Source organism: Talpa occidentalis, unplaced genomic scaffold, assembly GCF_014898055.3.
Source record: "Talpa occidentalis isolate TD23 unplaced genomic scaffold, MPIMG_talOcc4v2.1 talOcc4.8, whole genome shotgun sequence".
NCBI classification, from domain to species: domain Eukaryota; kingdom Metazoa; phylum Chordata; class Mammalia; order Eulipotyphla; family Talpidae; genus Talpa; species Talpa occidentalis.
In genome coordinates, this window is record NW_023605194.1 from 94,326,984 (window position 1) to 94,470,370 (window position 143,387).

The window sequence follows — 143,387 nt, forward strand, 5'->3', positions numbered from 1 at the left end:
TACACTGTGTCTATGGTTTCTAAACAATTGTGGATTAAAGTGTCATCATCAGGTCCATCTGCATTGCTTGGAAGCAGTGTGGCGGGATTCAGGGAGTTAGAAACCTGCAGCTTCACATTAGGATTGTCTAACAGAGCTGCTTGATATTTTCCCATTCGCCCGGCAGTCAACCAAAGTCCACCCTTCTGCTCCAGCAATGTCAAGACCTGATGTGGCACACACACAGTGATGGGCTGACCCAATGTAAACTTCTCTGCCTCATGTAGGAGGTCACAAGTGGCAGCCACAGCACGCAAACATGGAGGCCATCCCTTAGTGGTGTGGTCCAATTGTTTGGACAGATATGCAACGGGCTGCATTTCTGGTCCCAACAATTGGATTAGTACTCCAAGGCCAACACCCTGTCTCTCATGTACATAAAGTTTGAATGGCTTCCTAAGATCTGGAAGCCCTAATGCTGGTGCTGAAATCAACTTTACTTTTATTTCTTCAAAGGCCTTTTGACATTCTGAGGTCCAAGACAAAGGTTCAGAGTCCAGGCCTTTGAGAGCATCGTACAAGGGTTTTGCTATTAATCCAAAGTTAGGAATCCAAATCCTGCAAAACCCAGCCATACCCAAAAATCCACGCAACTGTCGCCGGTTGCTGGGGACTTTAAGGGCTGAAATTACTTGTTTCCTTTCTGTCATCAAGCTCCGTCTGCCTTTCCTAATTTCAAACCCCAAATACGTCACCGTTTGTTTACAGATCTGTGCCTTTTGGGGTGACACCTTATAGCCACATTCTGCCAGGTGGTTCAGTACCACTATGGTATTTTCCAGACAAGATTTGTAGTCTGGACTTGCAATCAATAAATCATCTACGTATTGCAACAAGACGCCCTGGTTTAATTGAACCTTCCTGAGATCCCTGGCCAGTATTTCCCCAAAAATAGTTGGGGAGTTCTTAAACCCCTGTGGAAGCACAGTCCAGCAATACTGGAGAGTGCTCTTGGACTTAGGGTCTTGCCACTCGAAGGCAAAAAGCGGTTGATCCTGGACATCTATTGGGATACAGAAAAAGGCATCCTTCAGGTCTAATACCGAAAACCACCCAAAGTCACCAGGTATGGCAGTTAATAAGGTGTAGGGATTAGGCACAGTGGGATGTAAATCCCGAACAATGTCATTAATGGCCCTTAAATCTTGGACAAAACGGTACTCGCCTGTATGGGGTTTCTTCACTGGCAGAATCGGAGTGTTATACGGTGAGCGACAGGGCCGAATGAGTCCAGATTGAAGGAACCTTTTCAATACTGGCTCAATTCCCCTCAAGGCCTCCTCTTTTAAGGGGTATTGCTTCCTCCTCGGGGTTCTGCTCCCCTCTATCACTTCTATTTTTACAGGCTCCGCATTTTTCGCACGTCCTGGGGTTCCATCAGCCCATACCCATTTACTTACTCTTTCAACAATTTCTGGAGGTAAAATTTCACCTTTCGGTGGAACATCTTGAGTAAGTAACATCTGGAACCGCAGAGCATGCTCTGGAGGCACCTGTAGGTGAAGCCTCTGATGTTTTGGTGAGAATATAATTCGTGCGTTGAGCTTACTTAAAAGGTCACGACCAAGGAGAGGGATTGGACACTCTTCCATGTATAGGAAGCTGTGCTGGAGCTGTGTGGTGCCTAGCCGGCACTCCAAAGGTTGCAGGAAGGGTGTCTGTTGTGACTTCCCTGTAACCCCAATGACTGCTGCAGTCTTTTTGCTCATTTTAGTTAATTTCGAATTCAAAACTGAGTATGTTGCTCCAGTGTCCACCAAGAAATCAATCAGACGATCCCCCACAGCGAGGGTTACCCGGGGCTCTGAGGGGGTTATTCTAATGGGCTTCTCTAGATCTAGTGGAGCCCCCGGGCACCCCTATTCTGCATCTGAACTTTCTCCATGAACTATCATCTGTCTCCTCTCCTCTGCACTTGGTTCTAGATTCCTTCTACTCTGTCTGTATTCCCTCCTATCTTCACCTGAGGCTCTACCCTGTGCTGTCATTTGTCTCCTGTCCTCTGTACTGGGCTCTCGATTCCTTCTCTGTCTGTATTCCCTGTCATCATCTGAGCCTCCACTCTGTGCTAACATTTGTCTTCTTTCCTCTCTCCTTGGTTCCTGGTTCTGTGTGCTCCTTCTATATTCCCTCCTGTAACCCCTACGTGAATCATCATGTCTTGGGGTTCTCTGTCTTCTATCCTGCCTTCTATAATTATTGCGTCTGCCGCTTCCCTGTAACCTGGGACAACTGTACTTCCAATGTCCCTCTTCCCTACAGAAAGCACACTGATTTCTTCCTAGGGGTTCACGTCTCTGTCCATTATTGTTTCCTTGAAACCCTGTTCTGTGTTCTCTTTGTAAAAAAACAGTCGCAGGTTTCGGTCTCCTGTGCTCTCTATTATTATAAACCCTGAATGCCAGGTCCACTACCTGGGACGGACTCATCTCAGTGACGCCGTCCACCTTAGCTAACTTTTTCTTTATGTCTGGGGCACTATGGGTAATGAAAGCCGTAGTGATCAGACGAGCATTTTCTGGGGCATCTGGGTTTATGTCCGTGTGGTTAGTGTAAGTTTGAATAATCCTCTCAAGGAACTCTGACGGATCCTCATTAGCTCCTTGCTCGAGTTCCAATATTTTGTTAAAGTTTTTTTGTTTGGGGATCCCCTGCTTCAGTCCTACCAATAAGCATTTTTTATAGAGATCCAACATCGCCGTTCCTCCATTGTTAGGGTCCCATCCAGGATCTCTCTCTGGGACAACAACCTCCGGCTCTGGGGACTGCCTATCCTGTTGGTGGAGACGGTCAGCCTCCTCCCTGGCTTTCCTGAATACCATCCTCTGCTCATCCAGCGTTAATAAAGTATGCAGCATGGACTGTATATCTGCCCAGTTAGGGCGGTGGGAGACAAAGATAGAGGCAAACAAGTTCGCCATCCTCTGAGGAGCCTGCCGGTACGAGGGAACAGAGCTCCTCCAATTTAGGAGGTCCGCAGTACTGAACGGATGGTGCGACCAAAAGTACCCAGCAGGTCTCCCATGTTCATTTAAGCCACCCATTGGCATCTGGCGAAGGGGAAACTGCCCTGCCTCAGGTTGATCCTTCCTGCCAAAATGGGTGCCGAGTCTAGTGTGGGGAGGGGACGCCATTTTAGTGTCCTCCCCAGAGGGCAGTGGAGGCTGTGCAGCCTCAGGGGTCTGCACGGGAGGGGCTTTGTCACGTGGAAGAGGATTTTGTCCTCGTGTATTTAAAGTATTTAAAATATGATGCTCCTCCTCTTCTAACTCTGCTCGCTGGCTGTCCTCATGGAAAGGGGAAGGTCTATCCTTTCTCTGCACCATTAGCCTAGCCTTCGCCTCCGCCATATCTAATTTATGGAGGGCGGCCTGCATCTGGTCCTGCATACCTTTAAAAGCTGACTCAAAAGTCCGATTTTGTTGTTGCACTTGATACAGCATGCTTTGATAAGCTGACTCAAAAACATTACGATTTTCATCCCTTATACTCTTAATAGTTAAATCAAAAACCTGATTTAGTTGTTGTATGGCCACGTTAAAAGCCTGAATTTGTTGTTGCACATTCTCAGTATGTGAAGTAGAACTTCTACCTCTCACAGAAACAAGAATGTAGCAAACTGCGCTTACACATATTACCAAAAAACCACCCAGAAGCACAGTCTGTAAAGGGATGGCTTGTAAACCACCCATGTATGTATACAATAGTAAAATCACATGCCATACACCAGGCTTCATCAAATTATTTATATTAATGAAACTGGTGGTGATATTTAATGGAAGAAGGCTGCTCAAATTCAAGGCCGGAAGGAAACTGAAAGAACTCAGGCTAGGGATGAAACTGTATAGGCTCATGGTTGAGGCCATATTTGAGTCAAAACACACCCACAAGGGCTGTACGCACAGGGAAAAAAACAGACTTTTCAGGACTAGAGACAAATATTATACTGCTAGTCCTGCGGAACTAGTGCGCTTATGGTGACCAACGCAAGGGATGTTACTTTGGGCTGGTCAACCGCGGGTGTAACTTGGAAACCACGCTGGGCGCCAAACTGTTGTAGAGCAACCCCGATACAAAACGGGGTGCCTGACTGTGGGTCCTCACCCGCGCGCTTAAAAGGACTTATCAATGCTCTACTGCAGGCACACGTAAAAGGTTAATAAAAGGTTTATTTACAACGGAAAGGGAAATGAGGAAATGTACAGCTCTGGGAGAAAAGTGGGAGACAAAGTTTTAAATGCGTCCTACCCGATCCGCCGATCAGGAATCCCAAAATGGCGCTCTCAGTTGGCCGCCAGCCAGGAGCGGTGAAGCCAGGAGGCGAGCGATCGCGAGCCAGAGAGCGAGCAAGGCCCACGTGTTTGGTTTTTATATCCAACCTGGCTGCCCAACTCCACCCTCAGGTCCCAGCCACCCTCCCCTTGGTGGTGATGGGATTTGTCTTTCCCAATGTCCTGATGGCTTTAGTCTGGAGTGGGGGTGGAGTCCACAAAGCCTGTATGAGATTATCTCAGGACATCCTTTCCCCCTAACAGTACCAATTTCCACAGGGGGAGGCCAACACAGGGGGAGATGGCCGTAGCTGACAGCCCTCAATCCTGAGATAGGAAGGCAGGCAGACATCACCCACCTACAGAGTGGGCTTCCCCCACCCCCGCTGCCATGCCCCTGATGGTCCCCATGGTAACCTGAGACCACAAGCAGCAGGTGGCTGCAGAGGCTATAGGGCCCGACCATGGGGCTGGTTTCTATGGTCCAGTCTCCTTTTCAGTTCACTTATGTTTGATCTGTTAGTCACTCACTTGCCCACAAAGCAACTCAGGGTTTGTTCAGAGAATTACAAAAGAGTAAATAATTTCACCCACCCACCCTTTATGTTCTGCTTCTATCGCGAGTGTGTGTGTACGTGTGTGCATGTGTATACACACCCATTGGTGTGCACAGACCCCATGGTACCTGTACTGCATTCCTGGACCAATTCCAATGTGAGTGTGTGGAGGCTTCCCTACTCCAGCAAGCAATTCTCAAACACCAGCAGGATGTCCGAGAATTCACCAGTGAGAGCACCAGTTTCCACTGATTAAGGACTTGATCTTCCCATCAGAGGCAGCCACAAGCCCAGCTGTTACCTGTGCTTCTGACCAAACCCAGAGGTTCCCTTAAACCCTCCTCAGATTCAGCGAACTTACTTCAAGCTCACAGACCTCAGGCAGCACGTTTACTCACTAGTCCACTTGCTTATTACACAGGATGTAGCCCAAGAACAGCGGGTGGAAGAAATGCACCACGGGGCAAACTGTGGGAGAAAAGCAAGGCGTTTCCATGCCCTTCCAGGGCTGCCTCTCCCCAGATATTCCCAGGAGCTCTCCAAGCTGCTCCTTTTTGGATTTTTTATGGGTCATTGGCAATTGGATTCAACCTTCAGCCCCTCTCAGAGACCTGGGGTGGATTGGAAGTCCTGCCTCTTATCAAAAGATTGGTTCCCTTGGCAACAAGCCCCCACCCTTATGTGCTCCCCCCCAGTCCTCACATTAGCATAACAACATTCTCAGCACTTAGGCAATTCCAAGCATTGTGGGAGTAGTGAGCCAGGAACTGTGGGTGAAGATCACTTATGTTTGAGAAATGCACTTGGGTTCTCTGAATGAAATCGAGCTGGTTTGTTGAGTTTCTGGGAGCAGCCCCAAAGCTCTGGCCTTTGAAACATGCCATCCCATGGAGAGCGCACAGGGTCAGGCATGCACTAAGCAATTTTTTAAATAAAAGACTGTCAGTAAACCTAAGAAAACATAAGACCCAGAGCAGGCAGTTCCTGGTCTCCCCACCTCTTCCCCTTTGTCTTTAAAAAGTCAGTAACTTTGCAATTCCTGCCCAGAGGCGAGGAACGGAGACTTCCCTCAGCTCCTGTCAGTCCCCATCAGTGCTCCCGACTCGCCATCACCGATGACTGGGAGATAAGTACCATGAGGAGGCCGCTGCCCAAACAGTCTTCTCGTGAAGTTATGTTTGTTCACAGTGCACATTGGAATCTTTCAATTTTATCAGCCTCCTGAGATTGTATCTATTTCCTCCCTATTTCGAGAGGCAGCTGTTGATCTCAGTTATAATGGCCTGGTGATTTCTAACAAGCTCCTTGTCCCTCTGTTGATGGCCTTTCTCAATCACAGACTCGAACAAGCAAGACTTGACTTCCCCTTTATTATCACAAACACCCGCTTAGCCAATAAACACCCTCCCCCCTTCTTCTGACTCTCTATTTGAGGTCCTTCTTTAACCCTTCTTAGTTCAGATTTGTGGGCTGGTGACATTTCTCAGTAGGAACTTCCCAGGTTATTTACCAGCACATCTGACCGCAGTGCAGAGCAAGCACTCTCTCTCAGTGCAAATTCAGATAGAAACTCACGGAGGCCTGGCTTTTTTGCGCTAGGGTGTCACTTTTTTAACAAGGAGGGTGAGGCTGGGTAAACTAGGTCATGTACTTCTTCACAGGGACAGATGGGCAGAATCCAGATGACTGTCAGCTTGAGTCCCTGCAGAGGGACTCACAGACGTCCCCTCTCTACCTGAAACCTAGACGGTCTCCACACAGGCATCTTCAAACATCCTCATCATTTCCACCAGAGCTAAACCATGGAGACTCCATGGCTTGGGCACAATTTCCCTCTGTTCTACTCACCAGAAAGCAAATTCATTCTTTTAAATGTGATTATAGGGGGTGTATGGAACCACCTAAGAGAAGAAAATTTTTCTAGGGTGGAAGGAGATGAGACTAGGAAAGAGGCGGGAGTTCTAGTCTCAGCCCTGCTACTAAGGGCATGCTCTGTGGTATGGGATCAGGGTGGGCTCTGGACTTGCTTTGTTACAGGGCAACCCCCAATATAAAACGGGTTGCCTGACTGGGTCCTCACCAGCGCACCAATGCTGCTGACTAATTGTTGCTTCTCTTACACTCATTGTAACCCTGAAAAAGGACTGTCTCCTAAGACTACATCCTGAGATCTGTGCCACCATAGATATGGTGGAATAAAAATTAAAAGAGAGAGATAATTTCGTAAATGTGTCCTACCTGTTCCGCTGACCTGGAATCCCAATGACCCACCAAGCTGGCAAAAACCTAGCACACACCATGGCCAAGCCCGCGACCCCCAGGCCACATGGCCAGTTAATACTTAAACCCAGAGCCTAGTTGCTTAACTCCGCCCTCAGGTCCTCGTGACCTCCCCTTTGGTGATCATGGGATTTGTATTTCCAGAGTGTCATGGGGTGGAGTCCACAAAGCCTGTGTGGAGTTTGCTCAGGACATCCTTTCACCCTATCAGCTTCAACAATAAGGAAAAGTGTTCTTTGAAGCCCACACTCTCTGGGCTTCAATATGCTAATTCAAGATTCTCTCTGTTCCTCCTCCCACCGAGCTTTCCTTCAAAATTCCACCTGCCCTCTCTCCCGACACCCACTGAAATACCTACTACCTACCTTCTTTTGGTCAATCAACAAACATCTGTTGAAAGCCCTCTTTCCACCAGGCACTGTTCTAAGTGCTAAGGATACAGCAGTGAATAAACAACAGAATCTGCCCTCTGGAGCTTACATTCTGGTGGAAGGAGGCAGATCATAAGAAACCCCCAACACATGAAACACATATGGATAAATAGTCCAAGGTGATGAGTCCTTTGGAAAAGCAAAGTGTTAGGGAGTGACAGGTCTGGAGAAGGGGACAGAGAGAGTGCCCTGGACAGGGAAGGTGTCTCTTAATTAGCTGATATTTAAGCAGGGACCTGAAGGAAGGAAGGGAGGCACTGCAGGAACAGAAGAGCCAAGCCAGATGAACAGCCACTATAAAGACCCTGAGGCAGGAACCAGCTGAATGTGCTCAAAGAATGGCCAGGAGATCCCTGTGGTTGGAGCTGAGTGGGTAGGGGGAGCAACTGGGAAGGGGTGGGAAGGCAGCCCACCAGATCCCATGGGGCCTTCCAGGCCTTTACAAAGCTTTGGCCTACTTTAAAGAGATTAAACTACAGTTGCAAAGCGAAAGTCTATAATTCATTTAGATTTTTTATCATTTAGATAAGTCTCCCTTAACCTCGCAATTAATTAAAATGAGAAGAGTTTTGCCCCAGATGGATGAAGGGAGGCAAGAAAAAGCAGTGACATCTGAGGAGGTTAATGATGGCAGCAGGGGAGGGCAATACTTAGTAAACCAGGTGGATAGAAATGAGGTTGTCTAAGAGGCTGATAAAGAAACCTCAGAGGTGTCTGCTTTCAACTTCACTTCCCACGGAGGTAGAGGTCTCTCCAAAGGGCTTGGGTCAAAGAGTAGGGAGATGGCCAAAGGGATGGTCTTGACGGGCCCAAGAGCAACTAGTACAGGGACATGGATGGACGAGTCCCTGAGAATCTGCTTAGCTGGGTCTGGCCAGCTAAGAGAAAGTACAACCTGACCTAAAGCAGAGGACTTGGAGGAAGAAAGTCTTGACTTTTCCAGGGCCTGCAAATGCTGAGCAAAATACTCACATTCAAAGGTGACACCAGAGGAATCCAGCCAAGCAGAAGCAGGTATAAAAGGAAGATGATGAAAGGGAATTCCTGAAGGAGGCCAGCGGGACCCCCAGGCTGTGCCGATCTGAATGCCTAGCCAGGGACGTGGTAACTGGACACCAACCAGTGAGGCCGATGCTACATGGTTAAATTGATCTCAGACCCTAAAGTACAAAGGAGGAAATAACTTATCTTGACATTTCTCCTTGAGGCTTGTATTTACAGACAGCAGAGCCTGCCCCTTACCTGTCACAGCCTCAGCAAGCAGAAGCAAACAACCTTGAGTTGAGCTCCAAGGCCAGCTAGAGACGAAGAATGCAGAAGAGAGGGCTCCCCAGAGGTAGGACCACCAACAGAACTTAGAGACCCCGTTATCTGAAGAAAAGCCTCTGAACACTTCATGTGTGGAATACCCTGTGACTAGCCAAGCCCACAATTCTTTCTTGGTCCCAACCCACTTTTCAGCCAATAAAATGTAAACCCTTTATTCTCAACCCTGGTCCTCAAAACCCACATAACCTCATTTCCTTTTTTTTTTTTTAATAATTTTTTTAAAGATTTATTTATTTATTTATTTATTTATTTATTTATTTATTTATTATTTATACAAGCACTGGGTACAGTCAAAAGCACGGGAGGGCGAGAGAATTCACCAGAGCCAGAGTGGGGAACAGAACAGGCAGACTGACGATACACTGCTGAGGGGAGCAGCGAGCGGCAGGAGAGGTCTGCGCGCCATGTGGGATCCTCGCCTGGCGGCAGGGATCGAACCTGTGCTGCAGAGGCTTCGGGCAGCTTCGCAACCCAGCGCTCAACTGCTGCGCCACAGGGGAGGCCCCTCATTTCCTTTTTTAATTGGGGAGACAGATTTGTGTTTATCTCCTACCTCCTTATCAATTGATTCACAAATAGCTGATTTTTCAAATACCTGCTGTAATTACCTGATGTGTGCCCACCGATGGGCACCTCATTGCTCAGTAACATTAGCTCATCTGCCAGAGACCTGCCCTGAACCACCCTCCTGCAAAACCCCACGCTCATCTGCCAAAGCATCTGGAGGCCCTGGCCTGACAACGGTAAGTGAAGTGAGGATATGAAAAATGGGGTTCTCTGGAGAAGCAGCCTGCAGGGTTGGAAGTCAAGGTCCTGCAGAGGATGAACAGAACCCTGAACAGAGCCCCTGGGTTCTCTCCACCAGTTATCATCACCCCATCGGTCAAATTGTATAAGAAGAGGTAGCACCCCCCCCAAGTCCTCCCACTGTCTTGCCACCATCAATTTCACCCTGAAGTCATAGGTGGCCACATGCAGATGCCCAGGCCTGGCCAGGCTGAGCAGTCCACACTATGGAGACAGTTCCCCACAGCACAGGGAGGAAGGCCAAGGCCTGCTTTCTGAGCAGGGTTTCTGTCCAAGAACACTCAGGAGGAGGTTTAGGGTGGTGTGGAGGAAGTCCTGCCAGCCAGTGCCCAAGAGGAATCAGACCCACAGTTAGGCACCTGGACCCAGCAGTGTGGGCGCTAACACCAGTGCCTCAGACTGCCTGGGGTTCTCTGTAGACCTACCTTTCCATGGCTGCCCTGGGACGACACAAGGAGATGCACAAATTGGGGGAGTTTGAGGGGCTAGCAACTCCCATTGCCAGGGATGACAACACCCCCAAGTCTCCTCCATTTGGAAAAGCAGGGTATTTCAGCAGCCCCTGGTGACAGCCATGGACCCCAAGGAATGTAAACCATCTCCTGGAGGCAGCGGTGTAGTGTGGGTTCTCACGTCATGGCAGCCTCACACTCCTGCAGCTTCCTAACACAATCAGAATTAAGAGTGATTTCAGGTTGCTGGGGTCCCTGAAAAAAAGGCCTTTCATCTTCCACAGAGGATGAAAGTGAAGGATGGGCTGGGCCAGAAGTGTCATCCTACAAGGATTAGTTTGGAAGCAGGCTGGACTCTGGTTTTTAAATGGAGTGAAAACTGAGCTCTTATTTTAAATTGTCACCTCTTGCATGTTGGTTTGCCAGGAGAGGGAGAGCCGGGAGGTCAGCCCATGGTGCAGGCCCAGGAGAAATCAAGGAGGATGTTTTGCTGGAAGCCTGCAGGAATTTCCTGAACACCAGTCACCGCCAGCTGGGTGGTCCTCATGAGGAAGGCTCAATGACCTTTGACTGCCCAGCAGTACTGAGGGAGGGAGCCCAGGATGGAACGTCAGAACTCCACAGGTATTGACTTTCCAGGGAAGGTTGTCTTGCAAGGAGGGGGTGCAGGGCAGGGTGCAAAGGTCATGACCATCAACTATAGCCAGAACCAGCCCCACATCAGCACTCCGCAGCTCTACTCAAATTTCACCAATTTTTGGTGAAAAATTGGAGCAACCAAGCAGGGTGGCAGTGTTTATTGAAAGAGAGATGAATTCTGTCTCCTTCCAAGTCATTCTGTGCCAGGCTGGTGGGCTCAAAAATGACTGTAGTCATGGAATTTCCGGATCCCATTTGGAAAGGAACAGTGGACAGCAGTGCCCCTGACCCTCCCCTTGGCGGATATGGAAAAAGAAAGCAGGGTCCAGCCTAAGTAACTTGCTAACAGTCATGCAGGGGCTCCCTGTGACCCCACTACCATGTCCAGCCTTCTCCTCTCCCATCTGGAGCAGCGGCTTTGCTCGCTCTGGGCCACAGGTCCTGCCCGAGCTCATACAGGAGCTTTTGTGCAAACCAGGAAGTGCTGTTCCCTCCTTAGGGCTGAGGCCCAGGCTGGGCACAGGACGGATGAGCTGAGCACAGGCGAATTTCAACCCCGTTGCCTGATGCCCCGGGCTGAGCAAGACTTTGCAACCATACCTGCAGCCCCCACTTGCGTGTGCATGGCCCATGGGCTTTGTGGCTCCTCTCCTTGCACCCCTGGGCCTCTCTTCTGGTTTTTTCTTCCATCAATGAGTCCATCTACATTTGTTCTGGGGTTTTGTACTCAGTTATGCTATTAATTTTTTTTTAAATGTTCACCCCCTTTTTCTGCTCTAGAAAGTATAGCACCAAGAAGCCCCTTCCCTCTGGAAGTGGAATGTGGCAGTAATTGGCTTAATGGACTCTTAGTACCACTAAGTCACCAGCAACTTGGTGAGGTGTCAAAGCCCCTTCTGTGTACTCTCGTTTTATCATATGAGGTGCAGCTGAAGGAGTGTGGATGGCTGTTTTAAAACCACATCAAAACTTGGAAACTCAAGGTCACCCGGACAGAGTAGCCACCCGTTGTCAGAACACTGGAGGCGCTGGGCAGGGAACCACCTCAGGCAGCCTCTGTGCATCTCTGTCTCTCTCCTCTCCCTTCCCTTCTGTCCCCTCCAGAGACTGTTTAGAGATGAGAAGGACCTTAACCACCACCTAGCAGAACTTTGTGCTACTAACATAACAAAGGTAAACGCAGGGACAGGAACCAGCCTTTCACCACTCAAACCCACACGATTGTTACAACCTTAATTACCAGCTTAGGCACCAAATGACTAACTTTTCCTTAAAAATTCAATCAATTTTTAAAAGACAAATATCTGTCCCCACTGAGACTTTTAAAAGAATTGCCAATGGGCAATGACTAAATTCTCTTGTAATAGCACATAGATAACTGGTTACCCCCACATCCTAGCTGACTTGGGGGCCCTGATTTAAACTCACTCCACAACTTAGGAAAGGCTAGTGAAATATTTCTCCAGCCAACAGGCAACATGGGTGCTTTGCTCTAAAATGGCTGAAGTCTTTGTCTTATACAGGCACCTGGTGGTCGGTGGGACAGGCAGGGAACTAGGGACACACACACACACCTTGGCCCGGAAGTTATGCCACTGTAGGTGGACATCAGACCCTGGAAGGCCAGGGGCCACTGGTTAATCAGCACTGGTAAGGTCACATCAGGGCTGCTAGCTGGGCATCTCAGTAGACCACTGAACCACAGACAGGAGCCAAGAGGCAGAGGTGGCCACTCTGTAAGGCCTGATGGAGGCAGCAGGGCCCAGTGAGGGCTTGAGGGTCAAACAAGGCCTGTATCTTGGAAGGACTCGTGAGAGCAGGATCAGTCCCAGCCCTGAAATCTGTGTTGCCAACCAGGTTATGAATGCAGGGCTGGGAACTCAGATAACAGGCTTAGGCTTGGTATCAGAACAAGGCCTACACTCAGCTGTGAGGCCCACACTAGGTCAGTGCCAGAGCTGGGCATAGAAACTTGCTCCAGGCCAAGTGCCCTTTGCTCCCAAACCAGCCTCATTGGACCATCCACCGCCATGGATCTCCACAGGGCCTTAGCTTCATCCAAGTGAGAGGAGGTAGTGACACTATAGGCAGGAATCTGGTGTCTGGGTTCCTGGATGAGCAATACTGTCCCCAGCTAGAAGCTTTCCTACAGAGGAGCATTCCAATGTGGTTTCAGACTGGACCAGATACTAGAGCCTAGAAAACAGGGTAAGACAGCCTTGCAGACAGATTCTGGCTGATCAGGAACCCCCAGAAGGTTAGTGGCAAAGACAGCTTTGCCAACCCAGAAGAAAAGGCACAGAGGGAGGTCTATACTGCATGTGGCTGACTCTCACCTACAGAACTTGAAACAGAACTCAAAAATAATTTTAGATATATCTCTGACAGCCCCTACTAATCTCCCGAATCTTGTTTCTCTACCCTTATCTGCCTCCCAAACCCAATCCCAATGTCAAATCCAAATATCTTAACGTTACTAAGATTCATTCAAACCATTAAACTAATTAACATAAGGATAGTAACAGTTTATTCTTCCCAATTTTATTGACATATTTTGAGAGGATGACAGAGAACAGGAATCATCTCAACCAAAAGGAGGAGTATCTAATCATGGAATCTGAACCATGTGGTACCTGAATGGGGAGATGTTTAAAGCAGAGTGAAGCTGCCAGCATCCATTCCGCCTTCACAGTGCTACCTACATTTTCTTTGGCAAAAATTGATGTCTCCCGTTATGCAATCTAAGGGTTTAACTCCTATTAGGGATGCCAGAAGCAAACCATCCTCTTCTCCCCCAAAAGAATAGAAGACAGGCAGAAATTCCCAGTTGAGCCATTGGAACAATGGGTTATTCATCACAGAGATGGCAGCAGGCTGATCCCGGAGATCCTGCCTCTGTCCCTCCAGATGTCCTTGGTTCCTGCCTAGCACCCCACCCTCCAACACTAGGCTTCCCGAGTCATGTTCCCTAAAAGTCCCTTAAGTTAACCCATATTTGCTGTTTACAAAGAACATGGATCCCCAAGTGGATTCTACCACCACCTTTACCACAGTAAGGCCGATGGTGGCTGGGGAGGAGAGCTGGCTGGCTCACTGTCCCTCCACGCAGGGGCCAAAACATAGTACCCCCACCCTTTGGTCACCACCAAGGCCCCATGTTCCTAGTGTATGTGCAACTAGAAAATAGAGTCATTGGTAGGGAGGGCAGAGTAGAAGGGGGCCAAGACTGGGAGACTGGAGATGGCATCTCCTCTCCTGAAGGAGACAAGCTGTGATCAGGTACAGCCTAGGGGAACACATCATCGTCCTCTCTGGGGAAATCAGGGCAGGTGCAGGTGAAGTCTAAGTGGCAAATGGAGAAAAATAGAAGGAAGGAAGGAGACAAAAACATCTTTGCTCTTTTGGACCCTGACCCTAGAATACCCATAACTGCCTTCCTTCTCCACTGAGACCCATGAGCCAGGTCCCTGCCTTCACATGGCATAATGAAGTATTCCAGGAGTCCCCGACGGAAGAGCTACCCTACACTACAGTCACCTGACAGGTCCACCCAGGCAGCCTTCAAACAAGACACCGCTGAGACGTGCCATCCAGTCCTGCACCCCAGGGCTCACCCCCACCTGCTGTGAAACCACCACCCACACCGAGGACACATAGAAGAAACGTGTGCACACAGGTACACACACACCCCTCCCCAAGGTCCCCAGGAGCCACCAAGAGGCTGCCAGCAGGAGGCACCGAGCCAAGACCCAAACAGGAGCAGGCAGACCCGAGTGAGGCAGAGGCAAACTGCTTCCTAGTAGGTTTATTAGAGTCTTGCTAAGCGTGAGCACGGATCGGACTCCCTCCCCCAGCCCAGCCAGCCCGACCAGGGCAAGGACACGGGGCCGGTCTTCTATTCTCCCATCATAGACAACGTTATTAAAAAAAATAAACTTTACAATAATACATTTTCGCTCATCTGTTGGGGCATTATTTCCATAATCTTGATTCTTAAAAAAAGGAAAGAAAGGGGAATCACACGATATATGTATATGGATGTGTATATACATATATGTTGAGGAAGGAGCCTTGTTATGTACATACAGTTGGTGTATGTCTCGGAATGAGGACACAGCAGGTAGAAGAGGGGCAGGAGAGATTTCAGAGACCAGAGGGGATGCAGGTCCTTTCTGCCCCTCAGCAGCCCCTTCCCCCAAAGGAGACCCACCCAATGGACCCACGAGAAACCAAAAAAAAAAAAAAAAAAAAAGCCAACAAAGCATCATTTCTCTTTGATTTCAAAATTCTTGCTACCAAGGAGGAAGCGACGGCTTAGAGCTAGTGCCCAAGTCTTGCTCCCTCTCCCCAAGGGGGTCTCCCAGGTGGGCTGGGCTCCCAGACCCCCGTGCTGCAGTCAGGGGGTCAGCACCATACTCCCCCAGTCAGACACAGGCCAGCCCAGCCCAGAGGGAGGACCAGATGACCTTCATTCTTGAAGGCCCGAGGAGGTTCTGAGGCGCCCAGCTGGGCCCTCCCCACCCCGTCCCCACGGCCAGCCTTGCTGTCCTGTGGCCTGAGGTCATCTGCTGGCCCCTGCGGGTCGCTGGGTGGGGGCTGGAGAAGAACAGCGGCCGCAGCCTGCCCCCGCCCGCATCAGGCACAACAGGAAGGCCCGTGGGCTGCAGGGGTCTCAGCTCGGTCTCTTCCGCCAACAAGGTCCACAGAGGCAAACACCAGGAGCCAGGGAAGGGCCTTTCTAGATCCTCAGGCCGCCTCGGCGCTGGGCTGCCCTGGCCGGGGACCCCTGGGCTCTCGGGCGGCCCGCCTGCTTGTCTGTTTGGTTTAGAAAAACTTCTCCAGAGAAGAAACCTGGGAGGAGACAGGTTCAGAGACAAGGTGGGAAAAAAATTTTTTTGCAAGGTGTGTGTGTGTCTGTGTGTTTCCATTTTGTCAGGCGGGTCTCTCGTCTGCGAAGCTCTCCAAAATCTCCCGACGCGGCTCCAGCGCCTACAAGGCGAGCTTCAGCATCAGGAGGGAGGCCGTGGTCAAGGCGGCCAACGGTCTGGCTCTGCAGGTGCCTGAGTTAGGTTTGATCACCTTGTTACTCCCTGGGATGATATTTGTCGTGAGCTGCAATCACAGCAGAAGGGGAGAAAGAAGCCAGAAGGACAAGAGAGAAACGCAGGTGTCAGTGCGGCTGCCGTCCAGCTAAGTAAAAGGCAAGGGAAGAGGCCCCTCGAGCCCCTGTCCTCATGGCCCACCCAGGGGGACTCTCCTTAAGTTTACGAAAGGGGGAGGGCGAAGCCAGGCTTCTGGGGAGCTGGGGCTCAGGAAGCAGGGTGGCGGTGCCCGGGACGCAGGCTGCTCGCCTCAGGCTGACAATGTCAAGCAAAGAAGAGGGTCTGTGTCCCTCAAGAAGGCACCAGGCCAAGGACCAGACAAGGGAGCAGGCAGACCTGAGTGAGGCAGAGGCAAACTGCTTCCTAGTAGGTTTGTTAGATGCAAAGAGCTCAAGGAGATGCTTCTGGGTCCACAAGGACCTGCTTCCTGAGAAGACGGGACAGAAGCTCTACTGACTGCTCCTCAATGAGCTCGAGTCCCTCCTCTTCACCAAGCCCCCTCCCCTGCACACGTCTGCTGAGCTCGCTCTGCTTCTGCAGATCCTTATGCCACCTCTCCTCTCCCGGGTTATGCTATCCCATATCTGTGTCAGCACAGGTCTCCTCCTGTGCGGCAGCTCCTTCAACATCACAGAACCAGCAGAGCAGGGCTCCGGGGACATTTGTCTTAATCAGGGAGGCGTGGGGGCCCTCTGCTCACCAAGAGGACAACCAAGGGCCCTGGCCGCACCTCTGAGCCCACCCCCCTTCGCAGCACAGTAAGTGCCCACCCCAGTCCAGGCAGGGTCCTGCAATGAGCCTGGGGGCTCTGAGTCTGAGGTCGGTGGGAAACAGCCTCTCCTGGTCTGGTCTCCTGCATGCAGGCCCCACTCACCTCTGTGAAGCACATGCTGAACTCTTTGGAGTTATTGACTGTCAGGCCCTGCTCCTGTGGAAGAGAAGGTGCCAATAAGGATGTGTCACTGGGGCTGGGGCTGTGGGTGAGCTTTGTCCATTCCTCGGACTGGGCATCTCTTCCAGCGCCGTCATAATTCAGTGCTGGGTGCAGCGAAGAGCACTAGCTCAACCCCACACAGCCCGAGGATAGCCTGCCCCACGACACCCTCAGCCACTAGGTCCTGCCTCCTCTGAGCTCCAGCAGAGTTCTGACTCTGTTCTCTCACAGCATAACACGGCAGCAAACCACCTGCGTGTGTGTCTACCACACCCAGGGCTCCTGTTGACTAGACGAGACTATGTCTTCTTCTTCTACTGAGCAGTGGCCAGTGCATAACAGCAGCTCAGCAATGTCTGAATAGAGGCGTAAATGAACAAACCGGTGGCCAAATGGAGACCACATATCAGAAATAGTTCCAATAAGATCCCGAGCCCTCCTCTGGGCTCCTGGGAGGAGAGCTGTGACTGATTAGTGATGTCTGTCACAAGTGCGTGCGAGGGGGAAAGCTGCCAGTGGTACCAGGTGTTGACCATTCTGCCCTAATGTGATGTGTGGCACCTGGGGACTCGAGCCCAGGTGAGGAAGGAGAAAGGAAGGCTGGCTGGGGACAATTCAGGGTTCTCTGCTGCTGCCACAGGGCCCTGGATGCAGGGCCAGAGGGTGAGCGCTAAGAGCAGTCCTATGCCAACATTCACCATAACAAAGATCCATGGGAACCAGCTGGGTTCCTCTCTGGCTTCAACTGGCTTGGTTCCAAAAGCACTTGTGGGGAAGCTCTGGCCACCAGAAGCAACTGGAAAGCCCAAGAAATGATGCCTCAATCACCAGTCTTGGCCACAAGTATCCATAATCCCTTGGCCATCACAAGCCATCGCCCACCCAGGGCATCTGGTCAGCTAAACAAGATCCCAGCTGTCACTCAGAAGCCCCAGCCAAGAGCAGAGTCACGTCGATGGTGGAGAAGTGACCAGCCATGAGCGAAGTGGGAAGGGAACCAGGGACCCCAGGTCCTAGGAGAGGGAACCCAGGAGGATCCTGTGTAAGCCCATGGGCCTGAGACTGCAGGTACCCAGATCCAGCCCCATCAAGCCAGCAACATGCGTTCCCAAAGAAAGGACCTTCCAGACTGCATTCTTTACCCAGGACCTTGTGCAGCTCCAGTCAGGGCTGTGGGAGGCCACTACAGGATGGAGTCGAGGTCCTTCCCCCAGGCCAGCCTCACTGCCCCACCTCCTGAGCAGCTCCCACTGGGCCCCCTGCCTGTCAGGGTCCTGCCACAGTCTGTGTCAAACAGCCCAGCATCATTGTGCCTTCTGTCCTTTCCTACTCTAACTGCTCCAGGTAGAGCAGATGTGTCACCACACCCCAGGGGGTCTATGTCTTCCTCCTGCCCCCTCCCCTGAATATGGAGGCTCCATAGAATCACCTGCAGTCGGCATGAGCTCAAGATCCTCACCCCTTGATAACTTCAATCAAAGCAGCTCTATTTTACCTGTTGAAGTTATGCACAAAATTGCTTTTAAAAATAGTGTGTTCCTTATCAATAAATCTGAGAAAATTAAACCAGATGACCTCTAGGGCCTCCTGGAACAGGAAACCAGCTCTTGGGGTCCTCAACACAGACCTGGACACAGCCAGATCTCGAAGGTGACACCTCTCTCTGCCTCAACCCAGGCAGAGAGCAGCCAGCGAAGCAGCCAGCACAGCAAGCAGGCCGAGGTCTGCGGATGTGACACTGGAGCAGCTGGCCTGCGGCTGGATCCCGCTCCTCAGTGAGCAGGATGGACAGGCTCCTATGAGAGGGAGAGCGGAGCAAGAGGCAGGGTGTCAAGAAAGGAAAAATGAGGTGAGGAGGCAAGAGGGGAAAAAAAAGTAGAGGGAAAAGGAAAAGTAAGCTCCTACGGAAAAATACAGGGAAGCGCGGGAGAGCAGAGGGGGAGAGCAGGACAGAGGTGGGGAGAGCTCAGTGGGGAGAAAGCAGAGCAGGGGAGAGAGCTGAAAAGGAGGGGAGAGCAGCAGGGAGGTGGGAGGAGTGGGGAGAGCAGGGGCTAAGAGGAAGAGGGGAGAGACTAGAGGCCAAGGAAAGAAACAATGCAGGAAAATAAGCATCGGAGGAGGAGCCGCCACTCTCTCAACTGACTCAAGTTATAACGGGAAGCTCTCTGCCCAGGCCCCAGGGCATCCAGCCCAGTGTGTGGTCTGAGGGTCACCAGGACCTCTGGTAGGAGAAAAGGGCTGGCGTCTGTAACGATCAGGGACGGGACCTCCCGTGCCCCATGGTGACGCCCACTGGATCCACAGCATCCATTCTGCAGCAGCAACTGGTGCAGCTCGCAGGCTCCAGACCCAGGGCCCCCAGACTGTAACAGGGTGGGCCCCAGGAAAGGGGGAGGTTCCAGGTTCCCTGCCCCACCCAAAAAGGAGGGTGGAGCTGACAGGGAGAGAAGCTGCAGAGGAGACTGAGAAGGAAGGAAGCAGAATGGAGCCAGAAGGAGACCTGGAGGAGGCACATGGAGTGGAGAGACAAGTGAAGAAACTACACTTGCCTTTTGGTCGTGGACGGGGTGACACAGATGTGGGTGAGACCCGTGGGGAGGTGACAATGGCAGCTTTTATCTTGATGTTGATTTTGCTCTTTTCCTTCCAGGCTTGTCTGATTGTTTCTGACCCTTTTCTGTGGGTCCCCACTGGAAGATGCTTTAGACTTGTGGCAGGCTTTGGGGCCTCGTTCTGGGCCAATCCTGCTTGGGTGGACTTTTACCCACGAGGGGACGGGTAACTTTGGGTGCTTGATTTAGAAACTAGATTCTTTGCCTTCCCTGTATTGTTTCCTAATTGTACTAAAGTTCCTTCCCATTAAAGTCTCATATGTTTTGTGTTGATGCGGCGGATGGCAGAACCCATTTAGAATAGGCAGGTTTGCGGGGTTTGGGCTGCCCCTCTCCCTGCCCTGTAACAAGACCACACGTTGCATTTGGCCAAATGTTCAGGGGCCTGGATCCTCCAGGTCATCCTAAAGCAATGGCCTTCAAGTGCAGCAACGTCTAGTTTACAAGATTTTTATTCTCACAGAGTCAGCCCAGCCTCTCCTGTTTAGACCAGAGGGCCCTAGTTCTTGGTGTCCATGCCTACAAGGCAGTGCTGGGTCTAGGGAAGGAAGGGCCGGAAAGGCCAGAGACCTGGGCTGGAATCTCAGTTCAGCCAATGGCCTGGGTCAAGTCCCTTCAAACTGGGGCCTCAGTGTCATCTATAAAACAAGGACAGACAGATGCACTTGCTGACCCACTGTGATGATTATAAGCTCTGCACAAAGATCGGGGCTTCTGAACTCCAGAAGCAAGAAGCTGAGCAGAGCTTAGATATGAGGAAGGCAGGAAAAGCCAGGGTGGGGTGAAACCCAGGGTTAGGCCAAGGCCACCCAGCTCTTACCCTAAGAGCTCAGATAGCCAAGCCCTGAAAGCGCCTCCCCCTGACTTCCAGAAAACACAGTGAAGGCTGCAGCAACCTTCCCCATCTGCAAACCCAAGACCCCTCACCCACTCCTGGCACACAGAACAATGGGGGCATTGCCCATCCCCTGACCTTTTCCGCAAGTGGCCTGTTGGGGAGGTGCAGAGAGAAACAAGTTCCACTATCCCATGCCAAACCACCTGTGGCTCAAACTCATTGCTTCTTCCCTCCCCAATTAACTCCCCGAGGAATGGGCGGCCTGCTCACACCTTAATGAGAGAAATAAACAGCCCACAAGTCACACCACACCATTAAGTGAACAGGAAGGGGAAAGGCTGCACTTCCCAAACTCCCAGGGCACAGGCTGTCCTCTAAGACCATCAGGTCACCCTTAAGACCATCTCCCCAAATTTCTTGGATTCCAATGGAACAGAGGTCTGGGGGAACAGAGGTGGGCTGCTCCAGCCCTGCCCCCACCCTTCATCTGAGCCCCCCACACCTGGAAACAAGATCAGGGTGAGTGGGTCTACAGGGTCCCAGAAGATTCAGGCCCAAGGGTGACAGAAGGCCGGCTTCCAACAGCAAATCCTGGGGCTCTGTGAGAGGGGCTGCCCCACACGGTGAGGTGTCATCAGAAGCATGAGAGATCACGCTCTGCAGGTGGGACTAAGAACCTGAGTGGGGAAGGGGTACAGACACAGAGGGAGAGAAGAGGCTGCAGAGGAGACTGAGGAAGGAAGGAAGCAGGATGGAGCCAAAAGGAGACCTGGAGGAGGCACATGGAGCAGAGAGGCACGAGAAGAAACTACACTTGCCTTTTGGTCATGGACTGGGTGACACAGATGTGGGTGAGACCCGTGGGGAGGTGACAATGGTGGTTTTTGTCTTGATTTTGATTTTGCTTTTTTCCCTCCAGACTTTTCTGGTTGTTTCTGATCCTTTTCTGTGGATCCCCATTGGGAGATGCTTTAGACTTGTGGCAGGCTTTGGGGCCTTGTTCTGGGCCAATCCTGCTTGGGTGGACTTTTACCCACGAGGGGACGGGTAACTTTGGGTGCTTGATTTAGAAACTAGACTCTTTGCCTTCCCTGTATTGTTTACTAATTGTATGAAAGTTCCTTCCCATTAAAGTCTCAGATGTTTTGTGTTGATGCAGTAGATGGCAGAAACCTATTTAGAGCAGGCAGATTTGCAGGGCCTGGGGTGCCCCCTCCCTGCCCTGTAACAACTGGAGCCAGGCCAGAAGAGACCCCTGCCAGATGGCCTCTGCAGCCCCTGGGAATTATCATTCCTGACGTGTGTAGTTTTCCACAGAGCACCAGACACCTCCACACAGATACTTCCTACAGAAGGTGCACGAACTCCCCTGGATTCAAGCCAAGTCTAAGGTGGGTCCCCAGACTAGAGTCAGCAGAGAACCAGGCTGGGGCAGAAAGGCGGGCAATGGTTTTGCAAACTGCTGAGGGAAAACAGGGGCTGCAGTGTCCACACTACGGGACTTTCCACATCCACAGTGACTCCCCATGGGAGTCTTCAGAAAGGGCAGCAGCCACTGCTGAGTCAGCACATCCCCAGTGAGCAGCCCCAAGGGCTCCGAGGGACACGTGGACACACCAGAGCATGGTCACCTGACAGGTGACAAGCCCTGACTGGCTGAGCTGCCCATCACCTCGGCATGAAACTGAGCAATCTGTCTGTACACACTGCTTACGTAATGCATGCACGTGCGTGCTAGACAGACGGACAGATGGATGGAGGGACAGACAAGTGAATATCATGGGACCGGAGTCACATGAAAGTTTGGAACCTGACCCCACCACTGCCCAGTGGTGGCAGTGACAGGGGCATGTCGCAGAACCCCTCTGTGTCAGTTTCCTGTGTATGAAACCAGAGGCCAACACCTCACTGTGTGAGAATTACATGCGCTGGTGGACATGCGCCGACACACTCGCTGGCAGATGGCTAACCAGCGGTGACATTATGTTTCTCGGGGTCCCCGTGGTTCCTAGCACAATTCCGTGTAGAACAGGTGTTTCATACGTGCAGGGCAGCTGCCTGGTGAATGAATACAAAGGAAACATGCCCCCACCACTGGGGAGCCCCTCCCGAGGGAGGGACCTGAGGCTCCCTTCCTGGCCCCCTGCTCATTTTCCACACCTGCCCCTGGCATCACAGTGCTTCTCCAGGCCCCTGCCTACCCCTGACTCCTTGTCCCCAGTGGCAGAACCGTGACCCCTCACCTGGATGGATGTGCAGGTGGTGATGACACTAGTCCCCAGGCTGGTGCTGTCACTGAGGTCATCTGGCAAAGAAGGCGTTTTCTCTACCCGAGGGGCCTGTGTGGCCTGGAAGGAGGGGTTTTTAGGGGACAGGTTTACATCCGTGCCATTGCCAAAGGCCTGGATGGCGTTCCCTGTGGGGAGAGAGCAGGTAGACACAGAAATCAGGAGCCATCACTTCTGCCCCTCACCAAACCAACCACCACCTCCCTGAGGCAGCCCAAAAACTGCGGGCACAGCAAACTTAACTTTGCTGAAGCTCCCTTTCAGATACCTGTGAGGTGTGACATCTAGAGTATAGCAAGGGGGGAGCTGAAAAAAGGCAGAAAACCAGAATGGAAAGAATGAACATAGAAAAAGAAAGAAAAGAAGTTGGGGAACCTGAAAGAGAGGAGCAGGTCATGCACAGGTCAGGGACACCTTCATTCTGTGCCACAAAGCACTCCAGAAGCTTCCCCAGGCACAGGTTCTTCTGGCTCCACCGCCATTTGGGATGTTTCCAGATCTCTGCCGCTGGCCTCCAAGGGTGCCAGGCTCAGTACTCCTCCCTCTTCACACCACACAACACACCCCTTCCCTGGGGGGAGGGGGCATCTCCCACACCATCAGCTAGCAATGGTTCGCTGAGGGCTAACTAATGAGACTTTCAGACAAAACTCTGTTCCCAAGACATAACCTTATAACCAAGCACCTACGGCACCTCCCCGCCAATGTGCCAGACTCCATCCATCACATCTGCACACCTAGACCAGGTACCACTCCCTCTAACTACAACACTGACCTCCCCTGGTCTCCAGTCTCGAAGGTGCCATTTCTACCAAACCAGGTCCCACAAACCCCGCACACCTCCCTAACCACCACTTGCCCTCAACTTGGAGTATGTCCTTAAGCTCTCTCTCTCCATCTCTCCTCTCCACCCTCCCACCACTGGCCTGGGTCATGGCAGGCACAGTCCCATGAGCAGTTACTGTACCCTCCAAGTGGGCTCTGTGTTGGGCCACCTGTCAGAACCACATGCCTATCCACACCTGCTTCCCACCAGAGCCAAGAGCTGCCCACAGCTCCACCTGCTGACACTCCTTCAGTGACCCACACAGCCACCCCCATAGCCTGCAGGACCAGCAGATCCAAACAGCTTCCAGTTTGCAGGGCCTTCCTGAGAAGGACTCTCCACCTGTCCAGGTAACTCCAGCACTCTTGTGCTCTGCAGAAGGCTAAGCAATCCGGAGTTCCCCCAATCCAACTCTGCCCAGGTGGACAGTCCTATCCTCTCTGCCTCTACAGCTGAAGTGCTCAGGACCAGCATCCAAGAAGTCTCTAGGGCCTCCTCCTGTAGGCTGACAGGCACCCCCACCTTGGGCTTCTGGTGATCCCTGTGCAGACCTCCACCACTGCACTGTTCACCCCATACTGTGGTCTCAGGTGACCCTAGATGAGGCAGCCCCATCAGACTGCAAGCTCCTCAATGGCAGATACTGCAACTTGCATCTCTGAATCCCAGCACCACAAAAAAGGAGAGACCGGACAGATGGACAGAAGGAAGAAAGGAGAAAAGGAAAAAAGGAAAAGACCGTCACGTGGGCGTGGCCCAGGGTGTCAGACCAGGAAAATCAAGGTAAACAGAGCTTGTCCTAATCCCTCTCTTGCTAGCTTTTGGATTAAGAGTTTACGACTTGAATCAAAAGTCCCTGATTCAAGAAGAAATAGACCCCTCACCTCAGGACTGTCTCTGAAGGCTTGAGCTCAGACCAGAAACTCATCCTTGACTTGACATAGGCTCAAGAACTCCAGTGGTAAACTGAGGCTAGCCAGCTAAGAGCTCAGGTGTGAATCTTCAAGAGCACAATATCAAGGTCCCGTGGGTAGCGCCCATGCTGGAGAAGCCCGTATGGATCAGCAGCCACGGACAGAGAAGGGGGAGGCCAGAGTCAACTCCAGGGCCCCTCTGGAAAGCAGGGGGTTGGGGGTTCCAGGCCCGGGGGGAGGGGCACAACAGGACTCACGGAGGCACGGGTTCTCGGTAAAGTCCCTCAGGAACTTCTCACACTCCTCCTCCATATTCCCGCTCCCACGACAACTGCACCAGGGGGACACCACGATGCCGGTGGGGCTGGAGTCCACGTAGTTGGGCGTCATGTCAAACCCTGGCAGGGAGAAAGGGAAAGGAGCAGTAAGGCCTGCTCTTTGGGCCCCCACCCAGGCACGGCAGAGAAGAGGCTTTGTCCTTCCTCCTCCACATCCCCCAATCACGCATACATCCCAGCTCACACCCCAATGTCAGCATCGCTAGCACAACACAACAGCGGGGCATAGAGAGGACAGGCCAGGACAGCAGTGGAGATGCCCAGCGGCCCTCCCGGAGCCTGAGCCCTCGCTTTCTCCACTAACCAGCAGTATGTGTGTTCTAGAGTCAGGGAGACTAAGGCTGGCTTGGATGCAGTGCCCACACTCACGAGCGCAGTGAGCTTGTCGAGTCCCTCAACTTCTCCACATCTCAGTTTTCCCATCTGTAGAACGCAGACACCAACCCCTCTCTAGGGAGCACTGCTGTCTGAATTAAATAAGACAGTCCAGGGCTACTGCTGGGCTGGTTAGTGCAATCTTTGGAATTTCAGAACCAGGCACTAAGTGGTACCTTTTCAACTGATTCTGAAAGTCTTGAAAGGTCCCCAGGACCCTCCTCCCCTAGGATAGAGCTGGACTCTCCTCTGGTTCCCCAGGAAGTTCTATATAAAACTTGCTCTGAGGAGGCGAGCTCAGGCTGCTCCCACCAGCCCTGAGGGGGCCCGGCCCCGCCCGCTGAGACTGGGGCAGCCCAGAGAACCCAGGCACACGGGGGTCTGCTTACCGATCATGCCAGCATAGGAGCCCAGACATGCCTGGTAATTGTCAGCGGGGCAGCTGGTGAGCGTCTGGTAGGAGGCACGACAATTGGCGTGGAAATCCGCCAGCCGGGACCTGGTGTTGGAGAAGACCCACCGAGAGAAGTTTAGTCTGGCTGCCTTCCTTCCGCCTCTGCTACAGGGGCTGCTCCCCAGCTTCCCGGACTGGAGGAGGCCGGAAGCGGGAGAAGAGGCACGTGGGAATGTGGGGGAACCAAGCCCCAGGGAGCCTCAGGTCGGTCACTCCTTGAGAACAGAGGCTTTCTGGGGAGGCAGGCATGGCCTGCTCTGAATGGACCTGTGAGAGGAACAGACAGGCCCAAAAGTGGGTTTGCTGGGAATGCCTGAGACAGGGAGGGGCAGAGAAGCTGGCTTCACTCTCTGCTCAGCAAACTCCTGGGTGACCTCGCCTGAGTCCTTCACCACATCACTCTTCACACCCCAAATGCAGACCATCATCCCTGACCCCGCACAGGATCCATCTAAGGGTCAAAGGAGGCAGTGAGTCCCCAGGGTAAGACATCCCCCAGGATTCCTGGTCTCTTTTTGCAGAAAATCAGAGCAAAACCTCCCTGGCTGTCCCTCTACGAGCTCCCCCAACCCCACCTCCTGGTGACCAAACCCACGACCAGTCACTCCTATCTGCCAACACTGAAGGCAGCTTCCGGACTACTTGGGCTCAGTTGGAGGCAGACGCTGTCGGACTGGATCTGTCCCGGGCCCAGTCTGCAGACAGGGACAATCATGTGTTGCCCGGGGCAGCCAAGTCTAACCTTTGGGGGACTCACCTCCCTCCTTCCTCCTGTCCTGTTACCATCAGCCCAGGCTGGAGGCAGCTGCCTCCCCCAATTCCATCATCACCTTCTGTGAGTACCCTCACAAATCCTATCATTTATGCCCCACAACTGCAGGCAGAGAAATAAGGTCTTGTTTACCCACCCAATGATGGCACACAGTGGGACCGCAACAAACGTGCTCAGTGAAAACACTTCGGCAACCAAAGGAAGGGCCAGAACTCAGCCCACCAGACATCCGGCACATACTCGGTCCATACCACAAGTTACCTCACAAAACCATCCCAAAGGTCACTCCAGGCCCCACTGGCCTGGGTTTCCCCTGGAACTCTGAGGAAGCAGGAGATAGAAGCAGTTGAGAGGCCAGGAGGCCTGAGAGGAAGGCTCTCAGGGCAAGCAGCTTCATGTGGGCAATTCTGGTTCAAACCAAGAGATTTTCAGGGAGAGAAGCCCCCAGTGGATTCCACCCTAATGAGGCCTGCAGTGGGGGATGGAGGCCAATGAGCACCGAGCTGTTAGGGGACAGAGTCCTCACTTCAGCTCTGCCCCCAGCATGAGTTCAGTCCTTACTTCTTTGGTTTCCTTATTTAGTGAATGAATTAAAAAATGTTCCTGCTTTATAGATTTTCATGGGTATTCTGTGTTTGGAAAGATGAAAACGTTCCAGAGACGGATGGCGGTGACGGTTGCACAACAATGTGATCGTACTTAACGCCACTGAACTGTACATTTAAAATGGTTAAAATGGTAAATTTGATATTATGTATAATTTACCACAATAAAAAATGATTTTAAAATGATGCTTTCACATCCGTCTCTCCTCACTTGATCCTCATACGAACGCTGTGAGATGTGACAAGCAGCTGTTATTATCCCACTTTACAGAGGCGGAAGCTGGGCCTCAGACAAGTGAAATAATTCACCCAGCGTCACAAAGCTCCTGAGCAAGGGAGCCAGGGACCAGCCCAGAACTCCAAGCACAAGTGCATGCCTGACAGGTCCCCTCATTCCTGTGCAAAACAGGGGCCAAGAGCCCTCAGTGGTCCCCTCAGTGCCAACACAAAGGAAATCAGCAGTTTTCTCTGGCCCCCTCTTATCCCTCCTACCACTCCAGAGCCTCACCGCCAGCCCCACACAGGGGGAGCAGCGCCCAACCAACCGTCAGCCCTGCAGAATCAGACTTGGCCTGCCCCACTCCACAACTGAGCAAGTGGGAGGTGTGGGAGGTGTGTGAGTGGTCTCTGCCCACCACCCACCCCCACCGGAGCTCCAGGGACCTGAAAAGTTGCTGAGGGGGACAGAGGCTTTAAATAGGCTTTGGAGGCAAACAAAACAAAGTGTCTACACCTGTTGGGGGCTAAATGTGTTACCTGAAAAGGTAGGCTGAAGACCTGTGATTGTGACCTCATTTGGAAGCAAACTCTTTGCAGACGTAACTGAGTTAAAGAGGATGTCTCGGTTTTTAGGGAGGGGCCTCAACCATTGACAGATATCCCTGTGGGCATGCAGGGAGACGGCCATGTGAAGATGGAGGTAGAGGAACACAAGGATGGCAGACAACACTGGAAGTGAAAAGAAAGGCAGGGAAGAATCTCCCTTCAAACCTTCAGAGGAGCCTGCCTTGCCCACACCTCGATTTCAGACTCTGGGCTCAGAACTGTAAGAAACTGTAAGAAACTAAGTGTGAAGCCACCCAGCTTGTGGCCACAGGAAACCCGACAACCCCCTCAAAGACTTCCTTGTCTGCTTTAGCCAATTGTCACCCTCTAGAACAAGTCAGGGGGATGTGAGCTGACAGCTGCAGGTGCACAGCGTAAGGCCAGCACTGAGCCCCTGCAGGGTGGGGGCAGGGAAGAGATGCTAGATCACAAGGAAAGCCACTCGTTGCCATCTTCTCCCCGCCAGAGAGGCATTCAAATACCATCTCAGGGGTCTCCATGGTGGCCTAGGGGTTGAATCTCACTATTACTGCTATGCCCTGAGTTCGATCCCCAGCCAGGGAGCTGACCCATATGGCACGGCAGACCTCTCCTGACTCGCCCACTGCTCCCCTCAGCAGTGTGTTGCAGTAGAATTGCCTGTTCTGCTCCCCACTCTGCCTCTGGTGAATCCTCTCACCCCCTGCATCTCTGGCCCACACCCCAGTTCTTATATGCATAAATAAATAAATCTTTAATGACAAGGAGGGCCAACTCCCTCCTTCCACCTCCACAAGGCCCGTCTGCAATCCTTCTGCTTGAAGCCCCTTCTGGACCATCCCAGCCTCGTGGATTTCCCTATCTCTGTATTCCAGGCAATGGCTCGCTTAATTGCACAGAGAGGCACTAATATTGCCCTGGTTGGTCTCTCCAACTGGAACATATGGTCTTTGACTGGCAGACTCTACTGATTTCTTCATCCATGTCCTCCAAACCCGTTTTGGGCTGGGGTGAGGTGGTAGACATCCATTCACCCTTTCTTCAAATATGTACTAAGCTCCCTACCACATGACTAACAGCCTACGGGTGCGAGTGGCAGACACGTCAGTGTGCTAACCAAAGGGAAATCCCCACTCGCGGGGTCAGGCAGAATGCCTCCCAGGCCAGGGGCCAAGGCTCAATGAGAGGTGGCTGTGGCTCGCCTTCCTGGGCAGCAGGAAGACTTCCACAGACCTGAGGGCCGGGCTCCACCCAAAGGGTGGGCAGCCTTGAAGACAGCTCCACTCCTACCTCACCCCACCCCCTACAGGCCCTCACTCCCCTTCTGCAACCACTGGGAACCCTGAGGATCTTGACTCACCAGCCAAGAGTTGCTCAAAATGTCACTGAGCCCCACAGGCTGGAGGAGTGAAAGCATGAAGAACAGGATGGCCCACCAAGAGAGACCAGGCCATCCAGAGAAGCACGGATAGAAGCAAAGCAGGAAATGGAGAGGAACGATTCCAGCACCTGGCAGAGCAGGCCAGTGGGGCCCTCAGTGAGAGGGCAGATGGGCTGCAGGGAGAGGAGGGGGCCCGTCACGTGTGCCATCTGACTTTGAGAGATGTGTCGTGTCTGCGCTCAGTGTCACCCATTATAAAATGGGGTGAGCAGAGCCAGTCTCTCTCCCTAGGGGCCACAGGAGAGGATGAAGTACAGAACAGAGGCTCAGCCCTCACCTTCTCACACTGACATCTCGTCCCACCACTTTTGTGCCAGCCACTGGCAAGTGCAGACAGGGAATTGCATTTCCTGTATGTGACAGGAACAGGGAAATACACATTTACCCAGCGGGGGGGGGGGGTGTGCGGGAGGGGAGGGGGGGACCCACACAGGGCAAAGCAACCGCATCAGGGAGCGATGGCTGCCCCACCCCTTCCGCAGTCTCTCCCTCTCCCTCCATGTCACTCTCCATGCCACACTGAGGCAGAGGAGGAGGAGCACAGGCACCCGGAGCTGGGAAACACACACGAAGCCCGCGTCCGAACCTGGGGTGACAGGGAAGGGCCACTTCACTCCCGAGGCTGAGATCTCCTCTCCAGCATGGCGATGGCTCTATTCAGAGCACAGGGAGGGAGGAAGTAGGCCTGAGACCAGCAGACAGCAGAGGGGAAGGGTGGAGTGAAGGGAAGCCCCGACGCCTTCTGTTCTTCCATTTCTCCATTCCCAGCATCAAGGGGGGCTTGGCAAGCAAGAATGACAAACGGCCATGTAGGGGATGCCGTGTCCAAGTTTCCAGGACGCCGTAGATGGCTCAGGTTCACACTCAAGTCCAGGCAGCGCTCTCCCTCCATCAGCATCAGACACCAAGTGGTGTCCATTTCCTTCAAGCCGGAGACACGCTCACCTCCAACCATGAGGTGAAAAAGTAGGGGGACGGCGCCCAACCCAGGGAAGTGCCAGCTCCAAGGCAAATGTTATCCTTTTCATAACGCACATGGAGGCAGCTCCCAGCCAGATGCCACTTTTCCTGCAGACCCCGAGAGGTCACCTGTCCCTCGAACTCTGCTCTCCCTGGACTTTTCCTTGACCAGCCCCCTCACTTTGCAGATTTCTGCCTTTAAGAGTCCCCACAAGAGGTGGCATGAGAGAAAGAGAGACAAAGAGAAAAACAGAGAACCAGCAAGAGAACCAATATGAACACAAGCCAAGTGCATCTCAGCGAGATTCAGAAAAGACTGCAAATGAGCTCAGGGCAGCGAGTGCATCAACACAAACCCTCTCTGGGCTTGTTTCACCAGCAGCTGCAGCCATTTCAATCACAGGAGAGCAGCAAGGGAGAGGGAGAGACACTTGACCCCCAATTTGATTAGACAGTTGCCAGATTAAATACAGGACTCGTTAATTTGCATTTCAGATAAACAATGAATTGTTTCTAGAAAAAGGATGTCCCATGCAATATGTGGGACATACTTATAAAAACACTTTCAGTGTTTATCTGGAATTCAAATTAAGCTGTGTGCCCTGTGTTTTCATCTGTTAGATCTGGCAGCCCTATTTGGTGGGCAGATGGAAAGAAGAGCCTAGGCTAGATCAACCTGCACAAACAGATCATCCAGATTGGGGTGTGTGGAGGGGAGTGGATGTCCTAGAGGTTAGTGGTTTTCAAAGTGTGCTCCACAGCCCAAAGGCAATAGCATCCACTGGGAACTGCCCAGAAATGTAACTTCCCCAGGCTACTCCAGACATCCAAGATCTGAAATTCGAGGGGCAGGTAGGCCCCACAATCTGTGCTTAACAAGCCCTCCAGGGGATTCTGAGTAGACCAAGGTTAGGGGATATGGCCTTCTGCACAGGTCTCAGAGTTAGGCTTGTGGGGCCTCTTCAGACCCCACTCCCTGCACTCAGCTTTAAGTATCTCCACTTTGTGGCCAAGCCAGGAAAGCCAGAGAAGTTCAGGGTTACAAGGCAAAGGATGAGTGTTTGCGCGCACACACACACACACACACCCTCCACACCCACCCCCACACAGACACACGGCTATACTTGGAACCATGCTTTCAGTTCTACGCTTTGGTCTTAGCCAAGAGAAAGTACAGATACCTGTATTGATGAGAGCCTCCCCCTCCAGTCAGACTGTAAACCTCTTCCCAAAAAGACTTTCTCAAAGAGGCCTGGCCTGGAATAACACCACCGTGATGTCCTCACAGGGGAATGCATGCCAGTGCAGGCCAACACATGGCTTCTGGATCCAAGCTCTTGTTGGTGCCCCAAAGTGCCCATTTATCAGGCTATACCTCTCATGCTGCCATCACAGAGTCAACGGGCTTCCACTGCTTGTAGAAGGGGAGCAGGAGGAAAGGACCTACTATGTGCCAGGTGGTCATCTCATTTAGCTTTCTGGACAGTACCACAAAGTAGACACATGTGATGGTGATGACACGGCAGCCCTGAGAGGCCTCACACACACCCCACAGCCCACACAGCAGGGCCAGGCACCTGCCCAAGGAGGATGGTCTTTTCTCCAGCTCTGCTGCTATGAACAGCCACTGCTAACAACGTTCTAGGAGCAGCCCCCAGCACTGTCTCATGCAAATGAGTAGGGCACTTGAGTATTTCATGGAGGAGAAAGGGCCCCCAAGAAGTGCAAATTACTCATGATGGGCCTCATAGACAATTTATGGGAATGCAGAGAAAATGGCTTTAATAGACCCAGTGCTTCTGGAATGGCTTTCTGAGGTCCCCTCCAGCAGTGCAGGGCTTGGTTAAGTGGGCTCAATGTTACGTGACACCAAGAAAAGGGAAAATGGGTTTCAGCCACATGGGTGCTTTCTGACGCCTCCAGGTCACTCCAGGGGCCGCTGTGGACAGCTCATGTTTTATAAAATCCACTACCAAATTGGCTTTCTTCCAACCTGTTTATTTTTTTAGTGTATAGTGGATTCTTATTCTTTCTGCCCAGAACCCAGCCTCGGGGGCAGGTTGGGAGAAAGGGATTTCCATTGATGGTCGATGGTTATAAAAGATTCTTCCCCACCACTATTCCTGATAACCCCTTGTCCCATCCCTCCCTCGTAACCTCAGAGCCTTCACTGTGCTCATAAATGTCCCCTAGTTTTTATAAGTATTTTACTTAGCCAAGTTGTCATTATGTAAAGTCCAGTATTTGTTTTTGTTCTTCTGACTTGCCTTTTTACACACAATTCCCTCGAAGGCTGGTCGGGTAGTTCTAATAAAGCTGTCAAACGTGGCACCCACCCTCCTGGCCACAGATGGGCACGTGGCACCCACCCTCCTGGCCACAGATGGGCACATGGACCATGCTGCGCCAACCACAGAACCACAGAACTCTTTTCCTGGCTGACTGGTCTAGGGCTAAGGAAGAAACGCAAGCCAGGCCAAACAGTGTCTTTCCCTGAGGCTTTCCTAATGGACCAGGCATCTGAGCCCGGATAACTTGGAGCTACCTTTCTGGCCTCATGGTCACAGTAAGAATAAACATCAGGAGACACACAGAGAGAAGCAGAAACAAGAGACAAGGGAAGACAGAGAGACTCATCTGTATTTGAGTCCTGGGACACTCCTGCCCTTTCTATACTTGACTGTAAGCCAATAATTCCTTCTTCATTTTTCTTAAGCTAGTTTAGTTTCTGTCACTTAAAACAGGAAAATTCTTGACTACTATTCAGCTCTGCTCTCTAATTTGATAAGAATGTCTCTGTTCAAGTACAAAGCAAGCAGGTAAGGCACAGTAGTGAAAAGGCCACAGACCAAAACCCAAACTCACAGAGCGGTGTGTAATTATGCAAAAAAAGAGAGACTGCAGGGGCACTTTAGGGATAGCCCCAGCAGATGTGGAGTTCATGACAGAGACAGGCTGACCCCCACTCTTGGCCCAGCCCAACCAGAGGCACAACCCAGATGGATAAGCCACAGAACACTCCATCGCCATTAAGAATGATAAGGGCATGGATTGTGCCAATATATGAAGATTCTCAGATGAAATCTCATTAAGGGATAAAAAGCAGGAGACAATATACTTTATGTTCTCTGGTTATAAATGGGAGGAAAATGGCAAATGCATAAATTGACAAAATCCAGAAGCAAATTTGAACAGATGCTAATAGAATACACTGTTCCTTATGCTCTATTTTAATAAAGTTGTTTTAAGATCATAATTATTTATGTAGGTTTAATTGAATGAGGCCTCAGGAATCCTGAGTGATTATAAACAATGATTTTTCTAGCCTTTGGTTACAGAAAATGTTATTGGTTCCAGAAGCATCAGCAAATTAAACTAAACCTCTGTCCTAAAACAAAGAGGCCGGGAGAGAGCCCTGCCATGTGGGAGCGCTGGCTCCCCGCTGCTGCGCTGCTCAGCAACCAGGCACTTGGAGCCTGGAGACAGCCTGCGCTGCATTGGGAGATGCAATGGAACCCTTCTGGTCATGACCAAGACCTCAGGGCAGGCTGCTTCAAGCAGAGATGGCTGATCCTTCCACAGGAGGTCCCAACTTTTGTGAGAACCGTTCCTCTCCACAGCAGCCCTCCCCACACAGAAGCATGTCCAGCATGAGATCCAAATTCTGATGTCACCCTCCCTGGGTTTTTGAACCTGTGTGGTCACTACTGTGTGATCAGGCCTGTTTCCTCAACTGCAGGATGGAGGGGACAACAGGACTTCCCAACTATGGCCATGGCGAGGGTTAGACAAGGAGTCCCATAAGCAAGGCCCCTATAGCCAGGATGGCGCCCAGCACACAGTAGGACCCCATCAGTGCTACTGCCACCGGCACTGACAACAGGGGTCGCCAAGGCCCGCAGCTAAGCAGGAACACTGCATGGCAGGCTGGAGCTCTCTCCCTCCGGGCCAAAGGACATAATATCTCTCATCTATTAACAAGCACCCCCTGCTTTTGCACAGAGTCACACAAAGTGCCTCCATTAACTCACTGCTTTCTGCTCTGACAACAATTCTCTGAAGTTGGCACTATTACCCCTGTTTTACAGATAAGGAAACAAAGGCCTACAGAGGTTAATTAACTCACTTCATATCACAGCAGCAAGGCCAGAAGTCCTAGCTTCACATCTTAGCCCCAGAGCCAGTGGGTTCTGCAATGCACCATGCTGCCCCGCCCCTACCCAGCTTTAGGAAGCCATGGAACAGGGAGGTTTCTTTCTCTCTGGCATTATCCCAGGGAATCATGAGCTGCCACCTTGCTCCATGCCCCCTTTCCATCCAGTCTAGTGCTCACCCAGCATCCCCTCTCTCTTCCAAGGGAGCCATGAGGGCATCCCCAGGAAAGCACGTGGACAGGGCTAGGATGGCTTCCCAGCTGACCACAAGCAATCAAAGAGCCAGGCCACCATGAAGAGAGCACGTCAGGAGGGCATCAGGAAGGTCTGGCTGGGGCAGAAGCCAACCTGAGCACACTGGTCTCTCCCTGCCATGTCCGGAGATGGGAGGCACGGCCGGCTCCTTCCAGAGACCACCATGGCATAGACTCCTACATGTCCTCTGGGAACACAGGCAGATGGGAAGATACCCTGGTCTCCACTTTTCCCAATACTTTCACCTATGTTCCAAACCTATTATTAGCCAGTAAGAGGAGAAAAGAATTAAACGAATGCATCATTTGATTTTAATTGAAGGACTGTTCTATTTCATTGAACTGCTAAGTAAGCTGAACAAGAGATTGTGTTTACATAAGCAAACCCCGAGTCACTATAGACTTGCTGTCACATTAAGTCAATACTTATGAAGGCTCTCTATTTAATTATTCAGTGAGGATTGACTTATTATTGTGTTAAGAGTGTGGTTAGCCTTGAGCTAGGTAGCCAGCCAGCTGAAAGATTTCTTTCAACTTTGTCTGAATGCTGATATGGCTCTTGCTGGTGGTATGAGGTTAGGTTTCTCCCCTCTCTCCCTCCCGACCATTCCCACCCTCCTGCACCAGAGCAAAAAAGTACCAGGTCTACATCCCTTAAGTCTATGACCCTGTGAATGGCAGGGACAGGCAAGGCAATGGCGCAGCTGCCAATGTTCAGTCAATCAGAGAGTCTTCCTAAACCCTGCAACTAATCCTGAGACTCTGCACCCATGTCTCATTAGCTTAGTTCTCCTATTCCTAGTTCTGGCAGTTTCCACCTATATTCTTCCCAGTCCCCACACTGAGGACCTCCCACTCAAAGACCCTGATCCCTCCCATCTTTGTTATTCCCAGCATCTCCCCTCACTCAGCCGCCACAGAATATGCTTCTCAGCCTTCACAATCCATCCAAACCCTATTATTCTCTGGCATATTGTTACAGGGATTCAGAGAGGTTCTTACATCAAATCACATTTCCTGAAACATAACACACAGAGAAAAATCCAGAGATGGATGCTTAGCCTAAATTGCAGACCAAGGGGAGAGGCAGAATGCATGGTAGCTAAGAGCAAAATCCCAGGCAGCAAATCACCCAGCTCTGCCAATTACAAAGGGTATGACCCAGGGCGAGTTACTCACTCCATTGTGAGCACCTCATCCATTAAAAAAAAATGTAGTTGTTTCTGGGAAGAAATACTGAGATTCCTGTATAACACGTAAGACTGTGCCCAGTCTACCTGGGAGATCATGTCACCTGACCCCCACGCACAGTCAGTTAAGTCCCTGCTGATCTCTATTGTCTCATCTCTCCCCCACCCCTTCTCCTCCTGACTCCCACATAAAACTCCTGTAGCAACAACGAATGGCACATGTTCCCCACCCATGGTGTTTCATAGATCCTTACCCTGGGCTGCTCCTCCTGCCAGGAATGCCATGTGCTCCTTAAAGCCTCTTCATCTACCCTTCCAAACCCAATTCAGGTGCCACCTCTTCTAGAACATGAATGCCTTGTCCCAACTCTGAACATGCTTCAAAAACTCCAGTTATTGTGCTTACACCACCAGCCACATTATAATTTATATTCTTCCTATCTGCTTCTCCTTTTATACTGAGTTCTTTCAAAATAGAAACTGTCTCATTCGTGTTTGTATTTTCATTGCCCAGAGTAGTCCCTAACACCTAAGACAGACTCAATGGCCACGGGATGGAGGAATAGATGTATGGATGGGTGGATGGACAGGTGGGTGGGTGGTTGGGTGGGTGGGTGGATGGATGGATGGATGGATGGATGGATGGATGGATGGGAGGATGGGAGGGTGGATGGATGAGCGGATGGACAGGTGGGTAGGTGGGATGGAAGGATGGCTGGCTGGCTGGCTGGCTGGCTGGCTGGCTGGCTGGATGGATGGATGGATGGATGGCTGGATGGCTGGCTGGCTGGCTGGCTGGCTGGCTGGCTGGATGGATGGATGGATGGATGGATGGATGGATGGATGGATGGATGGATGGATGGATGGATGGATGGGTGGGTGAGTGAATGGGTGGATGGGTGGGTGGACAGATGGGTGAGTAGATGGATGAACAAGGACTATATCTGGAGGCACAAAGACTCCTCTAAGCAGGAGGAGAGCCAAGAAGTCTTCTAACAGCTCCCTTTACCATCAGGTCTCTAGCTTGCAGCTTAGCAAAATGCATCAGTGTTGGGTTAACCCAGGCAGCAAAAGAGCTCAGACCCCCAAAATGTCCTTTGGTGGGTCCGTCTTCCTTTCCTCTTCAGATCCTCCCTGGTGATCATTAGGAACTTGGAAAAGTACCTTCACTATCTCTGGTAATAGCCATTCGCTAAAGGAGGCCCCAGTGGCCTGCAAGAATTAACACACATCCTTAAGTACCACTCTTAACATGAACAAGTACCTTGGGGACCTACAGAGGAAAACCCAATGTGTCCCAGTGGAAAAAGGCTGGGCAAATTGTCCATTCTTAAACAAGCAGAAGGGCAAAGGGAATCAGTAATGGGGTGGAGTATTTGGGTCAAAACGCTTGCTGCTTATAAGCCATAAACTCTAGCGGCATTACTACACCTCTTCGTGCCTCAGAGGCTCTGCTACCTACACAAAGGAATGCTTGGAATGAAACCGCATATGCAAAAGTGCTTCTGGAAAATAGAATCCACTATATACGTGTTTATTCTTTTTCTTCTTAGGAATAATAAAAAAAGAGAATAAGGTCAAACAATTGCACCCAAATTCTCTTCTTCAGCTGACTCAACAGACAGCTCCCAGAGCAAGGAGCTGGAGCAATGACAGGAGGCTGCTGTGGTGGAAGGGGTGAGGGCCTGCTCACCGGGGAGGGGAGGTGGGCCTGCTGTGGCCGGGATACCCCTGGAGGGACACAGAGCCAGAGATGCTGCAGGAAGCCTTGGGCCCTAAGCTTCCCACCCCCACCACTTGCGATCCAGGTCCTCTAGAGAGTGACCTGCATAGACAAATATTTTCCTATCAGGCAAGTATCTGGGCAGCTATGCCACCACTAGGAGTCTTTCTCATTATATAGACTAATGAGAATGCCGTGCTTCTCGGGAGCAATTTATCAAGGCAACATCCATTATAAATGACATTTTTCCTGAACTAACAAAGGATGTGATGCTGGGGAAACTGGTTAAAAGGAAATGTTCAGCTAATTTAAGAAACCATTCCAAAATTAATGACACTTTGCTTTGCTGGTCAGAGCAATCCTCTGTGCCCTGCCCCCCACTGGGAGCCCCTGGCCCATCACCCACCTCCAGGGACCACACCCCTGAGCCAGCAGGCTGGGGAAGGGGAGAGGGGCTGGCTCCAGAACACACCACCTTAGGAGGAGCGCGAAGTCTTAAGCTGCAGCCTCACTGAAGCATATAAGACCAGATTATTTGTGGTCCCAACTTGCTGATGCAAGATGAAAACGACAGTCAGCGGCAGCTGCTGAACTCAGCTTTTCTTTTTCTTCCTTCTTTCTCCTTCGCTGAGGTTAGTGTTTTACAAAAAGGGTTTTTAAAAGAATAAAATCTATAAACTGGGGGGTTCCAACCTGCCAGCTTAAGATCACGCACACAGAATGCAGCATCCCGGGAGAGAGCACGGGCCATCTGGCTCAGCTGCAAGCAGACTAACTCGCAAGGGTCCCCACACATGTCCCCATGTGTATCCCACATGAAGCCCCGCCGCCCTGACAGATACACCAGCAGCCCCTCGGGCAACATGTCCTCATTCCCCCCAATCACAAGTCCTTCCCTGGAGTCCTGAATCTTGGCTAGATTCTCTCATCTTTGCTCCAATTCCAAAGCAAGTGATAACTTCATGTTCCCCCTCTCGACACGGAGGGTGGGAAGACAGGGCCCCGGATGGGCAGTCATATACCAGCACCAACTACACTCCAGTGGGTCGGTTTCCACCACTGCCTCCCTCGGGGAGAGGGGAGAGGGAAGTCGGAGGACATAACAGCCCCAAGGGAGAGAGATGGTCACTGGGCCCCACCGGCTTAGTCGCCTGTCCTCTGAAAACCACCACTAAATCAGGGAAACATCAGGACCCTGGTGCTTCTAAGAATTCAATCTGAAGCCTCTGGCTTCAACCGCAGAGATAATAAAGTACACAGGTAGACTTTTCCCAGGTGCCAGGAAAAACAGTGACTCCTATGTGGAGACTTGACACCAGGTAAGAAGCGAGGTTCTCAACTCATCAAGAACTTGAAAGCTGTTACCTTATAATACAGATTCCGGGGCCCAGCAAAATTCCCCACTGCTTCTACTGGGCTTCCCTCAGGACTCTGCCAAGGCTGAGATTAAAAAGATGGGTGGGGTGGGAGACACCACACAGGAGAACAAGATATAGGAGAAAGAAATGCCCTAATCAAAGTCTAGACATGGCAGGGGTAGACTCAGGAAGACAGTGGCAGTGGGGCTGAACCCGGGAATGGACCAGCAATGGGAAGGGATGAGGGCAGAATCCAGGGCAATGCTCCAGAGTCTGGGTACAAAGAACAGAAGCCTTTCCAGGCACTTGTGTTCCAGCCTGGGCGGGAGGGAGCCCCTGAGGGGTCATTGTAGAGTGAATGTGTTTCCCAAAAATTCGTATGTTGAGACCTAAACCCCAATGTGATGGTATTAGAAAATGAGGCCTTGGGGAGTGATTAGGTCATGAGTGGAGTCCCCCAGAAACAGGGTTTGTGCCCTTATCAGAGACCCCAGAGAGTGCTCTGGTCCCTTCCACTCTCAGAGGACACAGCTAGAAGATGGCTGTCGGCATACTAGGCAATGGGCTGTCACCAGGCGCTGAATCAGCCAAGACCTTGATCTTGGACTTTCCAGCCTGCAGGCTTTAGGAAATAATTACATATACATACAATGGAATACTATTCAGCAATCAAAAAAGATAAATTCATGTCATTCACAGCAACTTGGATGAAGCTGGAAAAGATTATGCTCAGTGAAATAAGTCAGAAGGAAAAAGAAAAATGTCAGATGGTTTCATTTATAGGAGGAATATAGGAGAACCAAATAAGAGATCAGGGGGAAAATAATAATAAATAAACAAAATTAATAGGCAACTATTAATCAGAGACATTCTGCAGGTGAGGGGGAGGGAGAAGGATCAAAACAGGGGCAGGAAGAGCACAAGGGACTATGGTGATGGTGCACCAGTGAATTGGTGGTGGGATTTTTACACGACTCTCTGAGAGGAGAAAGCAAATATTGTACAAAAATGAATGGCGTAATATATACATATATGTATGTATGTGTGTGTCTGTGTGTGTATACACACACACAAAAGAAATTTCTGTCATATATAAGTTACCATTCTAGAGTATTTCCGTCAAAGCAACCTAAATGGACTGAGAGGGTCTGCCCCCAAGCTTTCATTCTCTCTGGTGGGTATAAGGGTTAGGGCTCACCAGATCTGCTTGGAAGGAACTTCAGAGTGGAATGCAGAGTCCCAAGACTGTTTACCCACTCAGTCTTCTTCTCAACTGGCTAGAGAGTGGGTTGGTCATACACCACTGGACAACCAGTACCTCCTGTAAAATAAACTCCAGTTCCTTAATCTTGCTCCTGGGGTGGGAGTCTGGGGGGTGAGGAAGAAGAATCCTCTCAGTGTGTCAGCCAACATGGATCCCAAGGCAAGAGGGCTGACTCAAGAGACAAAGCCCCAGTGAAAGTGGTAAATGGGGCAGAAGAAATCAAGGATTGTGGGGCACAGAGCGGGGTGCTGTAAAGCATGGGCCAGACCCAGCAAGTAAGAAGAGTGGCCACAGGCAGTCAGGAAGAGTCAAACTAGCCTTTAGAGGCCTGCAGGGAGCAAAGTCAATCAGGCTGATAGCATCTGAGCCCAGGCTCCAGGAACAGTCCTCCTGCTTCCTGCACAGGAAAACAACATGTCCCCAAAGGAGTGCCTGGCAGGCCCCCCACAGATCTCTCTCTTGAGGCCCTGATGGTTTGTGAAGTTCCTTCTTGCTGCCCCTTGGCCTACTGGACATGTACTGGATGTCCTTAGAGGCAACCTGAATTTCACTGGATATTGTTGGTGGCAGAGCTGTTGGGGTTCAACAAAAAAGACAGTAGAATCTACCACTCTCCTGTACTGGGGTGCAATGAGTTTTGATTTGTGTGACTCTCTGGCAGTGAGAAAGGTAGACCAGTTATACAGCTTAGAGGAGAGCTAGTCTTTGACTATAGGCTGAGACACTCCTCTACAGCAGCAGGGATGCTAACAGCAGATAAATATGCTGTTGGATAGCCTTGAGCAGAGTTCTCCAAACCAGGAGGCAAACTGGGGATGGCAATGTGAGATCAGGCCACTGGGGATCCACAGGCAGAGGATCTGCAAGGGATGAAGGCCACCCTTGTTAGTGAAGGTTTCCAGGATCCCAAGACAGTGGTTAAGTCCATGTGCATGAAACTGAACATAAATGAAACAAAAATAATCATATCCCAGGAATTGCATTTGGGAGTTGGCAGAGGAAGCGACAGTGTCCATGACCCCTGACCCATGGCAACACACAGGGGCACCCCAGTAGACAATCCTTTGGGACACATCAGGGTCTTGACCAGCCTGTGGTGGCAGTTACAACAAAGTCATGGCCCAGGACAGTCTCTGAACCCCCTGCCTGCCAGGCTGGGACTAGTCAGTCTTACAGCTGACCTTCTCAAAACCTGTCCTCTGAAAGAGAGCAAAGGAGGCAGCAACATGCACAAGAGCTTCCCTCTTCAGAGCAGACACAGCAGCTTGGAGAAGCTGAGAAGTCCAGGATTCATACCAATTCACTCATCCCAAAGGAGATTTCTGAGTCTCTCTCACAACGAAATTCAGAGTCAGGTTATTCTAACCAGCTCCTGCCCAGGAAGCGACACTGAAGAGTCTGAGAGGCTCCCGGGGCTGGGGGTTGGGAAGGGACACTGGGCAGGGCCTCAGGGAAGCTTCACTGGAATCAGCATGCGGCCCTCCAGAGGGTGCTGAGCCATTCCTGACACTGAGGGTGGAAACTTGTACCATGGACTCCTGCATTTTTATGCTATTCATATTTTCTCTAAGTTTTCCTTTCTGTCCTGCCTCTGCATTTACCGAGACCTATCAAATGAAATAACAAGAGGTGCTAATGTTGAGAATTTACTAGGCACCTCTAAAGAATTAACTCATTTAATCCTCACAAACACCCCAAGACAGGTGCCACAAAAACTTCCCAGTTTACAGACAAGGAAACCAGGGTTTGGAGAAGCGGCTTGGGAAGTACCAGGGCTGGCCTTGAACCCAGGCCTGTCTGTGGTGTACGCCCATCACCCCCCAGCCCGCACTAGTGCTGAGGTGTGGATGGCTGTGAGCTGCTGTCCCAGTGTTGGGTGGACATGGCCCTCCAGGGTTGGGTATAACAGTGGCAGAGCATCTAAGAGAGGACCACAAAGAGACGAGAACCAGGCTCCACCCGAGGGCACTGGGCTGTGTTAGCAGGAGGAAGGTCAGCCCTGACAGCATACAGTCCACCTGGTCTCTGCCCACAAAAGCATGATCCTTCTCCTGCTCCTCTGCTGCCTAGGAAACCCCAGAACAGACCCCCGCCCATCCTCTCCCCAAGAACGCGGCAGCCACCATGCCACTGCCTCTCCCCCGTATTCTCCAGCCATTCCTAAGCAGTGCCTGCCCCTTTTAGGCCCTTCCCCACTTGCCCCTCGTGGGGTATTAACTGTCAGTAGCCTTTCAGGGCTCACCAGCTTTGGGGGTCACAGTGACAGCAGCAAAAGAGTGAGTGATTCTCTGGCTAGAGGAAGCCCCGGAGAAGAAAGGCAGCGCTGCCCCAGGATATCGGTGCCCAAGGGCGGCTGTAGCAAACCACTGCACACCAGAAAGGTTCCCCTCACAGTTCTGGAGGCTGGAAGCTGGAGAGCGGAGAGCGAGGGGTCAGCTGGGCTGTGTCCCCTCTCCAGGTATTAGTGGCTCCCAGCAATCCTTGGTGCTCCTTGGCTTCTGGCTGCATCCCCCGCCCTCTCCTTGTCTCCACTGACCTGCCCCCTATGTCTCTTTCTCTGTTCTCTTGTCTTAAGGACAGCAGCCACTGGATTTGGGGCCCACCTTAATCCAGGATGACCTCATCTGCAAAGATCCTCTTCAACTAAGGCCACATTCTAAGAGCCAGGTGAATGCGAATTTTGGAAGGGATACTGTTTGAGACACTTATACTCATCAATCCCCTTCCCCTTGCAGTGGGGTATCTTGCCATTCCCCCACCCCAAACTGGGTTCAGATGCACCCCTCTGGGTGTCCAGCTCAGCCTGGGTAACTGCTCTTCCAAGGACAGGCTTTTACTCTCCAGGGTCTCAGTCTGTGCTGCCCATCTGGGATTAGGTCCAGCTCCCCATGGGAGATAGACAGAGCTTCCCTTGCCCCTAAGGGGGGCTTTCTCTGGTGGTCTCCAGCCTGCCCTGTGGGAGAGGATCAGGACTGCATGCTGTTGCCATGCCCTGGGGACAGCTGTGGAGCTCTGGCCTCACCTGCTTATCCCCAAATTCCAACCCTGTTTTCCATGGGCCAGGTATGTCCTCCACCCACCTCCAGCCCCTGGGACAGGGGTTGGAGAGGACACTCAGGACATAGATTTGGCAGCCAACTCACCTCCCTGTAACGGGGTACACAAGCCGCCCCTGCCCGACCACAGTGCTGGTCTGCATCCGGGCCACTCAGGCCTTGAGTCTCACACCGTCCATCTGCTCCACTCACAGTCAATGGTCTCCCCACATTGACATCTCATTTCCAACAACTATCAGCATTCCTGGCAAATATCTTGATTGTTTTCCAAAGGATAAACAAGCAGGGGTGGTTTCAATAGTAAAAATGCCAGCTAGATAGTAAAAGAAAAGTATCTGGATTTCACACAGTAAATGGCAGGTTACTCTCCAGCCAGCCACGGTCCCTCTGCCGTGGGAAAACATCAGCTGAATTTGGGGTTCTGTTTCAGTAGGAGGGTTCAGGAGTCAGTCACACGGGTGGTTGAGATTGCGGGGGTGGGGGGTGTAACAGGGCAAACAGCCTGGCAGTAGCGCTGCTTCAGGCATCTGCTCCACGTTATAAGCTGTGTGACCTTGGGCAAGTCACTTAAGATCTCGGGTCCTCAGTGTCAAATCTGAACATAGAAAAATAACAACACTGCCTACTCCAAATGGTTGTAAGGAGTATGTGAGGTCCCCGAGGGCATGAGGGGTGCTGACACAGTGACAGTACCTACCATAGGAGAGCCACATGGACACTGCCTGACTTGCTTGGCCACATCCTCTTGGGCAATCCCCCAGGCCTCCATGCAAGGTGGGCTTCCAGGGCAAACTACAAAGGGAAGGACAAGTCCCCTCTATCGCCCTGGCCTCTGGGATCTGGATGCAAAGAATAACACTGATTCATTCAACATCTATCATTTCATTATAATGATGACATTCTATAATGAATGAGAAAAATATATATGATGAGAAAAAACAATCCCAGTCAATTCTGAAACAAACGATATTATTCAAGGACCTGCTTTCATTATGAATCATTTTTGCCTGAAGTCAGTTTCCAAGAACCGAGTGGCATTACATGAGGATTCACTGTACCTGCTTAGGCTGCACCAGCTCATAGACCCCAAGTGCAGCCCGCCCAATAGGGCAGATTCAGACCATAGCAGGATGGGATGGCCAGCCTCTGCAGCACAAGTTCGATCCCCAGCCAGCCAGGAAGCTACCCACATAGTGCAGCAGACCTCTCCTGTCTCACCCACTGCTCCCCTCAGCAGTGTATTTCAGTCACTGCGCCTGTTCTGCTCCCCACTCTGTGGTGAAACCTCTCACCCCCCACACCTCTGGCCTGTACCCCAGTTCTTGTATGCATAAATAAATAAATCTCTAAAAAAAAAAAAAAAAGAAGTCACCGTAGAGACCAGTGAGCCCAACCCCTCACTCTAGAAATGAAGACATCTGCCCAAGGGGGTGGCTGACCCACCACCCCTCCTTCGGTGCCTCTCTGCTCGTGCCAGGGGAGGGGTGCAATTCTAGGCCTCAAATGGCAATGCCTAGGGACAAACCTTCTCCTGATAGACAGCTCAACCCTTCCAGCCTGCTGTCATGCCCGAGTCTCCCCCGTCCTCCTCTGCCCAGGATCTCACACACCCATGTCCATGCACACGCGGCACTCAGAAACACACAGCCCCGCTGCACAGCTCTCTTGCAGACTTAGCATCAGAGCACAGGGTGCAAAGCCCACAGCTTCTTGACCTTGCCAAGTGGAAGGGGTTTTAACGTCCTGGACCTATGGCTCACCTCCAATCACTTCCTTGTTCTTGCTCTCCAGAAAAACTCCAGAAAGAAGGCAAATCCCAGTTCATGAAACACAGATGTGGGGACAGTGTTATTTCATTCAGGGCCATTGTTTCCAGATAAAGGAGCAAACCCCATGTTATACAGTATCCCCAACGTTTCCCAGGGAGATGAGACTAATTCAGGGCTAGAACCCAGGAACTCTGACCCAGGGCTCAGCCCTTCCACCAAGCTACTGACCATAACCCAGCTGCACTTCCCCGATATGAGGAAAACAGCCCTCAGGTGCACTCTTCCTGCCGGGACTGGGGAGGAGGGGAGGGGGGCCCTCCCTACGACCGACATGTGTCCCAGCAACCATCATGCACCCAGATGCTTAGCGTCACACAGTGAGGATATCATGGCGCCAGGATGACACCACATTCAATGCAGGGGCCACCACCGTACCCACCAAGCCAGCCTGCGCCCAGATCCCTGAAGCCACAGCCAGTAACAAAACACGGGGTAAAGCGTGATGACCCAAGGTCATCAGGGGAAACTGAGACCGAACGGGATTTGGTCTTTTAGCGTATCCTCTTCCATCTAAACAGCCAACTCTAATTCCAAAAGTCTTAATATGCTCCCTTGCCCCTTTTCCAAAGCCATCTTGAAATATATATTTTTCATCTAAAAGGGCTCCACCGTAACAGCACTTTTGTAGGTCACTCCTCTGGCAGCCAGCCAAGGACAAGCAAGACGCCTGCATAAAGAGCTCAGTTTGTGCACTAAAACAGGTATTTTGCTCCCAAGAAAAGCCTTTATCTCTTCACTTAAAGCCTAGTAGCTCCTAGTGCACTGGTGACTCTAACGCATGGGTGATCCAGTCTCTTCCACGGAGAGCCAGCCACAGAGGACAGTGACAGGGCCAGACAGAACCGCCAGCCACAAGTGAGAGCAAACAGGGAAATCTCAAGACACAGAAGGGGACAGAAATAGCAGAAAAAAAACAATGACTCAAAATTCACAGTATCGGGGGCTAATTAGTGTCGGGGAAAACTCTGTGAGCCGTGACTGCTGGCGGCATGGCTGAGCACCATCTGTGCCCCTAACAGGTAGTCAGGGGCAGCCCTGCACCCTACACACAGGCGCCCGTGTCCCCTGTGTAAGAACATGGCATTCGAGACCTCACGAGCTTGTGCGGCACACTGCCTCGCACCCGCCCTGTGCGGGACGTGCAGCCGCGGGAGAGGTGCACGCTGCTCCAGCCAGGGCAGCTCGTGGAGAAGACAGTTGGTCTCACCTTCCGACAGGCGCAGCAGAACAAGAGCGATCTAAAATGAGAGGCATTTTCTCTTCCTCCCGCCCCAAGTGTCCCTTCTAGAAGGCGAGCAGGATATTAAAGGCAGAGGTTTGGAGTGTCCCTGATGCTAAGGAGCCTCGGGAAGGCAGGCCAAGACCTGAAGACACCCGGAGCTCAGGGCATGGGGATCGCAGAGGAGTCCACAAGATGGAAGAGAAGGCCGCGTCCCCGAGCCAAAGGATATCTGAGCACCACCGCCCTAGGGCCCACATGAGGGACTGCTGGGGGTTGCTGGACAGGGGACCTTTTGGACTTGCGGAAGGAGATTAGGAAAGGTTCTCTAGGGAAGCCTCAGGTCAGTGGGGTTTACAGATGGGGGCACATGGGTGCCCGGCACCTGGGGCACCTGGGGCACCTGGGGCACCTGGGGCACCTGGGGCAGCCACCAAGAAGCTGTCAGGAGGGACAGCACCGCAGCTGAGAACTCCCCTTCCCTGGCCAGAGGGATTCCCCTGCCGGGAGCCACCACCACACCCTCTCGTTTATCAGTGCCCAAGGGCGGCTGTAGCAAACCACTGCACACCAAGCGGCTTACACCAGAAAGGTTCCTGGAGAGTAAAAGCCTGTCCTTGGAAGAGCAGTAACCCAGGCTGGGCTGGACACCCAAAGGGGTGCATCTGAACCCAGTTTGGAATGGGGGGATGGCAAGATAGATAACCCTAGGCCTCAAATGGCAATGCCTAGGGACAAACCCTCTCCTGATAGACAGCTCAACCCTTCCAGCCTGCCTGGCATGCCCAAGTCTCCATCATACTCCTCTGCCCAGGACTTCATACACCCATGCCCGTGCACATGCGGCACTGAGAAACATAGCCCTGCAAACTGGGACCGCATTTCCTGCTGTCCAGGGTGGGGAGGAGGAAATCTGGAACCATTTAGAAAAATCAGGAAATGTAATCTGACCCCAGAGTGTTTGGGAGCAAAATCCACACACTACATGTGCAATGCAGCAAGAACAGCTGGGACAGGGCGGCGACGGTAGCACTGGAGCGCCAGGACACAGAACACAGCCTCCTGGAAGACAGACAGGCTTCAAAGAGGAGGCGACCTCAAAGGTTTCTGAAATGAACAGGCACCTCCATTTAGTTGGGAAGCCCTTACAGGTAGGGGTCCTGTCCCTGCGAGATTCCAAAGAAAAGAAACCCAGAGGTAGGTTGCAGCCAGGGAGGTTACAGCCAGGTTGCAGCCAGCTGAGCTGTGAGGAGATACAGAAGGGGTCCTGGGGGTGAGGGTGGGGGGGAGTTGTTCACTCAGGTTCTTCTGGAACCAGAGGCAGGCAGAGGCAGGAGGGCCTGGGGTTTGAGTGCTTTGAAAAGTTCATCCTAAGGACTTATCTGATGGCTGCTCACTGCAGGGCTGTTTGATTGCAAAATCCATTTCCAAATGGCCTGCTCGGTGAGCTCCAGGGACTGTACATCAGGAGCAGCCATTCCCCAACCTCCCACGTCGTCTCCCAGCTTCCTCCAGCTGCTCCTTGCTCCACACACACCCAGTCTACGGGCCTTGACCTCTCACCTCCCCCATACCCCCACAACGTACAGGCACCCACCCTGGCCCAGTCCAGGCCTGCTGGCAGCCTGCAATCAAGCAGAGGGGTTCATTTCTCATTAGAATGAATAATGACCTCCCCCACCTTTAGCCTCAGTACCCAATTAGAAGAAGGGGTCAGAGCCCAATGTCCCTCCACCTCCGCCAAGCACCCCGCCTGAGTAGGTGCCCTTTCAACTCTCCCAGGAAAGGGGAAACAAGGAAAATAAGTCCTGGCCCCTCCGCTTTAACCACCTGGCAGGTGATGCCAGGCCCAGCAGGGTCCACGGGCCGAGCTGGGGGCCACTGGAAACCTGCTCTAGTTAAAATACATCTATCTGCAGCATCCAGAAAATAGCTATCTACAGTATTGCTTTCAGCTATAATGGAAAACTGATGGCTTTTATCTCCCCAACTTTATGACTATTGATGGGATAGAGGCTGAGGTTTGATGACCATTTAATAGCCGACCCTGTGCAGTTAGAGGAGCATCAGAAAGCAATGAAAGCGCCGAGATGATTGTCTGGCAGAGAATTCTCCGCTGAGGTCCAGGAAGCAAAACAACCACCCTCCCCAGGCTCCAACAGAAGGAAAAAATCAAAGTCATCATCATTTCTGTTTCTCCCCCTCCTTTCTGCCATTGACCTCTGAGAGGTCGATTCAAGAGGGGATTGGGGGTGGGATAACAAGAGAATGCAGGTGTGAGCCCTCCAGGAGAGAGAAAGATGAGGGAGGGGGCTCTGGACTGGGGTCCGCAGTGATGGACACCCCCTATTCCTTCCTTCAATGTGCCCTCAGTGAGCCAAGGACCAGCTGTGCTCCTGGCAGGGCTGCAGGGGCTTGGGCCTGTCTGACAGGCTCCGGGGGAAGAGCTGGAAGGGAAGGAAAGGAAGCAGAGGTCTGGTCTGGCCCACGAGCCGAAGTGGTCTTACACCTTCTGTCCACAGCCAGAAGCCAAGAGCCACCTCTGGTCTCTGCACATACCAAAGCCTGAATGTCCCCACATTCTGCCTGTCTCCCTTCTGGGGGCCTCATGCAATAGCCCCATTACCGCCCCACCTTTTCCCCCAGGTCGGCAGGTCATCAACCTGTAGAGGGAGGAGGGAGCAGGGCTCCCAGCAGGAAGGGATGGATTCTTTGCAGATGTGCGAATATTTTCACTGATATTCTCTCATTTTCTACAACAGTTCCATGAGGTGGCCAGGAGAGCTCTGACTCTGCCCATTTCTTTAAATGAGAAACTGAGGCACAGTTCCAGTGTTCAATCTCCCCAACTTTATGACTATTGATGGGATAGAGGCTGATATTTGATGACCATTTAATAGCAATCTTGTGCAGCTACAGGAGCATCAGAAAGCAATGCAAGCACCCTCCACCATGCCGGGCTGCCTCCATGCCCAGGCTCTGCCCAGGGAGGCAAGATGGCTTCTGCCTGGGTCCTGCCACTCCCCTAGTGTGACTTTGGGCAAATAACTTTACCTCTCTGGGCCTCAGTTTCTTCATCTATAAAATGAAATTTTGCTGGGCTGTGCCATAAGATCTCCTATAGTTGTTTTAAGGTGAAATCATAGATTTTTGAGGCTCTACCCAGGCACATTTCCAGGTACAATGATAGCTAGCTTTGTCCATAGTTGTAACTTTCTAGAGAGCACAACCTCATCCCATCATGAATAGGCTGAGGCACATGAGATATTAGAGACACAGCACTGACAACTGACCCCTGCCAACCAGCCCCCCAAATACCAGCGACTTTGCTGGCCCCATTCTAGCAGTAGAGGGAGGTGGGCATGAGGTCAGTGGGTAGGGTCCTCCAGGGCTCTCTACTCCCCATCCTGGGGCCCATTGCTGAAGCCACCTCTACCAGTCTAACCTCCTTAAAGACACAAGCCTCCTTAAAGACAAAAGCCTCCCTGGTGGCGCAAGGGGTTAAGATGCTGTCCACAGCCACTGCAGCACGAGTTCAATCCCCGCCCAGGGAACTACCCACATGGCACAGCAGACCTCTCCTGACTTGCCCACTGCTCCCCTCAGCAGTGTATTTCAGTCAGTCTGCCTGTTCTGTTCCCCACTCAGTCTCTGGTGAATCCTCTCACCACCACCACCCCCCACTACCTCTGGCCTGTATCCCAGTTCTTGTATGCATAAATAAATCTTTAAAAAAAAAAAAAAAGACACAAGCCCAAATAAAAGCATCTAGAATATAATTAACCAGCAAAGGGAGAAATAGGAAGAAGTGGCCGAATCTGCCTCCTCCTCTGGACCCGTGGGCATGAGTTCCCAACAGGGGTTGGGAAAAGACAGCACCTGGATCTGTTCACCTGCCCAGTTTTCCTCTGTTCTGCCCCACCTCTGGGAGACAGGCCCAGCTCTCCTACACGCACAGCTCTGAACCTCATATCACTGGCAGGAAGAACTGGCAACTAATAGCCATGCTATTCCGGCCCCCAAGTCCTTTAAGTTCCCTGGCTCCCCTTGGTAGCTAGTATGTGGATTTTCCCAGCATCTCCTCGGGAACTAAACAGGGATTACAAGTAACTGGCAAGGGTCCTTTCTTGGTTCAGTTAAGACTCCCGCAGAGAAACAAAAACCTTCAGGAAAATCTAATGGAGAAAATAAGCCACCACCAGAGCCCTTCCTTCCAGATTTGTCCCAAGCACTTTCTGCCCCCAATATGCCTGTGACCTCGCTACCTCTCATCCTTACCAGCCAATTTTTTCTTAATGATGCCAACATGTATGCACTTCTCCCCCAATATCCAAGTAGAGTAGTATTCTACCTAGTTGGTAGAATTTGGTAGACAAACTTTTTGGCTCTGAGAACACTTCAAAAGCTTCCTGGGGAACCCAGCAGCTCCTTACATGATGGGAGTGAATGGACATGTCACACACAGGGACACTAGACCACCACTAACCACAGGGCAAACTAGACTCCCACTAACCACAGCACACCCGTGTGCACTGAGATGGGAAATGCTAATGACAGATTTAGAGGGAGAAGCAGCTTCTACAAGAGCATGCACTGCAGGACACCCTACTTTGTTAAAATATGTTTATGCATATTTTAATAGTCTGGACATGTACATTCTCCAAATGTTAACCGTGGCTTATTTTAAGAATTCTGGAATTAAGAATGATTCCCACTTTCTTTAGTATACCTTCCTGTCTTGCACCTATATGCTGTCATGCTTATTATACTGAGCAAAATCAGTAAAGTGAATTTCATTTAAAAATTCAGAGAAAAAGAAAGAGGAGGATGTGGGGGGAGGGGAAGAAGAAGGAACCTTCTGGATGGATCGTGTAATTCCTTCCTTTCACTTGATCCCAAGGGACAGGAAACCTACATTGTACCTGCTCAGAAGGGACCTAAAAAAGCCGCCCAGCCTGACACACATCAGGGGCCCTGCCAAAGGCCTGCAGCCTCTGCTCTGTGCCTCTGAGGATGGGGAACTCACTACCTACCATGGCAACTCATTCGTTTCCATCAAGATCGCAGTTAGTGGTCACCCACGGAGTTTTAGCACTGTAGTGGGATTAGGATTTTTTAATTTGAGATATGACTGACAAATAACAGTATTAGTTTCAGGTGGACAACATGGTTCAACATGAGCATGTATTGCAAAGTGATCGCCATACTAAGTCTAGTTAACCTTTATCACCATATGTAATTACAATTTCTTTTTGTGATGCAAACTTTCAACATCTGTTCTCTCAGAACTTTCAAATATACAATGTAGTATTAATAGCTGTCACCACGCTGTGCTTTACATCCCAGGACTTATTTGTTTTATACTGGAAGTTGGTACCTTTGTCTCCTTCACGCATTTATCTATCACCCTATTCCCCACCTCTGGCAACCACAAATCTGTTCTCTGAATCTGAGTTTTGGTGGTTTTCTTTTGTCTTAGATTCTGTGCACATAATCATACAGTATATGTCTTTTTTTGTCTTACTTACTTTTCACTTAGCATAATGCCCTTAAGTTTCATCTATGTTATCACAAATGGCAAGGTTTCCTTCTTCGCTGTGGTTGAATAATATTCCAGTGTGTGTGTATATATATATAAATATAGATATATTTATATGCCACATTTTCTTTATCCAGTCATCCATGTAATACACTCTAGTATAACTCCTAATTCCAAACTCTTTCCACTCATCCTTATTTCTTCCTCTCATTAAGCAACTGAACTGCGGGAGTTAGGGACTGACAGATGGAAGGCCAGGGAGGGGATGCAGGAACCTCCTCAGGCCACCTCAGAATTTCCCTATCTCTCTCTCTTTCTCTCTCTCTCTCTCACACACACACACACACACACACACACACACACACCTCCCTCCACTGGTGCCTTCTACTCTTTTGCTCCCACCTTGGCAAAGCATCCCCAATCCTGCATCCCTGTCCTGATCACTTCTCCTAGACGACTCTGTCCCACAATCCCCTCCCACCCAGAGGCAGGACCCTGACTCCCTGGGCACCTTCCTCAGCTCTTCCATCCACAGACTCCTCCCCTGAATGCCTGCAGCAAGTCCTTTACTGTTTACAGCACTTAATTAAGCAGGGCTTCCTCTTCATATTTGCTGTTTTCACACTTGTGACTCTGCCCCCCAAATGAGCTTATAAACTCTTTGAAGGCACTAATGTTTACCATGTGCTGTGTACCAGGCCCTATGTGCACTGCTTTTCTTGATTGTTGCATCTAATCCCATAATCTCCACCTCAAACCCCTCTCTCTCCTGAACTCCCACATATACAAACACTCCACTGGCATTTCCATTTACACATTCCGAGGCTTTCAAACAAGTTCACAACCTAAACATCTTCCTTCTGTGCCCAGACTCCTCCTCCCTCTCCTCTTCTCTCAGGCAGTGGCTTCACCAGACAGGCGGCCACTAAGCCAGAAACCTTGGCGACATCCAGACTCGGCTCCTCCCCCACTGACCACATCTGGTATGTCCCGGAACCAACCTCTGAAGGGCTCCAAGTCGGTCTCCCCCCAGGGCCTTCACCCGATCTCAGGCCCCATTGCCATGGATCCCTAGCAGGCCAGTCTCCACCTCCCTTTCCTCTGACCTGATCTGATGCAACAGCAGCCAAAGGGAGCTTTCTAAAATGCCAACTGGATCTTGTCAAATACTTCATGGCTGCCCACTGTCTTCCAGAGAAAATCAACTCCTTGGCACAATGTACAAGGGTTTTATGAGCTGGTTCCCCTTGCCACTCCCACCCCCAACACACATACTACCTTTGTAGGGAGCAGAAGCATGGCTCCTGGATAGGCTTCTTCAGACTCAGACATCACCTCCCAGCTGCCTTCCCCAACAGCCCCTGCAGCTTCTCCTGAGGCCCCGCCTGGCAGCCAGCCCGGCCCAGGGGGCCGAAGAGAGCCAATGTGCTTACCTCAGCACCCTGGGTGCTGAGTACCTGGAAATGGAGCCCATCCAAGCCTTGCTGAGCAGGTCACCAGGCTTCTGTGTGGGTGTCAGCCTCCCTAATTTGACAAGGAGCACAAAGACTTTGAGACATTAAAGAACCCACCTGCCTTTGCACACTACTCACGAGGGTCTGCAGCCAGGGCTGTGACTCCAGCATCCTCGTGTTGCGCTCTGCAGAACACATCTGGGGTCCTTTGCTGAGCCCGTCACAGAGCTCAGTGGGCACCCTCCACGCCCATGCACCAAGCGAAGGCAAAGTCGCAGCCCAGGAGGGTCCCTGCCAGCTACACAGTGCATCCTGGGCCAAGACTGGTTTGAGCTGCTATCCCAAAACTCCCCTCTCGCTATCCAAGAGGAACAATATCTTCTGATCTTACTGCCCCTGGAGCAGGCACAAGGACACCAATGACTATCCCACCACAGAGACCCCAGATAACAGAGTCACCTGCACAAGGTCTCTGGATCTCACAAGAGTGCCCCCATCAGGGCCCCAAGGCAGACAGCTGGCTCCAGGACACCAGGCTCTGCCACGCAGGAAGACAGGGAGCAGGCCGGCCTCACCTCTGTGAATACTGACCAGGAGACAAATGGGGCTGGCACAGAGTCACATGCCACCCAAAACACCAGGGAGAGGAACCCAAAAACTGGGAACCCCAGAAGCACCCTTCAAATACTCCTCTGAGCTGTTCTAAACGCCCCTTTGGTGAAGAAGGCTGACAAATCAGGCTCCCCTGTGGACCCCCTGGGTCCTCTCTGAAGGGCTGGAATCAGGCTGCTCTGGGGCCTGAGGACTCTTTGCCAAGGCTAGAGAAGCTGACTTGGTGGCAATCATAGCACAGCCTCAGTGCCCAGGGGCACAGAAGGTAAGATGTCTGGGGTCCTAATCTCACTGTGGTGTACACGTGAGCACCGAAGACCACCCAGGCATGTGTGGCCTAGACAACAACCATCCTCAAGGCTGAGGGGCCTCAGGATCACTGACTGCCCCGGCCAACAGTGCAGTCCTCTGACCTGCAGATGCCGTGGCAGAGCGTCTGGGGTTGTCCACCATGGCAGTGACCACCCCCCTCCCCATCCACACGGCCCAAAGACGGGCCAGCGTTGGATTCTCCTCAGCCACTGAAGACACTGAAGGGACAGATGAGCAACTTCTCCACACTGACAGTTTCCCTGTCCAAGAGCCTTTTCCTCTTTCCCAGGAAACTCTGAGCAACCATCCTACAAACATGTCTTTAGGCCTGATCAGATGTCTGTAATCATCACTTTATCAAAACTGCTGAGGAAGCAGTCGCCAACCAACCTCACTTTCCCAAATCCAGGGATGACCTGTGTGTCCTCATCTCTCTGGATTTCTCAATAGCATCTGGCACAGCTGTCCACTCTCTCTTTTTCAAAAATCTCCTTTTGACTCCAAGACACCACTGACACCTCCAAACACTTCAGGGCACTTAGAGGCACCAGGCACATTCCCAGTGCCTCCCAAGTGGATACCCCCTAGGAGACCCCACTCCTCAATACCAAAATTACTCTAATCACCCAGAATCCATAACTCCAGTCAAGCTCCAGGAAGGAATGTCTCAAAGATTAATGTGGCAAAAATGGCAGTCCCAACTGAGCGTCCCCTCAAGTCTGTGCCATCTCAGAAAATGCCACCATCACCCAATTTACTCAAACCTGAAGCCCATGAGTTATCTTTGACTTCATTTCCCTCACTCCCACATGAAAGTATATCATTTCCACCTCCAAAATATCTCAAATTTACCCACTTATCTCTCTCCACACAGCCACCCCTGTGGTTGGGCCACCATCATCTCTGATCTAGTGATACTGAAATAACCTCTTCCGCAGTATTTTTGAGGCCATTCTTGTCTCCTCCCCTCATTTTCTTCCACATGTAGCCAGAGCAATCTTTTTATATCATAATTTTAATAATGTCAGTACTTGGCTTCAGAAGCTTTCTTTTGACAGTACTCAGAATAAATCCAAACTCCTTACCTGGCTGCCTGCACCTTTCTCCTGAGCCCCCTCTGATCAGCCACACCCACCTGCTTTCACCTTAAGGAAAACTGGCTCCAAACTTCAGCACAGGCCCTTCCCTCTCTGAAATATTCGTTCTCCCATCTGTCATACTCCTCATTCCTCAGGTCTCATTTTATTTTTTTCAAAGATTTATTTATTTATGCATATAAGAGCTGGGTACAGGCCAGAGATGCAGGGGGTGAGAGGACCCACCAGAGACAGAGCAGGGAACCGTACAGGCAGATTGACTGAAACACACTGCTGAGGGGAGCAGCGGGCGAGACAGGAGAGGTCTGCTGCGCCATGTGGGTTGCTCCCTGGCCAGCCAGGGATAGAACTTCTGCCACAGAGGCTGCGGATTGCTTCACAGTACGGTGCTTAAGCCCTTGCACCACCAGGGAGGCCCTCAGGTCTCATTTTAAATGTCACCTCCTCATACACTTTTCCTGAGACCCCATTCTAAGAAGGTCCTCCTTTATCCCATTATTCACCCTTCCTACTTTCTGCTCATTTAGAAAATGGTAATAATGGACTTGTCTGTTTGTTTAGTGGTTTTCTCCTCCATCAGACTACAAGCTCCAAGAGGGCAGGGATCATGTCCACTGTGGTTGCCACATCCCGTATCTAGCAGAGTGCCCAGCACCATCAACATTCATCAGATAAGTAAACTGACATGGTACTAATGTAAGATATATAACAACAGAGACCTGACTGGGAAGAAAACATAATATTAAAGGAAAGCTGCATGATCAGTGCCACATGACAGATATAGACAAGTTCTAGAAAGCATCAGTGGAAAGAGAGGCAAGGTGAGGAATGATGGGGGTGGAGGACTCAATCACAGCCCTTTTTGCTATAGATCCAGGAGGCATTTCACAATCTTCCAGGCAGCCAATCCAAACTGAATTTTTAGAGAAGGCAAAGGTTCCTAAGGATTGTGTGGTCAGGGAACCTTTTGAGTAGCTAACAGAAACAATGAGGTTTCTCTCTAGAAGATACACACAGGATTTTGCATATGATTTCAAAATAATCAAGAATCTTTCCTTTGAAAGAAATGAAGACTTGGAAAACCCACAGTCTTTGGGCATATGTTTTTTTGCTGCCGTGTAGACCCAATAAAAAAAATCACCCAACAAATTCTACAGAGTCCAAATGAAGTTGCAGGATAGCCCCAAGGAGCCAAGAATCAAAACTGAACCTGCAGACAGATGCAGACACTGCCCCCCGCCCCACCCGCCCTGCTACTCAAATGTGTGTGTAGGGTCGGGGGTTACTGATGGGACTCCTCCCCACACCCTGCAATGCCTTCAGGAGGTGGACCCCAATCCCTTTACCTTCCCAGAAATCCTGTCAGACAAGGACAGCATCCACTGCAGGAAGGGGCCTAGGCAGCCAGAGCAGCCCCAGGGTGGAGTCTATTTATATACATGCTCAGCACCCAGAGGTTAAATTGCAGTCCAGGATATGGCACGGAGCCAGTGTGGAGTTATTTATATCCTCCTGGTGGACCAAGAGCTGGGCACTTCAGAGGGCCCCTCCTGGAAGGGGCACAGTTCACAGGGTTATAGAATCACCCTCTGACAACCCCCCCACACTCTCTCTCTCTCTCTCTCTCTCTCTCTCTCTCTCTCTCTCTCTCTCTCACACACACACACACACACACACACACACAATCTGGACCACCCTTGCAATAAATGTAAGCTGTTAGGGGGAAAGAAACCAAAAGATTGCATTAAAAAAATATATGTAGGTCATGGCCCACTGGGGACCGAGGCAAGGGAATTCAGCCAAATTCCATGGATTCATCCAAGAGACTGTTTGGGCTTTCCAGACTCCAGATCTGAAAGAAAGCCTTTCCCAGTCTTCTCTAGGTTCTCTGTTAACTTCAGCCCACAGCCTAAAGCTTGTGGGATGTGAAACAGACAAAGATGAAAGGCAGAGCAAGGGTCCTGGTGTGCAATTTCAAGTTTTGCTAGACCTGGAAGCTTCCACCTGCACCCCAAATGGATCCTGGTCCAAGCGTGGGGGAAGGTCTGGAAGCACTCCCAATAACACCCCAGGCCCAACATGGAAGTAGCCTTGTTTAACCAAAGACTTCATCAAAGGCCTCACTCTGTCATCAGGAACATTTCATAAGACAGCCCAGCAGACGGAGTCTGTTAAGTATCACAGGGGGGAAGACAAGGCCTGCTGCTTGTATGCCACCAAGAACATCAGCAACAGGCTTTAATGTGGTGCCAGGTAAGGTCGGCTCTGCCAGAGCTGCCCCCAAGGAGTCCCGGGCCAAGATTCACTCAGGGAGAAGCCTGGGTGAAGCTGGGCTGACTCCCCAAGCAGAAGGCAAAGGGCAGGCCTAGGGGGTGAGGGTGCTGGGAGCTACAGCACGGCAGCTTGGACATGCTCTGGAGGTGCCGGACACCAGGGCCTCGTTTACAAGGCATGGCCCCCAGGAAGGTTTCCCACAATCTCCATGGGGCCAGTTTTGCTCACTGGAGTAGAGAGGAGAGGAAGTTTGGGGGTCTCCCACTCCTGTCCCAAACACCATGGCACTGGGCCCTACCATTCACACAGCAAAGATGTGCCCCTAGTCTCCCAGCCTGGCAGGCAGAAACCTGGAGGAAGCCAAGGCCAGAAGGGATGGGAGAGGGCTCATTCCCAGGCTGCCTGTTCTCCAGGGGCTCCAAGGGTCCTGGGAACAGTGTCCATGGGTCAATGGGCGGGACCTGCAGAGCAGGGAGGGAAGTTAGTTCCTCTCCCAGCTCCACCCCTGGGTCCTTCAAATCTACTGACCCACACCACCTCTAAGGAGGCATCCCTAGGGGTTCCCTCTGGTGCCAAGAGCCCATCTCTCCGGGAACATAAGCAAGTCGGGAGGCAGGCACAGGGGAGTGCACAGGTGCAGAGAGGGCAGGCTGGGAAGCCGCTTCCGCTGACACAGTCCACAAACCTGGAAGGGCCTTAGACAGGGTGATGCATCCTTGTGTAATCAGTGGAGACTGAGGGCACGATGAGAGAAACAGTCCATCCTGGACCCCTCGGAAGACAAGGGCAGAGCAAGGACCAACGCAGGTCTCCTGGCTCCAGGGTGACCACGGCAATGACCTCCACCCACCATGTCTGTTTCTCCCCATAACACCCCAAGCCTCAACTCTGGGCAAAGCGCCTGAAGGTCACTTGGTCATGCCTCCCCATTCCCCCAGGTCCTGCCCTGCTCCCTTTCCTACCACAGGCAGGACCACGGGTGCTGCAGGATTGGGTGGGAGGAAAGCACCAGTTCCAGACCAGAAGCTCACTCAGGCACATGCAGAAGCACCCAGAGCATTCTGCTCACGACCCAACTCAACCATCTAGATGCAGCACTATCTGAGGGAGCCTCTGTTACCGTTATTTAAATTTGCAACCCAGCAGGGTGCCTGAGAGCTGAGTCTCACAAATCATCAGCCCTTAGCTCCCAGGATGCCTCATTCTTGACCTTCCTCACACCTCCTCTTGTTTAAACACCTCTTCAATGTTAAATTTATCCCCCAACCCTCCTATTCCTGGCTTCCCCTACCTCTAGATAAACAAACAAACAAAAGCTCCTCTGGATCTACAAACAAATACGTATTTTTTTTATAAGCCACCAAAATCATCCTGTTTCAAATTCTCAGCTCTCAAGTCAAGGTCTCAGAACCCACAGGAATGACACATAATGTCCTTCCCTAAAACACATCTCACCAAGCGGGTGCTGGTGTCCAGGTGCCTTCTGCTGAGACTCTTCCCTGACCTCCATGCCCCACAGCTGTGAGCAGTACATCCGAGGCCCGAAGACTCTTCTCATGTGGCCCCCCCAGTGCCCCATAACACCAATCCTCACCCATTCTGTCATACCACATACCTGTGTGCAATATGGCCTGGCAAGGTCATTTTGAGCATTTAGAATGGAAGAGAATGCGCTGGATCCAAGAATTAGAAGCTCTCTCCTATCCTGCTGGGAATTATGTAGCCCATCAAGTCTCCAGCTACGGTTCTGCCAGGCCACACAACTGGCCCCTTCAGGGAGCATCCCCTTGTAGTAGGCACAGTTTTATTTAAGTGACCTCAATTTAATAAATAATACAGGCAAAAAAAAAAAAAAAGCCCACCATCTTCAGTCTTGCTGAGTCTTGCAGCTAGCTCTAGGGATCAGCCCGCCCAACTACAGCAGCGCTTCCCCTTCACGAGCCCCAGGGCCCAGTGCTCCTACTCTCACAGTAGTAATAAGGCCTCTGCTCCTCCCCCCTCCCCTGCAGCCCAACCTCACCCAGTCCCTCACCCAAGGGGGTCTATACCACTGCCTCCACTTCTGCCTCCCAACAGACCTGCACCCACTGCAATGTGCACACACACTCTTATGCACACCTGCACACTCATTCACATACATGCTCACATGCACACACACACTGAAGCATCATGCCTCAGTCCTCCTACCCTCTCCTCTCTCTTGCTGGTGGTCCCACCTCCCACCCTCTGCATCCCAGGTTCCCCCTCCTGTGCTCCTCCCTCAAGAACTGGTGTTTCCAATGGAGTCCTGCCTCACAGCCCACCCAGTGGCTTCACTTATCTCCTAAACCCTGAGATGCACAAATCTTCAGGCATCTCCAGCCTAGACACCCTCCCTGTGCCATCTCATTCAACACTGTGACTCACCAAGGAGGCCCCCAACAACCCCCAAACCCATTTCTCCGCTCCAGTCCCTTTACTGAGCCCCAAATCTACAAGTCCAAATGCCCCACACACACTGCCATGGGGATGACAATGGTGCCCCAAGCAGCTCAAATGCTACACGCCAACACTTCCCCATTTGGTGACAACATCGCCCATAGCTATTCAGCCAGGAAACATGGCAGCCCCCATTCCCTCACCCACACACACGGTTACGGAGCACGTGCCATGTGCAGGACAAACTGTGGAGCAAATAAAAGAGATATAGCTTTCACCTCCAGGAATTTTCAGCCAGTCACCCAGTCTTGTCAAGTCAACTTACCCATCATCTCTGAAATGATACACTGTCACATGCCCATACCTGCTATCCTGGTCCTGGCTGCTATGCTAACCTGGAAAGGAAGCAGAATGGACCCCAGCTCTGAAATGTCTTAGCCCATATGACCTTAGACAAGATACTTCTCTATGGCTCTACTTCCTCATCTGGCAGATGTAGATGGTAACAGCACCCTCTTCATAACCTTGTTGCACAGATTAAATAAGATGAGCCAGGGTCCAGATGTAGCCAGCAACCTCTGAACACCTGCACTACGGCAATCCCTATTCCCAGCAGCCTGCCCACCTCACAGCCCACACTCTGCGTGTGCCCACCCTGCAGCTCCTCTGGGCCGCTCTCTCCTGCCCTCCAGCCTCTGCACGTGCTGTTTTGGCTTGACTCAGTCTCTGGCTTTCTCCTTCTCATTTTCCAAGGCCCAGAGAAAGGCCCCTCCTCAGGACCCCAGGCGGAGGCAGATGTCCCTCCCACCACGGGCACCCACAGCCCTCACCCCATGGCACCAGCATCAGTGCTCTCTTTGTCTCCCCTTCCAGACTGCATGCCCCTCAGGGAGCATCGATTTCACCTCTGCACACCTAGATCTCAGAAGTGAGCTCTGCACTCTGCAGGAGCTCCAGAAATATTTAACAACAAACGGGAAACCTGAGAATTAGGAAGAGGCAAATTTCAACTCACTGTAACCAAACAACAAAAAACATCCTAACACTTACTAGCATTTACAGCTCCCCGCCCCAGGCGGCCACGTGACTGATATCTGCTGAGAGATTAGGTGGGGCTCCCTTTAGAGGTGGGGCTAAATTCACTGAAGGTCTTTCCTTACAGGCATGGAGCCTCTAGTTGTCTGTGATCTTAAGTTATACATTCCCTGGGTAGTTCATTCTGGTTTCCCCCACAGTGCCTAGCCTGAGGCTGGGCACAGAATAGACAAACAATACACCGTGCTGAATGAAGGGATGAGTGGAGTGGATGGATGAACGGATGAACAAGGAGGTGGAGGAGTGAATGAGAGCATGGAGGGATGAAACAATGAATGAATGAATGAATGATGACAATTCATTTTGCCCAAATCCAGCCCCCTTCCTTGCTGGGCTCAAGAGCTTAGCCCAGCTGACCCCAAGAAAGCAGAGAAGGGAGAGAACCCATCAGCACCTCCTAGAGCCAGGCAGTGCTCGCACCTGCACAGGTGGTCGGTCCGGCACACACTTCGGAGGTCCAGGCAATTGGGCTTCTCCTTGTCCTCGTAGGAGCAGCTGGGCAGGATGGTCTGCCGGCGGCGCTCGGCACACGCCTGGTCCTGGCAGGAGCAGAAGAGCATGCGGTAGGTGTACTCGCTGGGCACGCGGTCGAAAAACTGGCGCAGGGCCTTGTGGCACTTGCGGCGGTTGCAGCGCTCAGTGGCCGAGATCTCACGGTTGCAGATAGAGATGTAGGAGGAGCGCAGCTTCTTGCAGTTGTCGTTCAGGTTGCAGGCCTTGGCAGCATCCAAGCAGTGGTTGCTCTTGGTGCTGATCGGTGGGTCTGCCCCTGTCCCTGGAGGGGGTGGAGAGAGGTCAGAGGCCCGCACAGAATGCAGCACTTGTGTGCTGGGGACACATGCCAGCATTCAGTTTCCTCATCGGTGAAATGGGATCACTTAACAGGTCTTACCTGCTAAGGCTGCAGCAAAAACAAACGAATTTGATGCGCCGAGTGCTCAGAATAGCGCCTGGCACAGGCTAAGCTATGCAGATGGTGGGTGTTGTGATGGGGACTGTTAACCCAAAGCCTTGTTTCAAAGTTATCACAGGCCTAAAAGGCAAGCAGGGAGGTGCTCATGGTCCTGGTTAAGTCCTGAGCACATAGGGTGCTCACAGTCCCTATGTGGGAGACAGGTACATAATGTGGCTAGGTCACAATCACACATCTAAGTGACAGTTGAGAGCCGAGACAGGTCCCAAGGCTGCCAAGACCGCACAGTGGCACCTGGAGCAGGCCTCTAGTCCTGGACACTGCTGCCAGAGTGTCCAGGAGGGACCCTCAGCAGCCATGGTACAAATGTCACCACTACCACCATCCCTGCCCTCACCCTTGTGACCACACACTCCAAAACAGCTCAGGGAGCCCACACAGTGGAAAGTGGGGGCTGGTGGCAGCCTCGGGCTCTATCAGGGATGAGCACCTAACAATGGGGTGTGGGTGATTTCTGCATCAGTGCTGCTGTCTGTGAACTGGACCATCCTGGGCTAAAAGCAGGATTCCCAGGAATCAACTCATTTCCTCTAGTGGCCACACCACCTCGTAAATCTTAGCTGTTCTGAGAGCAGTACATGACACAGGGCGCCCGACACTTCAGGCCTGCCATCTCCCACCCACAGAGCCCTGTCCATCCCAGTGGCAGCAGACCCGGTAGGGGGAGGAGAATTCTGTCCGCACACACCCCTCATAGGCATTGTGACAGAACTGGATGGAAGATGACCTAACCCAACCTCCGTATTTTACAGATAGGGAAGCTGAGTCCCTGAGAGGGCACAGAGCTTGCCCAAGGACACCCAGCACACTGGCAGAAATCAGAGGAGTCCAGATGATGCCAACACCAGGGAAAATCATCAGCTTAGGTGTTAAAGGAGCCACCGCCTTTTCTGTCTTTCCTCATGCACCCAACAAATGCAACATTGAATGAGCACCACCCCTCCAGGTGAGGGCCTGCAAAATAGGGGAAGGACTCGGGTAGGCAGGCTGAGGCTTGGCCCCCACCACCAGCCCAGGTGCCAGCATTTTCCAGCAGGGACCCCAGTGTTCTGATCATGTGGTACTTAGGTCCTAAGTCCCATCTCTGTGCAACCTCTCTGCTCATGCTGTGCTGGAGCAGGAGGTCCCACTCCCAAGAGCAGCTCAAGACAAGAGACTGAGAAGCAGCCTAACACGCTGGTTAAGAACTGACACCTGCACTGGACTCCTGGCCCTGCTGCTGGTTAGTGACAAGGTCTTCCCCAAGTGACTGGAGCTTCCTTTGCCTCAGTTTCCTGGTTTACAAAATAGCACCTACTGCACTGTGTTGTTTGAGTGTGAAGGAGCTAACTCATGCTTCTTCTCTCCCCCACAAGGTGATCCCCATCAGCTATCACATCCATCTTTAAGAAAACAAAAGATTACCTTGTGGTCATGTACCCAATACCAAGCTATTGCCCTACTTTTCTGCTCTGCTTTAAAGCAAAACTTCTCTAAACAGCTGTGTAGACCAGTTGTCCTAGTTGTCTCCCCCTCTTGCATTCTCTCCTGGACCTACTGCAAATTGGTATCTGCTCCCCACAATGTCAGTGGTCATGTCCTCCAAGCCTCTCCTGCATCAGTCCATCAGCAGCACCAGACACAGTGGCCACTCCCCCTGGCCCCCTGGCCTCAAAGCCTTTCTCTCTCTATTGCCTCCCTGTACTTCCTTCTCAGTCTGTTTCACCGGACCATCTTCTCCAAAAGGGCTCACTCAGCACCCCTCTTCTCTCCAAGCATCGACCCCCAAGACCCTCAGCTACCTCACGATCTTTAAACACAAGTAACAAGCTGTCAACTTTGGGCCTCCCTGGTGGCACAGGCAGTTGCGTGCCACACCGTGAAGCTGCCCGCAGCCTCTGCAGTGCAGGTTCGATCAGCCAGCTGGCGAGAATCCCACATGGTGAAGCAGACCTCTCCTGTCTCGCCCGCTACTCCCCTCAGCAGTGTATTTCATCAGTCTGCCTGTTCTGTTCCCTGCTCTGTCTCCAGTGAATCCTCTCACCCTCCCGTGCATCTGGCCTATACCCTGGTTCTTGTATAAAAATAAATAAATCTTTAAAAAAAAATAAGCTGTCAACTTTCAAACTTACATTCCCAGTCAGACCTCCACGTTGAACCCCAGATTCATACAGTAAACACCTGTCCACCAACTCTACCTGAAAGGCCAACACCTGTATCTCACCCCAAGGCTGCCCTAACACCCCTCTTCCTCATTTCTCTGAAAACAACACTTTCTTCCAGTAACTCAGACCAAAAATCTTGGCACTTCCTTCATCCTTTCTCATGTCAGAAAATCCTGGCTGTTCTACCTTCAGAATACATATAGAAGCTGACCACTTCTCACCACCAGTACTACCCCTTGGTCCAGCACCATCTCTGCAGGCTGGTAAGAGCTCCTTTCCTGTCCCCAAGCTCTGCTCCTGCCCCATAACAATACTCTCATCACAGCTGTGAGAAACTTCTAGAAGCTAAGTCAGAGAGATAGGGCTCCTGAGCCCCGATATTTGCAGTGGCTCTCCCATCTCATTCCTATGCGTTGGCACAGACTATGAGGTTCTATATCTGTGCTGACCAGTATGGAGGCCACTAGCCACACAAGGCCATTGAACCTGAAATGTGGTTAACCCAAACAAGATGTGCATGCCAACTCTGAAAATTCAGACCAGATTTGCAAACTTAATAAGAATAAAAATTATATGCAGTATTTCATTAATATTGTTTATTCTGATTGCATTTTGAAGCAATAATACTTGGATATATTGTGTTAAGCAAATGTATTATTAAAATTAATTTCATTTGCTTCTGTTTACTTTTTTAATGTGGCCATTAAAAAATCTGGAATTACATGTATGAAGTATTATATTTCTATTAGCCCCTTCTGCTCTAAACGACCTCAAATCCTATTCTTTTCCCCCTGCTCACTCTAGTCCTTTCCAGCCACTCTGGCCTTCCCGCTCTTCCTGGATCATGCCAATCACAGCCTGACTTCAGGGCTTTAGCATCTGTCACATCCTCTGCCTGAAAGGCTCTCCCCAAAACTCTGTGACCACATGGGCCCTCTTGACATTTCATCAAGGTCTCTGCTCAGATATCCCCTTATCTACGAGTCCTTCCTGGCCACCATAGACACCGTAACAAGCAGCCCCCTCACCCCATACTCTGATCTCTTTCCCCACAGCACCCATCACTGCCTGCCATCATACACACTTGCTTACTCATTTGTCCATCTACAACAAATACAAGCTCCGTGGAGGCAGGGGCACTGTTGGTGGTGTCCACTGCTGCATCCATAGCTCCTGGTGCCTAGTGCCTAATGGGTGCCAAATGTGTAACTGATGACTTAAAGAACATTGTACCTACAATGATGTTTAGTTCCTGAAAGCTCATGAACCAAACCAAACCGATACAGAGTCATCAACAGAGGTCAATACAGACAATCAGGTACGGATGTGGGGTCCGGGCTCCCAAGTGAGAACTGTGGGATGATCAATGAAGACTGAGCCATCACCCCATCACCCTGCCTGGCCAACAACGGCCTCACAAGGCAGAAAGTGAAGCTCCCTCTCTTCTCAGAAAAAAATAAAAGGGAATCGAGGTATGTTTTCCTAACCAATCGATTACATCTTTATTGAGGGCCTACTATGTGCCAGTCACCTCCCCGGGGACAAAGGGCAATGTTGAGTGTGTATCAGGGAAGTCAGGTGTGCAGGAGTCCAGACTGGGGGTCACAGAAGCAGTGACACCTGCACTGAAATCTGCAGGATAAGTCAGAGAAGCAAAGAGCAGAGCAGCGGTCCCAGGCAGAGGGGAGTGCAAGAGCACAGGCGGAGAGAAGGACAGCGCGTCCGTGAACCTGAAGATGGAGACTGCAGGGTGGACAAAGAGAGATGACGTAGTGGGCGCAAGTGGGGCGTCTGACCTCCCAGCCACTTCCTGAGCAGCTGCCAAACCACAGGCAGGGCCCAGCAAGGACTGAGCATGCCTGCTGTGCCAAGGCTGCTCCATGACACCGTGCATCAGGAGGGTTCCCTGCAGCCAGCCAGCCAGCCAGCCAGGTTGTCCTTTCACTTTCCATGCACCTGTCAGGAAGGTGGCTGGTGGCAAAGAAGAGCCAGGCAGCCTGGGGCCTAGGTGGAGGAGAACAAGGACAGAGAGGGACCCCAGAGAGATGCAGGGCGACAGCCACGAACAGAACAGCAGCTAATTTAGGCCCAAGGCTGCTTTCAGGTTCCCCAGGTGCTTGGTTCCCGCTCCTCTCAGCATGTTCCTGAGCTACTGCCGGTGTAATTATAGCCTCAGTGGCTTCCACTTGGAACTTGAACAGTGAAAGCTTTTGCTAGGGGGGTGAGAAATGTAAACCCCTGGGCCAAAACTTGGTAAATATCCTAGAAACACACACACTTACACACAAACACAATAGTGGCGACAGTAACAGCCAATTGCCTTGTTACCAGGAAGATGCCCCATCCGATCATCCCGGAGTAGGTACAGAGGCCCCGCTGTGCAGTGGAAAAGGCCCCGGAGTGGGCCTAGGCGCTGGCTCCCTGCCCAGGCCCCTTCCCCAAGCAGGCCTCCACTCTGGCTTTCCTTGTACATCTCTGCTGGTGGCTGGGCACAGAGGCCACCTGGACAGCCCTGCCTAGCACATCCACTCCCTCTCAAGCACACCAAGGCCCCTCCCTTGCAGTCCCTCCCTTTTCATCTTCAGGAGTTCCCACTGAGGACCAAGGAGGGTGTGCTGGATTCCAAACACAAGCCTTACCCAGTGTGGGCGACAGCTGCTGAACTAAAATGTCCAAGGGACAGTACCCAGGTCCTGCTACCGCCCACCCCACTGGATCCAGCCCTGCAGAGAGCTGAGACCACAGGACTGGGAGGGATGCAGGGGCTGGGAACTCAGCCCAGACTTCATCCAGCCTCCTCTCCAGACTTTCTCCCACTCGCACTGGCCAGGGTCTCCCAGGCCTGCAGACAGCAGCCCAGATGGGTCAAGGAGTAAAGGGCGGCAGCTGTTCCAGGGGAGTGAGGCGGATTTAATAAGGCCTGGCACTGTCCAAAACCTCAGTGGATTCATCCTCCCAACTCCAGCTCAGGGAACACACTCTGGCTTCTTTAGCTGCCTTCCTCCCTCTGCGAGGGCAGGGCAAGGGAGGCAGCTGGATTCACAACCAGGGCCTCCTCACTCATCTCCTCTTTCCCCTCAGAGGGTGCTGCCCTAAGCCCATGACCACCTATCCCAGATCTTAATATTGCTATCGTTAGGCATGTGTTTGACACTCAGAGCCAATGTTCCAAACCTCAGCCACCTAGGTACCCGCCTTTATCTTTTTGGCCATGTTCCAGTACCACCTATACTAATATTTAATTAACTTCTTCTTTGAATTCTGTAATTCTTAAATTAAATGAACCTTTTTCTTCAACTGATTCAGTTTTTAAATTTTTCAAAACCTACCTAGATGTGTCCTAAATGATAACATCAATATCAGTTCTAAATTTTTAAACTACATGTTAAAATGCACTGCTATTAAAATAAAACCATTTATTTCCATAGCCACTTCCCCTGCCAGCAGTGGCATTGTGTGCTCTCGGAGGGACATAACTCAAGGTTCTAGAACTTTGGTGCACTTGTAGCATTTAGAGCTGCCCGTTACTCACATACAAAGGTGCCACGGCAGGCCCACCCAGTTTTCATTCTAGTGAGACAAAGAACGGAAATAAACACATAAGTGAATAAAGGAATTTAAAGTGCTGGTAAATGCTATGAAGAAATTAATTAAGGGAATTCAGAAGGGAATGACAGAGGGATAAGGAAGACCTGTCCTAGGAGGTAACATCCAACGTGAGACAGAATGATGGGCACAAGTGAAACATTTAAAAAAAAAAATCTAAGGTAGGAGAATCCCAAGCAAAGGGAGGAACCAGTGCAAAGGTCCGAAGCCAGAAATGAGTGTGGCATGTTCACAGACAAGAGGAAGGGAGAGCTGGCTGGAGCTTCTGGAATGAAACCAAAGTAAGAACGATTCCTGAAAATTTAATTCTAGAATGCAAAGCACTAGGGGATTTTTAAGGGGTGAGTCACCTGATCCTATCGCTTTGGTTGACAGATGGAAGGCAGAGTATAAGAAGGAGCAGGGGTTACAAAGACCACCATAGCAGACAGACGACAGGTAGTGTGGTGGTTGCAGAGATGGTGAAAAATGAGTCCAGCCTTCATATAACTCAGCGATAAAGTCGATGGGATAAGTTGGATGCTGAATAAGAAGAAAGAAATCAAGGAAATCTTTGGCCTGAGCACCAGGTATGTGGTGGAATTGTTCTGTGGAACAAGAAAAGGAAGGGCAGGACTAAAAGGATAATTGTATTTTCAATTTAAGTTTGAGATGCCTGTTAGATGTCCAAGAGGAGATGGTGAAAAGCAGAAGCATAGATGATTCTGGAGTTTGGAGAGAGGTATGGGCTAGAGACATAAAACTAAGCATAACAGACACCGGAGGTATTTAAAGCTCCTTAACTAGATGAGGCTGCCTAGGCATGAGGTGAAAATAAACAAGGTTAGGACAGACCTCTAGAGCGCCACCATTTGGTGGAAACAGGAAAAGACTGGACCATTTAGAGGAGAAACTGATTTGACAGGGGCCAAGATGAGCGTTTCAAGAAGGATGGTCAGCTGAGTCCAAACAATTAGGGACATAAGGGTGAGCAGAAAGCAGACTGCTGGGTGGTGAGTAGGAAGAGGGAGGGTCTGGGTTAAGAGATCCCCAGCAGCCCTGTGGTCCCTGTTGAGCTGTGACCCCCACCTTCACTTCCAGATCTTGCGCTCATGGTGCCGCCATACCCAGCTCTCCCTCCAGATTCATTTACAGCAGTGCATGGGGAGTGCCCGCTTGTGGACAGCACTACTGGAGAAATGCACACTTGTCCTCCCAGAGCTTACATTCTGTGCAATGAGACATGAGCAAGGAACAACCATCAGCCCTGCTTGGGGCTGAGCTAGTGATCAAGAGCAGGGACCTCTGCCCAGCAGAGGCATGCGAGGTCAGCAAGTGTGCATAGGGTCCTGCCTGGTCAGCAAGTGTGCATAGGGTTGGTAACCTCCTTGAGCCTCTTCTTACCTGCAAACTGGGGGTGCAATGCCCATCCAGCTATGCTACTATACTACCATGCATAGTAGCACAGTGCTACTCGAAGATGAAATGGGATGTCAATGAAAATGCCTCACTTGGTTTGCAGCCCAAAGCACAGAGGCAATATGTGTGTGTTTAAGAACGACTTGCTGGCTGGAACAATCCTCCCATTAATGTACCCTGACCCATCCAGCAAGAGCTGTAACCTCAGCTTCCCCCAAGAGATGGCCAGGTCAGCAGTGGCTTGTCTCACCTGCCAGCCCTCTGTGGTCATTCAAGGGCTGAGGACCCCAGCCTGCCTCCGCCAATTCTCTGCTATTATGGGGGCCCACCCTCCTCAAACAGGTCCTGCCAGTCCTGGGCCAAGCTTTTTATGCCTCGAGTTTCTCTAGAAACTTCTCACCCCTAGACCCACGAGACACATTGTAGGACAGGCATATTTTATATGCCAGGGGCAGCTGTATTTTTGGAAGCAGGCAAACCCACTAAAAGTCAATTTGATGAATGACAAATTCACTGAAATCAATTTGAAAAAAAATCAATTGCTTTTGAATATCATTTTGTATTTTGTCAAATTTTAACCACTGTCAGAATTCTTTCTCCAGTTCCTCAAAAGGCCTATCAGTTTTAATTTTGTGGTTCAGGCAATTAAAAATTAAAATTTTATTATATAGCATTTGAAGGGACTTTTCCAGCCACTTTTGAGGGTTCTATGTCCTTTTAAACACTGTTTTGTGGATTTTTTAATATAAATTTAGAATTTTTACCTTTTGCGAATCAATACCCATATGAGCTTTAAATTTGTACCAAAACAATTAAAGTCAAACAAAAAACCAAGTTAAAAACTGAAACTGAGACATCTCATACTGCTGTGATTCACCTAAAGCCTTTGGCAGCATTTTTCTTTGTGGTGAGTGGACACAGCACTCGAGGCACCGGCCATAAGCGAACGTTTTGTTTACTGATTATGAAACATGATTTTCCCACCATAAGTCTCCATCAATTAATGACCCTTAGATTTAAAAAAAAAGCTAAATATATCTTTAAAACTAGGAGAACTATTTGCAGAAAATCTTCAGAGGTCATCAAAATCATTCCGTGTGAATCTCTTAAGTTTTTAAAATAAAGAAACACATTTTCACAAATCAGTAGATTTGAATCGGCTGGTTGAATCATTTAGCTGAATTTAAAGAAGTAACCTCTGAGCAGCTTGTGGACAGGTGAGCCTGGGGCTGGGGTGCTGCCGTCTCCTCACAGCCATTTCTGAGTCATTTCTCCTCCTTAAGAGGATCCTGTGCCAACCCACGCCCCCACTCCTAGGGTCTCCTGACCAAGCCGCCCTCAGGAATGACTGCCCACTGCCTCAATGCCTCGTTCTGTCCACTCCCCCCGTGCAGCACCCCAACGAGCCACTCCACTGGATGCTCATCCTGCCTGCCCTGGGGATCTCTCCCCGCCTCAGCTCCCAAGACCATGCCATGCTCTGTCCAGCCTTCTCCTGCAGCATATCACACCTGAAACACTGCCGCCAAGCATCACCCCTCAACCAGATGCCCCCCACACCCACGCCTCAATCTTCCCAGGCCCTGATCTCCAACCCCACCATTGCTAGGAGGTTGCTCTCCTCCTAGGCAACCCCCCTCCTTACCCAGCAAACACCCTCAAGCCTCGGCCTCCCTCTTCCTCCACATGCTCACCGACCACAGCCCTGCTGAGACCCCCTTCCTTCCTGCTCTGCATCTGCCTGGAGCAGACTGTGGCTAGAGAAACACACAGACCTGGCTGACTGGTCTCCCTTTACAGTCCTGATCTCACACCTCGTGTGTCATCTCACACCTCCTTCTGCAGGCCTTCCTACACCTTCTCCCCCTTGTTCTTGCTTCATACTTTGCAAGAAAATAGAAGGTTTGGACGGAAACTCTCTCACCTTCCCACCCCTGCAAGACCAATCTATGTTCCCCAGGGCTGCCCCATCTGGCCCCAAGGAGGATTTTGGCCCTTGAGCCCTTAGTCCCACCCTCCTTCTGCTCCTGGACATCACTCTAGAAATTTCTTTTCTCCCTCTCCAACGGCTCATTCCCAACAGCCTCCACAGGCCCCATCTTTGTCAAGCCTCCCCTTGACCTCACACCCTCCTTTTTCACAGTTTCCCTTCACAGAGGAATTCGACAGAGCCACCTATGGTTGCTATTTTCACCCTCTCGCCTCACATTCTCTCCTCTCTCCCCCAAATCAAGCTTCCAACCCACCACAACCACTAAGGACATCATGTATGTCAGTGACCTCCGTGCTGCCCAATACAAGCGACAATTTTTCTTACTTGACGTCTGAGCTACACATGGCACAGCTGACCACTTCCTCCATCCTGAGCTGCGCTTGTCTGAGTCCCCCTGGCACCCCTTCCTCCCTCTCAGCCTCCTTTGCTAGCTCTTAGTCCTCTGCACTGGAGAATCCGGACTCCCCTTTCTCTGTCTGCACAACCCCCCCTCCCGACCCCGGGGGTCCAGAGCTTTCAATACCATCTACATGCTAACGATGCTTAATCGTTGTATCAATGCTGACCTCTCCCCAGAACTCCAGGCTTCCATCCAACTGCCTACTTGGCATTTCCAGAAGAGCAGGTAGAACGTGAACAAGCATTTCAACCATAACGAGCTGGACAGAGACTCTGGATGTCGGTGCCCCCAACATGTCCTGCTCTCATCTTCCCCAGCCTAGGACATGGCAGTCTCACTGCAGTTCAAGATGAAAATACCAGTCATCCTTGACACCAACTCCACACCCTCCACGCCACAAAATAGATCTCAGATCTGTGCATCCTCTCTACCTCCCCATGTCTCAGGACGTGGGCCCTGTTGGCAGCCTCTAAAACTTCAATCCCTATCTCCTCTCTGGCCAGGCCGCGCACCACCCCATGGCCCACTTCCCCACCGCGCAAAGTCATCTGTTTAAAAGCATATCATACTGCTTTTGAACAGTCTACAATCCTCCAAAGGTTTTCATCACTCTTAACATGAAATCCAAACTCCGTAACTTGCCTACAGCGCCTCGGCAGTCTGGACCCTGCCTGCCTCTGGGCCACCTCCCAAGCCACCACCTCCAGCTCATCCACTGGGTCCCAGGTACTCAGTCTTTACAGGTGCCACCACCACCTCTAGTATCCGCCTGAGGGCCTTCCCAGTAACTCCCTCTGGCCCTCCCAGCCTGCCTACAGCTATACCCTTCCCAGGAGCAGCCTCTATCCCGACATCCTACTGTAACCCTTGTTCACCATTCATCACCAGCATACATTTTTCTTATTTGTTTGTTGGCTTATTTTCTGTTTTCCTCTGTCACCAATGGAACATAAGCTCCAAAAGAGCAACAAACTCCTCTGTCCTGCTCATGACGCAGCCTCATACCTAGAACAGGGACGGCACTTACGGGATGGAAACACGTGGGAAAGCATTCACACACAGCCCCAAGGAGAGGGCTGCCAGAGTTCAATGGCACAACCTCTGGGCTGTGGAAAGCCTGAAAAAACACAGAAAGGGTTAGGACATTGGTTGTTTCTGTTTATCAGGAAGAGGTGGCCTTACCAGCTTCTAAAATCCCCCATTCCCTGGGTTTCCCCAAGATAAAATCTGAGGCAATGGTTTTCCCCTAAGGGATGGGCCACATCTCTCCTCTCCACATCCCACTCAGGCCTTCTCCATCCCTGTCTCCCTTCCGTCCCCATCCACCAGCAGGCAGAGGTCACTGCACATAAAAAACCATAACTGTACACATACAGCCCACACACACAACACACATTCCTCACATTTACACACCACACACACCCCACACATCACCTCATACATACCACATTCACATATACCCCACATCCCCTCACACACAGACTACACACATCACCTTACACAAACAACCAACACATATAACCCACACACATATATCACCTCACACACCCCACGTACCCATACCACACACATCACACACCACTTCACACATATTACCTTAAAAAGCTACTATCCACAAAAAAGCCACACACACACACACACATACCACCTCAGATACATACACATCACACACCCGCCACCTCATACTACCTCCCTCACACACACATCACTCACACAGACCACGACACACACACACACGCACACATACAAACCACATATGTACCAGAACACTGCATTCCCCACCTATACACAAGAGACACACTGCATGTTCACACTCTGACTCTCTCAGACTAGTTCCTTTCTAGTCACAAAGATGCATTCCCTGGGGTTATGCTGATAGATATGGTTGGGAAGAGCATTCAGACCCTGTTTTCTGGCCTCCCTTGTGGCCTAGGGGTTAAGTCTCACCGCTATGGCCTGAGTTCAATCCTTCATGGCTCAGCAGACCTCTCCTGTCTTGCCCACTGCTCCCCTCAGCAGTGTATTTCAGTAGATCTGTCTGTTCTGCTCCCAACTCTGTCTCTGGGGAATGTTCTCACCACCACCCTCCAGCACCTCTGGCCTACACTCCAGTTCTTCTACACAAAAATAAACCCTGCCTCCATCCAGATAAATAGGAGAGCCTGGACAAACCAATACCACATCGAGATGGCAGAGCCATCTTGAGAGCCACAAATAAGCCAGAGACCAGCCCAAGCTCCACATCCCACTGCTGAAGGAACAGATATCTCCCAGGAGATGCTATCCCAAGTGTAACAGAAAATAACCTCACCCCAAAACCCTCAGTCCAACCATGGCACCTGAAATCCTATAATTAAACAGCCTTTCTTTGTTCTTTCCTGTTTTGTTACACACACAAAAACACACACACATCAATTTCTTCCTTGGACACAAAGACACCCAAACATGAAGCCACCAATGCCCTGCTCACACCAAAGCCAGTAGATCCCTCTATCCACTGACAGAGGTTTAGCGGCACTGACAGGAGATATGAGAAAAAAGACAGAAAAGGGGAAATGCAGACATCTCAGTTCCCCCAGCTGCCAGCCACTCCTTGCCAGGCAAGCTGACCCCTCCCACTTGGTCACAAATGCCATCAGCATGGCGAGGTCATTGGACACCAGTCTCCCTCTCCCCACCCCACACCTCTGCTTGGCCATCAGATGAATTCTCCCTGAAAGGGGAGGCGTGAGAGGTGACAAAGCTGCAGCTAAAGCCCAATTTTCGTTGACATTCAGAGCCTCTGACAGCTGTTAGGAGAAGAATGTGATTTTGAAATTTAAATAACACATTTCTGCATTCGGCTCAGGGAGACAACCTGAGGATAAGCAGTTTATCGCCCGAGCCACCGCCACCGTGCAGGGGGACAGGGGGGGAGGGGGGGGGAGGCAGCCTGGTCCTCCAGTTCCTCCTCTGCCCTCCACCCCCAGGCCTCTCCACACACAGGGGCCACCTCAAACAGGTCTCCCAGAGGCACCAGCCTGACCTGCTGAACAGCAACCCAAGGGGAGGAGTTGCTGGAGGCACAGAGCTAGAGGAACCCCCCCCCCCCCCCCCCGTGTGAGGAAGCAGAACCACTGGGGCAGGGGCTTCCCGAACACCCACAGAGCTGAGCCAGACCCAATCTCCTCACACCTTCACTACAGTCACTGAGACAATCTTCACGGGGGACTGACTCTTCAGTTCAGAATTAACCATCGCCCACCCCAACTGCTTTCTAGGGACCCAGGCCCCTAACTGGACAGTCATGCTGGGCTCTGTTCAAGTCAAGTCCTGGGCAGCAGGAGAGGCCAATGTCCCCCCTGCCACAGGACTCTATTCTCTGTCCTCTGAGCCCACCAGGCTCAGGAGCTGTACTGACCCTCACCACCTCAAGCTTGTTCGGGCCCCAAGCCACGATGCTGCGGGCCACGCCATTCCCAGATCCCATGCTCTTCTCCTAAGACTTCCCCTATTTCCCCCAGGCACCGCCCAGTGTAGCCCGCCTGGACTCCTAGGCAACATCTGGCCTACACTGCCACCAAAATGAAAGCACCTAGCAGGTTTAGGCTGGCCTGCCAGCCGCAAGCACCTGGGTCTGATTCACAGACAGAGTCTCACGCAGGGCCTGGGACACATGGGGCGCTGCATGTTTACCAAACCGAACATGTTCCTCCCAGATCCGGCCTTACCCCTCCTCTCCCATCAGGAACACATGGAGCATGTGGGTGGGCGGGCCTCCTAAGATGTCACACACGCAGGACACCTCACACGTGCGCACCCCTTGGCCTCCTTTCCAAGCAGGCTCAGCCCCTCACATGAAAACATGGACTCCCTCCAGCCCCAACAGAGCTGCTCATGGCCACCGTCCAGGTGCTGCAATGGCCCATGAAGCATTATCACCAACCCTCACAGGGCAGGCTGAACACTTTACAGATGGGGTCAGAGAGGTCAAGTGACCGACCTGTCATCACCCAGCTGGTCAGGCAAGGCCAGAATTCAAGCTAGAACTGCAGACCTCAATGTTCACATTCCAGCCAAGGTTCCAGGATCCTCTCTGCACATGTATTAGGAGCACAGCACAGTACAGGCCCCAGGGGACGCACAGGGGAGTGGATCCAGGCACGCACAACCACGCACGAGAGAGAGAATGCCGTAGTGCTGGGACAGCAAGGGGACGAGGGTTGCTCATCTCTCAGGCCATCTATAAGGCTTTCTTGGCTGGGGTATAGCTCCCTCCTCTCCTTAGCCCCCCCCAAAAGGAACAAGAACATCTGTGGACCTCTCCTGGCTCTATGCAAGAAAGACAGCCTGTCCCAGACGATTGCTGGCTGAGTGGACACTACCCAGCTCTTCTTCCTCAACCCACGGAGGCCCTGAGCCTGGCCCTCTCACCAGCTTCCGTATGACCCGCCCAGTCACAAGGGAGCACATGAGGTCACAGTGGCTTAGCAGGAGCCTCAGGATCCTCTGGTTCCCTAAAGATTGCCTGGCCACGCTACTACACCAGCCTCCATCAAGTGCTAACATGGATGTGGGTAGCCCACGTCAGCAGCCGAACCAGGCATTACCAAGGGCAGCCTCCAGGCCAGCCCTGTAACCTGCCCCCCCACCTGTTACCTTAGCCTCCTTTCCCATGCAGGTTCAATACCTCACATGAAAGAATGGGGCTCCCTCCATCCCCCAAAGAGCTGACTTTGGAGAAACCACTTCATAATAAGCTTCAGACAATATGCCAGGCACTGGGCCACGCACTGGGCCATGTACTTACAAAAACCCAAGCAGACGTGTTTCCTCAGCCCCGTGCCATGCAGGGAAACTAGCACACTGAGGCAAGGCGCCTGGCCAAGGGACACAGTAGGCGAGCAGGGCCAGGACTGGAATCCTGGTCTAGTCTGTCCCTTCTCTCAGGCCCTTGGTGTCCCTCTCTGTACAGTGAAGGGGTGAACCTTGGTGATCTCTCTGTTCCCATCCAGTGACAGAAGAAAAAGCTTGTTTTCCTGAGTGTGCTCCACGTCCGTGCATGTGGCAGCACTTACACGGGCTGCGGAGGCCCTGGAGGCCCCACCCCAACCAAGAATGCAAAGGCAGCACCAGCTACACCCAAGACCATCTGCCTGTTTCTTCTCCGGGTCTCTTAGGACTGGCCGGTGGCCGGAAGAGAAACTGCCGCTCGACCACCCAGGCCTGCATCCTCACTCTGATGGCCTCCCAAGCGTTTCCACTTCCCTCATTCTCCACATCATGCCTCACCTCCTCCCTCTGCCTAGACCACCTCTTTTCTTCCCCTAAGAAGCTTCCTTTTCTCCACCCTGGGCCACCTTCTTTTGCCTCCTCAGATGGGACCAGCCGGGATTCGATATTCACAGTCACAGACCGCTGGGGCCAGAGGACTCCCAACCTCAGCAACTCCACTTTGTATCCCCTCCAGAACACGCCCTGCTCTACCCAACATCCTTGGCACAGACAATTACTAACCGGGTCACTCTGCCTACATCCTTCTCTCAAGCCCTCACTATCAACCCAACATGCACTACACCTCAAAGAGGCCAAGCCTGAGATCACACACACCTAAGTGGCCAAGTCCTCATTCAAACACAGGACTGCCTGGGACAAGGGCCAGGCTCCTCCCATGCACCATGCTGCCTCCCCAAACTCTCCAATCGTGTTTTCAAGGGAGGCTGGAATTTCTGGAGAAAGGACATACGTCACTGCTCTTCCTGAAATCTCCCTTCCCATCTCCAAGGCCAGGTCAGGACATCTGGGTGCCTTCAACATCACTGTCACCCTGCTTCCGGGCAGTCAGACTGCTCTCCTCCCGGCCTTGCATTTGGGAGTAGCAGGACAACAGGAATGCAAGACCCCATCGTGGACCCAGGGCACTCTCTGACTGAGACAGAGAGGGGGAGGAGATGGTAGGGCCCCCAGAGGATACCAAGGAACCCCGGCAGTTTTCTTTGCCAACAGAACCCCAGTAGGACTTCCCAAGAACCCCAACAGGGAGAGAAGGCAAGAGAAAAGAATACACATCCTGTACCAGGCCCTCAATTCCCAGACAGTTGACAGTAAAGACAGTAGCAACTGTGCCAAAGCTCACAGTGGCACCTTCCTGCTACCCTGGGCCCAACGCAGGCTGCACAGCTTCCAGGAGGGCCAACAAGACTCCAGACCCCCATGGCCTCTGAGCGCTCACAGGTAGATGCGGGAGCACATAGCTGAAGGTGGGTGGATGGGACGAGGCTCCACAGCAGCCTCTGGGTAGCAGACTCATAACCCTAAAGCCTCAGGGCAGGTTTGTGGGTCACCCAGGCCAAGGAGACCAGACAGTGAGGCAAGGAGGGTGTCCAGACCCCCAGCGTACAGGGCAGTTAGGCCGGGCAGGTGATCATCACCTGAGCCCCAAGCTACTCTGCTCATCTTCTGCTGACCCACAGCACCCTACTTCACCCCACAGCACAGCCACTGCCTGCTCCTGGCTGGCAAGAGGCTGGGGAGCACTGTTCTAAGCATGTGTCTTCTCTCAGAAAAGAAATAGAAGGTCTGGAGCAGGAAGTGACCTGCCCCAAGCCCCCCAGGCAATCTATGGCAGAAAATGCCCGGGAGCCCAGGCCTCCCAGTGCCCCACCCAATCTCATTTCTGGGTCTGCACCTCCATGGCTCATCTGGTTTCTGGGTGCCAGGCCAAGGCCCCTCCACCCAGCTGTGTGCCCCTGTTCCCCAGACAGAGCCACCCACACCAGCTCTAGGGCTGTCCTGCGTGCAGTGGGGCCAACAGGGTGATGAGGAGAGAACGTCACAGGCCCTGAGCCTTGTCCTGACTGTAGGGAGTGGATCCTAAAGCCCAGAGATCAAGGGCTGTGTGGAACTGGACAGGTGAGAGAAGCTGATCCATGAGAGGCAGACGTGGTCATTTCCTCATTTGTCTTGTCAACAGCCTTGTCCCGCAGTGTCAAGTTCATCACATAAAGATCTTCTGCTAAGAAGATACTTAGTGAGGGTCTGGGAAGCATTAGGGGCCAAGGCTAAGGTGAGGAACTCTGAACTTCAACCGAAGTCATGTCTTTACTGGAGGTAAACCCGGTGCTCTACTGGAAGTCCTGCTCTACCGGTCCCTGAGCTGCTGGCAGGGTGCACCCAGGGCCACCAGGGCAGGCCCACCAAGGCAGCCACACACCAACACATCCTCAATGTCCTGCACAGAGCCCCTGGGCACAGCTCAAAGGAATTGTCCCCAGTGGGGGGGTCTATCCAGGAAATGGGGGGGTGCTCGGTCAGCCCCTCACACCACCCAGCCCTGCCAAGTGGGCAAGCTCACCATAGAGCCCTCACAGCACCCACAGGCACAGCCAGGAGGAACCCGCTCTGAGCCCGTAACCTTATGATGGTAACAGCCCAGACAAGACACTCAATGCACGGACCATCCTCAAAGTCTCCATCCCATTCACCCCTGCCCCCAACCACCAAGCAGGCACAAAGTCATGTCCAGGTGGCTAACCTTTGGTCAGCGGGTTCCAGGATTTCCCCCACCAGTGACATGCATTTTCAAGGGAGGGAGGGTGTTACCAGGGAGCAAGAATTGGTGCTTGGCTAGGCAGGGGGAAAAAGAAGGAACTATTAACAATGGTGTGTGACCCTCCAACTTTCAACCCCATCTGACAAAATTTTATTTCTTGGCATTTGCTACAGACTGAATTGTGTGCAGCCCCAAATTTCATTTGCCAAAGCCGTAACTCCCAATGTGACTGTATTTGGACACAAGGCTTAGGAGGTAACTAAGGTTAAAAGAGGTCAAATGGGTGGGGTGCTAATCTAGTAAGACTGTAGCCTTATAAGAAGAAAAGATCCAACTCTCTTTTCTCTCTCTCTCTCTCTCTCCCCCCTCCTTCCCCCACCCCACTCCCCACTCCCCTGTCTGTGAGGACACAATAAGAATTAGGCCATCAGCAAGCCAGGGAGAAAGTTCACAGAAAAACCTAACCCTGCCAGACCTTGTACCTCAACCTCCAGAAAAGTGAGAAAATAAATTTCTGTTTTTTGAGCCATCCAGTCTGTGGTGTTCTGTTGGGCAGTTCAAGCAGACTAAAGCAATATCTCTCTATTAGAGAGAACTCATTAAGATGGTAACAATGAAAAGGGAAAAGGTTTGAGAAGTACTGTCCTAAAGAGTCCTCCACTCCAGGGCTTGGAGTCTCCCATTTTGCAGTTAGAGAGTAGAGCTTCTCAACTGGCAGCGACTGTGTCCCCAGGGGACAGCTGGAAATGTATGGAGACATTAAGGGCTGTCACAGTCTGGGGATGCTGCTACTGGTGTCCAGAGAGCAGGGCAACTACTGAGCACCCTACAGTGGCCACATCGGCTCCTCCCACAGACAGAATTCCTACGGCAAAATGTCATCAGTGCTGCGGCTGCTGAGAAACCAAAAAACTTCAAATACTGTCACAAAACTCCCTGGAAACCAGGGAACAAGCCTCTCCAGCAACTTCTGAGCGCTAGCAGGGGCTCCAGAAGAGCACACCCAGCCCTCACAGAGCAGGGCCCAAGATCCAGAAGCCTCTCTCCTCAGTGCTGAGAAAGTGGGTGCGCCAGGCACACTAGTCTCCAACTGCCAGAGGAACAAGCCAAGGAGAAAACCAAATATCTCAAGAGGCCTAGAACTCAGCATGGCCCTTCTCACTCCCAGAAGCAGGGCAGGTGGGAATGGCCTGGCATCCAGAGTCCTCCCTTAGAGGCCCCCTCAGTGCGTACAAGAAGCAAAGCCTTCACGGAGAGGGAAACCCAGAGCTGAATGATCGCTGTGCAACTAACACCAACTGTCACACTGACAGTCCCTGACCGCTCCCACGTGCCAGCATGCAACCTCTTTACATTGGCTCCTGTAGACCTTGGGACAACCCATGATGTATGTGCTGGTGCTCACCCCATTGCACAACTGGGGAAACGGAGGCGCTGAGCGATTTATCAACTGACCAAATAGGAGAGTGACATCAGGTTGCAGATTCAGGACCACTGCATGACAGGCAATCCCCACAAATACTCCTTATACAGAGTATACAGAGTGGGTGTCGTGGCCTCCTTTTTCACCCGAGGACCCGAGACTCAGAAACATTAAGGGGCTTGCTGGTTGAGTGGCAGACCCAGCCGAAGGCCAGACCATCTGAGCCAAGGCCAGGCCACCTGAGCCGAGCCCAGGGACCTGAGCCCACTCCACCAGGTGCAGAGAACTGGCGAAGACCGGCCCCAGCCCGCTTACCTGAGAAGATTGAAGCAAGTCTGAAGATGTCCGAGAGGCGTGAGGTCACGGGCTCATAGGGTGAGGCTTCATAAAACTCCTCACCTGGAAGAGAGAACCAGCATCAGGCACAGTTCCTCCCTCCCAAAGTGCCACCTGAGAGGGGCAAGCCGAACATTTCACACGAGTGAGCTATTTCTCTCCAAGTAGGGCAGCAATTCCCCAGAGCGGGGCAGCACTGTCAAAGACTCCCCTCTCACACCCTCCCTGCGTGTGCAGCCCTCTTCTGAGGACGTCCTGCCTCTTCCAGAAAGAAGCTGCAGGGAGGTTGGAACCATCACAGTCCAAGCAAAACCAGACACATATCACAGGGCGTGAAGCCCAGGGCCCTCCACAACCCTCAGTACAAAGTCCTCATTTCACAAGAGGGCTCTGAGGCAGCCCAGACAGGAAAAGCAGCCTGAGGCCACCCAGCTCCTCAGAGCGGAGCCAGAGCTGGACTCACGTCACCTTTGCCTCCCAACACACCTGACAGCATGCCCAGGTCCCTATCAGAGGCAGAATTTCCTCTTTGCTTCCTGTTCTGTCACCAGTAGAATCTGGCTGGTGGAGCTGGTGGGTCCTCAGAGTAAAGGCCTGAACCCAAGCTCCCGGGGCCTGATCCCTCTCCTACCGTCTTCCTCACCACCTGCTGGCTTCTCTGACCTTTTTTGGAGGCTTTGGGGAGCATCAGACTCTGAGAATGGAAAAGCAAGCAACAGGAGATTAATGGCAGGGGGCTGCCCTGGATCCCCCTCACCATGTCTCAGCACCCCCGCCCATTCTGTCAGTGCCTCAGCATAAGAGAGTGCATCCTCCTAAAACATTACAGGTGAGGAGAAATCAATGGAAAATCACTCAGACTGAGCGAGGGGGCAGGAACTCAGGTGCTGATTCACAGCCTCACACATTGACATCCCATCCACCCAGGGCCACCCTAAGCAGCCACCTAGCGGGGAGGCCCTGTGGGACAGCACCCTTGGGGCCACCAACAAGAAATGGTCCCCACTTAGAAAAGAACCCTGAGTCCCTCCCGTAAGGGTCTTGTCCAGCCAGCCCTGGGGGCTCACCCAAATACTAAGCTTAACCAGCCCTCTGCTGGTTCACAGAACAAGGAGTCTGTCTGCTGTACCCGGAGGACACAGAATAGGTGCTGTCCCCCTGGAGGAATTGGCTTCACCCTTCTCTTCATGTCCTAGGAGCACCCTTTATGCCCTGCTCCACCTGCACCCAGAATGCCTTCTGCACAATGGGCACCCAACTGGTGTTTGCTGATTGACATCCTCCAAACACCTCTCATTCTTTCAGGCCCACCTTCATCCCACCGCCCCCTGGGGCTGACCAGGCTGCCACCAGGGGCCTGTATGATCTCAGCGTCCCACACTCTATCCACGGGCACTGGAAAAACTCCTTTCAATGGGGTTACCAGCCATTACTATTTGTTGAGGTCAAATAACATAAGAGTTTAGGAAACATTTATAATAAAAATGAGAGTGACAGTGTGCTTTCTCCACTTAGGCACTGTTGAAAGTGCTTGAGATATACTAACTCATTTAATCCACTTCTCCATAATAGGCGCTCTCATTCTCCCTATTTTACTGATAAGGTACTGAGGCAAAGAGGTATTAACTAACTTGCAAGTCACAGTGGGCAGAGGCAAATTTCAAACCCTGCAAGTTGGCTCCATAGTCCAGCCATTATGAATACTGTCTCCAAAAATAAAGTTACTGAAACCAAATTGCTCTTAAACAAGTACTGCTGTTGATGGACTTTTCACAGGATCAGGCTTCTGCCCTGCCAGCTGGCTGGCTCCCCCTCATCAGTGTCTGTCATCCTTGCTACATCTGGCCAGGCAACATCTGGGGATGGGTCCACTAGGATGACTGACCAGGGGGTGTCTAGGTTAAACAGCCTGTTCCAGGACTGGCTGGGAGGGGCCCATCCTATTTAAAACAACTGCAATAGAATTTACCAGTGGGAAATCTGAAGCCTGGCCCACAGGGCATCCCCACAGCCAGGCTGGAGCCAAATCCAGGACATCAGGTTCCTGGTCATGACCTGGGAGAAGACACATGGCAGAAGCATTTTCTTTTCTTATTGGATAAACAGGGTAGCCCTGAACTTCAGAGTCACCTTTAGAGAAGAAAGGCAGCCTGGTCTCAAGCCTCTCCATGAGACCAACAGCAATGGCAGCCATGAGTGATGACAAAGAGGGGGAAGACAGGCCAAGGCCCAGTGTCTCCCAGGAGCAGTGAAAAAGGACCTGCATGTGCCCAAGTATTGCTCTCACCACCAGTTTGCTGTGTGCAAAAGCCACCCACCTCCCTACACCTGTTTCCATCAAAACAAGAGTAGGTCCAAATGACCCCCAGGTCCTTTGCAGCTGGAACAGTCTACATGCTCAGCAGAGGCCATGTTCCTGCCACCTCCAGCTCTTTCTACTTGTGAGGGGTGTCAGCCTATGTTGACAGCAGCAACCTCAGCTTCAAATAGAGGGATAAGGTGGGGCCTAGTCTCCAGGGGGACCCTACCACCAGTAGGGGCCAAAGAGAAGCCAAGAATCTAAATCTAACCTTCTCAGGGATTCCCCTCTGCTCAGCACTGCCCCACCCCAGACCCCAGCCAGGTTAACAAGTGTCATTAAGGAACAAGGAGGCAGTGTCTGCAGCCTCCTCAGGGGGACCATTCCCCCACTCTATGAACGATGAAGTCGCAGGTAGGATCCTGTAACTCGCAGGAACATTGTTGTTGAAAGACCTCTCTCTGGCTTCCCCAGTCAGTCCTGGGCAGAAATACCTCTGTCCCCCAAGACCCAGAGGCAGGGTATTATGGAGTCCCACAGGCTGGTACAAGGCTCTGCGGAAGAGAAAAGCAGGGATCTGCCTTTCTAGAGAGGGCTCAGGGGTGGGGTCCAGGCCAAAAACCCCAGCACTAGCTGGGAGAGATCATCGCTTCTTCAGTGTTGTCACTCACTGAGGCACACAGTAGGTGTTTAAAAGATGGCTTCTGAGTAAATAAACCAAGAACCATCTCAAGAGTGGGAGAGACACTGCAATTCCTGGGCGGGGAGGGCTGTGAGTGCCCCAGGGCGGAGCACAGCACACGGGAGCTATATTTGCCGTTGGCACTGGAAAGCCTGGTCTCCGGGCGCCCATCAGCTCGGTCCTCTCTCTGCACAGCCCACTGGGTGATGCCCAAGGGAGCTGCCCCATGGGAAGACTCACAGGACCCCTCCAGCAGGTCTTCTAGCGAGCAATCCTGCCCTCCTATCTGCAGCCCACGCATGCCCACCCCAACCACTGCCCAATCTCCCATGGCTTGAAGCACAGGCTGCCAGAAAGGAAACAGGAAATACACAGCCGTGCCAGCAGATTGGGGAGCCTCACTTTCTGTGCATCAGAGCCCCCCTTGCGTGAAGGCTGCTCTGGTCCCGTGGCAGGAAGCAGGTAGCTGGATGGCATTGCTCCTGCTCTGTGTCCATGTCTGGTTCTAGGACTTGAGGGCGTTGGAAATGGGAGACACGCCCACCTGACTCATGAGGAATGACTTTGTTATTAAAGGCGTGATGCTATTAATTTTGATGCGCACAGCTCATTTCTATACTCAGGGCATGTCTGGACAATTTCACCCCAGTTCAGGAATTCCCAGCACCTGATCCCGCTTCCCCTTCCCTTCCAGCGCCCAGGAGGCCTGCTAGCACCCCGGACCATTCCAAGGCTGGATCCCCCAGGCTCTGGGTCCACCCTGCCCAGTACTGTTCCACAGAGTACCCCTCTATTCTCCACCTCAATATCTCTATCACTGCTTTGGAATTTAAATTGCTTTACCCTCTCACATCTTAAAATAATAATGATCACCCTTTGTTCTTCTTTTTTCACACCAAAATTCTAGGAGTTGCTCTCCAGTCATCATTCCCAGCTCCAAGTCCCATTCACTCCTGAGCCAGACTCTTGTCCCAGCAGCTACCTAATATGCTCACCCCAAGAGCATGAGGGACACTTTTTCACCCCCTTACTAAAGCACTTGGGGGAACACTCTTTCCCTTTGAGGCTGACACTTCCTGGGGCCGCCTGCTATCCCTCCCACCTCTCCCAGAAGCCTCCTTGGTCCCCTTGGCAGCCTTCCCTTCCTGCCCATTCTAAAAAGTTGAGGTCCTGGCCTCTCCCCTGCCCGCCTCCCACAACCTCTGCCCTGTAACCACCTCCAGGTGGATGGTGGCTCCCCAGCCTCTCTGTCCACCCACTCCCTCACAAAGCTCCTGCCCAGCTGTCTGCAGAGTATGGCCAACTGGAAGACCAAGACCTGCCCTCCTCATTCAGTCCCACGCTGTGAGGTACTCATCACCCACCTGGCATGCCCAGAGTGAAAACTGGGTGTCCTCCTTGATTCCTCTCTCCTGTCACCAAGAGCTGTTGACTCTACCTCGCCTTTGTCCTGCCACTGTCCTTTAGCCCGGAGACTCCTGGCCCAAGTCACACAGCGGCCTCCACAGTCTCCTTTCGCACACACCCCCCTTCCTTGGAACCACATAAATATCTTCCTGAAGAGAGGCCCAATCCTGTCTCTTAAGATGACAGGTCAGGGCTCACTGCTACCTGCTCCCTCCTCACCCCATCTGTACTTCCAACTCCCCCCCATACTGAGTGAATTGCAGGTCTGTAAAAGGATTCAGGTGCCTCACTGCAGAGCTTTGCCCAGCTCTCCCCCAATCTCTACACTCCCCACAAATCCCCTCATCCAGTAATGCTACTCACTCTTGATCTAAGCTTGGAGGCTGCCTCCTCCAGGAAGGCTATTTAGAGTTCACAATAAGGCATTAGATGCTCCCCTCAGTGCTTGCCAACAGCATTTCTGCCACCAAATGACAGAAACTCTCTTATCTGCATGCCCCTAGCCCCCAGACTAGGAGCTCCATGCAGGCAAAGGCTACCCCAGCTTATTCTATACTCTTCCCAAAATGCCTAACAGAAGTTATAGAACAGCCAAATCAACAAATGAACAGTAGCGACCCAGGTGGTCAAACTTTCAAAGCACATGCAAATACACCATGCTCCAGGGGGTTGGGGTTGGAAAGAGGGGGCTGCTGGGGTGTGGGGGGATGACGCTATAGATCTGCCTTGGGACTCCAAGTCAGACCTGCCAAGGGGTGTAGACCACACTGCTCTGGCCCTCAGCCCACACCAGGTAGCCATGGGACAAGGAACTTCCCCTCTGAAGGACAGGCCTCCTAGGAGCTGGAGGAGCAGCAGAGGAGCCTCCGCGCACCTTGGCAAAGCTCTACAGGCACATGGCCGCCCCTTTTCTCTCCATTCTCACATCCATCCACCTAGGAGGGAGCTCCTACCGCAACTTCTCTTGCTCTGGGTGTGGGCCCCTTCACCTTGGTTACTTCTCCTCCCCCCATTTTGCTGGCTCCCCTTCCTCTAGCCTTTGTCCTCCCCAAACCACCTCCAGGGCTGTCCCCTGCCTCCGTCCCCAAGAGGTGCTGCCCTCCTAGCTTGGGCGGCTACTTCCTCCAGGCCCTCAGGCTCCCCTGGCAGGTAGAGCAAGCCAACCAGTTCACTCACATCCAAGTCCACTTCGGAGCCTGGGCCCACCCCAAGAACCCCTTGCTACCACCTCTTCCTCCCTGGGGCCCCGCCAAGCTTACCCTCCGTCAGCCCCAGGTGGATGCTCCAGTAGATCTGCAAGCACTGCAGCTCCTTCTTCATGCCGCGCTTGCAGCGGCAGTCGTACAGGGGGCTCTCCTGCAGCACCTCCAGGGCTGCCTGGCACTCCTTGTTGGCCAGCATGGTGTTGCGGTCCCGGCCCGCCAGGCACTGCCGCAGCGTGCGGTAGCGGGAGCTGCAGTTGGATTCGGCAGCGCACAGCTCATTGGCCCGGACACAGTCCACTGGGGGGCGCCAGCCGTGGAGCTCGGGGCCCTGCAGGGAGGAAGGGCTGGCCAAAGAGCGGAGGGTCTCGTCTGAGGTGGGGAGGGAAGACAAGTGTGAATGAGAGCTCCGCAATCTCCCACCCAAGATGGAGGCCTGGGGGCGTGGGCCCTCCTGGGAACATCACTCCCATGTGCCTCCAAAGCACACGAAGGCCAACTCAAGGCTGTTCTCCCCAACAGAGCCAGGTCGGGGGTGGCGGTTCAAGCACCCCAAGTTCCCACCATCCCTCCTGAATCCCAAAAGAGACCTCAAGCTATCCTTCTGCCCCAGCTCTCCAGTTCTCTTCAGTTCCACCCTCAGCTACTCGGCACCCACCCTGGCCCAGGAGCACAGCAAGGAAAGCCAGGAGAGGCCTCACCCTCAAGACCAGTCTAAGACACCAGTAGTCCAGAGAAGACTGTTGCCAGCTTAGCAGAGAGCTGAGGCTACAGGACCTGCTGGGAGCGCAGAGGTCCCAGGTCTGGCTTTCACAAGACCCAGGCCTCCTATCAACCTCAGTCCCAGCCAGAGGTCCGCCAGAGGTCCACCCTCGGTGCTGGGCTAGGCCTGGAAAGCAGCAGAACTTTCCTAGCCTGTCAGGACCTAAAGACCACAGAATGCAGCCCTCTCATTTTACCCTAGGGAAACTGAGGCCCAAAGAAGGGAGCTGACAACTCAAGGTCACATGCAGGCTGAAAGGCCACTCTGACCTTCCTTTCTGAATTCCTAGGTTTTAAAAAGCAGACAGTCTAGCCCCATGGGCTCCACGGAGGCATGCCAGAAGGGAGGAGCTACCCTTTTCCCTCCAAGTCCATCTTTCAGAGGCCAAGTTCTGCCCCAAACCCCAGCAAAAGAAAAGGCTGTAGGCACGTCTGGTGAGACACTTCCCCCCTGTCTCTTCTCTCTTGAAATGTGCCTTTCCCTTTCTCTCACGCTTCTCTTCTAAGGGGTCAACTTCCCATCATGGTTTCCCTGTGAATGGCTTTGTTCTCTCAGTCTCTCCCTCACCGTCTCCCCAATCACTCTCCTCTCCCCTCATGTCTTTTTCGCTATCCTTTCCTTCCAACCCTGCCTTTAAACCCTCTTAAGTTGTCTCACCTTTTTTTCTTTCCAAAACCAAGTCACTGCAAGGAAATCACTTCCCACCCTTAGCACTGGCCTCACACTTGGAACCTTACCTCCCCGAAAGTGCACAATTAGTCCACTCTTCTCACTCATCACCCCCAAAGCCCAGCAGCCGAACCCAGTCCTAATAAGGCCAGGGGTCAAGGAAGAACGTACTGAGGTGAAGGGCTGAGAGAGGCTCAGATGCTTTAAAATCAAGATCCCAAAACGCTTTCCTCTAGGCAGACATCTCCCTGGTTTCCCTGTCCTCTCCAAGCCCCTGGTGCCAGACCAATCCCCAGAAAAAGCCCATACCAAGGCCCAGAGGCAAGACCAACTTGTCCAAGACCCGAGGAGTGATATGGGAGGCTTCTTCCACCTACCCTGCCCCAAATAGAGTAAGATCCTAGGCCAGAAGTCCCCTCCTCGGAACCCCACACTGTCCCCCCCATTTCCACCCAGAGCCACATCTCTCTGCTTCCCCCTTGGAGCCCCCGCTCAAGGGGGAGCTACCTTAGGCAGGGAGACAGCGACACCTAGAGGTAGAGCGCAGCACTGCATGCCTGCACTCCCACCTATGAAGGAAAGAAAGGAGCTTAGACAAACCAGGTCTACCCCACTTGGAGATGCAGAAGAGAAACGGGGAGAGGCCCTGCAGTAGAGGTGGTCTTTGGGTTAGAGCAAAAGACATACTCCCATTGGCCATACATGTGCCTCCGGAAAGGAAGAGCTAAAGGCTGTGGTCAGGCTGAAACAAGACCAGAGAAGAAGCCATTATGGAGGGTGGGCACTGACAGCGGGCATCTGCCAGGGCACTGGCTAGAGATGTCCTTCATCCAAGCCGAGACAGCAGCTTTATTTCCCAGCTTCAGCAAATTCTCAGGTTCCTGAACAAGACTCGGGTGCATCTGGGCCATCCAGGAGCAGCTGAGCTGACCCGGCCTCACACGCACCTGCTGTCCCCATCGGCCAGCCAGCCAGCCTGCTAGAGCCTCAATACCGGCCCAGGCCTCTCCCTGTTTTTCTTCTGCATCTCCAAGCGGGGTAGACCTGGTTTATCTAAGCTCCTTTCTTTCCTTCATAGGTGGGAGTGAAAGGCCCTTGTTTAGTCATGCCCAGCTAACACTGCCTACCAGCATCTCAAGCTTCAGAAAAGCCTCTGCCCAAGTGGAATTTCCATCCCAACTCCCAATTATGAGTTCCTTGCCAGGAAAAGGGTCCTGAGGCTGAAGTTTCCCTACCACCACCGTTTCCTTCCTTTCACTGACTATGCCCAGTGTCCGACCTTGACTGCACCTGTAGCTACACCATCATAGGAGGTGGACGGAGAAAAGGGCATCCATGGCAGGCTTAAGGTACGACACTAGCCAGAAGGACACTTACCCTGCCTGCCCTACAGGAAGGTCGAGACAATCAAGGGGTGCTTCTTACAGAATCCTAGGGTCCCATGCAAAAAGGAAGGGCTTCCCTACCTGCCAGTTAGGCACATGTGACTAGACTGGGCAGTGCTTGTGGAGGGTCAGGCAGCCTCTCACCAGACTCCCTGACTACCTCCGTCTAGTGGCCATCACCACCCCTGGAACACGTCAGTCCCACCAAAGAAGGAAATGAGGGCAACTCTGAGCTTCCAGCCAAAAATGCTGGGAGAGCAAAGGTCAAAGTGACTGGTAACATTTCCAAGCTTGGGGTAGGAAGAAAACTCACATCCATCAAGAAGACACATCAAACACTTCTAGATACCTACAGTGACTGAGAGACCAGAGTCACAAAGGCCCGCTTGCATTAACCGGCCTCACGAGATCTACAAGATGTATCAGCAGGCCAAAGGGAGATGGCCCTCTGACCAGCCTGGCACCCCTCAACGCACTTTCCCCAGAACTCTCAACACTGGAGGGCAGAGCGCCTGGGTCAGGCTCAGAACCTGGGGCAGCACACCAAAAGGCCCTTGTTTCATCATGCCCAGTTAACACTGTCTACCAGTATCTCAAGCTTCAGAAAAGCCTCTGCCCAAGTGGAATTTCCAACCAACTTCCAATTATGGGTTCCTTGCCAGGAAAAGGGTCCTGAGGCTGAAGTTTCCCTACCACCAACCTATTCCTTCCTTCTTGACAGCTCTAATCCTGAGCCATGTCGCCCAGCTGAAATCTCACTCTAGTTTTCAAAAGGGACTTCTCTAGCGAAGGGAACTGAAGGACTGTGACCAAAGGGGCTACTGACCCCAGGTCCTCCCCTACTCTCATCCCAGGAGCGGCAGACCCCCAGTTAGGGCACCCATCTGAACAGAGCCTCTGGCATGCATACTCATGTGCACATGCATTCCCCCCACCAAACACACACTCTCACACACTCACACACAGCTACACACATACCATGAGAACAGACTAGACTCCTGAGTTTCTCAGCTAGGAAAAGCCTGCCTGCAACAGGGGTGTCTGGGCCTAGAGATGCCCAATGATCTCCTCCACCTGGGATGTCAAAACACACCTATACCTAGGAGTCTCAGGAGCTGAGGGCTATCTGGCTGCTTCTCCTGAAATACAATTTTCTTTTCTTCTTGGCCCAACTCAGAAAGTTGGGTTTCAACACAGCAGTGGGAGAAAGGTCAGGTCTATAAAAGCCCCTTCAGAATCAGGGTTGCCAGGCAGGGTTCAGGATGGCAGTGGCTTGGAACACCTTCCCAGCTTCCACCTCAGCCCCTCCCACCCTGGACAGAAGCTTAGAGAGGCCAAATATTGAAGGCCACACCCTCGAGCAGGGCCAGGCCCCAGGGAGACCCAGGGTGGAGAGGTGGGGGGGTGTGGAGGGTGGACAAAAGGCCCAGAGCCTAACCCACAGGACTCAAATACCCTCCCAGTCAAGAGGGCACTTATTCCAACACCCACCTTCTTTCCTTGCCAAGCACCTACCTCCCCACTGTCTCCCTCTCCCATCCTCCTGGAGGGAAGGGCTGCCCAGCAGGCCAGGGTGGCTGGCACAACACCCACACCCCACACAAAAGCAGATGTGTGCTCCTTCAACACAGATCCTCCAGCTCCTGGGGGAGGGGCCCTGCGAGGCACGCAGCCTCTCCTGAGAGCCTGATCAGCACTCAGCCTTGCAAACACCCTTTCCCTCACCTCAGCTCTCAGAATGCTCCCTGTGTACCCATTTTCCAAGAAGCTGAGATTCCGCACAGCATAAAATGGGGCAGGCCAGGGATTGGGAATTCTGGGTGAGAAAGAGACCTCTGTGTTCAGGGGCACCAGCCACCCTGTCTAGGTGCAGGGCGCCTACAAACCCAGCTTCAGCTTTTTGCCCCTCACCTCTCTTCTTCTTCACCCAAGGTAGTCAACTTTGACCTCGCCCCACGTTCTTCCCACCAGTGGTGGGGTCCCCAGACCCTCAAAGGTAGAAAAGGCTGGGCAGCGGAAGACTGCTCACAGACCTCCGCTCCTGCCCACCTAGCTGGCTCGGGGAGGGAGGGCAAGGGGTAGGGAGAAACTTGAAAAGTGTTGCAGGGTAGTGGAGCCGCTGGCAAGGGTGGGTCGGGATTGGGAAGCGGGCTGCATTTTCCAGAGGTTGATTGGCAGGTGGGGGATGGCTGCCAGCACTGCCCCCACAGATGTCCAACCAGGAGCTGCCGGAGAAACCCCAGCCCTCCACCACAGCCCTCAGGGAACGCTCTGGGGAAGGTGGGACGGGCAGGATTTCTCTCTCCCCATCCCTGAGCTTCAGCCCTCCCGCCCCCTTCCGGAGCAAGAGTTGGATTTTTTCATTCTTAAGTTGCCGCAATTGGAACCTATGATTTAGAGGAACGAGAGCTCTCGTGGCGCGCGAGCATGTGTGTGCGTTTGCGTGCGCGTGGATGGGGACGGTCTGGTGTTCAAAGTCTCCTTCCCGATGCCCCTGCGTCCCCACAAGCCGCGGCTCCCGCGCCCGCCTGCATCCCCGCCGCCCGGGCTCGCTCCGAGCTCTCCCCACCGCTCCCCTGCGCCCCGGCCCCGCGCCCGGCTCGCCCCCCCGCGCTCCCCGCCTCCAGCCGGCGCCCCAACGCGCGGCCCCGCGCTGCCCCCCGGGCTTCCGCGGACGAGGTGCCCTCGCCGCCCGCGGGTACTCACCTAAAAAGAAGAAGAGGCAGAAGGCGTTTGCCAAGATCATGTTAAATAAATCCCACAGTTGTTTTTTTGTCTTTCTCCCTTGGGTAAAAAAAAATAACAATAATAACAGCCAAGCCGTGATAATCAGCCCCAAATCCAATGCGGAGATCCCAGCTAGTGCACCCGAGGAAGATCCCGAATCGTGCGATCCTCGCCTCTGGCTGGAGGGTGGGGGGAGAGGGCGACGGGCCGCCTCTCGACACCCCCGTGCCCACTAAAATCAAGCGACACGTCTATACGCGCAGATCTGCTCTAGAAGCCGGAGCCGGGTCCTGCGCGCTGCCCTCCCCGGCGCGGGTCCCGGCAGCGCGATCCCCGCGGGTCCGAGCCCCCCGCGCCTCCCAGAGGGGATGGGGAGGTGGCCAGAGGCGACCTGACAAGGTAGGGCTGGAGGGAGGCGGCGAGGGTGGGGGTCGGGATAAAATGCAAACAGAAAAGAAATCCACCGACGGGTGTCAGCGCCAGGGAACAATCCAGTGGGAGCCTCGAGGACGGGAGACGAGAGTCGCTTCTTTCGCACCAAGACGAAGAAGAAAAGATTCAAAAAAAAAAAAATCATCTCCCGCGAACCCCGGCTCGCCTCACTTTTTTCTAATGGAATTCCAGGGCCCGAGTGTCTCTGCGCGCGTGTCTCGCTCTCCGCTCCCTCCCGCGCCTCTCCCCGGCTCTCGCTCTTTGCTCTCGCTCTCCCCAGCTCTCCCTCGCCCGCTCTCCCTCCCCTTCCCCCTCTCCCGCTCCTCCCTCCGCCCGCCCCCTTCCCCCCGCGCGGCTCCCTCGCCGCGGCTCGCGCGCCCGCGCCCCTCTCCTCCGCCCGGGGCTCGGCGCTCCGGCTCCCAGGCGGCGGGCGGCGCGGGGCGCGGGGCGCGGGCGCGCGGCGGAGCAGCTCCACTCTGCAGCGGCGCCGGCGCCGGGGAAGGCTGGCGGGGAGCAGGCTCCGCCGCTGGCCCCCTCGGCTCGGCCGCGCGCCCTTCCCGGACTGACCTGCCGCCTGGGCCGGAAACCGACCGGCTCCCCGGGCCGCCGCTCGGGCGCAAACCCACCGAAGCCTCCGCCCGGCCGTCCCCAGCCCTTGCGCACCCCTCGGCCCCGACCTGGCACACGGCGAACGGGTAGCGCGCCCCGACCCCACCCCTGCCCCCGCGCCCCCGACCGACGGTCCCGAGGCTGGGGGTGTGGAGCCCGCGCGCCCGAGCCCCCCCCGGGGGAGGGGGGAAGGGCGCTGGAAAATCCGCGGCTGGGTGGTCTGGGGAGGAGACTCCCCCTCCGCGGATGGATGGTTCTTTCGACCCGGGCGTAGGTCAAGAGCGTCTTTCCAAGGATCCCTTTCTGTGTCTGCGCCCAGCGTCCGCGCACAGCCTGCCGGCGGGGATCTAGACCCGCGCACGCATGCACTTGTGCTCTCCACGCGGGGCTCTAGAACTTTCCCTGCACGCCCCGGCCTCGCAGCCCTGCCAGACCCCCTCGCTGGTCTCCCTTCCCCGGCGCAGGGACAAGGCGGTGGTGCCAGGGCGCCCTGACCGAGGCCCCACGAACCTGGCCCCACGAACCTGGCCGAACAGCGCGGGAGGGGTCGGGCAGGGCCTCGCACCCCAGCCTGGCGAGAGCGCCCGAGACCCACCCAGGCCGAGCTCCACGCCAGGCTCGGCCGCGGGCTTGGCTCCCGGGAGCGCTCGCCACGCAGCCCGCAGCTCCCGGCTTGCGAGGCGCTGGGTGGGGCCTCCCTCCCCCAGCCGGGAAGGGGGCGATTGATCCATCTGTCGATGGGCCGGGCTCACTGGCGTGTTTTAGTCACGGAATTTACAATAAACGCCCAGAAGCACCAAAAAGGAAGCGTCTGGCTGGGAAAGGCTGAAGCAGAGGTGAGGGATTGCCGACGCGCTCCCGCAAGAGGAAGCGCAGTGGCGGGGCTGTGGCCAGGGGAGATGCACTCCCGCGCGCAGGGGCCCCCTGTTTCACGCTCCCCCCGGCACATCCTCAGCCTCGGTAGAACTGCCCTGTACCCCTCAACCCTTGTGCACACAGTCCTGCAGGCAGCTCCAGGGAGCCTGTGTTACTGGGGTGGGGTGCACCCGCCTAGTAAACTTTCTGTGCCACCCCAAACCGGGTGTTGGCTCGATCTGCAGTGTGTTGGGTAGTGCCTCTTAAGCTGCATTTTGAAATGAACAAGACTCTGGAAGAGAGTAAATGCTAAAAATCGACTTGGGCGCGAAGGGAGGGGTCACTCACAGAATCAGCCGCCTTCAGCAGTGGAAAAGCTAGAGGGAGCAACTTCCATCTTGCAGATTTAGGCGGGAACCCGGCTTCTCTAGGCTTGCAATGACAGAGCGCCGGCCTCCTCCTAAAGCCAAGCCACCCCAGGCGGCTTTGGCCTTCGGCTGCGCGCCGACACTTGGCCCCCTCCCGCCCCCTCCCCCGCGCATACACAGTGGCACGGGCAGGAGGTGCGGCTCTAGTGGCTCTGGTGGGTTGGTGGAGGGCCTGGGCGAAGAGGGCTTGGAGATTGGAGCAGAGAGAAACCCCTTCCGCGGCCCTCTGTCATTCCTTGGGGTCTGGCCAGTTCTTCACATCTGACACGGTCCCTTGGCTTCTTCCCAAAAATCGTGGACTAAAGGAACTGGCTTCAGAAACGTGTGGGTTAAAGGATGGAAGCCCACAGGACTTATACACTGCCTGGCAGTCCAGGACCAGAAGCCAGAATCTGGGATCCTGGTGTCCGTGACTCTTCTCCCCTCTCCCCCAAACCACCAGTGCCTTGTGGCCAGCCAAATACCCCCCCCACACACACACAAACACACACACACTTTAATATTACAGGAAGATCTTTCTCTCCCAAGGAACCTTTTCCAGGCTCCAAAATTATCGCTAGCCATCCCTCTCCCTCCCTCCCCACCCACCCCAGAAAAATGTTCCGCTTTCTTTTAACTCTGGCTGGACAAAAGAAAGAAAACACTTTGAAACATGTGTGGAGCTTTTGTCTGCCTCTTCTCCAGTGAAGGGGGCTGAGAAAGCAGCAAATGGCTACCCAGCGTGGCGCCCACCTGTTTCCCATAGTAGGGGAGAAACCTGGTAGCAGGCATGAGTGGCTGAGGGGCTCACCCCGTCTTCACAGGGAAATGGACACCACCAGCCAAGACCATTCAATTTGTGTGGGTGGGGCACCCTTGACCTTGTACCCTCTCCCTTCCTGTCTGTACAAGGGTTTCCCACTGCACTTGCTCTCTGCTAACTTGAATCCTCAGCCTGCGCTGCCCTTAGATGGGGAGGCGTCAAGTGTCACACCTTATTTCCTGAGCATCTGCTTTGGGTAAAGCCACTCTGCCAGGATCTGCAGAGAAAGCAGGGATTTAAAAAAAAAAAAATTTGTAGACATTAGATGAGATACTATACACAGAGCAGTGGAATACCTGGCTCCTAGAAATCATCATAAAATGTTACCCTTTCTCCCTGGGATCCAGAGAAAAAATTTGGAAACTATGACAAGATTAAATGAGAAAGAGATTACTTTGAAGGGATCAAGGACAGAAGATCTTACAAGAAGAGTCCTGGGAGAATTGAGAGCCTCTCAGCGGAGACCCACAAACAGGTTCACTGATACAACTTCCTCCCCCATGAGGGCCCATCCCAGCTGCTCCTGCCCACCCAAGTGGACCCTTTGCCCATCACAGATTCAGCGGCTTTCTTGTGCAGGGGGAAGGGAAGACAGCGCTTAGCCTTTTATTTCTTCCCCAGGCAAGAATGGGAAGGCACCAAGGGCACAGGAGGAGAGGGTGCTGGTGGGAGAAGATCTGGAAGGTCCAACTGGGATGCTCGGTGGAGGACCAGGCATTGAAGACTTTGGGTTTGCAACCCTAGCAGCCACTGAAAGTTTTTGAGTAGGAGACTGACATGACAAGAATGGTGTTTTAGGAAGATTGATCTGACAAATCTGTGAAGGATAGAGACAAGAGACCAGTTAGAAGGCGACTGTTAACAGTTTCTGCTGAGGTAATAAGGACCCCAAACAGGAGGAGGCGGCGGTGGGCATGGACAGGAGGAGTGGATATCAGAAGCATTGTAAAGATGAATTGGCAAGATGATGGTGACAGACACAGCAAGAGACAGGGAGGAGGGGAGCTGGCACCCATGACAGTAGCCAGGCCAGGACAAAGTCACCAGCCTGCCTTCTCAGGCTTGGCGATTGTAAAACATCATTAAGTGACCAGATGTATAGCAAGATACATGTTGATATCCCTTTAATTCTTACAACTCTGTGGGGTAAATACTATTAATAGCTCCATTTACAAAAGAAAAAACTGAGGCCAAAGAAGTGTTTTAAGGGCCTCCCTAGTGGCCAAGGGGTTAAGTCTCCGGGCTATCGTCTGACGTCCTGAGTTCGATCCCTGGTCAGGGAGCTGACCCACATATTGCAGCAGACCTCTCCTGTCTCGCCCACTACTTCCCTTAGCAGTGTATTTCAGTAAATCCACCTGCTCTGCTCCCCACTCTGTCTCTGGTGAATCCTCACACACACACACACACACACACACACCACCTCTGGCCTACACCCCAGTTCTATACAAAAATAAAATATTTTTTTAAGTATTTAAGTAGAACCAGAGCTAAATGCTCTCTTACCCTCTCCTAGCACAACAAAGCTATTGGATCTGCGATGGGCAAGGGTCCACTTGGGTGGGCAGCTGGGATCCAAGGTGCTGCCCTGGTAACCTCTATATCTTGAATGAAGAAGCAAGGTGACAGCTCTCCAGGCTGTAAATTTTCATGTCCCAGTCAGAATATCTTAAATATTCCCTGTCTCCTTGCTCTGTCCAGCAACAGTGTAAAGAATCATGAGAGGGCCTCCTTCGTGGCACGGGGGTTAAGACGCAACCTATGAAAATGTCCACAGCCTCAGCAGCCTCTGTAGCGTGAGTTCGATCCCAGCCAGCCAGGGAGCTACCCACATGGCGCAGCAGACCTTTCCTGCCTCACCCACTGCTCCCCTCAGCAGTGTATTTCAGTCAGCCCACCTGTTCTGCTTCCCACTCTTTCTCTGGTGAATCCTCTCACCCCCACACACACACACCTCTGGCCTGTACCCCAGCTCTTGTATGCATAAATAAATCTTTAAAACAAACAAACAAAAAAAAGAAATCATGAGAATCAAAATCTCTTTTTTATCTTTTCTGTGGCCTTCTCTGATCTAACCTTTGGAGTTCAGGTGGTAAACCAAGAGAGGAGTCACTCATCAATTTCCCAGTCCTGCCCCAGCCTCCAGGAACAACCTCTCCAGGCCGATACTCCCTCTCCAACATTCCCTCCCTGCTGGGCCACTCCAGATCCCCAAGACCTGGCCTGGATGAAAAGAACTAGCCCAGGAAAGGACACCAGCAGAGATTCCACTGAGCCATCTGATTCCCAAAGAGTGAACAGGCTGATGGGCAGGGTGGGTGGGACGGGCCAGGAGGGGAGAAGTGCATACTGCACCCGGGCATTGATTTCTCGAATTGATTTCGGTCAGTGTTCTCCATGCTTCATCATTCTCTTTAAAGTCAGTGTTGCAGGAGGTGGGAATCTGGCTTTACTTAGCCTCTCCCCAGGGCCTCCAAGACCTCGCTGCAGCTCCACCTAGGCCAGGGAGCCCCAAGCCTCCTACAAGCACATTACAGGGGTCAAGCTGTTGCTGCAGCAGGAATGCAGGGGTGTGGGTGGAAAGGTATCTGGCAGGAGGTTATCAACACCTCCTCCTGTGGCTGCAGCACCATACAAGTTTCACTTCTTCCTCCAGGATCTCAAAACCCCTACAGCACCCCTGGGAGGAAGGCGTGGCAGAATCACATTCCCTTCCTAGTGAACAAACTCAGATTGAAATTGTGGGACATGGCCCAGGTCACAACATGGCCAGCTCATGACAGAAGCAGCCTGGAGAGAGGGTGCTCCCCCACCCTGGTCCAGTCAACTTTCTCCTTCTAACAGAAACCAACAGCCATCCTCTCCTCTGCTGTCCCCCACTTAGGAGATCGGAGAGGAAGGGAAGACAGCACCCCAAACAGTTTTTGACATTGTCTTAGTTGCATCCGGGACGAGTCTAGGAAGGGCTGTTTCTCTAAACTCATCTGAGTTTAGAGACCCTGAGCCACAGGGTTCGAGAAAGCCATGGACGTGCACTCCACCCTACCTCTTCACACTCCACCATGGCAGCTGGTGCTAACCTGGAAAATAGCCTTTTGGTGAGTTCCTGTCAGCTTAAAAAATCCCTGCTCACCGTCCAGTCTCCTTACCCCCCAACATGACATAATCTTTCACCTATGTTGGCAGCATTGCAGCCATGCCCCAGCATTGTCCCAGGGCCAACACTGAGCTTGGCAGACCCCAGCTGCCCAGCACACCCCACATTCTCTCTCCTGAGCACGCACACCCACCCTAGCTCTCAGACACTGGCCATCTGCCAGGTTACCCAAGGTCAGAGGCAGAATCCAGAAAGAGGGGCAGTGATTGCTTCTGCCAAACTGTGGGGAGCCAGCTCCTGCTGTCTGCAGCCCCCCAGGAGAGCTCTCAGCCCCAGCGGCTCCCCGCAGAGACAGGTCTTTATTTAGCCAAGTCTGGCATGGTGGGTGGAGCTTCAGAGCACAGTCTGAGATGGACTGTCACTTGAAGGGCCTAGCATGGTCGCAGAGACTAGAGCAGCTCACAGAAAATGGGGACCAGAGTGTCCCTCTCTGACCAAATACGCTTTTCCTGGGCCCAATCTAGAGTCAGCCAGATGAGAACATTTACCTGAATGCCCATCCCCCTCACCCAGACTTTGAGTTCTGGGAACTTCTTTGCCAGCGTCCAAGAATGTTCTCTCTCACCCCACCTTCCCCAGGCACTGGTTCTTCTTCCCTTCTGGCCTCAGTAGGACAAGATGCTGCTCCCAGGGGAGGGTCAAAGTTTAACCTAAAAGAATGAATTGCTAATGGTAAGATTTCAATCATCCTCAGCCCTCAGGTCCTTCAGGTTGAAAGGAAACTTCTGCTGCAACAATCATGGACAGCCAACAAGTACATACACTGACAGCGCACAAAGCTTTTTCTTGTCAGCTTGTCTCCCGTAAGCTCTGTGAACAGCCTCTGGTGGGCACTTTTCCTTGCGGAAATCTTTTTTTTTTTTTCTGAAGATTTATTTATTTATTTTATACAAGAACCACGGTACAGGCCAGATGCGCGGGAGGGTGAAAGGATTCACCGGAGACAGAACAGGGAACAGAACAGGCAGACTGATGAAATACACTGCTGAGGGTAGCAGCAGGTGCAACAGGAGAGGTCTTCTTCGCCATGTGGGACCCTTGCTGGTCGGCCAGGATCGAACCAGCACTGCAGAGGTTGCAGACAGCTTCACAGCGCTGCGCTCAAACACCTGCACCACCAGGGGAGGCCCATCCTTGGAGAAATCTTACAATCAAGGCACCAAGTGACCAGTCCAGGATCATATAGTCATGAGTTGCTGAAGTTGGACTTGAGCCAAAACCTGATTCCAGATTCTCTATTCCCTGTTTGCTTAAACAATCAGTAAAATAAAGAAATAAAATGCTTTTTAATTATAAAAATGAATGTGATTTTACAGAAACATTTCCAGAAACAGGGTGCTGATTTCCCCTCAGGGCTTCCATTCCATGGCCCAGACAGCTCTGATAATTGAGAAGTTCTTCCTTATGCCAAGATGGAAATAACCTCCTCAGGGCTCCTGGGGCACAAGGGTGGGAAGGATGGAGGAGTCTCCCAGGAGCCCTGTAGACTGTACACACCCATGGACAGTCAGCAGCCTCCCTGAGGCACCCAGTTTGGTTTCAGCAGAGCAGAGGCTGCTCCCACTAAAACCATCCCACATAGCCAGTCACCACCGGGAAGTCATCACATCTGCAAAGCTGACTTCAAGGAGACCTGTGCCCAGCAGGTAGGGAGCCCCAGCCCCTGCTTCCCAACTCCTGAATAGCAGCAGGGACTAGGGGTATAGGGAGGGCCTGGCTGCACTGAGGGGTCTGCGCTCCTAATAGCAATGGGAGTTTTGGTATTCCACAATCTTCCCAGCCCTGGGTACTACCACCTCTCCATGTTCTTGCTGCCTGACACCAGGAGGAACACCCCAGTAGCCAGACTGGCATTGTGGAAAGATGCCCCACACTAAGACTTGAGCTCCAGCTTGCTAGCTTGCAGCCCAGAGAGTCAGTACTGTCGGGGGTAACACCACATATTTAAGTAACCTCAACACAGATTCCCATTCAAAAGAAAATTAGAAGCCAGAGAGAAGGGAGGAAAAGATAAAGGGAGGAGAGGAGAGCAGGGAGGGAGGGAGGGGTTATAAAGGAAGGAAGGGAGGGAGGGAGAAAGGGGCAAGTGAGGCAGGCAGGAAGGAAGGATAATGGGCATACTAGTAGGAACTGTCTTCTCATCGCTGTGCTCCATCCTAACTCCCAATTCATCTTCCATTTGAGTCACCCCATGGAATGTGCCAGCAAAGAATACTTGAATTCTAGCCTCCAGCTCTACCCCTGGCTATGTGTGTGCCTGTGGCCTGGGATAACAATCCCCCACCCTGCCAACCTCACCTGGGAGAAGGCAGAAGAAATGAGACACTCACATGACAGTGTGTCGACATGCAGGGGACACTGCAGACACAAGAAGCAGTCGCTACATTTTGGGCAGCCCAGACCCCACGGTGAGTTCTGGGGCCAGTCTTTGCCATCTGCTTCAGGCGTGAGCAGCCCATGCCCAGAGCGTGGCACAGGCAGCCAGAGCTGCTCCAGTGACCTGGAACTCCAGTCTTTTCACAGGTGGGCAAGCTGAGGCCTCCAGAGCTCAGCACTTACCACACTCTGCTGCAAATGCCTGTTTTGTTGTCTACATTCCTCACCAGACCTGCCCTGCAGACAGAATCCTTGTCATCTTCATCCCATAACCTCAGAAGCTGGCACATGTGGCTGCTCAATAAGTGCTTGTGGAATAAATGAATGAATGAAACCTCTTACCTGATCTAACCTCAGGCTATGACCTGGTTCAAGGCACGTTTCCCCTATTACTAGACATATGGGCTATAACTGACCCATATAATAGTGTGTCTGTTTCTTCCCATCTGTTCACCTTGGGAAAAATTGATAAATCTGACTGGAGGATTTTTTTCTTTTTCTTTCTTTTTTTTTTTTTTTTGCCATTTAACGTCTTTTAATTCAAACTAGATTGGCTTATGCTGCTCACTTTGAAGTCTAATTCTATAAAGACTGTACATTAATGGGCGTCAACTCAGGGAGTCACCTCATTGGCATTTTCCATGACACAGTGAACTGCTCGTGCTTACTGGTTGGTAGAACAGTCCCCTACCCCGCCCCACTCTAGCCCAGCCACTCCAGTAATTTTTCAGTCTAAAGAAACAAAGCAGCTGCAACTTCAGTTCACCCTCAGCCCTACCCCCCTGAAGTGAGTGATGATGCCCAGCCCACAGAGAGGGGGCATTAGTGCCAGGATATATGGTTGGGGGTGGGGGAGCTCCCAAGAAGGAGCTTCTTACATAGCAGAGTAGAGCTGCCCCATGTCCTCCCACTGGTGGCCAGTGTCTCCAAACCTCTAGCTCCCTGGTGTCCTCCCTCACCCCCAAGAGAGGGCCACCTTCAATTTCCAACCTTCCTTCCAGCAAACTCACCTTTCCCATTTCCTCTCAGCCAGCTGCCATTTGGAAGGCAACTGATAAAATCATTCTAAACCAAATGATAATCTATGTAGTCAAAGAGTTGCCAGTGCATTGCTTTCCAGAACAGCAAACTTATAATGGGGTTTTGTTTGCAATCAATCCCAACCAATCAATCCTTGAATTCTTCACCACCACCTTGTGACTCCTCTACCTGCAAGTTAAAGGAATAGAAACAGAAGCGACAAAGCCTTAACGTGAGCTAATAGTTCTCTACAATAGTAGAGTCAGGGAAACCAGGTGGTAGAAGGTGAACCTGCAGCCTTCCCACACCACCCCCGCGCTAACCCAGGTAGCTACTGTTAATTGATTGCAGATGAGACTTGCCAGTACTGTGTTCTAATCAGCCACCACCAGTCACTGCAGTGGGCACACAAATTCATCAAATTCATTTGCAAGTCCTGGCTGGATGGTTCCTATCTGCCTTCCAGTTCTAAGGTCTGGGGTTCTGGAGGTGACTGGCAAGCAACTCCCACCACCCTTCAAATCACATGGTGGGCTGGTCCTGAGGTGTGCCCAACCATGCCAGAGGTGGACAAAGGCTTTTCAAAAGCCTTTTCAAAGGCTTTTCCCACTCTCGAAAGGAGGATACGAGAGGAACTTGTTGGAGACCTGTTGTGCCACAAAAACCCAACCAGCCCTGCTGGACTCTGAGGATAATTAAAATTCATGCTGCAGAAGAGCTTCTACCTCCTGTCGGCCAGAGGGAGGGGCACTCTGCCCTCAGGTGCGACTCAGCCGTGGACCACCGCAAAGAAGGCGCCATCCAGTTTGCTCCTAGTCGGTGGGACCTGCACAGCCAGAGGAGAAGTGCCCCTCAGGTCCATGGTGAGGAGCCAGGAGAGGGGAAGCCAGAAGGCAGGGCTGATGTTGCCTTTGCTAATGAGTGTCTGGGAGCACCCACATGGGCTGCACCAGGGCAATACCTGGGCAGGTTCACCTTCTTGCGTCACTTGCTTGGCAGCCAACCCAGTTCTAGCACTTCCACAGGGACAGGAGACAGACACAAGTTGGGCCCAAGGGACCCTGAGCATGTTCCCAGCCCCTACACCCCTGCTTAAGCCCCTGCCTTCAGATGTCAAGTGAGTGCCTCCTTTCCTGCCTTCCCTCACCTGCTCCCCCCTTCCCAGCTACTGAAGGGACACTTCACTGAACACCTCCTAGGCTCCAGGCACTGTCCTGCTACTGAGGGGATGGCAGAGAAGACCCCTTGCCCCAGGGGACTTCCATTCCAGTCACCTCCTCAACATGCCACCTTAGCCCAGTCAGGTCTGTCTCCAGTTTCTCCTGGCAGGACTCCTGACCAGCCTTTGGGATAAGAAATACAAAAGTAACAGAAATGTCTTATGATTCCACTTGAGCCTCAAAACTGCCTGGGCAGTCAACAGGCCATGATTGTTAGTCATGAAGAAGGGATTCGCTCCTGGCTCTGCGACTTATTAGCCATGTGACCCTGGGCAAGTCCCTTAATGTGGCTGCACCTCATTACAAGGACAGTAGGCATCTGCTACCTGTTTCACACGATTGGTGGCTCACCCAGTCATCATTAAAGGACCTGCTGCAATAGACACTGACACAGAAAATCGATAAGTCATTGCCTCTGTCTTGACTATGGCAGTATCTGAGTGTGGCAATGTCTGAGTTTGGCAGTGTCTGAGTGTGGCAGTGTCAAAGAGCTTCTATCCTAGTGAGGGAAACAGATGTATAAACAAACAAGTGCAAAAAAGTACGGAAACCACATTGGTAGAATTAGGGTACAGTAGGGAGAGGGGTTGATTGAAAACTGTATATGTATAAAAATGAAGATTTTAAAGAACACATTACATAAATAACATTTACTGCTGAACTCTTTCCAGGGGCATTTCCACGTATTAAATTGTTCTGAGTATCAAAAAAGTTGATAGTTGTGAACCTGCTCTATAATAGACTGTGGAAAGCTTCATAGTGCAAGATATTAGTTTCATGATTAATGTAAAATGTCAAGCCTCAGTCAGCCAAAATGGGTTGCATTAGTTAAACTATGCTATGCTACTGCAAAAAGCAGCAAAGTCTCTGAGGGTTAACACCATGAAGTTATAATTCTTCATGCAATGTGCTCAGTGTAGGTTTGCAGGACACTCTGCTCCACGCAGTTGCACAGGGATCAAGGCAGAATGATAGTCTGTTATCTTCCATCTCCTGGAACACAAGGTCTCCTCCATCATTAAAGCAAAAGAAGGGAGGGCTAGAGAGTCGGGAACTGGCCAGAGTGAAATATGTCAATTTTACCCCCAACACATTGCTCAGGCCAATTGAAGGTTCCCCTGTAACAACATTCAGACTGGTAGATGTGAGGAAATAGGTGGACTATCTGGTGGACATCAATGTCATGTCACCAGGACCAAGGAAAGCTCTCTGTATCCTGCAACACAGGTGTTTGTTTGGCTAATCAGAGCATCCTTTAGGGAACTCCACATTGGTACCCCCAGGGCCAGCCAATCACTGGGGAACAGGACTGGACCTGCATTCTTCCTAAGTCCAAAGTGATAGACCACAACAGAGAACTAAACGCAACAACCACAAAATATAGGTTATCTCTGTGACTCTGATGAGCTCGAGTAAAAACAGTAATAATCATTGTTAACATTTATTTAACGCTTACTACGTGCAAACTCTATGTCATCTGTATTGTGGTGTCCTTTAAGCCTCTCAATAACCCAGGGAGGCAAATGGTACTGTTATGCCTAATTGATATATAATATAATAAAGAAGTCCAAGGTTCTTCATATGCTTCAGTGAAAAAAATAAGACTAGAAAATTGAATACAGAACTACCCTGTCACCAAAAGCTATTCATGTTACCAGCAAGCTATGCTGTCTGCTGTCTTCCACAGCAGAACTAATTACACACACACACACTTTATAATCCCAAGGTCTGGATTTTCAGCTTTGCTCTTTTTTCTGCCACTCACTATATGGCCTTGGATAAGTCACTTTACCACTATGAATCTCAATCTCCTTGTCAGTAAAATAAGAGTGATAGAAATGCTTATTTATGGAATTGTTGAGAGAATCAAATGATTATCTTTTTCAATTATCTTACAGAAAAGAGTTTTTGTCAACTGTAAATTTCCCTGCTATTACAATGACAATATAAAGCTGCTGCGGATTAGACAGCCCCTAAGGATGAGACAAGGATTTGAAAGGAGATCGCACCTGCTGGATGGGGGACAAAACAAGACAGGTCCCTCCCCCTGAAGACTCCTGTCACACATCTGAAACATCCCCAGCCAACAACTAGACATGGCCCTCCCTGGCTTCCGCCCCTGGCCCCATGCTCCCTTTGGCAACTCTGCCATAGCTTCGTGTTAGTTTATTTTTCCTGCCGAGGTTTTTGCAGTATTTCTCCTAAGTGGGACAGCTACATCAATAAGTTCCATTGCATCACGGGTGTGATTGAGGAGCAGGGTGTCTGGCTTGCTGGCTGGGCTTCTGGTCTGATGCACAGACACTATCACAAACAGCACAATAGCCTGCCCTGCCCTCCAGCCCAGTGCCCTCCCCCACCGGATTCCATTCTGCTTCAGGAGCCCTGCTCCAGTCCAGGCCACTGGGTCCACACACCCATCCTTCACAGCCCCCACCACAGGCTCACCCTTCCCACCTAGAGCCTTCACTCAAAACATGCCTTCTGCCTCGAATATCCTCCTACCATCTCTGCCTGTCAAAATCTTCCCCAGATACACACAAAATGTCAACAGCAGTTATCTCTGGGTGATGAGATTACAGATTATCTTTATCTTCTTCTTTCCAATTTTCTCTATTTGGAGATTTGAGGGAATAAGCGCATGTTATTTTTATAATCAGAAAAACACAATGAAGTCATGCGTCGAGTCCCTGCCCTCCTGCATGCATCCCCCCCCACCTCCAGCTTGCAGCCCCAGGTCCCCTCTGCAGTGTCGTAGCTCTCAGCCCCTCACAGATGGCCTCGTGCCCTACTTAGCCTGCTGTGCGTGACTGTCTGGCATCCTCAACCTGACTGTAAGTGCCGCGAGGGCAGCGCCACGTTGGGCACATCTGCCTGCTTTTCAGAGCTCTTTGCATGTTAGGGTTCCAGGCACACACTCAGGGTGAATGAGACTCACCTGGTAACATTGTAGGGTCAAGGGGAAACCCCCTTGGCTTGGGGGTTTGGAATCACAGGAAGTTAGAAAGAAGCAGCCTTGGACTCTATATAACACAACATCATGCATTTATCCAGACTGTCTCTGACACCTAATTTGCCCACTAATAGCTTTTGTTACTCCCACCCTGGGGGCACCCCATAAGGCCTAGGGAGGTAAAGAATTTGGCCCAGGAGTCTAGGGCCCTCATCTTCTGTCTCCCAACCCAATGCCTTAACCACTAAACCACAGCTGCCTCTCCAAGACCTTATTAATAGCCATTTCTCCACCCCCCTCCCCCCACAGTCAGCAGCTGGACATGGCTTGCCAGGTTAATAATTTGTTCATTAGGCTCCTAATGAATTACTTGTTAATTGCTAACTTGATGAAAAGCCAGCAGTCCCCATCTGCCTGGAGAAATGGCAGCAAATAACCACAGAAGGGCCGGTCAAAGCCCAGCGCTAAGGTTTGGCCTGAGAGGATGGCAGCTGTGGCTCCTGGGGAAGACGGCTGCCGTGGCCGGTCATGCAAGCCCTGAGCGGGCCCTGGCCCTGGCACCTGCCCGCATGTCAGCATTGACAGGGCCCAGCTGGTTGGTCCCATAAGTTCCCGACAAATGTCCCGGGCAGCCCAGATCGTCACCTCCACCACAATCTTTCAAGCCCCCTTTCCCCAAAGCCTCCCATAGCAGCTTTCTTTTATTTCCATCTTCTCTAAGCTTCTAGCACCTGAAGCCAGCACTGGTCAAAGTGCACGAACAAACCTGTGATTCTATGCATCATGTCTGCCTGTGCCCTGGCGTCGCTTTCCCGTCTGGAAGGCAACATCCCTGCTGGACTTCAAGCCTCCTATGAGCCAGAACCACATCCTTCTTGTCTGTATTTTCTCTCTGGTACCACCTAGCACCCAACTCAGTGGGTATTTGTCCAAGGTATAAATAACTTACACTTTCCCATAGAATCTGTTAGTCTTCGAGGGCTGCCAGAAGAAAAGACCACAAACTGGGGGACTTAAACAACACACACTTATTTTCTCACAGTTTTGGAGGCTAGAGGTCATGATCAAAGTGTCAGCAGGTTTGAGGTCTCCTGAGCCCCTCTCCTTGCTAGCAGTGGCCGCCTTCTCCCAGTGTCCTCGGTGGCCTTGGGCTCTGGGCACACATCCCTGGCATCGCTGCGTGTCCCCTTTTCTCTTCTTATAAGGACCCCCTTATAAGACTGGATGAGGGTCCACCTTGGCAGCACTTATAACATAACCACTTCTACAAACGCTTCCTCTCCAAGTACAGTCACATCATGAGGCACTGGGCATTCAACCTAGGAATTTCTGGGGGACACAATTCACACTTCTCACCCCACAATGGGGCACATGTTAAACATTCAATACATGTTCCAGAGGCGACAGTCCTTTTGTATTCTGTAGGGGGATCACTGGGTTTGTGGCCTACACAAATCCCTGAAAAATTCCACGGTGGCGTATTTAAGGAAACCCTCTTGGCCCTGTGGACTCCCAAATCCTAATAGCTGTTATTTTTTAAAATCACTTTGGAGCAGCACTGAATAGAGATGATGATTTTTCACATCTGCATAGCAATTTTTCTTATCAGAGCTCTGCCTCCTTTTATCTTCCAGCATTGCTAAGAGGGAGGAAGAGGAGTGGTACAAGGTCCATCTTATGGACAAAAAATTGAAATAAGAAAGAACTCATCAACTTCCCCAAGTCAGGTTAAGCCCAGTGGGTGGCATCTCTTCCTTCCCTGACAGGCTTGTAGGAGGGGACCTGGTCATTTTCTTCTGTGTCTGTGCACCCGGGCGAGGGGCAATAGGGATGCCCATTGGAAGTTTGGCATTAACTATCGGGAAGTGCAAGAGTTAACAAGCAGAACACATTCCCCGCTCCAAGTAACCTCAAGCAAAATCAGCCCCTGCCAGAGCCCACTAGATGGGAGGCTTCAGAGTCTGAGGTTCTCAGCTGACCTACCTTTCAGTTAGGGCCCTGAAGGCCAATGTTAAATTGAAAATGAGTCAGAGAAATGATGTATCTATTATCACTTTCACATGCTACCAGTTGATCATAAGGAAACATGTTTATGGTACAATTGTGAAATGATTTCACATATTTTTTATTTTTATCCCTTCATATCACAGGTATTTTTAGAAGCTGCCTCAAACCTGTTGTGGAATGAAGCTGGATATGAATTTTTAAAAATACAGTGTTTCATATTGCCCTCAGAACAATGCTTCAAAACAGATAAGAAGGGTTTCATACCCATTTGGCAGATGAGTAAAGCAAGGCAGAGAGGGTCAAGTACGTGCCCAAGTATTTGTACAGGAAACAGGTTAATGAGCTGGGACTTGGCTCATGTTCATGCCTTGATTGGTGTGGAAGGAACTCTGAGCACCAGGTTGGGGAGGCCCTTTCTGGGGGCAGGGGCTAGAGAAAGGTCTACACGTGCATTTGTGAGCCTCTATCTGCGAATGTATCTTTTTTGGCACTCATAGTCTTTGAACAATTTGTACCCACTGATTTCAGCGGAGGTGCAGACTCCCTGGTCCCCCACAGGCCCTGCAGAGCCCTGGCGCATCAATCCCCATTATCCATGTTCATGTTGCCATCTGGACGCTAATGGCTTCTGAGTTTATAACCCCTGTTAGATCTGTAAACAGCAGCCCTGGAGTGGCTTCCTTGGGCAGCCCAGTGGATGTCAGGGATGGGAGAGGCCTTAAGGTATGAGACAGGGTTGGGGAAGGGGAAGGGAGAGGAGCAAATGCAAACTGCTCACCCAGCAACATAGCTCTGGCAAGGCCAGACAGACCCTGTACCAGGTGATGGGGCCTGCACCTTAAGCCCCCAGATGCTGCTTCTCCTACATCCCTGGGCATGACCGGAACACATACTTTACCTCCCTGATCATCCTCCAACACATGGTGGGCAATAGGCTGCGGATTAAGCCAGGCCTGATCTTTCACCAGTCCAGCTCAACAAACAGAACTTGTGAGCCCCAAAGGCTGCACAAATAGTCAAATACAAAAGGGACATGGCAGATGACACAGTTCCTTTCTTCCTGCTCTAATGAATTCAAGGCCCCCAAGCCCAAACATGACGCCCACTGCCATCAAAAGCTTGCACATCGGGAGTGGAAACTGCAACATACAGTCCCTCTCCACTCTACTTGCCAGGGGTGTCTGTCTCCAACATAGGTATGGTCAGCCTCCCTTCCTCTCCCTCCTCTCCTGAGTGGTCTGGAGCCCGAAGGCTGCTTCTTTGTCCCATACTGACAGCCCCCATATCTTCAGGTCCTCCCCCTACTATGGACAGAGCATTTGCTGACAGCATCGCTCAAACTCTGCAAGTACTTGGTGCTATCTCCTCAGCATGCTGAGGCTGCAACAGAAATGGGCTCTTGGGGACAAGGAGCATGGTGGGTCCCAGCAGGACCTGGGGAAAGCATCAAAGGAGCTGAGATGGAAAGACCCATCCATTCTCAGCAGGACTGCAACAGTGGCAAGGACCCAGGAGAAGCGGCCATGCAGGACAAAGGCCTCTGCTCCTGGAAAGGGGTCCCATGAATAAGGTGAGCAGTGACCTGTGGCACACCCAGTACTACCTGTGTCCTGGGTACCAATCTTGAGAACTGACAGGAAGCCCCAACAAGCAAGTAATACCAGGAAGAGAAACCTGGAAAGCCCCTTTCTCCCCACCTCCAAATATCAGGACAAGGGGCTGCCTCTTGATAACCCTGCACAAGTCTTTGACACTTCTGTCCTTCCCCACTGGTCTTGGGACCAGGCCGCTGGCATCTCCCTGACCCCAGGAGATGAAACTGAGTACAGATACCTGGATGCTCCCAAACACTTGAGCAGGCCTTTGCAGGAGCCACTTCCTAGGAAGCCACGAGGAGCCCGGTGGAAGGTCCTCCTGGCAGTGCTCCTGGGCTCCTAGGAGCATCCCACCACACACTATGTGACTCATGCCTCTCCTGGAACAGAAGTCAGAGCTGGCCTCCCTCAGCCAGGTCTTCCCAGGCTGGACAGAGGGACAGCTGAGCTCCCCTCCCAGCATTAAATCCCAAAGCATCCCTCCCTGGCAACCACTAACCAAACTCATTAGCAGGGGCCCAAGAATATGGCATCTCCCCAAGTCCTCCACCCACCTGGGGCACCTGTGGGTTTAGGGAGCAGCCTTTGTCTCCCTCTTGCTTAAACTTTATAGAGACACCCTCCACTTACCATGGATCTAAGTTTATCAACTTTGAGATGGTGTGGAAGTGACACATGTTCAGTATAAACCATACTTGGAATTTTGAATTTTGATTTTTTTCCTAGGGTAGAGTTGCGTAGTTAATACTCTTGGGATCCAGGCCTCCCCGGTGGCAGAGCGGGTTGAGCGCGGCACAGTGAAGCTGTCCACAGCCTCTGCAGCACCGGTTCGATTCCGGGCCAGCCAGGGAGATTCCCACATGGCGAGGCAGACCTCTCCTGTCTCACCCGCTGCTCCCCTCTGTAGTGTATTTCAGTCCTTCTGCCTGTTCTGCTTCCTGCTCTGTCTCTGGTTAATTCTCTCACCCCCACACTTCTGGCCTGCACTCCAGTGCTTGTATAAATAAATAAATCTTTAAAAAAATATTCTTGGGATCCTGGGCAGCAGCAGGGAGCCACAGCTCCCAGTTAGATCTCTACATGATCACAAGGGGACACAGGATCCACTACAGACTCACTTGTGAAATGGGCCTGCCACCTGAGCGGTGGGGTGGGGTATGGTGCTTTTGCCACCTCAGTTTACCACCTGCAGGCATTCATTGCTGAGTCTGGATTAGCTTTTTCTCTTTGTTTTCTTTAATTTAAAAAAATACAGGTTCACAAGAAGTTGTAAAAAAAAAAAAAAAAAAAAAAAAGGGACAGATGAATCTCATAGACCCTTCAGGCAATTTCCCCCAAATGGCTACAATGTTATGTCAGCTACACTATTATGTCATACCAGGAAGCTAAGGTGGTACTATGTGTGTACATAGTTTCCTCACAAGAGCAGATTCCTGCAACCATCACTGCAATCAAGACAGAACTGTTCCATCAACACCAGGCTCCTCCTTCTCCCACTAAGCCCCCCCGTCTCCCTCCCAAACTCCAGGCTCTTACTAATTTGTTTTCTATCTCTCGAAGTGTGTGGTTTCCAGTGAAAACCACCTCAGAAACTGGGAAGACCCCCACTGAGTAGTGGCCCCCACCGGAGCTGGCAGGCCCTAGACAGGAGGGGCCTAAGGCACAGGGACACCAACCTCCCTTGAATTCAGACCACCCACACACCTGGGACCTGTGAACCACAAACCAGTCTTCATCTGCCTGTGTCTCGTTCTGCCTCCAAGCCTCTTGCTGCCCTGCACAGCATCCTTTTCCCAGGCAGCCCACCCCACCCTGAGCCGCTCCCCTAAAGCAACTGCTCTCTGCTGCCCCCATCAGGTAGTCTGCATTCAATATGTCCAGGACACAAGATTTTAATTAGAAATTCTCCCAAGTCATGCTTCCCTGAACTGTACCTACATAATTCATTTTTATTGCCTAAATATGGGGCTAAATATTTGTTCCTGTTAAATTTCATCTGTTTGTTTCAAACATCACTTCAGTTTACCAGGACATTTCCAAACCCTCTGCTCTTCCTCTGGACCTCAATTATCTCTTCTATCATCTGAAAATTTAATAATCCTGTTTTCTGTGTCTTCACCCATGTCATAGATGAAATCATTGAATATGGTTTCGGTCCAAGTTCTATGGCACAATATTAGGAGTTCCCCTTCTAGTTTAGGATTAGAGATTTAAGTAATCCCCTTCAGGGACAATTGTCCACCAAAGTGCCTGGTCAACTGGACTTCACTTTTTCCTTTTACTCACAAACTGCCATGAGTGACTCCACATTGCCTGCTCACAGACTCACCAACCCAAGGGGCCGGGCCTCACCAGCCTGCAAATATAAGATAAGGTCAATTTTCCTTTTATACCATGTTACATGTGGGTAGGGTTTTGAGTCCTACCCCCCTAACCAAGAATCTGATTCCCAGATTCTTCCAAGAATATCCAGGACTGTATGAACTTGTCTAAAACTCAGCCCTTCTTCAGGCCACCTGGCCACCATCTGAAAAGAAAGCAAAGATTCAGAGGCTAACTCTGCTCACTGCCCTTGTCATAGGCATCTCGGTCTAATTTTTAGGGGCCATAATGGCTCTCTAGGTGAGAGGAAGTTCAACAGACCCACAGGACCCAGGTTTTGTGCCTGTAATCAGAAGTGCTCAACTTTGCCCCAGGCCAGCAGTGTTCTAAGTTAGCCGTGGGCCACAATGAGTCCCATCCTCTGGGTGAGGTCTCACCCTCACCCCAACTCCCCCCTTCTCTACTAGTGAACTTCCTCCCAGGGAGTGGTGCTCTTCTTCCTGCCTGTTCCCATCCATCAATGTGAACATGGGTTTCCACTCCCCAGTCTTTGTGGGGGCACTTACGAGAGTGCTAGCCACACCCCACAGTACCTAAGTCACACGTGCACACAGACTTTGTCAGGAGAAGACATTATCAGAACTCCTCACCCACTCCCACCCCAGCAGCAGCACCCTGCCATGCTGATTATCCATCTAATCAGCTGTCAAAAAGACAAAAAGAAAATGTTTGATCTGCTCTGTTCTAAGTGAACTCATGCTGGCTTCTAGCAATCACCTTGCTTTTCCAAGAACTCACAAATCATCAGTTTCAGTCATCAGTTTTGGAATTTTGCCAAGAATCAACATTGAAATTACTGAATAATCATACCAGATTTAGGAAAGGTTCCAGGTTATCTGATGACTGGGTAAGATCCTTTGGTGAAAAGCAGGCTTCTCCAAGCCCTACCAGCTGTTCCCTCCCCTGTCCCTCACCATCACCGCACACGCATGCACCACATGCACACACACATGAATGCATACACAGTGCCCCCACCACGCTCAGAGGGCCCCACTACCCCTCTGACGTGGGCATGCCACCTAGCACAAAACACCCAAATCCTGCTTCCTCACCTTTTCTTCTTTTCTCATGGAGAATTGCTCTGTCTTCTCTCTCCACCACCCCGGTCCTTCCCTGAGAGGCAACAGACATCTCCATATCTCTATAATTGTGACTGCGGCTGAGGAGCCCTGTGATCACAGGCAGAGGGGAGCCAGGCACGCGGGAAGGTGCTCCTGCAGCCTCTGACCCATGCTGCAAACACACCTCCATCTGTCAGCCACGGCCCTCCCTGCCTGGGGAGTTGATGGAGCGTTGACTGCGAGTTTGCAATGTTCGTCCTTGTCGGCAGACGCTGCAAAGACACAGTTTTCCATGGAGGAGTTCTATGGCTTACACTGAGTCTTCTCAGAATTTATAGTAGCTAAAGATGAGACGAGCAGTATACCAGAGCCCCTCCTTAACCTGAGATGCTAACTTCAAGGTCACTCTGTCCTCTCAGACACCCGTGTTTCTTTCCTTCCTGTCCCTTCTCTCTCTACTCTCCAAGCCAGGCCTCAGATAGCCAAGGACCCAGCTTTCCCCAATCACAAAGGAGAGGCTACCAGTAGCCTAGAAAAGCATGCTCTTTCGAAAGGCCTAGCTGGCTTAGGTGGACCTTGTGAGGGCTGGACTGTGTCAGACAGTATCCCACCTGGATGAGACCTCAAATACCACCCCCACCTACTCATTCCACAAATGAAGAGACCTGGGCACCCAGAGAGAAGCTGCTTGTTCCAGTTTAAAGAATCCCTGGTGGAGGATGGGACTTGATTCCTTGACTCCTGGTTTATTCCCCTACCCTGGGCCATTTATTTAAGACAGACACTGTACTGGGCACTTTACAGAAATTATTTCTAATTTTCACAGCAACATTTTGAAGTTTCACTATCTGCCATTTTGGGGTTGAGAAAATGGAGTGATTCGCCCAAGATCACACAGACAGAAAGTGGTAAATGAGGGATTCAAGTTCATTGCACTGTTTTTTCTCACCAGTACCCATCAAGGGTAGAGAAGAGCAAGTCTGAACAGGTTTGTGAGCACATTAGTGCCCCAATGCTGGAGGTCCCGAAAGTTACCTACTGGAATGTACCAGCTGTGGGTCCACTGATGACATTCAACTCAACATGCACAGGAAGGACCACTCGGGGCCAAATGTCACTGAGCAGGGAACCTTGATGCAGAAGAGCACCTGACACAAAAGGCAGAGCAAGGGTTCTCAAAGATGTGCCTGGAGGTTGACCTCCCCTGGGAGGAGCTGGGAGGCTGAGGAGAGCAAGGAGCCTCCCGGAATAGATGGGGTCATAAGAGGACCTAGTGAGCCCCATTCTCCTCTCTTGGGTATTGGAAGCTATACACATGGAAGAGAGTAGGACCTCAAACTACTGATCCAGACCTCAGATGTCTGCCCACCCCTGCCCTGTTCTTTGCTTCCCCTCCTGACAGGAAGATTGCTCGGGCCACAGTGGAAAATAACAGGATGGTTTCGTCCTGAGGCATCTGCTCCATGCACCACACTCCTACCCAAGCTCTTGGGAAGTTAAGAAAAAGGAAATCAGGGGAAAATCAAGAGAGAACAAGTGTGGGTAGGGGTAAGAAGTGGCTGTTTGTGGGGAAAACACAGCCTCACCCAAGCTGGGACTGGAGGGGTTCACTTCCCATGATGCAAGGCATCATGGGCGTGGGCAGCACACACCGGAAAACTTTGCAGGCAGGGGGCGGGCGTGCTTTCTCAGCGCTCTCCAGGTGGCAAAACCATGCCGTGTCATTGTCAACTGAGTTGCACAGACTTTCTCATCGTTTTTCTTTACAAAATGAGAATGATAATAGCATGCATCGCACAGGTTGGTTGTGAGAATTAAATGAGATGCAAAGTACCTGGTATAGTTGCTAGCACATAATCAGCACACAATAAATGTTAGATTTTTATTATTGTTTTTATTTCTATCTTGATGAAAATGCATTATTTTTACCTGTTATAAAACTAAAAGAACTGTGAATTAGGTCTTATAGATTTCATTGCTGAAATTGTGTAGTTTGGACAGTTCTGTGACATTTGTGTTATTTAAACAAAAATTGTCCTCCTCAGGCAGGTTGGGAGGAAAGTGCTCCCTCTACCATCTCAAGGCTGCGCTTATGCTCATAAAATACTTCTCCATTTCAAGGTGATTTCTAACTGCTCCTCATCACGTGTTCACAGCATAATTCTGAGGTCAGTGGGGCAGGCGCTGTTACACTTCCTTTATTAGATCTTGAAATTCATGCTATAGGAAGTTTGTTGGCTGCACTTCTGAATCCAAGTCGCTGATGCCCCTGTCAGCGCTCAGTCCAGCAACTGTGAACACAGCCAGCCTACTCCTAGGCCCCGCCCCAGGCACAGGCAGTTGTATTTGCTATCTGCCCTGTGTTTTGTCTTGCATCTCTCCAAGGCTTCAGCCAGACAGGAACTTCACCTGGAAATGAGATGTTCAGAACCCTGAAGTTCAGTGGAATTGTGCACTGAGATGAGACTGCTCTTTTTATAGGAGCACAAAGCAGTGATGTCTTCACATCTTACCAGGGCTTTCTGGCAACACACTCCCACCACCCCCCCCCACCCCCTCGCCATTCCCAGCTCCACCTCCACCCCTGTTCACAACCATCCTCTTCCCTTGTCTATCTTGCTTCCGGAAAGATAGACAAAATCAACTGGTACTGCTGCCCTGAGGCGGGGGAAGGGGCCGGGAGGTGGCAGTGTCACATCTGCTACAAGGTCTAATTTGTCAAGTCCATGTTCATCAGTTATTAAAACTATTGCTGGTATTAACTATTTTGAAAATCAACCCTGCCAATGTTAATTTCTCCCATTACCCCCATACGGATACTTCTTTACAAGCAAGCTGACCATCGTTTCTCTAATACCTAGATTTATCCTCCAAGACCTTACTCATAGTCTTCTTTCCTAGAAGGTCTTTCTATACTGACCCAGCTCCTTCCTACCCATCCATCGGAACCCTGGACAAGGGCTTTTACTTCCAGGATGTCCTCCTGTAAGATCATCCCTTGTCCAGTATCTACCACCGTTTTCTAGCTCCCTGAAATCGCTAATGTGTAGACTGACATTTTCCAGCTGCAGATTATACATCATTAGAGGGTCATGGAAATCAATTCAGTGGATTCCAATAAGTGTTTTTTAACCAAATTGCACAAAATACAAAATATCAGGATCTATGCCAATGGCCAATGTTGGTTCTAGTGCACCCTTGCACACATGCGTCTACATGGGAAAAAATACATTTCTTCCCATGAGTTGCAGCTGAAACTTTTGGAAAAACATTACCTATTATTGCCTTCCATGCGCAATAGTACCACGAACCTATAATCTTCCAACTTCTCCATCCAAGATGCCAGGAGTGAGATCATGGAGAGGAGAAGAGGGAAGCCAAGAGGAGCTGTTCCCACCTGGCAGAGAAAGCAGGAGCTGGCAAACTGTCCACATCCTTCCTGACAAGAAGGGACTTGACCTCTGCACTTACCTCTCTCACCAGCACCTAGGACCAATGAGCAGGAGCTCAAAAGTCAGTGCTGGGGAGTGGATGGTGCAGCTTAGGCTTGATTACTCTGTGATAACAAAGACTATCTCCATGGCTCAAGAGGCTTATTTCCTGCTCACTCAAAGCCCGCTCTGGGCCAGCTGTACTCCATGCAGAACTTGGAAAACTGGGCCACTGGCTTCAGGTCCCACTGCCTGCTGTGTTGGTGAGTGCCTGAGCCCAGTAACCATAACTGTGGCAGGAGAGGGAGTCAGAGGACTGTGCATGTGACCTGGAACTTCCCTTCCCAACCAGTGGCCAGTCCTTGTCACGTGGCCTCCACCTAACTGCAAGGAAGATGGGAAATACTGAGAAGCACACAGGCACTTTGGTGAGCAGAGTTTGCACCACTAAATGCAAATGTCTCTAGCCCTGCAGGAGCTGTTTTGCTTTGCTACTTAATTCTGCTTCACTCTATTTGCACACCTTCCCTCCCAATCTACCCAGCAAGTCATTCCACAGAATTTCTGGGCATCTGCTCTTAAGTTAGGACTGAATTGACCTCTGAAAATATGGAGACGACTAAGACAGTGTCCTAATGTGGATGACCCTGAAGTAGACACTTGAGCCAAGACCAGAGACCACTGGCCTACTTGAGGGGATGAGGGGACAGGGAACTAAGAGAGTGCAGGAAGCAACCCAGGGGATTCATTTTATTAAGTCTGCTACCTCAGTTGGTGTCTGAAACTCAACCCTGTGGAGAAGCTCTGAGAAGTAGTAGGAAGCACACCTCAAAATTATTCCCAGTTGAGGGTTGAGGGAACTGAGGTTTTTATCAACGCACTCCCTAAAACCACTCATGAAATCCCCATTCCCTTGCCAGATTCTTGGCTTTGCAGCCTCTCTTTTGCCTTACAGTGGGCACGTAACTGGCCGTGAGATGTGAAACATGTTTGGGAAGAGTTCTAGGGTTGACTTTGCTTTCCTGAGCAAAAGAACAGGCACGTTTGTTGTTGTCCCTTCGTTTTCTCTTGCCCAGAATGCAGGGGTGATGTCTCAAGCCACCAGAGCCATCTTGTGACCATCCAGTGTTGAGTGGGAGGACAAAACCAAGGAGCTGAGGATGGCAGCAGGAAAGGGAGAAGCAATTTGGGGTTCCGACAGTGAGGTGGAGTAGACAAATGATGTCTGGCAGCTACCTGCCTTCTTGTCGTGTGAGAAATATAAGGTCCTACAGCTTCAAGCCCTGTTTTGCCAGGACCCCTCTACCTGCAACCAATGCAGTGCTAACCAACCCAAGTGGGAGCCTTCAGCCAGAGGGGCCTTGGTGCCACAAGGCATGTCAGGGGATGCAGTGTGCATCACACTCTGCCTACAAGGAAGTTGCAGCGGAAAGAGAAGAACAGAATATAAAAGGCCCGCCTGGGGAGAGAAGAAGATCAGAGAGGCTTCAGAGCTCAAGCACAGGAGTAAGATGATCATATTTGTGTTTTGGAAAATAATTGGTCAATCATACAGAGACCTTCACCCCCTGAAAGTCATGCATAATCTCCTATGAGTAGTGTCCCGTAGAATTTTGTATTGTCCACGGCCTCTAATACATTCACTGCTTAAATACTTATTGAATCAAATTGAAAGTTACCTGAATTATTTTTCTGACATGAACTGCTACCATCAACTCTTAAGTCTATTCAGAAAGGTGGCAGGTGTGCTTTTGGCTCAGACACTCACCTGGTTTCTGGCCTCAACTTCCTCTCTGGGCCTTAGCAGCATCACCTGCCAAACTTAGGTGTCGAACTTAGTCTTGCTCTCTGCAATTACCTCAGGCTGGGACCGCCTCCACCAAGCAACAGGGAAGGCAGACAAGTGGTTGGGATGGCTTGATTAAGGCCCTCAGCCACCAAGTACTGAACAGAGAAAATGGGTCAATAGTCATGCTACCATAAGTCTGATTTGGGGGAAAAAAACTGCAGATCAAGTATACATATTTCTGCAGGTCTCAAATTACCCAGATCCCAATCTAGCTCTTTCTCTCTATATATCATACATGCAAGTTTGGTGATTTTTTTAACTCTTCCAACTATTATTTCAAAGCCAAGGATAAGGGGAAAGGAAAAGTCAGATGTTTTCTTATGCCGCTTTCAGGTAGAGTGTAAAACCTGGGCCTCCCTGGTGGCACAGTGGGTTGAGCACAGCACTGTGAAGCTGTCCGTAGCCTCTGCAGCACCAGTTCGATTCCTGGCAGGCCAGGGAGCTTCCCACATGGTGAGAAAGAACTCTCCTGTCTTGCCCGCTGCTCCCCTCAGCAGTGTACTTCGGTCCTTCTGCCTGTTCTGCTCCCTGCTCTGTCTCTGGTGAATTCTCTCACCCCCCACACCTCTGGCCTGTACCCCAGTGCTGGTATAAATAAATAAATCTTAAAAAAAAATAGTGTAAAAATTAAACCCGCCCCCAGCCCCCGCCATTAGGTAACCACCAGGGAGACCTAAAAAAGAGGAGGTGCTGGACTTGGTACTCATACACACATCAACACTCCAGCCCTAAATTATATTTGACATTTCATTAAAACCCCAAGGCAGTGAAGTCAAGAGCTGAACTGCTACATTTCTCGAAAAGGAGCCACTCTTTAGGATGAATTCATTTATCTCCTGCCACAAAAGGCATCCACACCCACCCCCTAGCAACACCCCTGCACCCCAGCCCAGTTCCCCTCACCAGCAGAGGAAACAACAGAGGCCGGACTCCTTGGCCTGCCCTCCCCTCCTCCACATCCACTCACTCAGGTGCTGTCTCTGCAGAATGGAGCTGGTCTCTCCAGGCTGGGGCCTCCTGGCCACCCCCGCACCCCACTCATTTCCTTCCTACAAATACCGCTTTTGCCCTTCCAAAGACATGGAGGTTTACAGCAGTAAGTGTTTCCTTCCTCTCCCTTCTTCTCCTACCTTTACGCTTTTATTCTCCACCTCCTTCCCTCCCCTCCCCCTAGTTGAGTCTTTCTTCCCCTCCCTTCTTCCTTTCTCCCTGCCCTCCTACCTCTGCCCATCTCCCTCCCTCCTTCCTTCTTTCCTTGGAAAACACAGACCACACTGAGCAGCCTGGGGTCCCAGGGCTGTGCTAATGCGACAGGCACACAGAGACGTCTAGACTCAGCTCCCGCCCTTTCAGTGAAGACAAGGGTAGCCATAAAATGCTGGCTATCGACACCGGTGTAATGAGAAGGTGTGTGGTTCGAGCCAGCGAGTGCTCCAGATAACCAGAGCTTTGGAATTGGAGGACGGAGATACTTGAGTGGACTGGAAGATTTCACAGAGGAATCAAGACTCAATTGCGTCTCAAATACTGATAGGAGCTAGAAAGACAGGAGGAAGAGAAGCCTTCCACGCAGAGAGGACTGCATGTGCAAAAGTGTAGAAAACAAATGAGAATAGGACCCAGAATAGCTGCCTTAATGTGCCTTCCTGGCTGAGGAGGAGGGAAGGGGCTTGCAAGGAGAAGGAGCTGCAGAGAGGACAATGACAGAGTAACTGAGAGAGGCCTTGTTCTGCTTCAGTCCTGTGCAAGGCTATATAACTTACCCATTTTACAGAAAAAGAAACTGAGGCAGCCCTCAGTAACAGTGTTCTCTTAGAGAATGAACGAGAAGCAGGACAGATGCTGACAATTTGACTTACTGGCAAGGCAAGAGGGAGGGACAATGTGTGCAAGCACCGCATCCCCTACTGGGGACCAGCAGGGAGGGAAGAGGGACATTTTAAGCACAAAGCCTGTGGTCAAATAAATGGCCTCGCAGCAGCGCCTCCTCATTTTTCTTCACCTTGTCCATATACCCTATCTCTGAGGAGCCTCCAAAGATAATTCATGCCCTAGATCTCTGTCTTCTTACCTCTTGTTAAGATTCTTAACTCCCAGACACACTCCAGGCATCACTCTCTGATGTCGACCTTCTTGGAGACTTCTCTGTCCATCATGAACTTCTCTCCAAACAAATCTCATTCTACCTTGTTGAATTCTGCTCTTAATACTCCATGGACTGGACTACAGGTGCCCCGGGGAAATCAGACTTATTGCTTGTAGACATGAGTCCACTAGTCAGTTAGGCCCTTGGGGAGGAAATGGGCCTCACAGAGAACTGGTTGGGGTTGACCACTCTGTCAGGGCCTGAGAATTCCCATCTGAGTAGAAACCTGTTTTATCTAACCCAGAATCTATGTCAGGAAGTGGCCCCCAGGGAGGATCTTGGAGGCAGTTATTTTCCCACACTCTTATCCTAACACATTCTTAATTTCCTCTAATAATAGGTCATGGAGCCATCATCCACAAAGTGAAAGCCTGAGTGGACCTGTTTATCTTTCCAGCAGGAGCTCCTCTTGAGGAAGCTCAGGGCCTGCTTTCTGTTTGGTCTAAAGCTGCCTCCCGCTGGCTCCCTAGGGTCCCTCCTTCTGCAGTTCAGCGCATGTTCCCACTCAACGCAAGTTGCAAGAGGCTGAGTTCTCTGGCTGGTCTTGATGCCATGAGCCACATGTGGGGGATCATACTAGGTTTCAGGGGTTCCCAGTAGAAGGGTGGGAGGACCCCAGCTGCTCTTGGGAAAGCAGCTTCCCATTAATCTTCACTGCTGGTCATTCTCCCTGTGCTGGAGAGAGGAGTTTCCTGTAACTGTTGTAACAAATTACCGCAAACTGGGTGGCATAAAATAAATTTATCCTCTCATAATTCTGGAGGCCCAAAGTCCAAAATCAAGAAGCTAACAGGGCCATGTTCTCTCTAAAGGCTCTAGAAGAGAATCTTCCTTTGCCTAGTGCAGCTTCTGGTGGCTCCCAGTATTCCTTGGCTTGGGGCAACATCACCCTGATCCTGCCTCTGTCTTCACATGACCTTTCCTTATGTTTCTATGGCTCAAATTTCCTGGTTCTTTCTCTTCTAAGAACACTGACCAGGTCACATTGCCAGATTGGACATTAAGATTTGGACATACCTTTGGGGCCAGGTGGGGGGTTTACACAATTTGTCCTTCCACACAGGTCTACAGGCCATTCCCTGGAAGGGGATCCCTTCTACCAAACTTTGAGATCTGGACTCTCCTTTGAGTGAATCAGGGTCCCCAGCTTACTCATGGGCCCCTTTCCTAAGCTCCCACAGCACGTCCCTGCAGCAGCCCTTTCCCTGTCCCCTGCAGTGTCCTTATTCACTAGACTCTCCACAAGCTCCTTCCCTCTCCCCTCAGCTGTCCTTCCTCCTCCTCTCTGCCCACTGGGCCCCACCTCTGGACCTCTCCCCCCACACACCCCAGCCCCAATGGACAGAAGGAGAGCACTGACTGTCACTTACCAGCTGCCTGAGCTCAGACAAGCCTCTTAATGTTTCCTGCCCCGCTGAAAATGGAGACAATCACTCCCTCACAGATTGGTTGGTGGGGAGTAAAGGGCATAATGTAAGTCCCAGAACCTGCCACCCAGTAAATTCCCAGTAAATGTTTGCTCTCTGGTTATTTGATCTTTCCATCTCTGAATCCAAATTCTATTTATGGCTGGCACTGCCCTTAATTGTTTCATTCTGTTGGTCTTGTCTCCTCAAGTTAAGCTTCCTGAGGAAAGGGACAGGATTTGGGGCTTCTCTGGGATCTCTCCAGTACCTGGCCTAGCCGTTAGTCAGTAAAGTTTTGACACCTGGACTAAACTCCAGTATGTCTATATCTTGGACAGGAGAGCTGCCTGGCCTGGATCCTGGCCCCGGTGTCCCTCTAGTCCCCTCCCTGGCCCATTTACTCACGAGACTCATACCTCAAGGGAGAGGCAGAGCCGGCCTGGCTCCTCCAGCAGCAGCCAAGTTGAGGGGGGCTGGAGGGAGCAGTAATGGAATGAGAGGCACTGAGATCCAATTCCACAACGATTAAGGTGAGAGGGACAAACTCCAGAGGCCAATTGTTGTGTGTAATTAGGGTGAACAAGGAATCAAGGCAGCCTGAGAACCCGGAGGCTAGACAGGCCAGGCCCATCCCTGTTCCAGAAGGACCCCTGTGGTCAGCCAGACCGAGGAGATCTCTCTCCATTAGATCCTGGCAGGGCAGGGCGAGAGGGCTGCTCTGCGTCATCTGGGTGGAGAGGCTGAGTGGATGTGACATAATTGAATGAGGCCTCCACATCCTCCACCCAGAGCTGGGGAATTAGCAGGCGGACCCTCGCCTAGGGAGACCACGTTCCGCCCTCATCTGCCTGCATTGCTCCACTCCAGGCCGCCTACCAGGCTGGGGTGCCAGGAAGCAGCTCCAGGGCCAGAGATGGGGGAGGGGTGGGAGGGCAGAGGGAGATGGGCAGGGAGTGAGGGCTCAGCAAGGGAAGTCCCAGTGCAGGGAACTTGGGGAGGGGTGATAGGCCAGGCAGGGACAGGAGCCACTGCATGTTTGCCAGACTGCCAAACAGATGGCAAGGAAAGTGCCACAGTGAGGAGGGAGGACAGGCTGAGGGGTGAGGAGGGGTGGAGACAGGCAGAGAGAAGGAGATGAGGGCATGACTGGACAGCGGACAGAGCTAGAGAGGGAGCTAGAGAGGGCATGAGCTGAGCAACAGGGAGGAAAGGGGCAGATAAAAAGAACCTTAGTGGGAAAGACAGGCTGACGGGCATCCAGAGGACGAAGCAGACAGGTGGAGAGGAGCTTCAGGGAACATGGCTGTGGTATTTCCCTGCGGTGATAGCAAGAGGTTTGTCTGTTGGTTCACGTGCTGCATGCCGGGCACTCTTCAGGTGCCCCACTTTATCACCGCTATTCCTCCCTGTACATTGTCTTGCAGATGAAGAAGCTGGTTGAAGAGGATCAGATTACCTGCCCAAGGCCACCAGCTAGAAGTGAAGGAGGCAGACATGTGCCTATTCCAGCCTGGTTTCACGGTCCCATCACTGCTGCACCAGCAGGGCCTGCCTGGCTCAGCCCATGTGAACGGGTCCCAGACCGAGGAGCTCCTTCAGAGTGGAGCATGGTCAGGGAATTGTGTCTTTTTCACTTTTCCTCATTCTGTCCCCTTCCCCTGAGGCCCTGAGCCCCACCCGGCAGTTTCCCCCTCATCTCTGTCCCCACCCCTCCTCATCTCTGCACAGGTCTCTGCAACTCTCTGCTGGCCCTCAGTGAATGTCCCAGAGAGAAGACACCAATGTCTAAGCTCTGGTCTCTGTCAAGAGTGGTTAGTGTTAATAGCAGGCTCGGGTTATAATTAGAGACACCTGGGGACAGGACAGGCTTCCCTGTGACCTTGAATACCCCAGCAGATGCGTCCTGTACTTATCATCCAGCTACTCCTGTGACCTGCTCCATCTAGGGAGGAGAAAAGATGTCTGCATACCAGTTCACTGCTGCCTCTGCCTCCAGTCCTGTGTTAGATTCCCAGCCACAGGCACCAACTGGAAAGGCCCTACCTGCCTTATTCATCTCTCCCCAGGAGAGGGGACTTGCTTATGGTGGGGACCACCAAACAATTGCTCCCTCTCTTGAAAGGACCTCTGCTGTCCTGCCTGGAACCTGCTGTCCTGCTGTCCTGCCTGGAACCTCTTTCAGGGTTCCAAGTAGCTCCAGGCCAGGACAATCCCACCTGCCTTGTTGCTGAACACTCTCTGACTCGGCCAGCTGGCTTACGGGGTGTAGTGTGGGTGGCCTGCCCGCTCAGCCCCTCCCCAGTTCCCAGGGAAGGAGAGGGGGTGCTTATTTCAGCTCACAGACATCTCTGTGGAAGAGCCCTGAAAAGCGGTAGAAGCCCATTCACCTTCATGGACAGTCATTTCCTGACAGCAAAGCTGGGGTGCGCGGTGCCTGGGAAGGAAGGAGGTACTGATCCCTCCACTCTGGAACATCAGGGAAGAGAACAAACCAGCTTCCCCACTCTGCTTACAAGAAATGAATTAGCAAAGAAGTGGGAAAATGGGAATCGATCGGCAGAGGCTGGGGAAGACTCCAGTGAGGGGACCCAAGGCTGGAGAATGACTTCAGCCACGCCTGTTTCTATCCATGTGGACCCAGTTAGAAAAGAGATTCACCCAAGTTCACCCAGCTAGTCCAAGATCAGATGGACTCCTCCCAGAGCAATCACATCATCACATCCGGATTTATGGCTCCCAGAAGGGGCTCATGGCTTAGTCACCAAAGTGTTGAGTTGAACACTCTGCACCAACGAGCCACGACTCACTCTCCTGCTCAAAACGTTCTGTGTCCTCCCGAGCCTGCAGCCAGTGCTGGCTTTCAAGGGTGGGTTGGAGGCGGGGAAGACCTGCTTCCCTGGTTGACCCAAAACTTTTCCAGGGGCACCTCAAAAACTCAGGGTCCAGTAGGCAGGGCCCCCCCAAGGGCTCCTGCAGTGGAATTTTGAATTCTGCTTCTGCTACTACTATGCTGTGTGCAGCAATTCCTGCGCCCAGCAATTACTCCCAGCAATTCCTGCGCCTCTCTGGGCCTCAGTTTCCATATATGTGTGGTGAGTTTCCTAAGGAGACAAGGGGAGGAGTCAGCAGGAGGATGTGGGCTCAGCCTGCACCTGGGCAGCACTGCTTTTGATCTTTTATTTATAAGGCTTCGGGTAAGATTTCGTTTGACAAAAGGATTGGTGGTTATAAAAAAACAAGGGGGAGGGGAAAGCTTAAAACCATTGACCTCTAATTCCTTTCTTCTGTCTATCTCATCCTGAGACTAAATCTCAGCATATATATATATATATATATATATATATATTTTTTTTTTTAAAGATTTATTTTTATTTATTTATACAAGCACTGGGTACAGTCAGAAGCGCGGGAGGGTGAGAGAATTCACCAGAGCCAGAGCGGGGAGCAGAGCAGGGAGAAGGACTGAAGTACACTGCTGAGGGGAGCAGCGGGCGGCAGGAGAGGTCTGCGAGCCATGTGGGACCCTCCTCCGGTGGCGGGGTTGCAGCCGGGGATTGAACCGGTGCTACAGAGGCTGCGGGCAGCTTCGCAACCCAGCGCTCAACTGCTGCGCCACCAGGGAGGCCCTAGATATATATTTTTTTACTGGTTATCTGGACAGTCCTGATGTCACACATTTCCTCCTATGGTGCTTACAAGATAATCGTAATCACCAGGCCTCACACCTTTGTTTGAATTCAGAAGGTAGATCACCCCACACCTCTGGCTGGATCTATAAAACATGGACTCCACCCTAAATTCAGAAAATGGGTGACCCCTGAAAAGATAAATAAAAAGATAACTACCCCAGGATGTCTGTGCTAAGTGTGAAATGTCATAACCAAGAATGGTGGCAGGGGGTCCAGGAAGCAGTGGTGGTGGTTGACTGGGGTGCACAGGGCAGGCAGGCTTCCTGGAAGTAGCTCAGAATCAGGTATACAAAGATTGCAGGAAGGGATATTATACTGGGCATGTGGGGCCTTGGCAAATGGACTAATATGGTGTCAGGAGTGAACAGAGAGGGAAGATGCCAAGACCCCAAGTCAGAAAGCCTGGGCCTAGCTCCTGTTCTGTTGTCTAATTGCCATTTAGATTCTTAGCCTCAGTTTTCCCATCTGTTTAAAGAGCACCAGGATTCTATCCAGAGTCCTCTAATTCTCTCCTCCTTCTGCCTCAGGCTCTTTTCTCAGGCCATGGTCACAGTGTGGGAGAAGAGAACAAGGGAGAAGATAAAGGCCCAGGGAGGTCACAGCGAAACTGGCAAATTGGGGACCAATTTGCTCTCTGCTTGCTCCGCTGCTTCTCCCTCTTTCACACTCCAGAGGTCAGGAGGGGCCAAGAGAACCGGTAGAGAGAGGAAAGGCAAGTAAAGGACCCATCCCACCCTTTGCAGCCTCAGTTACCCTAGGGAGCCTGGGAATGCCATGCTCAGTGGTAGCCTAGCGAATATTTATGGTCCCCAGAAGCCTCCTTTTCATCATCCAAATTCCCCAAATGCCATCACAAACAGCAGCCTCTGTCTTTTCTGGCTGTCCTGCCCTGGAAGGGGGTAACCTGCGCTTTCCTCACCAGCCATTACTCCAGCAACCCACCCACCTCCCTCCCCTCACCTTGCCTGCCTTCACCATTAGCAGGGTTGCTAGACCCCACACTCCAGGGGATGCAGATTAGGTCAGTAAAGCTGTAAATGGAAGAGATGTGGGGTAGGGGTGTGCTTGGGCCCTCTGGTGTCATCTCAGCCCTCTGGAAAAGAAGCAAGGGGTGGATGGAGGTGGGAAGGGAGCTGATTTTGCCATCTCACAGAGGCAGGACCAGAAGAAAGAGGTGGGAGGAAGAAGGAAAGCCTGTACGTGACATCCTGAAAGCATCACACCTTCATTTCCCCACCCTCACCCTCACCACTCAGGCCTCCTTCAAAATGCAATTCCATTTAGAAGAATCCAGAGGCCCATCAGCCGTGATGCCTCTTGCATATTGTGGCATATTATACGGCTATTAAAAAGAATGTGGTGTAGATAAAACAAAAACAAAAAACCAATGTCCACAATATATTGTCAAGTGATGTAGAAAAGTGGCAGAACGCTGCTTCGCCAGCCGACCTCTGTATATAGACCTCCATATATAAGTCTATAAATAAACCAAAACTTAGCGGATGTAACAGGAAAAAATCTACAAGGACATATCCTAGCTATCTCACAGGGCACAAGGATGTATAAGAAGAGATTTTGTACTTTCCATGTTAAATATTTCCTTACTGCTTGAAGTTTGAGTGTTTTACAGCAATTGATTTTATAATTAGGAAAAAGCATGAAAGGGGAGTGGAGGAGACACAAATTTCCTTTGAAAAGAAAATGACAGCATTTCTGCTACTAGATGCCAGGAGAGCTTGGGCCCAGGGAGAGCAGACGAGCTTGCCAGGGAAAGACAAGGTGTGGTTCCCACCCCCGCTTCCCAAACCTTCCCCAGCCCAGTTCCAATCTGGCCTTGGCCTTGAAATCAGGCTCTATTTGCGCCATTATGTGTTTGCTCAAGGCTTACTCTCTGGAGAAGCATATTAACTAACTTTTGTACATTCTTACTATTATACAAAGCACTCACAAGTTTTCATTCATTCAGAAGTGTTCCGAGCCTCTCCTGTGAGGCAGGTACCAGATAGTGAGGAGGCAGGCACCAAGCCCTCCACCGTCCTGCTCCTGTGGCCTGTTGGCCATGAGGTTGCATCAACCCTGGGGCTATGTTACCAGAGCAGGTGGAGCACAAAGAACCCAGTCAAGAGACCCTAACCCATATCTTAAGGTAAGCAATGGCACTAGGCAGATGAAGAAGGAAGGCACTCCATAAACAGAACAGCTTTCATCGCCATACAAGGAGTTAGCCAGGTCCCAGCTAAGAAATTAGAGGCCTCTTCATTTAATCTTCACAGCCCTGAGGGGGTGGGAGGTGCGAACCATCATAATCCCTATTGCAGGGAAAGACAGGTTGGAGGACGAGCTGTCAGCACCACCCCCCCCCCCAAGCAGAGAGAGGTGGGAAGAGGACTCTTAGGCTCACAGTGACCAGTGAAAGGAGACCCTGCTGGTTCCCCTTGGGCCCCCAGGGCTAGGGTCTCCATTCTCTCCCTCCTCTAGGTTTGCCTAGATTTCAGAACCATCTCTCCCTGCCCAGATGAACCAAAGTGCAGTGGCATTCAAAGCCCAGAGTTCCCAGTCTCCCTGGGTGTGAAAAGACCTAGTTGCACCCACCTTTACCGTTGGTTGCTGGACACCAGGTGGCCACATGGAGAGGACTGTCTAGATGCTCCTATCCCAGCATGGGGCGGCGGCGGGGGCTCCTTCAGAGTCCTGCGAGAACACAAAGCAAGTGAGACTCCGCGCCTTTGTCCATACCTGGAATATTTGGTTCCTATACATCCCTACTCATATCCCTAAGCAAACAATGCTCCCACTCTAGAACCTTCTTTATTTGTTCTAACTGGATCAACCTCTTCTCAGAACACCTCAATTTATACCAAAGAACCCACCTGCTTAATGTTCTTCAATTTCCCTGTGCTGCCGTGTCTCTACCTGTGTGAGTGTGCCCCTGTCTGTGTGTGTGCACAAGTACATAGGTGTGTCTTTAACTAAACTAGATCCTTAGGGGCAGTAAGAGAGACCTGGCCCTGCTGTGTGTCCAGTATGTCCAGCCCACAGGAATTCTCTACCTCTGCCCGCTTGGGTATGACTCCTGCCACACCCAAAGAGCCCCCACAGCCCTTTGCAGGTGCCCCAGTGCATCGTCCCCAGGGTGTCTAGGGTGTGGTCAATGCAGATGTTGGATGGTCCTTGGCTGGCACCGTTGCCTCTATGTCCCTTGCCACCCTCCCCGCCATGTTCAGCTCCTAAGAGCACCATGCAGAGTGACAGAACTCAGAAGACAGGTTCCCATGTGTGTTTTGGAAACCAAGCCAGTGTTCCACATCCAAGGAGTGCTGGCTCCGGGAACCTAGGGTACTAGGTCCCTGGCTTAAGCCCCAGGGTACCTTCCCCACCCAGAGCTGGGGGCCTTGAGAAAGGTGACCAGAGGGCCATGGGGGCGTCTGTTTGAAAATGGGTCACCATGGGTGAAATATGGTTTAAAAAAGGAGACACCTATCTCCTGAAGCTGGTGCCCTGCTGGCTGGGAGCTAAGCGTGCCCGAGTTGCAAACATCTCCGTTTTCTTCCTGGCTTCCTATGAGCCACCAGGTCTCCAGTCTCTGGACCTCAGCAGCCAAAATGAAGTCTGGGTAGAAACCAGGGAAGCCTGGGGCCTCTCTTCCTGCTCACCCACCACCACCGCCTCCTCCTGGGGGTGCCTTTCACCAACCAGTGGCCCAAAGCCAGCACTGGGCCCCTGGAGTTGGGGCTCTGGGGCTGCGTGGGTTGCCTGGCTCTGTTTTCTGGGTTGTTTCTAAACTGCTCCACTTCTTGTTAAGTAGGACACACCAGGGAGCGATGGCACTGAGCTCAGATGGCACTGAGGGGGCCAGGCAGCAGGCACAACCACCCCAGGCCCAGCAAGGGCTTCTCAGAGTCAGAAAGAAAAGGGGCCTGGTCACTCAACCAGGCCGTGGGGTGGCACTGACAGCTGCTGCTTACAGAGCTTGTTCATGGGGGCAGGAGAGGAGGGTGGCTGGAGGCCACAGGCCCAGGCCCAGTGCCGGAGCAGGCCGTCTTAATCACTGGGCCACTCTGGGCCTCAGACTTTCTGCTTCTAAAACAGTACTAACAATATCTACTTAACTATTGTTGTGAAAACTGAATGAGACACTGAATGTAAAAGATGTCGTGGACGGGACTCTATCACTGTATGTAAACATCGGGCATTGCTGTCCCTCTCTTCTTCTCTGTGGCCGCCTCCAGCAAGACTGGCCACATGGTGACCAGGGGAGGGGCCATTATGATATTGGTTCTCCCTTTGGATATGAATCACACCCACACAAGGTCTCACCTGGCCCTGACCTGTCATGCACACACGTGCCTGTGTCAGGGGCTGCCAGGCCTGAATGACCTCCAAGGGGTCACTCAAGTGAAAAGTAGGAAATCAGCACTGCCGGTTTTCCCCCCTGCCCCTGCCATGGGCCAGTCACTTTAGAACATGTGACACAACTATCATAAATACTTATTATTATAAATACTATTATTTATTATTAAATAATATCATATTATTACATGCTATTGTTATTAAAATTATTTTACAGAGATCTGAGTGACCAGTTTTAGAGCAAAGTCTGACCAAACACCACACCCTGCCATGTGCTCAGCCCACTCCCTCAGGCCTGTTTCTCTTTAGCTCTGAGCCATTGGCAGGAAAAGGCCAGTTTTATTTTCCTTTTTCATTTTTAAGCATGAGTTCAGACAGTCAAGATCAACATACCCTCAGCACATGGCACACAAGCCTTGGTCCTGTTAATGCGTGGCCCTGGTTATTCCCTTCGGTCCCCCTCCATCTCCACCACTCCTAGAACTCACCCCTCCACATAAGCACCTGTTCTGATATGTTCATTGCACACCCTTAAATTTGCCCATATCCTTGTAAATTAGGGAGCACTGTTGTGTGTGTTCTGAATTCTCATATGAGATATCATGCTATGAATGTTATTTTGCATTTTACTTTTTCAGTCCATGCTGTGTTCCTGAGATCTGTCCTCACTGTGGGTGTCTGGGGAGACGATTCTAGCACCTAGGAGGATCCCACAGAGTGCCTCCATGGCAGTCTGATTTCCCACAGTGGACTCACGGGGCCACAGATAGCACCCCCATATGTGTCCCATTACCGACCGTAACAGTTTCTCCAAGATCCTTTCCTCGGACCCTAAGGCCGTCAGGTACACAAGTAAGTAAGATGGTAATTATTTGAGTCGAGGTTTGTAAATTGTCAAGCACAGTGGCTAAAACACTTTAAACATTATGTAAGGTGTGGTTGATAAAAATAATTAAAGAAAATAAATTGCACGAAATTTGCCAGATTGCTTTCCAAAACAAGCGAGCCCGGTTGATACTCCTGCCATTGAGGAGCGGCCTTTGCTTTACACTCTTGGAGCCATTCCCACAGTTCTGACTTCCGCCATTCTGATGCTGCAGTCATTTTGCAGTTGTCACATTAACATTCCTCTGATTTGTGCTTGGTCCTTTCCCTAGAAACTTGTTAGTCATTTGGTCATTTTCTTTTTATTTTGAGGTAGAAGCCATGTTAGAAACACACTTCTATTCTCCAAGGTAAGCCAGAAAGTCTGAGCATCTCTGGGGTCATCTATGGTGGCGGTTGATTTTGTGTTGTGGGGGCGGGTGTTGAAGTGGAAGGAGACAAAGGAGGGGGAAATGTGGTAGAAGATAAAACAGAGAAGGAGAACATCGTCTTCTGTCAGGTAAGTCATTTCACTCAATCAGCAGAAGCCTCCTCCTGCCCTTGCCAAATGCCCAGTCCCCAGCACGGCTGTTTCACACATTGGGAGTGATTCCAACACCGTTTCTGATTTCCTAGTTTCTGTCTCAGTGGATCTGGGTGGAACCAGAATTTGCCTTCTAGCAAGTTCCTAAGTGGTGCTGATGCTGCTGCAGGCCCAGACCCCATGCTAAGAAACATTACATTGGAGGACTCGCCCCCCCACCCCAAGCAGTATGACCTTGTCAACTTTTGCAGAGTCACCCAAAGCACCCATCTCTTCTGGATGAATTAATGTCAGCTCTACCCCAGGGCCAGGGCCAGGCCTAGAGGGCAGGGGGAGGCATGCAGTACCTCCCTCTCATGTACTGGGTGCCCCTGAAGGGAGTACATAGGGGACTCCCCAGACTTGGCCCCACCCTACTCATCTCTGTCCTACTCCTGACCACTCACAGTAACACATGCGTTCTATCACTTTACTCATTTTCAACCTATTCACATTTAGCACATTTCTTTTGATTCTCAAGAAGATGCTGAGCCAATATCCACCCCCATTTAGCAGATGGAGACAATGAGGTCTGGAGAGTCTCTGTAGCATAAAGGGGACAGTCTTCTCTTGCTGTCTTAGCCAAACTGATTCCTTTGCATAATTGCTGTGGTGCCACGTGTTCCAGGCCTAAAGGAGTCACCACCAGGCCCTCCTCTGCATGACCACAAGTTAGTGCCCTGCCGAAGTCTCAGAGGGCCTGTACAACCCCTCACATTCCTCATTTTCTCACCATTGACCCTGCTGGTCCTCTCAACATCTAATTTCATCCTCCTAAAGCATTTTGGAGGAGGTAGTTGGAGCTATCATTCCCATTCTCTGCAATTCAGAGAAGTCGAGAGCCTTGCCTGAGACTTCTGACTAGACGCACACTAAACTCAGCCAGGCTAGTCCACTGGCATTATTCAAACCATGTCACCCCTCTCCTCTTGGACCAATTGCCTTACCCAGCTTTTCCTCTTCTTCTTTGACTGCAGATATCTCATAACCCAGCCTGCCTTCTCCAGGAAGTCTTCCATGCCCCTAGTCCTTTCCCAGGCACTCCCAGAGGACCCTGTATTACTCAGAGTTCTCAGAGAAAGAGAACTTACAGGGCATGTATACATATATACACAAAGAGAGACAGACAGAAAGGGACAGAGAGACAAACTTATTTTAAGGAATACACAATTGTAGGAGCCAGCAAATCCAAAATCTGCAGGGTAGTACAGTAGGTTGAAGTCCAAAGAAGAGCTAATATTGTAGTTCTCATCTCAAGGATATCCACTGGCAGAGTTCCCTCTTCCTCAGGGCATTTCAGTCTGTTTTCTCTTAAAGCTTTCAACTGATTAGCTAAGGCCCACCACACCATGGAGGGTAATCTGCTTTATTTAAAGTCTACTGATTTAAATGTTAATCTCATCCAAAAATTACCTTTTCAGTAATATCTAGAACAGTGTTTGACCAATACCTTGGTATGACGGTCTCACCATGTTAACACAGCTCTAACCATACCAGATTCTGAGCGTCTCCCTTTCTGCCTCCATCTGACACCACCAGTATCTTATCCCACCATGTTTACTTGTCTGAGTCACTGCCAGGCTGTGCACACTGCCACAGTCATGAGTCTGCCTGTTCACTGGCAATCCACGGATGAGCAACACACAATACCTGCCTAGAAGCATTCACCAGGTGAATGATTAGGACTACATATCCTGCCTGACACCACCAATGCTGTTGCTCCAATGCACACTGCCTTATGGTAATTGACATGCTTCCCCATTGACTACTTCCCCATTGACTGCTCCCCAACTTGCCACAGTAGCAGGGCCCATTCTTATTCAACTAGTCAGGCGATGCCATTGGACAGTGGGAGTTGGGCCCATCATTTTGGCCCAAGGCAGATCCCTGACTGCCTTCCACAAGAGGTCTGCTCCTCCAGGCACTTGCTCACTCCTTGAGCCCTCTGTTCTCCCCTGGATGTGACCAGTCCCTTACTACAATTTCCCCGGCTTTCTGGGCAAGGACAGGTGTACAAGGTTGGCTTCCCTGGGGAAACACAGTGCTGGGAAGAGCAGGGCCGCAATGGGAGGGCTCAGCCCTTGGGGAGTAGGGCTGAAGGACAAAACACAAAACCTGCCTTTCTACCGTCCCCTCAACCTTTTACCTGGGTGATATCACATGGGTATCAAGCACTGTTTTAAAACAAAAGAGAAGTTGCACAGGATGGCCTGGCTTCGGGCAAAGGAACAGAAGATTCAAGAGATATGTGTGTGTGTGTGAGAGAGAGAGAGTGTGTGTGTGTGTGCGCGCGGGCGCACGTGTGTGCAAATACCCAGGGCCTTTCATGTTCATCTCGAAGGTGGAGCCATGCCCTCCTCCCCTCCTACTAAACACACACACACACTTGCCTGAGTTCAGGCTCTCCATTTCCCTTACTGGGCCCTGGAGACTGCTCTGCAGAGGGGAAAGTTGAGTGCCTGGGAACAGTCTGCAGCTGGGATTGCAGCAGGTCGAAGCTAAAAGCACCTCTGGGGCTCGGAGGGCAGGAGAAAGGCTCACAGGGCCAAAGAGGAGATAAAGCTCAACCTGGCAGGACCAGTCTAGGGGGAAATCACCAAGGATGCACCTGGATAATGAAATGCAAATTGCCAGAGCTGGGGGCGGAGGAGATGCTTATATGCAAATGAGCAGACCAGGACGCCAATGGATTCAGCTCAATTATATTTTTTAACCCTTTTTTTGGCAGAATTTGTCCTCAAGCTAGGGGGCTGGGAGCAGCCTTCTCCATTCTGCAAAGGAGAAAATAAACCTAGTCATTGAGAGATCCCCGTGGTCATTGGAGAAACAGCTCAGTGTCCAAGCTCAGGGGGAGTCCCTGAACTACTCCCCCAGTATCCCCTAGGAATCTACTTACGGCCTAAACCCTGGTGCACATATGCACATGTGCAAATGCCCCAGCACTCAAGGGGCCAGGCCTGCATCAGACAATAGGAATATGAAGCCTGAAGGATAAAAGGACCAGGAAGAGGGGCCAGAAGAAATCTGGTGAGAGAATAACATGGTACTAGATAGGAAGAGAAGACAGATATTAGGAGAAGGCAGGACCTGGAGCAGAGTCTGCCTGGCATTACCCGAGGGCAGTCGTGCAGAAGGCTAGAGAGAAGCAGCCATCAACCAGCTCACTTGCAGGGAAGGATCAGTTTGAATAGGAAGACCTGGGTTCTAATCTGCCTTCTGCAATAGGTGTGTAAACTTGAGCAAATCACTTAACCTCTTGAACTTGGTTTTATTATCTATAAAGTGGGAACCAGTGATCCCAGTCCTGCCTCCCTCACAGAGTAACCAAGGTTGAATGAGATAATGGACTTGAAAGGGCTTTGTGAGTGCTGTGCAAATAGGAGCTATCGTCACTCTTCCTAGCCAGGGAATCAACCAGGGAGTTGGGGTCAGAAGGTAAGTGTCTTCCTCACCTCTGAAAGCGATTAGGAGTGCTGGGATGTGCTAGGATTCATTCCTAATGCTTTCTACCTCTTGAGCTCCCATACCCAGTAATTTGGGGTGGAGTCAACCCCAAAGGGCCTCAGAATCAGGCACATGGCTTCTGGCTTAGCCTCTGGCAGAGTCAGCTGGGTGGTCTTGGACAACTCACTCTCTCTCTGAGTCTTCTCTTCCTTGTGCATGTTGAGAACATTGAAACTGATAGCCTGGGAGGTGTGGCAAGAGCCAGCTTTTTATACAGAGTAGAGAAGCCTGCTGAATCCTTGGCTGCAGGGTGACCCAAGAAAAACTTTTGTTTTTGGTTTTAGTTTTTGCTTCCTTAGCAAGAAATTTTCTCTGCATCACATGGAGATATGTCAGTATTTCCATGCTCCCTCAAAGAAGGGAGGACAGGTCATTACACGTCTCTAAGGACTGAGCCTTTCTTAGCTGGACACAAGTCCTTTTCAGTTACTTGAAGGCAGGGTCCTTTCTGTCTGGCACTCAAATCCTGTCATTGAGGGAATCTGCAGGCCCCCCATAGCACTTGTGGGGTGGGCATACATACAAACAAACAGAGTATAGAAGAGGGATGGAGAGGGCAAAGTGGGGGTCCATGAAAAGGTGCCCTGGTCATGGAGATGGACCATGACCATACCATCCAGAATGGTTCTGTAGCCCAGAAAATGCCAAGTCTGTCAGACCCAGAGGCCCACCAAAGGGGCAGCCTACAAGCAGACAGCATGTTTGGGGAACAGAAGAGCCAGCCCAGCCTCTAACCCAAGAGAAGCATGTCTGGCCTGTAGCCTCATACCTCACCCACTAAGCCTCTGGTTATTACTCAAGCATACCCAGAGTCATAAACCCTGGGAACACCAGAGACCCAGGAGGCCAGGAGAGGAGAGTTAGGGTCAGACTAAAATATATTAGGGCTGTGAGAGCTGCAAAGAGAGTGGCGCTCTCTTATATCCCGATGCCTTGTCTGTTTGTGATGAACTTTGCTGATTACCACAATCCAGGTTCAACATTACCAGGATGGTTTCACTTATATGTGGACTATAGAGTCAAAAATGAACAAAGGGTCGGGCCTCCCTGGTGGTGCAGCGGTTGAGCGCTGGGTTGCGAAGCTGCCCGCAGCCTCTGCAGCGCCGGTTCAATCCTCTGCAGCGCCGGTTCAATCCTCTGCAGCCGGTTCAATCCCCGGCCGCCGGGCGAGGGTCCCACATGGCACGCAGACCTCTCCTGCCGCCTGCAGTGTGCTTCATCAGTCTGCCTGTTCTGCTCCCGCTCTGGCTCTGGTGAATTCTCTCACCCTCCCGCACTTCTGACTGTACCCAGTGCTTGTATAAATAAATAAATAAATCTTTTAAAAAAATTTTTTTAAATTAAAAATGAACAAAGGCTCAAAGACAAACGTTTAAACAAACCCTTAAAAGGTAACCATAGGGCTGAGGCATCCAGGAGGGGAAGGAAAGGAGAGAGAAATGGGGGAGCACAATGGGCTATGGTGGAGGACTGTGGGTGCTTTGGTGGTGAAGAGCTACAGTGACTACAACTGAGGGGAGAAATCCTATACTGTCAAAAAAATTAACAAGGATATAAAATAATGGTACTTCGGAGAGAGAGAGAGAGAGAAAGAGAGAGAGCAAGCTAAATGACATCAGAACCAGTAACTCCACTCCAGTCCCAGTGACCTTCACCCAGGAAACTGAGCAGACTCTGCTAAAATGATGGCACTGAGGCAATGATGAAGGCTTTTATGTCTGTCTGCCAACTTCCTGGGATTTATAAGTCGATTTAGTCATTTCCTAGAGCTGCCGTAACAAATTATCACAAATTGAGTGGCTTAAAAGAACAGAAATTCATTCTGGAGGCTACAAGCCTGAAATCAAGGCTTCAGCAGGGTCTTGCTTCTTCTGACAGCTCTAGGGAAGATTCCTTCCCTTCCTCTTCCAGGTGCTGGAGGTTTCCACCAATCCTTGGCATTCCTTGGCTGGTAGTTCTGTCACTCTAGTCTCTGGGGTCATCTTCATGTGTTCCTCACTGCATGTGTCTCTGTCCAAATCTCCCCCTTTGTGTAAGGACACCAGTCACTACAAGGAGACAGCAGCAAGGTTTCAGCCTAATCCAGCACAGCCTCATCTTAACTTTCCCTCTAAGGGCACAATCACAGCTTCCAGGTGCACATGGATTTTGGGGAGCACAATTTAGCCCAGCATAATTGCTAAGTGTTCATTTTATCTTTGTGCATACAAAATAAAGTCTCTCTCCCAAAAGGAACACCTCTACTAAGTTCTGCAGACTGTCCAACAAACGTAATTACTGCAGGGTTAAGGTACAAAGATGGGTGAGTCGTGGCTCCTATGTCCAGGTGCCCATGTTTATTGGCAGGAGCATGGTGGGGGTGCAGTAATCTGCTGAAAGGGCTGGGGAAAGTGAGTGAATAACAGGCAAAGCTGACTTGAAAACAAAATGCCACAAACCAGATCAAGCAGGGTCATCTCCTCATGCAAATGACTCAATTAACACCGGCCCCACCCAACACAGGCTCCACCATCACTTTATTTTAAAGATTTATTTATTTATGCAAGAGCAGGGGTACAGGCCAGAGGTGGGGGAGGGTGAGAGGATTCACCAGAGACAGAACAGGGAGCAGAACAGGCAGACCGACCGAAGCATACTGCTGAGGGGAGCAGCGGGCATGACAGGAGAGGTCTGCCATGCCATGTGGGAATCTCCCTGGCTGACCGGAAATCAAACCCGCGCTGCAGAGGCTGCGGACAGCTTCACAGCACTGCACTCAACCCGCTGCACCACCAGGGAGGCCCCCCACCATCACTTTAAAGCACATGTCTCACCTTGGCACATCATCAGCATTTTGAGCCAGATAACTCTCCATGTAGGGCACTGCAGGATGTTCAGCAGTGTCCCTGGCCTTACCCACTAGATGCCAAAGCTGTGTTACCAAAAATGGCTCCAGGTATTGGTATAGGTTGCCCCCTAGTAGGCTAAGGCCTGCTCGGTTAAGAATCACTACTTCAGGGCCTCCCCGGTGGCGCTGCGGTTGAGCGCTGGATTATGAAGCTGCCCGCAGCCTCTGCAGCGCCGGTTCAATCCCCGGCCGCCGGGCGAGGGTCCCACATGGCGCGCAGACCTCTCCTGCTGCCCGCTGCTCCCCTCAGCAGTGTACTTCGGTCCTTCTGCCTGCTCTGCTCTCCGCTCTGGCTCAGGTGAATTCTCTCACTCTCCCATGCTTCTGACTGTACCCAGTGCTTGTATGTATGTATCAATCAATCAATCAATAAATAAATCTTTAAAAAAAAAAATCACTACTTTAAAAGTTTCAATGCAACAGGGTCCAGAAAAGCAGGCTGTACTCCTAACTAACAGAAAGACCCAGACATGTGCTCTTACACATTTTCTCTCCCATCAACCTCCCAGTCTCTCCTGATTAAAACCAAGATCCTTGATGAATGTTTGAGGCATGATTAAGATCATGCTTGTCTGGTGGCAGGCACAGAAGTTGTGGACCTCCTCAAGGAATGAATGGGTAGATCCATGGGCCCCAGGTATGGACATGTTAGAATAGTATCAGTAGGTCAGCAGCGGGAGGAGGACCATTTAGGATCTGACGGAAGGGACTCAGAGGTGGAGCCCGCCTTCCCCATTCCTGGGCCCAAATTACAGGGCTTGGTTTGAGTCCAATTAAGCTACGATTGATGTCTCTGGGTCCAGTGAAGATGTTCCCCCAAGAGGCATGCTCTTTGCTTTTGGAGATATCTGTCCAGATTAGGCAGAATCCCACCCAGACTTGGAGGTGCAGAAAACAGTCCTGACTTCTTCAGGAGCTGGTAAGAGATAAAGAAACAGAACTCCACCAACAAGACCAGGCTCCCTCCCACTCAGGAGCCAGACTGCTGAGCCACTTGTGTCCAATGGAGATGGGAAGAAAGCCAGAGCTCGTGGATACATGGGGACACCAGGTATCACTGGGACACACATGGGGCAGTGAAGATGCCACTAATGTCCTTGATGGCCATTGACTCGGAGGCTGAATCCCGTTGGAAGGAAAATTGCTGGCGCCTGGGCTGGCTGCAGCAGTTCCACACCTCCAGGCCAGGCCATCAGTCTCCACACTGCAGCCTGGGAATTTCCCTGGTTGTTAAGTTGCCCATACCTCTCGAACATGGAATTTACAGTAAAGGACTCCACTGTAATTCTCATCCAAAGTCAGCATAACACTTATAGGGTACAAGGAAAGCCATCCATTGTGTGTGGGGGAGTGTCAGGAGGAGCTGCAGGAAGCCGTGTGACATGGGCAGCAAAAAGAGCCTCACTTTGGCCCCAGCGCAGCATAGCCAGACTGGTTTGCTGATGGCAAGTAACGTATCCTGTCTGGGCCTCAAGGTCTTCTATAAAATGGAAGTCATAGGAGGTACCTGCATCAGAGGACATTAGGATTGCATGAGATGACGTATATATAGCCCTGGCACAGCACCCCTGCACACAAAGTTCTCAACAAGTGTGCTTTATTCTTGTAACACCCCATCTTGCAGACATCCCAGGACTGGCCTCAACTCTGAAAGCCCCCCTCCAGCAGACAGTGAGCAAAGAGCATCTGCTGGCTTAAGCAGCGGACCTTGGGAGAGCCCACTCCAATGGCCACATCTGTGTCAAAGACCTCAGCCCCAGTGATCACCTAGTAGCTTCAGCAGCTCAGAAAGCAGAGTCCTCCTGAGGAAGAGCAACTCTTAGAGCACCGACTATTCAGTGCTCTCAGGAAGCATGGGGCTCACGGGCACGGTTCACATCATCTGGCATCTGAAAGACTATTTTCACTATGTTCACTTCACTGTGTGCACCTGGGAAGTATATGCAGCATTTCCAGCTGTATTTAATAGTGGGGTAACCCCCAGGGGACCATCAGCTGGGCTTGGGGGGGCCTTAAAGAGTCAGTGTGCATGCCCACCTGCTGCTCTCCCCACAGCCTCTTCCAGCTGCAGTGCAGAAGACATGCAAACTGAGAGACCTGCACCCGGAGCCCCTGTGAGAAGCCAAGCAGCAGGGCCAAGGTCCATGGGAAGGAACCAGAGGCCTAGGTCTGCATTCAGGTAGCCCATCCACAGGCCCATGAAACTTTCCTCAAAAAGCCTCAGATCCTGGGAAAGTGGAGGTCAGGCTACTTTGCAGCAGACACCTGTTATTTTCCTTTTCACGTCCTCATCACTCTTTATTGTTGAAATCTGTCTCCACCAGCCAAAATAAGCCCCATGAGAGCAGGGCCCTTGACAACTTGTTCTTTGATTATCCCTGGCACCTACCCCCATGTCTGATGAATGAATAAATAAATAAGACACATGAATGGATAAGTTACAAAGACAAAGCCTGGGATATCGTTCAATCAGGTGATCCAGAACGCAATGAATTCAGTGAGTAAAGCAGCTGCTAATGCCTGATGGTTTGCTAAGATGAGGAAACCACGGTGCCCTGTGACCGAGGCCTTTAAACAGTAGGACATGCATACCAGCCGGGCAGTCTGTCAGCTGCTCCCTCCTGCTGGACCTCGCCCAAGCCCACTGAGTGGAGAATACACAGAAATGTTGCTGGGGACAAAATCAACAGACGATAAATTTATAAGAGACCTCAAGAAACCCCACGTTTTCTGTACACATCAGGGGTCCCCATGAAGACAAATGTGAAATTAAACTGCATTGCCAGCTTCTCAGACGACCACACCCTTGCTGCTCCAGTAAGCTATGCTTTGCTTGTGCTACCACAGGGCAGTGCTACACAATCTGCAAAGTATCTGTTCTCAAAACAAAGCAGTACCTGCCAGCCTTTAAACAGCATCTCCATTTCCATGGTGTTTTCCTTCCTTGAAAAGCAACAACTGCAAAACCAGTTTAACTCCTACTACAAAAAATATCCCATAGTTTTGGACTCACTATCCTAAGGACACTTGCAGGAATGTCAAGCAGTTGTAGACCTTAAATCTGCACCAGGATAGTATAATAAGAAACCTAATCCAATGTTTGTGGGCAGTGACGCTTTACCTAACCCCACCAGGGCTGTGCTCAGCCACATTATGCCAGAAAAAACTGCTAAGCCAATTGCATATGACTTGAGAGCAGCATCATCTGGGCACAAATTGATAAAGAACCCCCAGAGATTATCACAAAAGTCAAGAAGCCTTAAAACTAATTTTATGTCCTTGGAATTATAAACCCTTTTTGCAAATCTTTTCCAAGGACGAGGCTTCCCTCCTAATTATGCCACAATGCATGCATCCCTGAAATGAGAGGCTCTGCTCCGCATTTGTGAATATATGCTTATCTTCCAGCCTGAAGAGGTACAGCTACATACTGATGTGCTGAGCCATCTACTAGGCCGGGTTCCGGAAAGCCGCCCCTGAAAGCAGTCTAGAGAGAGGAGAGATGACTGCAAAAATGGAGGTGTAGATGAGACATGGTTGGGGAGTAAACATGATGCGCCACAGAGAAGTGATGAAAAAGAATCTGCTCTTCTAAGGAAGAAAAGACCCCTCCCGCATGCCGAGAAGCAAAACAGACCCAGGAGCCATTAGTGCAGGGGAAACTGACGGACGGGGCAATGAAGTATAACACAGGTCCCTATTTTTAAGGTTTTTATGAAGGATTCAATGCATACAAAGGTTACAAACTAGACTTCCAAATAAACAATGCAGAGAAAGTGCTGGAGGTCTTGACTATAAACTTTGGTGGCCAAAAGGGGCCTTCAGTAGAGTGGGATTTGTATAGGAGGTGAGTGACAGGGTGACCTTATGTCCTGGTTTGCCTGAGATAATCCCAGATCACTTCTGCTGTCCCACTGTGATTATTAACAGAAATCCTTGGCTTCATCCAGAAAAGGGAAAGGGGTTCATTTGAATTGGAAAAAAAGACCTACGCAGCACAAGAGACTCTGTGGACAAATGAACAGCAATTCTAAAAGCAATTCTCCAATGGATTATGGAGAGAGGTGTCTGGAAAGGGGTCCAAAGCTCCCAGGACAGTGGGGAGAGGGGAGGCACACAGAGGCGGGTAAAGAAAGACTGGCAGGAACGAGCAGACAGAGACAAAATAAGGACAATGGGGCCTCCCTGGTGGTGCAAGGGGTTAAGACACAACCTATGATGCTCACTGCAGCCACTGCAGTGGGAGTTCGATCCCCAGCCAGGGAGCTACCCACATGGCGCAGCAGACCTCTCCTGACTCGCCAGCTGCTCCCCTCAGCAGTGTGTTTCAGTCAGTCTGCCTGTTCTCTTCCCCACTCTGTCTCTGGTGAATCCTCTCAGCCCACACAATTCTGGCCTGTACCCCAGTTCTTGTATGTATAAATAAATCAATCTTTTAAAAAAAAAATAAGGATAATGAAGGCAAAACTCTGGAAGCAGGGTGACCTTATGTCCTGGTTTGCTGAGATAGTCCCAGATCATTTCTGCTGTCCCACTGGATTATTAACAGTTTCCCCTTATGCTCTTAGATGTGCCCCAGTTTAAATGAAAAGTTAAATGGTCACCCTAGTCAGATGGAACTTTGGGCAACCACAACCAAGCTAGAGGGTCTGAAACCATGCAATCCCCACTGTGCCCTGAAGGAGTCTCCCTAGGCCAGACCCATGAAGCCCTCAGTCCAGCCAGCAGCCTCCCTTTCCCCAAGTTCCCCAAGTCCTTTCTCCCTGCCACCAAGTCTCTTAGAAATCCTTGGCTTCATCCAGAAAAAGGAAAGGGGTTCATTTGAATAGGAAAAAAAGACCTAAGCAGCACAAGAGACTCTGTGGACAAATGAACAGATAACCAGACACTGGGAGCAGATACCTGCAATGTATGCATCCCAGGATAGATTTGCTTGGAATTTGTAAGAAACCCCTATGTATAAATGAGAAAAGACAACAACCCAATGGGCAAATGGGCAAAGAAAACAGATGGGTAATTAGCTGAAGAACCCAAATGTCAATAAATCTGAAGAGATATCCAACCTCACTAATATTGTTGAACTACAAATTAAAACAACAAGGCGAGAGCACGCCATGGAGACACTCCTCATGGAAGACCTATACAGCCTGAACAGTCACCTGGGGGCAGATTCTTTGTGCTCAGGAGCACTTCAGAGGCAAAGCAACAGCAGCCTATCCGGGACCACTTCCTCTTTGACAAGCCTGTGACACCCCTGCTCTTGCCCTCTGCATGACCGGCGGCTGGCCCGACACCCATGAGCCCTTGCACAATGACAATAAGACCTTCCCGGTGTGGATCAACGAGGACCACCTGCAGGTCATCTCCAGCCAGAAGGGGGGCAACATGAAGGAGGTGTTGGCCCGCTTCTGTGACAGCCTCACCCAGATTGAAATGCTCTTCAAGTCTAAGAACTAAAAATTCTCATCTCACCTGGGCTGCAGCCTCACCTGCCCATTCAACCTGGGCACCGGGTTGTAGGAAGGTGTGCACATCAAGCTGCCCCACCTGGGCATTCACAGAAGTTCCCCCAGGGGTACAGTGACCAGGTCTTTAACATGTGCCCTGCCAACACCTGGGCTTGTGGGAGGCAGAGCTGGTGCAGATGGTGGTGGAGGGGTGGGCAGCATGAAGTTGCTCCTGGAAATGGAGCAGCGGAGAGGACCAGTGGCTGGTCAGGACACTGATGACCTCATGCTCGCCCAGGAGTGAAGCCTGGCACACACCTGCCACTGATACCAGCCCTATAGCTCCCTAACTTATTGCCCAGGCAGTGCCCAGCATGCCCCCTGATGCTTTGCACCTGGCAGCTGAACTGCAGCCTCACTGTGGAGACTCCCCATGCCCTTGGTAGAGCTTATTTTTGTCATGGCCGAGATGTTGCTGAT

General features: G+C 51.5%; 1 protein-coding gene and 1 pseudogene across 3 annotated transcripts; one reads left to right on the forward strand and one right to left on the reverse strand.

Annotated features, from left to right (window-relative positions):
* Nucleotides 1-13,335: 13,335 nt before the first annotated feature.
* Nucleotides 13,336-94,224, reverse strand: GFRA2 (GDNF family receptor alpha 2). 3 transcript variants are annotated; one of them, XM_054690270.1, is made up of 10 exons: nt 94,099-94,224; nt 91,834-91,911; nt 86,368-86,682; nt 80,700-80,783; nt 61,337-61,691; nt 25,422-25,531; nt 24,577-24,717; nt 22,535-22,707; nt 16,782-16,835; nt 13,336-15,917 (listed from the first exon to the last, which is right to left on the reverse strand). In XM_054690270.1, the coding sequence occupies exons 2-10, from the start codon at nt 91,871-91,873 to the stop codon at nt 15,795-15,797; spliced, it is 1,395 nt and encodes a 464-aa protein (XP_054546245.1). In that variant the 5' UTR covers nt 91,874-91,911; nt 94,099-94,224; the 3' UTR covers nt 13,336-15,794. The 3 variants fall into 3 exon arrangements, with proteins under 3 accessions (XP_054546245.1, XP_054546246.1, XP_037353639.2); XM_054690271.1 differs by lacking the exon at nt 94,099-94,224 and adding an exon at nt 92,458-92,531; XM_037497742.2 differs by lacking the exon at nt 94,099-94,224 and adding an exon at nt 92,319-92,531.
* A 48,350-nt stretch (nt 94,225-142,574) lies between these two features.
* On the forward strand, nt 142,575-143,211 carry LOC119234732 (creatine kinase B-type-like; annotated as a pseudogene).
* Nucleotides 143,212-143,387: the final 176 nt, after the last annotated feature.

What these genes read in the sequence shown, in the direction of transcription:
- GFRA2 (XM_054690270.1), bottom strand. Translation starts at nt 91,873, where the DNA reads ATGATCTTGGCAAACGCCTTCTGCCTCTTCTTCTTTTTAG. An exon ending in CTGCCTCTTCTTCTTTTTAG is followed by an intron (nt 86,683 to 91,833) that starts GTGAGTACCCGC and finishes TCCCCACCTCAG; the next exon opens with ACGAGACCCTCCGCTCTTTG. An exon ending in CGGACCGACCACCTGTGCAG is followed by an intron (nt 25,532 to 61,336) that starts GTGCGAGCACTG and finishes CTCCAACACCAG; the next exon opens with GTCCCGGCTGGCGGATTTCC.